At 44.4% G+C, this 144,179-nt stretch overlaps 1 protein-coding gene and 1 long non-coding RNA gene across 2 annotated transcripts; both read left to right on the top strand.

The window, feature by feature from the left end:
* The first annotated feature begins 6,306 nt into the window (after nt 1-6,306).
* On the top strand, nt 6,307-88,664 carry LOC141257966 (uncharacterized). Its single transcript, XR_012318147.1, has 3 exons — nt 6,307-6,377; nt 48,796-48,865; nt 88,561-88,664. It is a non-coding gene; the product is annotated as an uncharacterized lncRNA (long non-coding RNA).
* Nucleotides 88,665-89,396: 732 nt separating this feature from the next.
* Nucleotides 89,397-93,889, top strand: LOC141257967 (microtubule-associated serine/threonine-protein kinase 3-like). Its single transcript, XM_073672964.1, has 12 exons — nt 89,397-89,478; nt 89,807-90,015; nt 90,477-90,615; nt 90,725-90,857; nt 91,008-91,173; nt 91,322-91,420; nt 91,673-91,795; nt 91,945-92,054; nt 92,143-92,342; nt 92,689-92,777; nt 93,394-93,483; nt 93,708-93,889. Exons 2-12 carry the CDS (start codon nt 89,853-89,855, stop codon nt 93,845-93,847), a joined length of 1,452 nt encoding a protein of 483 aa, XP_073529065.1. The 5' UTR covers nt 89,397-89,478; nt 89,807-89,852; the 3' UTR covers nt 93,848-93,889.
* The last annotated feature ends 50,290 nt before the right edge of the window (nt 93,890-144,179 follow it).

Genomic DNA, 144,179 nt, shown 5'->3' on the forward strand with positions numbered 1-144,179 from the left:
GAGGGGAACCAGTCCCCGGACTGGCCGAGTACTTCACGTCTCAGCCAGAAAACCGGAGGCTTCTGCACTTCCAGGGTGCAGTCGCCGTACTCTCACACCTAAGTCACCGAAAAGGGCACCAAGTAGGTCCGGGAACTCCAAGTTGTCCAGAGGGATCACGGAGTACCCGTTCGAGACTTTACTGGAAGGAGCAGGGCAGGAGGGAGAAGACCCAGCGCGGGAAGTCGGTCTAGAGAGGAACACACAAAAGCGGGGTCCCGTCAAGCGCTCCTGATATACCTGAGGAAGTGCTGAACCCCTGTCTGGCATACGCAGTGTGACGCGAGAGGCTGACACCCGTACAGTGTACCTGAGGAACTTGAACAGAACTGTGAGTAAACTCGGATGACAGGACTCCACTGCCTCCGTCAGTTATTTCCTCTGCGCCATCTCTCCTGCACTACAAGCCCCATCATCACCACCTACCATTCTACACTGCCCTGGGGCCCGCTCCACCTGTGGGGAGCCACTCCAACCCAGCTGCCCTATCAAGCGCCCCAGAGGTCTGAAGCAGCGCTGGTACCTATTACCAGAATCCACAGGTGGCGTCACGAACTTTATAAAAACACTATAAATCCCCTATAAATAACCCCTTTTATTGACCGCCCTGGGTCACGGACCGGGTCATCGCCACTGTGACATCATCCCCCAGCATTTATTGTCCCGGCACCGGGTACCCCACGGCCCAGGGGGCGCGTCAATAGCACTGTTATATTATGCATTGAGAACTGTATAGTGATAATATGTGAACAATGTCCGTTACTATTTATTTGTGCCTTGTATTTTGATAATATGTGAGCACTGTATTGTAGTATTTATTTGAGCACTGTATGGTCATAACATGTGAGAACTGTAAAGTGGTGTTTATTTGGGCATTTCATAGTGATAATATGTGAGCACTGTATGACAGTATTTATTTGAGCAATCTATTGTGCTATCTTGAGAACACTATATAGCCGTATTTATTTTGGCTCTGAGTGGCACTGTTATTTTGTTGCTAAAGAATGGCACTCTTATGTGGGCACCATCCTTTATACCTTGTATAATGTAGCACTGTATAATATCTTATTTGTATATAAATTGTTGGCGGGGGAGCTAAGAGAATAAGCCTCACACGGTACCGTGCCTCCTTAGTCAGGTCGTGACCCAAGTGCAACCTTTTTCTCTGCACCCCATGTATTGCATGCCTGCTTATAGACCAACGTATTCTGCACCACGTATCACTCTCATCCTCCCTGCGGAGGTCACGCTAGAATCTCAGATAATTGCACAGTGTGTGCCCTTATGGGCAGGGGCGTACTGGCCCACCGTATGATCGGGAAAACCCCCGGTGGGCTCCGGGTTCCGATGGCCATGCCCCTAAGCCCCGCCCCCACACCCACTGGGCCCTGTACAGAGAACAGAGGACCCCCCGGTTCGCTAATCAGATAGGCAGCACTGCCGATATGATTAGTGATGGGCCCTCTGCAGCAGCACAGCAAGGAGACCGGTCTCCCTGCTCTGCCTGCTGCCGCAGTGCCCCTCTGCCGCCTCTGCCGGCGCGTGCGCAGGAGGTCAGTCTCAGGGCGATGACGTCATCGGGCGATCACGTCATCGCCCTGGGACTGCTTCCTGTGCGCGCTGTGGAGGACGGATCCGCCGTCGCCCTAGGCAGCGGCTGCAGGCCTGCAGCTCATCTCGACGCTTGAGTATGAAAAGCAGGGGCCGGGAGGGGAGGAAGGGATAGGGGGGAGGGGTGGCTGAGAGGACCCCTGGCCGAGGCTGGCAGTAAATGCTACTGGGCAATGGGCATGATTATCATCATGCCCATTGCCCAGCCTGTCCTGCTGCCAACCTCTCGTTACTGTTACTATGCCTAGCAGCATGTACTACCACCAGTGGTTGGCAGGACATGCTGGGTGGGCATGAAAGTACCAAGGAGGCTGGCAGGACATACTAAGCATGAATCGGGCTATGGGCGGAGGAGAGCGGTGCCAGCGCCCGCCCTTCTCCCCCGCTTGCTCAGGGCCCAGCAGCCGGATACTTACCTCTCCTCCTGCCTCCGCAGATCCGCTGTATTTCTGCTCTGCGCTCCCTGTGACATATCAGGTCAGAGGGTGCGGTGACGTCTTTCCACCGCGCCCTCCCCTGAGCCATCACAGGCAGCGCAGAGCGGGAAGACGCCGGCGACGCTGGAGTACGGACCTGAGCAGCGGCAGCAGGTAAGGAGGAGTGAGGTGAGTATTTGATTATTATTTTTTTTAATGTATGGAGGCATGGGGCATTATATGGGGGGGGGGGTGATATCCTGCATGGGGCATTATATGGGGGAGTGACATCCTGCATGGGGCATTATATGGGGGAGGGGTGACATCCAGCATGGGGCATTATATGGGGGGGGTGACATCCTGCATGTGGCATCATATGGGGGGTGACATCCTGCATGTGGCATTATATGGGGGGTGACATCCTGCATGGGGCATTTTAAAGAGGGGGGTGCCATCCTGCATTGGGCATTTTAAAGAGAGGGGGGTGATATCCTGCATGGGGCATTATAAAGAGGGGGGGTGACATCCTGCATGGGGCATTATATGGGGGTGACATCCTGCATGGGGCATTATATTGGGGAGGTGACATCCTGCATGGGGCATTATATGGAGGGGTTTGACATCCTGCGGCGCTGGAGTCCAGACCTGAGCAGCGGCAACAGGTGAGGAGGAGTGAGGTGAGTATTCGATTATTTATTTAATGTATGGAGGCATGGGGCATTATATGGGTGGGGTGGTGATATCCTGCATGGGGCATTATATGGGGGAGTGACATCCTGCATGGAGCATTATATGGGGGTGACATCCAGCATGGGGCATTATATGGGGGGGTGACATCCTGCATGGGGCATTATATGGGGGCGGTGACATCCTGCATGGGGCATTTTAAAGAGAAGGGTGACATCCTGCATTGGGCATTATAAAAGGGGGGTGTGACAAACTGCATGGGGCATTTTAAAGAGAGGGGGGGTGATATCCTGCATGGGGCATTATATGGGGGGTGACATCCTGCATGGGGCATTATATGGGGGGTGACATCCTGCATGGGGCGTTATATGGGGAGGTGACATCCTGCATGGGGCATTATATGGAGGGGGGTGACATCCTGCATGGGGCATTATATGGGGGAGGTGACATCCTGCATGGGGCATTATATGGGGGAGGTGACATCCTGCATGGGGCATTATATGGAGGGTGGTGACATCCTGCATGGGGCATTATAAGGGGGGGAACAGCCTGCATAGGGCATTGTGTGGGGGGAACAGCCTGCATGGAGCTTTATATGGGGCCAGTATCCTGTACAGAGCATTTTATGGGGGCCAGTATTCTGTATGGAGCGTTATATGGGGTCAGTATTCTGTAAGGAGCATTATATGGGTCCAGTATTCTGTATGGAGCATTTTTTGGGGGCCAGTATACTGTGTGGAGCGTTATATGGGGACCAGTATCCTGTATGGAGCGTTATATGGGGGCCAGTATTCTGTACAGAGCATTTTATGGGGGCCAGTATTCTGTATGGAGCATTATATGGGGACCAATATCCTGTATGGAGCGTTATATGGGGACCAGTATTCTGTATGGAGCGCTATATGGGGACCAGTATCCTGTATGGAGCACTTTTTGGAGGCCAGTATACTGTGTGGAGCGATTCGCCGGTTTCTGAGCTATTATATAATTTACAATAGATATCACTCATGTAATATAAGAAGTGAAATCTTTGCATTGTACTATACTTATATTTCTCTGCGGTATCTGTGCATCATGAATCGTGGTATGTGTTAAAGGGGCCCACTGAGACTCTTTCTCCCAGGGCCCAGAAAAACCTGGAGCCGGCCCTTTGTGGTACTATCATGCTAGTACTACTACCACCAGTGGCTGGCTGGCAGGACATGCCATGTGAGCTTGAATTATAGTACCACAGAGGCTGGCAGTACATACTGGGCAATGGGCATAATAATACCACAAAGGCTGGGAGGACATACTGGGCAATGGGCATGATAGTACCACCAGTAGACTGACTTGGCGGTCTCCAGGGCTCCGTCTCCCCTTCTCGCTGCTGTTAGGCTGGGTTAACATTGCGTTTATACTGTGCGTTACAACGGATCCGTTGTAAATCAGTGCAGACGCAGTGTACTGTAGACTTGCATTGCAAAAATAGGCATGTGTTTGCAAGTATGCATTATTTGCAACGCACAGGAAAACATGGTCGGCGGCTGGAGGCCAGCTGAGCACTTCTCTGACAACTGTGTTCTAGTGTCATTCTGTGCCTGCTCATCTCTGTCAGCAGGGGTATTTGTCTGATGGCAAAGATGTAGCAGAGCTGGAGACAGAAGATCCGTGGATTACGTCAGAGCGAGGATTTTGTTTTTTATTAAAGATGGAGTCCCTACATGTGTTTTTTTCTGTTTACTAGAAATTCATGGTGGCCATGTCTAGTTTGGCGTGACGCCATGAATTTCAGGCTTAGTGCCAGCTGATAATACAAAGCTGGTACTAACCCCATTATTACCCAGCGTGCCACCCCCACCAGGGCCGCTGGAAGAGCCGGATAAAGCGCATGGAAATGGTGCTATGATGAATGCGCCAATTCCAGGGGTGGCTGCGGGCTGCCGTCTTCAGCGTGGGGGGCCCAGAATGCTTGGGCCTTACCATGCTGAGAATCCCAGCCCCCAGCTGCCTGGTTTTTACCAGGCTGGCGATCAAAATATGGCGGGAACCCACGTATTTTTTTTTTAATTATTTTTTTAAATAATTTAAAAAAACATTGGGCTTTCCTGACTTTTGATCGCCAGGCAGCTGGAGGTGGCAGCCCGTAGCTGTCTGCTTTATCTGCGCTGAGAATCAAAAATTCTGCGGAGCGCTGTCATTTCTGTTTTATTATTTATTTATTTTCACACTTCTATATGTGTGACAGTCCCAACAGCTAATCACAGACGCTGACACTGAGAATGGGCGTCTGTGATTGGCTGCTTGAGTAACCTGAAAGCAGCCCATACATAGTACCATACTAGAATGTATGGGCTGATTGTAGATTACTCAAACAGCCAATCACAGACGCCCATCCTCTTTGACAGCATCTGTGATTGGCTGTTGGGTCTGTGACATATAGAAGTGTGAAAAGAAATCATTTTTAAAAACGGTGTAGCGCTCTGCAGAATTTTTGATTCTCACCGCAGATAAAGCGGACAGCTACGTACTGCCACCCCCAGCTGCCTGGCTTTACCTTGGCTGCCGATCAAAAGACAGAGAAGCCGAATATTTGTTTTAAACTTATTTAAAATATTTTTTTTTTAGAAAAAGGTGTGTGCTCCAGCCATATGTTGATCGCCAGCCAGATAAAACAAAGGAGCTGGGGGCTGGGATTCTCAGCATGGTAAGGCCCAAGTGTTCTTGGCCCCCCACACTGAAAATCGCAGCCCGCAGCCACCCCTGAAAATTTCCAGGCGCTTTACCTGGCTCTTCCAGCGGCCCTGGTGGTGAGTGGCACCCTGGGTAATAATAGTGTTAGTACCAGGCCAGCTTTGTATTATCAGCCGGTACTAAGCCCGAAATTCATGTTGTCACGCCAAATTAGACATGGCCACCATGAATTTCTAGTAAATAGAAAAAAAACACAAATTTTTTTTTTAATTAAAAATAAAACACAAAACCCATTTAGGCTCCGTTCATACGCGGCGCAAAAAATCTCTACTGCATGCCGACGTTGCGCTTTTCTCAGCGCGCTTTTCCCGAGGCATGTTAACATGTAGCCTATGGGGAAAGCGCGCTGAAAAAAACGCCAAGAATTGGCATGTCAATTCTTTTTGCGCGGCCGCTTTTGCAGTGAAAGCGCCCACGCAAAAATACGTGGCAAAACGCGGCATCTGAACGCTTTTCAGCAAAATCCATAGCTTTTGCTGGAAGGCGTTTCCAGCTTTCTTTGGCACTTCTTTTACGCGAGCGGTCTAAAGCGCCGCATAAAAGCAGGAATGTAGCCTAAGGGACTCTATCTTTAATAAAAAAAAATCCTCGCTCCGACGTAATCCATGGGTCTTCTGTCTTCAGCTCTGCTACATCTTTGCCATCAGAGAAATATGTCTGCTGACAGATGAGCAGGCACAGAATGACACTGGAGCACTGTTACTGTGTAGTGCGGCACTATGTTGCTTTTTTGTCATTTCATGCAGTGTAGAAATCTTGGGAAAAGTGTGGATTGTGCTCTGGAAGTGATCAGTTATAGCTAACTATGTTATTTTCTGCAGAGATAAGTCCTGCATAGAAGATGGGATATATCGGTCTGCAGATAAAGAACTTCACCTAGAGACATCACTGGTGAGTATGTGTATTACCTATGTTGAGTATATGTATTACCTATACACACACACTGACACTATATACAGAGCTCCTGTGTATAATATTAATGGTGATCATTGCATTACCTGTACACTGACACTATATACAGAGCTTCTGTGTATAATGTCACTGGTGATGACTGATAACCGGTACACTATATACAGAGCTCCTGTGTATAATATCACTGGTGATCACTGTATAACCTGTACACTGACCCAATATAAAGAGCTTTTTTACATTTTTATTATTTTAGCATTATTTGTCACTATGTTGTGGCATTATGTGCTTTGGTCATGACATGACGATATTTGTCCCTTGTATGTGGTATTATTCAGTCACTATGTGGTGGTAATATGTGGTCTCATGGTGTGTCAGTATTTATACCTTGTATCTGGTAGCATTTGATCGCTATGTGGTGGTATTATGTGCTTTGGTCATGGTGTGGCGGTATTTGTGCCTTGTATGTGGCATTATTTGGGTACTATGTGGTGGTAATATGTGATCTGGTCACGGTGTGGTGGTATTTATGCCTTCTATCTGGTAATATTGGTCTTGGTAGAGTGGATTGTGGTTGGTCATTTGTTTTATCTGATATCAATAAGGGGAAACCTCTTTATTTCCAATAGATATTAAATACTTGGATGTTTAACCCCTCCCTGCCCTGTGACTATTACACAGCAGCAGAGATGCAGTTGCAGAGGTTCACCAGAGAAAGCAAGTTGGCATTTGGTGAGATTTTCACCTCTGTATTTATAAGACAAAACCAGGAGTGGGTGAGAAATTCATAAAACATTACCTCGGATTGCTCCACTCCTGGTTTTGTCTTATAAATACAGAGGTAAAAATCTCACCAAATACTCAAAGTGCCACAATCTTCTGACAGTGCTGATTCCACCAATAAATAAGTGATCACCTTCCCAACCTGTGCATCGCTGATAACTTGTTTTCACCAATAAAAACCCTTTAATGCAAACTACAGTAATTGTACATCGCATTTCTGGTGAGCGCACAGTGATGGGCAGAAGCGGCCAATATAATGGGTATAACGGCTAACAGGTATTTGCAAATAGCTGAAGGGTGGGTGGGCCCCTGGAGTCAATGTCCCTGGTGGGCCCCAGACACCCCAGTCCGGCGCTGTTGACAACAGTGACCTGGGGGTCTGAAATGCTTCCTGGGGCGATCCCCATGCTGTCCCCATGTCATTTGAGCACTGTCACTATTGTTTTGGGCACTTTTTAGGCTTTCTACAGACTGTCGGGGGTGCCGCCGCAAAAATGCTCGGGTCTCCCATAGACTAACATTGGGCTCGTTGCTCGGGTCGAGCACCCGAGTATCACGGTGAGCTCGGCCCGAGCTTCGAGCACCCGAGCATTTTAGTGCTCACTCAACACTAATTGCCACTCTTCGTAATGTGCAAACAATGTCTTCTTCAGGTGGATTCCACCTGGATCCCTCATGAAAAGCACTAGATAAAAATGTAAATGATTGAACATATGCACTGCAATATAAAAACAACTTGCTGTGCATTGTGTATTTTTCAGTCTTTTTCAGCTTCTTTTCTCCGCTTCCAGCTTTGAAAATTATGAAGTGGTTAAAGAAAGTGATCGGTTCATTCTGCTGGTGGCTTCTGTTTGGAAGCCGCTCACTATTTTATATGTAGTTAACAAAAACACTGATGTTTTCCTTAAGTGTCTTCTTATAAAATAAAAAATCAGTGGGTATGCTGGCGTCTATAAGGTGCTGTGTGTACGTACCCTTAGGAATAACAGAATCTCTGGTCATCTCCTCCATTTTTGGCCAGAGTTCAGAGGATTAATGGGAGACATAGAACCGCTATTCTCCAGTTTGGGATCTAACCCTTCAGACATACTATATATGAGGTATAGTATTAATATACCATAAAAGTCAGTAATAATCAATTAAATGCGAAAAGACATTAAACAATTTTAATTTTTTATTTCTTTGAATTAAAATTGCATGGAAGGATGAAGACAAGTTCTTGGAGGAGCCTTCAACTTTTGCACGTGTCTCTTGCTGGTCAGGAGGCCACAGGTAGGTGGTACAACTCCTTCCATACAGGTACAGCATTAATGGTGGATGTGCTGTAGTTTCTTCAGAGCGCTAGATTTGGGGGGTTTCTGTCCTCGAGATGTCAATGGTGCGTTGGTGGCAGCAGCCAAAAATACAGCTTTCTCTGACAGCACGAGCAGCCCTGGATAATCCACGCCGGCAGGATGTTATCATCCGGCGGAAGAGAGAACCTAGGAGAAAAGATGTAAAACTGATGTAAGTAATGGGACTCCATATTAGAGGACACTACTGTGGTGTCACTGTGACATGACATTAGAGGAATCTCATACAGAGGAGCAGAATCATTGTCAGCCATCATACATGTGACAATCCCACCACTGACGGATAACATCTGCTCCACATGACTTCTTCTCACTGACGTCATACAACATGGAGATTATCGTCACACTTACCTCGCCTAGTTTCCCCCTCTTCAACTTTCTCTGTTTTTAGTTGTTTTCTCAGTGTTCGAAAATATTTTCTTCTCTTCTGAACTGGAGATTCTAATCAAAAAGCCAGAAAAAAATGTTGATTATAAACTCCTAAAAGATGAGCTTTGTATCTTTATAGAGTTATGCAACTGATTAATATGAACCTGTAGCTTTTCTGGGTTCCGGTGGTGTCTCTCCAAAGAACCATGTCCCCATATTAATGACATTACTTTCAGCAAGCCACGGTGTTATGTAATCAGTTGGATAAAACTTCATTGTAACTTTAAAGAAGACCCATCACCAGGTCAAAAGTGTCCAAGATTCGCTCTTATTTTATGTCGGCTTCTCCCCTGAGTATTCTGATATTTGTTTTCCTAAAATCCACAGTACGGTTGTAGAGATATGGGACTTTTTATTTAGTGTTAATTATTATGGTCTTTATCATGTGGGCGTGGTAACCTAAGGGCACGCCCCAGAGGATCCTGTGAGCACCGCCCCTTTGTAAAGAATAAAAATTACCACTAATAACAAAGGCCCATAACTCTGGAACCGTATGGGGGATTTTAACAAAACAAAAAATAGAATACTCAGGGGAGCAGAAAGAATAAAGGAAGTAATTTTAGAGCCTTAATATTTAAATTTTGGATCATAGACTATAATTGGATGGCCTATAAACCTGTACATACCTGACAATGAGGGCGAGGATGACTCACTGTTTTTAGCAGTAAAACACTGATTGTCTCCAACAGTTTTGGAATGGGAAGATTCTTTCTGCCTGTTGGTAGAAAAAAGACACGTAAATTACAAGGAAAAAACAATAGAATAACGGAAGAACACCTGTCTGTTAGGTCAATTAGGACAACATAGAGGAGATATCCTGCTCAAGACCACATTTTACCAGCAAGAATGGAGTCTAATTAGTAATATTGGCCTGTAGTGAGTTGGAAATGAATGGTTGGTCGCAACAATCAGCTGTTATAGAAGTTATCACAAGTAAGACCCACAGAGATTGTGTAGTCATGGGGTGGTGGATGCTAGATTTAGATTTGTGTTACTCGTATCTTGTATTTGGATCCGACATATATCAGGACTAAATCTCATAATAATAATAATCTACTCACATTTCTGAGCGTTTTTCATTTATCTCTGGGGAACACCCTGGAGGTGACATAGGCTCTTCAGTGCCTCCATCACTGTTCTCTTGGGAACACTGTGGAGGTGACATAGGCTCTATATTGGTCATCATCCCAGTATTGGTGATATATAGCTAAAACAGATAAAGAAATATAAAATAGATATATTTAATTTTTTTTTGTAATTATAGGTTTCATACATTTTATTAGCCACATACTTACTTTAGAAGACCTTTGATAAGTTGATGCAAAGTTTTTGATTTCTGGCCAGTCATTGTCCTCACTTGTGTCCCCCTCATCTGAATTCATATGTTTGAAGCTGCTACTTCGAGCTAAAAAATACAAGTGTTATTAGAGATTATTAGTATAATACCCAGACAGTCACCATGTTATCACTAATAATGATGGGAACTGATTTTGACATAAAATGAAAGACAAGACACACGTCAGTTTTCTGCAGATGACGTCTCATTTTACTTACTGATAAAGTAGCGGGTGTCCTCATCTGACTTTAGGTCAGGAACGAACAGGGGCTTCTGACTTAAAAGGTTGTCAAAGTCTAAGTCACGCATAAATGGATGAATTTTGATCTCATTTGCGCCTCCTGGAAAAGGAAGACAAGAAAGAAAGTGATACAGTCATTGTCAGAGAAACTGCTCCATATCTGTAGAATTTATGTTAATCTGAACTGAAGATGTAACAGAGCCGACATAAAGGAAATATATTGAACATTATAGCATGAAGAATGGGTAATAGACAAGTAGGTAGAGTACAGAACCTCAGTGCTGATCCTCATGGAACCCATCATTTGTCTGGTCACGCTGTAATAATTCATTGATAATACTATTAATATTACCTGTTCCAAGTCTCAGTGCTGGAATTTTTCTGAGCAGTTGAGTGATGATGCCTCGAGCATTAGTTGGAGGAAAGTAATTACATCTCCAAGGTATATCATCTGTTATATAAAAAGCAAATATTATAAGAAATAAAACCTCTTCATTTATTTTCATAAAAAAAAAATTCCTTAACAAAGCTAGAAAAAACTACAGAACTATTCAAGTCAAATAACAGTGACATCACAAGCATTCAGATTATTTTACTTACCCTGGATGATACTGTGTAAAATATTCCTTCTGCAAGCCCCTGTAAATGGTGGATATCCAAATAGAAATTTATATAGGATGATCTCTATTGACCACCAGTCAACAGGCCTTCCATAGCCTATCTTTAGGATAACTTCTGGGGCCATGTAAGTAGGGGTGCCAGCAGTCTGGAAACCAACAGAAAAAGGAGATGATGATCAATAAATATAATTGCGACACATAACATCAGTGGAAATGTTTTTCTAGAGAAATTATAAATCAGAGAAGGAGAAAGATGAGATCTGTAAAGTACAAGACCCTGTAAGTAAAGCCTACCTCTTTATCAAGGAACTCTTTGGTGATGTCCTTAGTTGGAGTCTTGTAGAAGTCTGAGTTTGGTCTCATGAGGCCGAGTTTTGAAACCCCAAAATCAGTGACCTTAATATGTCCTGTTGATGTTATCAGGAGGCTGTGAAAGAAAAGATGGTGTCAGCACCAAGTAATAACCCACAGACTGTATAAGAAACTCTAACTTTCTTCCCCTCTAATATGCTAGAGGGGTCACTTACTTCGCAGGCTTCAGATCTCTGTGCACCACACCATAGCTGTGCAGGTATTCCACAGCAAGGACCGTTTCCGCAATGTACATACGGGCCAAGAGGACTGGTAAAGGACCCCTGTGCTTTAGAAGGGTACCACAGTCACCTCCTACAGGAGAAAGCAAATATGAGAACTGAGGGTTTGTTACAATGTAAATTACACATGATGAGTGGGAATGTGAAAAAGGCGGAGACATTGGGACAGGATGGTCTATATATACTGTATAATGTAGTGCGTATACTGTATACTGCAGATAGACCCTATACATAGAGACAGAGCCTCATCTACGAGCCTCTAATTTTTTTCTCTGTGAATGTTCTTATCTATAAAAACTCTTCAAAAAGACAAATCTTCCTTTTACCCATAGTGGAAATTGCTGCCGTGCTCAGCGAGGACATACTGGGGGACTTTCATAGAGATCAATGGTTTTTCAGGCATCTTGGTAACAGATGACTTATAATAATTGCAAAGAGGACATGTAACCGTCCATGTGGGCACATTGTGGTCATATATAGGTGCTAGGATTAAGCAGACGTGGGCTGGATATAGATACAATGGATGTGTCCTACCTGGTACATACTCCATGACCATACATAGATGAAGTTTAGTAGGAAAGGAGCAGAACGTGGAGACCACAAAGGGACAATCTGCGAATGCTGAGATGTCCCTCTCCAGAAAGGCCCATTCAAGCCTCTTTGGCTTTTTCAGGTTCTCCTTGTCCATTTTCTTCATAGCGCAGACTTGGTTTGTGTCTTTATGGCGAACTAAGTGGACGGCCCTGGAGAGGAGAAAAAAACATGATTTACTATAAATTCTTATTAACAATCTATCTATAGATCTCATCAAATGATCTCCTGTATTAATGATTAATGTGGGGCCATCACTAGAAAACCATGTCTATAAATACATAAAATAACACTCCACAAATGATCACCAATGGGGGGTCCTCATCCACGTCACATCCTAACTGACCTGAATAGTGACAGATAGATGTGGACCGTGATGTGAACTCATAATTTGTCCATGGGAACATAACATGGGAAGGACGCAGAGACATCGTCATAAGGAGCCCTGGGAAATATATATAATACCAAAGTAAAGCTCACCCAAAGGCTCCACTGCTGATCAGTTTGATCGGTTTATAGTCGCTCTTACAAGGATTTCTCCCCAGGTTCAATGATCCGATCGTGGCCTAAAAAGGAATAAGAAATGACATTAAGACATAGAAACTGCAGGGGAATAAAAGCTGAAGATGCAGGAACGTCTCTCTTCTATATTATGTCCATGATGATTACACTGCAGCAGATGTAGGGGACTTGATACAAGCCGGACCCTGCACAGACACTATTATATTATAGGAGATATCCCCCTTATACAAAGACACAGGCGGAAATACAAACTCCGCACCACTGAGTACAGACTGTCCTCACAGATGATGAAGCCACAGGGACAGGTGGCCATAAAATACCCTGTGTCTGCCTGGAGTGGACATGGAGGCCTCCACCATCATAAATCCGACCTTCTGCTAAATGGCTGGTAATCTAGAGAAGATCAGACAACAAGGACATGAGATGTAGACCTGTGTCTGCCTGGAGAGGACAGGGAGGCCAACATCATGAAACTGACTTTCTGCTATATGATTGGTAATCTGGAGAAGATGAGACAAGGACATGAGATGTAGACCTGTGTCTGCCTGGAGCGGACATGGAGGCCTCCACCATCATAAATCTGAGCTTCTGCTATATGGCTGGTGATCTGGAGAAGATCAGAGAACAATGACATGAGATGGAAACCTGTGTCTGCCTGGAGAGGACAGGGAGGCCTCCACCATCATGAACCTGAGCTTCTGCTATATGGCTGGTGATCTGGAGAAGATCAGACAACAAGGACATGAGATGTAGAAGATGATAGATCCTTACCAGGCGCTCCACTGAGTAGGCCGGATACTCCAGTACAAGCAGGACATTTTGGGCCAGTTGTTTAATAAAGGCCAATTCTCCACTTTGGGATTTTTCTTCAGCCTATAGAGATGAAAACAAAGAAGAAAGGAAAATCATGAGAGGAAAAGCAAAACGGAGGAGGCCATTTATATCACCATGTTACTTATGCTATCTACACTACAAGTACTACATGACAACTGACGAGGGATCCGGTCGCTTGTAAACCTTTAAATCCCCACGTCCTCCCTCCATACCCAATGTATGTATACAAGACACATGGCTGCTTGTGACCTGTGTAAAATGGCCACAGCAGACTCCAACTCAAAACGCGGGGTGACTGCAACAATGATAGCCCCACAATTATATACAGTAGATATCTAATAGGCTTTAAACCAGAAGAAAAACAACACCTAATTAAGAGTTAGACCCTAGCCGCACCACACCGACACAAGGGTTAAGGCATTAATATCCCACATTAATACCACTATCCTCACAGGACCGAAGTCCACTAGTTATATTGAGATGTAACCAAAGTCACTATTCCCCCAACAGTAACCTCCGTCCAAAGGACATCACATTTATCAAGACTCTGACCCAAACCTATCCCCCACCGCTGTGACCGTCCCAAAACCTCTACTTATCAAGTGCCAGCCTTCAAACTTTCCTCCCATCTCTTTATAAGGGCTGGTTGGATGCTGGAACGTGAAACTCCTACCTTCTTCCTTTTATTGTCCCCCTGTAACCCAGCTCCTCAACTCCTTCCCGCAAATGTACGGGTTATTAACATCCTGGAAGGGTCCTCACATGTGGAGGGGGCTCAGGAGCTGAGCTCCCCAAACATGCGTATATGAAATAGCCAGCATCTGTCCCTAAAAACCGTGGACAACGCAGAATTCTTCTGTTAACCATTTAAATAAAGCTGTCAGTCTGTGACAGTATCATTTCAATTGTGCATGCACCGATGCCTGAGCACTCTTGCTTTCATCGGCCCTCCACAAGGCGATCACAGGGGTCTAATGCATTTCTAGGACAACCAGGGGTCTGCTGAAGACCTCCGTTGCTGAAACCACGGTCCTCCTTGTGAAGCTTAGCTATAGGCTGAGCTCCAGAGGAGATCAAGATTTTCACTATATAGCGCAATACTGTAGTATTGCAATATATAGTATGAGCGATTTGCAGGATTAAGTCCCCTAAGGGAACGAAAAAAAAAAATTAAAAATAAAGAAGAAAAGATTTAAAAAAATGTTAAAAATATAAAAGTTCAAATCACTCCTCTTTTCACCATTTAAAATAAAGAAAGGAAAAAATGAATGATCATATTTGATATTGATGCGGTTGTTAAAGTCTGATCTTTTAAGATAGGGAATTAATTAATACGATCAATAAACACCGAAAAGAGGAAAAAAAATTGGATTTGTGGGGTTTTTTTGTCTTCTCATTTCAGTTAAAAACATTAATAATAAACAATCAAAACACCCATAGAATCTATGATTCTATGACACTCTATGTACACAAAGTTCACTGCAAAACTCAAATCTTCACTCATCCCAATCGACAGAAAACTAAAATGTTATGGGTCCCTGAATATAGCGACACAAAGAACCATTGCATCTCACTTGGAATTTTTTTCCCTTGTTTCAGTACAATGTATGGTAAATAGAATGGAGCCACTGAAAGCTACAACTTGTCCTGCAAAAGAATCAAGCCCTCACATGTCTATGTCAATGGAAAAATAACAAATTTATGGCTCTTGAAAGAAAGTGAGGAAAAAATGAAGGCATAACAACTGAAAACTCTGTGGTCCATAATTGGTTAACCAATCCAATTCCCCCCTACCTCCACAACCCTCCCAATAACCCTGTAGATATCACCCTCTCCCTTGTCATGTAGCCTGTATGCCCTATTATTGCTCCCCGGCTATTCTTATCTGGGTATTTGGTACAGGTTAAACTTATATTCCATTATTATTTTCCATTATTACTATATGATTTGTGCAGATTGTCTGCTATTTACCTGTTGTACTAATGTCCATATGTTCTTCTGTAAATGCTCAAGATATTCTGAGCTTATATGACCTCGTTTGTATTTGGTCAGGCAATCTCTCACAAGCTCCATTACCAGCCGGTAAGTGAAGCTGAGGACGCCATCGGGTAGTGGTAGCACAAAGTCAGGGTCATAGGTGGCAAGAATCCCCTGGAGTAGTGCTAACACCTGAAGTCTGTCTGGAGGAATTCCAGACATTTCCAGTAAATCCAAGCGCAGTCTGTATATGACTAGCTATATGGCTTATCACACCGACAACAATGACACCGGAAAGTCAAAGTGACAACTAGAGTGTAATGACTTGTAGAAGTAGTGATGGTTAATTGTGATGTCATAATGGAATCTTGTGTTCTACTCTTAAAGGGGCAGCTTACCTTATAAGGAAGTTGCCTAGCATCCCTTAAGGAGGCAACAATATAGGCTGAGCATCGGTACCATATGCAGACATGGATGATAGAGTTATGGACGCTTTACTCTTCTGAGCAGTTAGAGTATTATTATGTTGTTACATAAATTATTTATATCTGTTCCACACAATAAAAATTAGTGTTTTGTATCAATAAGAAAGTCAGATTCCGGGGCTAAAAGACAATGTATATCTTTGTACCGTGTTAGGGGCTAAAAGAAGTATCTTTACTGAGGGAAAAGGGCCGGACTAGGGGCTGCTCCCAGCTCTGGCATAGGACGCACACAGGCCCATGTTACTCTCCCACACCCACTTTCAAAGATGAGGGTCTCTATTACAAATATGACCCTGCCTACCATTGGAGAAAATCTAAATTTACTACTCCCCGTGATACCAATTTATTAGGATGATCATTTAGGTCTCTTTATCACATTAATAGTTCCCCTTGGGCATCCTTATAATAATAAGAGTGCCCCTCTGGGTCTCCTTATAATAATATTAGTGCCCCTCTGGGTCTCCTTATAATAATATTAGTGCCCCTCTGGGTCTCCTTATAATAATAATAGTGCCCCTCTGGGTCTCCCTATAATAATAATAGTGCCCCTCTGGGTCTCCCTATAATAATAATAGTGCCCCTCTGGGTCTCCTTATAATAATAATAGTGCCCCTCTGGGTCTCCCTATAATAATAATAGTGCCCCTCTGGGTCTCCCTATAATAATAATAGTGCCCCTCTGGGTCTCCTTATTATAATAATAGTGCCCCTCTGGGTCTCCTTATAATAATAATAGTGCCCCTCTGGGTCTCCCTATAATAATAATAGTGCCCCTCTGGGTCTCCTTATAATAATAATAGTGCCCCTCTGGGTCTCCCTATAATAATAATAGTGCCCCTCTGGGACTCCTTATAATAATAATAGTACCCCTCTGGGTCTCCTTATAATAATAATAGTGCCCCTCTGGGTCTCCTTATAATAATAATAGTGCCCCTCTGCGTCTCCTTATAAGATTAAAGGGAATCTGTCAGAAGGATCAGCCCTCCCTCCCAAGCCGTCTATATGGGCATACGTTATACACGTGGTCCCTTTACCAGCGAGGTTGGTCGACTGGGATAAGAAAATCATTCAACGAGAGACTAGATGGATTTTATTATCTAATGGCCTATTGTTATAGTGTGATCACTATTCAGTATGGCCCTATTACATAGACTATCACCATACAGTTTGTAGGCCAATTGTGGCTGCGCTCTTCTATACGGCATAGTCGGCCATTTGGACGGACTTCTTTTCTTTATCTATACTTTTAATCTTGGCTGCACTGAATATTGATTCAGGGTTAAATGATTCTCCTTTGTGTGTGCATCGATTATATCTGGTACATTTACACTATATTAATACATCCTCTATATTTATAATATATCTATACACCTATATTCCCTGTTGTCTTGTTGCCTAGCCATTATGGGAACCAATCTGTATCTACAGTGCTGGCCAAAAGTATTGGCACCCCTGCAATTCTGTCAGATAATACTCAGTTTCTTCCTGAAAATGATTGCAATCACAAATTCTTTGGTATTATTCTCTTCATTTAATTTGCTTGCAAGGAAAAAACACAAAAGATAATGAAGCAAAAACCAAATCATTTATCATTTCACACAAAACTCCAAAAAAGGGCCGGACAAAAGTATTGGCACCCTCAGCCTAATACTTGGTTGAAGAACCTTTAGCCAAAATAACTACGAACAACCGCTTACGGTAACCATCAATGAGTTTCTTACAATGCTCTGCTGGAATTGTAGACCATTCTTCTTTGGCAAACTGCTCCAGGTCCCTGATATTTGAAGGGTGCCTTCTCCAAACTGCCATTTTGAGATCTCTCCACATGTGTTCTATGGGATTTAGGTCTGGACTCATTGCTGGCCACCTTAGAAGTCTCCAGTGCTTTCTCTCAAACCATGTTATATTGCTTTTGGAAGTGTGTTTTGGTCATTGTCCTGCTGGAAGACCCATGACCTCTGAGGGAGACCCAGCTCACACTGGGCCCTACATTATGCTGCAAAATTTGTTGGTAGTCTTCAGACTTCATAATGCCATGCACAAGGTCAAGCAGTCCAGTGCCAGAGGCAGCAAAGCAACCTCAAAACATCAGGGAACCTCCGCCATGTTTGACTGTAGGGACCGTGTTCTTTTCTTTGAATGCCTCTTTTATTTTCCTGTACACTCCATGTTGATACTTTTTCCCAAAAAGCTCTACTTTTGTCTCATCTGACCAGAGAACATTCTTCCAAAATGTTTTAGGCTTTCCCAGGTAAGTTTTGGCAAACTCCAGCCTGGTTTTTTCATGTCTCGGGGTAAGAAGTGGAGTCTTCCTGGGTATCCTACCATGCAGTCCCTTTTCATTCAGACGTCGACGGATAGTACGGGTTGACACTGTTGTACCCTTGGACTGCAGGGCAGCTTGAACTTGTTTGGATGTTAGTCGAGGTTCTTTATCCACCATCTGCACAATCTTGCATTGAAATCTCTCGTCAATTTTTCTTTTCCGTCCACATCTAGGGAGGTTAGCCACAGTGCCATGGGCTTTAAACTTCTTGATGACACTGCGCACGGAAGACACAGGAACATTCAGGTCTTTGGAGATGGACTTGTAGCCTTGAGATTGCTCATGCTTCCTCACAATTTGGTTTCTCAAGTCCTCAGACAGTTCTTTGGTCTTCTTTCTTTTCTCCATGCTCAATGTGGTACACACAAGGACACAGGACAGAGGTTGAGTCAACTTTAATCCATGTTAACTGGCTGCAAGTGTGATTTAGTTATTGCCAACACCTGTTAGGTGCCACAGGTAATTTACAGGTGCTGTTAATTACATGAATTAGAGAAGCATCACATGATTTTTCAAAGGGTGCCAATACTTTTGTCCACCCCCTTTTTTAGGTTTGGTGTGGAATTATATTCAATTTGGCTTTAGGACAATTCCTTTTGTGTTTTTTTCATTGAAGACAAATTAAATGAAGAGAATAATACCAAAGAATTTGTGATTGCAATCATTTTCTGGAAGAAACTGAGTATTATCTGAATTGCAGGGGTGCCAATACTTTTGGCCAGCACTGTATGATGTGATAAATACTTGATGAGATTCATAAAACAGCGCCCCCTATTGGAGCCCACTGTTCGTTTCAAGCATGGAACTTCTGGTATCTGTATGGGGAGGAAACCTCTCGCTGGAGCGCCGCGTGCCTCCCAGTGCGCACTGACGCCCCCTCCGGTCTCATCGCTGGAACACATTTTTATGTAAAGTGTCATTGAATGCAGCAGCCGGGTCTAAGCTCCTAATAAACACAACCCTCCGCCTGCCCCGCTGTGTTATTACAGGCTCTATTCCCCTTCAAGCCTAAGCGTCAGAATGCCTGCTCCTCCTCTTACCTCCCCCTTTCACCTGCTGTTATAGTACAGCCTGTCTGGGCTCTGTAGTAAAGCCTCTTATTAACCCTCTCTCCCTATGTATCTACTGGTAGACCCCATATTAATATAAGCCCCTTGCATACCATGAGCTGCAATATTATTATTGTAAGAAACCCCATGTGCACTATTATTATCAGGCATAGATGGGGGCATTATTATTCAGTATCGGCACACAGGGGGCATTATTACTATCTAAGGCAAGGGTGGGCAATTAATTTTCCAAAGAGATCACATGAGAGACCATGACTGTTGCGGAGAACGAACCAATAGACAGATATGAATTCTGCTCAATATTCATATCAACATATTAATTACATTTATTATAATATATTAATATTATCACTAGAGATGAGCGGTGTTCGACTCGAACTGTTCGCCAATCTCAAATTCGAGCTGTTTTGGGCAGTGTTCGAGCCGTTCGGCGAACACGAACAATTTGAAAAAAATCCGGCTGTTCGAGGTTATCTTCCATAACTGTTCGTGCACCAAAATCATAACTGGATTTTTTCTCAGTAATGCTGAAAATTAATGTTAATACGCAGTTTGAGTGTACAGCGGGGCGGGGGGAGGGGCAGGGGATGGATCTCTGCAGAAATAATGAAGATCTCCATTTTTTTTTCTCTTTCCCCCATTTACAGCGGGGAGATGCAATCTGTCAGCCTATCAGCAGCGCACACACGGAGCGAACTGCTTTTTTCACACAAGCAAAGGCATGTGTCATTGGCAGTGTATGTCACATGTCCTTGCCCTATAAGACCCAGCCATTTTCCACGTAGCCACCATTTTCTCACTGCTGCAGCTGCGTGTTAGACGGCACCGCTGTTGCTGTGTGCGCTATACTTTGAGTGTTCATTTCAAGCCAATTTTCGCACAAATCTACAGATAGCTTGGGAGTAGGGGATAGTTGTGATTGCAGTCCTTTTGAGGACTAGGTTACATCATTTCCTACGACTTTTATCAGGCAGGTCTGTGCTCTTAAATAGATAGGTTGGGAGTAGGGTCTACTTGTAATTGCAGTCCTTTTCTGGACTAGGTTACAGCATTTCCTAGGACTTTTTGCTAGGCAGGTCTGTGCCAGTGCTGTGCAAGTTTTTTTCACAGCATTTGGCTAAATCTAGCTAAGCAAATCCTTTTTGGCCTCTTGCAGTGTGTGTTAGTCAGTGGAGTAGCCTATCTGTGTTGCAAGCTATACCACCTGTGTATAGAATACAAATTTTTTTACTGCACCTAGCCAAGTAAAACCTTTTGGGCATAGCATCATTCTATTAGTCCATCTATACTAACCTCCACCAGGTTGCAAATTAAAAATAATTTTTATCTGCATCTAGCTCTGAAAAAAATGTGGTCTTGTAGCAGTGTGTGGGACTTGTTCTATTAGTCCATCTATACTAACCTCCACCAGGTTGCAAATTAAAAATAATTTTTAGCTGCATCTAGCTCTGAAAAAAAATTTGAGCTTGTAGCAGTGTGTGGGACTTGTTCTATTAGTCCATCTATACTAAGCTCCACCAGGTTGCAAATTAAAAATAATTTTTATCTGCATCTAGCTCTGAAAAAAAATTTGGGCTTGTAGCAGTGTGTGGGACTTGTTCTATTAGTCCATCTATACTAACCTCCACCAGGTTGCAAATTAAAAATAATTTTTAGCTGCATCTAGCTCTGAAAAAAAATTTGAGCTTGTAGCAGTGTGTGGGACTTGTTCTATTAGTCCATCTATACTAAGCTCCACCAGGTTGCAAATTAAAAATAATTTTTATTTGCATCTAGCTCTGAAAAAAAATTTGGGCTTGTAGCAGTGTGTGGGACTTGTTCTATTAGTCCATCTATACTAAGCTCCACCACCTATGTATGTAATAAAATTGTTTTACTGCATCTAACCCAGCCAATGCTTTTGGGCTAATACAACAGTTTGGCCACTCAGCTCTGCTCGGTTCCCATCCATTGTTTTTTGTGCAAACAACTCCAGAGTTGTCAATTAGTTAACCACCAAAATGAGTGGAAAAAGGCCTGCTGATGGTGGAAAGGGGAATAGGTGTGTTGGGAAGGGAAAAAAAGGTTGTGTCCGTGGGTTAGGTGTTAAAGCAACAGTAACATCTGCAGAAGAAAGACCATCTTCCAGCCAAACTAAGATGTCTACTTCTTTTAGTGGACAATGTGATAAGATCCCTTTCTTACGGCCACGCCAATCGCTACAAATTCCAGATGAGGCACAAAAACAGCAGGTGCTTCAACGGATATCAAGTGCTCCTTCAAGTGGGCTCTCCTCCACCTCAACCATAATGTAGACCCTCGTTCCCAAACTGTATCTCCTGTTGGTGGAGAGAATGAGGAAGGCGATGATGAGACTCAAATACCTGATTGGAACGACAACTTGAGATTTTTGTCAGGGCAGGAAGAGGTTGACTCTGAGGACGACTGGTGTGATAACACACAGGGTGATGATGACGAGGTTGGAGATCCCACTTACTGTCAACCCACAGTCAGCCAGTCGATGAGGTCAGCAGAGGAGGTGGAGGAGGATGCTAGTGACGACGAGGTCAGGTTGCGCCTTCCTGGACAGAGACGTAGTACTGGAAGCACGTCAACAACTGCATCCTCAAACACAACTCTGCCTCTGACCACAAGTCGTAGTGGCTCTTCAGGTCGCATGGGTGCTAAGCCTTGCATAGCTTGGGCATTTTTTCAGATCGATAAGAATGACCCAACTCGTGTTATCTGCAACATTTGTCAGAAAAAGCTAAGTAGAGGGCAAAAAATACATAGTTTGAGTACTTCATACATGAACCGGCACATGGATATGAAGCATAAGTTGCAGTGGGAAGCTCACTGTGCTACAATGCGGCCTAGCCGGCTGGGCCAACCACCATCAGCCACATCTTGTGCATCCGCAGCCTCTTCATCCTCTGTGACTGGGGGGATAGCAGTCACACCTGTTTTGGGACGCAGACCGGCCACCTCTTTACCCGCAACAGCCAGTGTGATTGTCAGGTCATCATTTTATTTGGAGGTGGAAACACCAGCTGGTGTTGAGCGCTCTCCGACATCGATAGCACCACCTTTGGATCAAGGCAACCTAACATGTCCGCCTGCATCTTCCTCACAGACCCGCAGTTTGCCGGGGACACCCTTCTCAACCCCGTCTAAGCACAACAGCCAGCCCTCGGTCCCTCAGATGTGGATGTGGCACCCAGGGGAATGGGGATAACTCGGTACCCGGGCCTTTGGCCTGGCCTTTAGGGATGTCGCGGTGGTCGGCTCCCGGGCCCGTACCCTGGGGTCTCTCCTAAAAAGGGGTTGATATTTGTAAAGTTTATAAAAGAAAGAGTTCGTGACGCCACCTGTGGTTTCTGGTGAGGATCACCAGCGCTGCGCAGTCTACTGAGGCTGATGATAAGGCAGCTTGATGGTATAGCTCTCCACAGTTAGAGCTGGGCCTCAGGGCAGTATAGGAACGGGGATGCAGGATATAGAGACTATTCTGGTCCAGAGCAAGAACAGGGACAGACACGATAGCCACTTCAGTACCTTTTACTGGTGGAATTTCAGGCACTCCCCGGAGCACTGTAGGATGAAGGGTGTATGTCCAGATCCTCCCCAATGAGCAGGTTTTGGGCCTCCTGGTTCTGGCTTCTGCATAATAAGTTTCTGACCTGCCTGGAGCTAGGCCTAACTTTGTCTCTGTCCTGCGCTGGCTGACCTTGTGGTAGGGCCTTCTCTTGGAGTGCACGCTCCCGACCTACGGGGCCTATGTGTCTCCTGGCTCTGGTACGTATCAGCACTTTAGCGATCCTGGGACCTGTAGTTCTCCAGGGATTCCGGTTTATCTTGCTGGGTCGTGGAGTTCCCGGCAAGCTTTGGACCCGGTGTCCGGTAAATTCTTCTTCTCGGGGTGAGCCAGCTAAGCTCCTCTGCTCCCCTATGAACTAACTCTCTACTCCTTTGCCTTCGGCCTACTCGAGCCCTCGATAGGCTACTCACACAAACGGCAGCGTGCCGCGGTTCACCGATCTTATGGCGCCGGCACATCTACAGCTCACCTCACTGAGCTACACCGAGTCTTGATCTGGATAAGCTCCACTGCAGGGTAGAATGCAGGAGCTGGAACAGGCTTTTGTCCTCTGAGGTAACACGTCTCAGCCTGCACTGGACTCACTGCTAAACCAGACTCTGACAGACTAACGGCTGCCTGGCCCCACCTTCCCTTATATATCTCCCTAAGGAGCCCCCTCTGGTGGTCTGAGGTGGAAGGTGCAGATGTGTGAATGGTTATGGGGGCCTCTTGTGGAGGAGTCCTTCAATACACCCTTCTGGGTCTGTGATGCCAAGCACAGCTGGGCTTCACATGGACAAGTAAAAGACCATTTCCTCCTAGCCATGAGAAAGCTAAGAGGTTGAATTTCACCATCTGCAAGCTCTTGGCTACGTAAATGCTGCCTTTCCGCCTGGTGGACACAGAGGATTTTCGAGACCTTATGTCCCGTCACAGTGCCCCAGTACCAGATGTCCAGTGGGCACTACTTCTCAAAGAAAGGTGTGCCTGCACTCCACCAGCATGTCGCACACAACATCACCGCTTCTTTGAGAAACTCTGTGTGTGACAGGGTGCATTTCACCACAGACACTTGGACGAGTAAGCATGGACAGGGGCGTTACATGTCGCTGACTGGGTACTGGGTAACTATGGTGACAGGACAAGGGGCTGCTGTCCAAGTCTTGCCGTCCCCACGAGTTGTGCGTCAATCCTCTTTATCTCGAAGTTCCTCCACTGCTTCTGCCTCCTCAACCTCCTCTCGGTCCTCCACCTGCACCCAAAGCCTGTCTGGTCATGCCACAAGCTTTCTAACTGCGCAGAAGGGATCCTGCACAGCTCCTTACTATGCTGGCAGCAGGGCTCAACGTCATCAGGCGGTTTTTACTTTGAAATGTCTGGGAAATGTGAGTCACACAGCTGAGGAGTTGTGGTCAGCTCTGGAGAACCAGTTTCATGAATGGTTGTCTCCACTGGACCTGAAACCAGGGAAGGCCGTGTGCGACAATGCTGCAAACCTCAGTGCGGCCCTTCGCCGGGGCAATGTCACACACGTGCCTTGTATGGCTCACGTGTTGAACCTGGTGTCCAGCAATTTTTAGGCCACTATCCTGGACTAGATAGCCTTCTGCAGAGGGCACGGTCGCTGTGTGCTCACTTCCGCCGTTCGCATCCCGCAGCTCAGCGACTTACATCTCTACAGAAGTCGTTGAGCCTGCCACTTCACAGGCTAAAACGCGATGTGCCTACCCGGTGGAATTCAACTCTGCACATGTTGCAGTGACTGTGGCAGCACCGACAAGCCCTGGTGCAATATGTTCTGACGTATAGCCTGGGCCAACGAGATCCAGAGGTGGGACAAATCACGCTGGAGGAGTGGTCTCAGATCAGGGACCTATGCATCCTTCTGCACAGTTTTGAAATGGCGACGAAGATGTTTAGTGCTGACGATGCCATTATCAGCATGACTATTCCGGTGATTTACATGCTGGAGCACATGTTAAACAGAATTCGGAGTCAGGTGGTGGCACAAGAGGAGGTGGAGGAAGTAGAGGAGGAGGAGTTGTATGCGGAAGGGCTAACATCTGCAAAGTCCAGACGGTCGGCAGCACCAAGGCGGCAGGCATGTGAGGGTGGGGGAGATGGTTTTAGCAGGGCGCATGGTAGCAGCCAAACTAGTGAGAAATGTGCAGGAGCCCAGGAAGAAGTGGAGGACGAACTGATGGAAGACTCATCAGATGAGGGAGACCTTGATCACATTTCTGTTGTGCGAGGTTGGGGAGAGAGGGCAGAGGAAGGAAGCATGATTGTTACCTCGCCACCAACACAACAGGGACTTGGTGCTCCTGGATGCGCAAGACACATGAGTGCCTTCTTGCTGCACTACCTGCAACATGACCCTCGAATTGTGAGAATTAGAAATAATCCTGACTACTGGGTTGCCACACTATTAGATCCCCGGTACAAAAGTAAATTTGCAGAAATTATTCCTGCCATAGAAAGGGATGCACGCATGCAGGAGTATCAGCAGAGACTGTTGCAGAATCTTACATGTGCTTTTCCACAAAACACCAGTGGTGCACGTAGTGAATCTCACAGTTCCAACTAGCCAACTGTGGGACCGTCGAGTGTTCAGCACTCAAAATGTAACAGAAACACAGTATCTGCTGGTAACATCAATTTTGCGGAATCATTTCACCACTTTTTTAGCCCATCCTTTGCATGGCCACAGGAGACAAGAAGTCTGACACATAGTCAACGCCTAGAGACGATGGTACAGGAGTATCTCCAAGTAAACATTAAGCCATGACTGTGTCACTGGACTCTTGCTCTTTTTGGGCTTCCAATCTGGTTAAATGGCCTGAGCTCGCCACTTATGCCTTGGAGATCTTGTCATGCCCCGCAGCCAGCGTTCTGTCTGAACGTGTGTTCAGCGCTGCTGGTGGTGTGCTGACAGATAAGCGCACGCGGCTCTCCACTGATAATGTAGACAGATTCACGTTCATAAAGATGTACAAATCATGGATCCGAAAGGACTTTTCTACCCCTGTGTCATCCTGGGGAGAGTAAAAGCTTGATGATTTGTTAATATCACCTCACCAACCGTTTTAAGCTTTCAAATTACTAATCATGTTTATCTGTATCTTGCCTGTATAATAATTTTGGCCTTGTAGCACTGTGCAGTACTGATTCTATTAGGCCATCTATACTAAGCTCCACCAGATTTCAAATTACTAATCATGTTTATCTGTATCTTGCCTGTATAATAATTTTGGCCTTGTAGCACTGTGCAGTACTGATTCTATTAGGCCATCTATACTAAGCTCCACCAGATTTAAAATTACACTGGTCAATGCAGTTTTTCTGTCAAAAGGTTTTAAAACATATTTTAAGTCAATTTTGGCTGCTGATTACTAATACGAACTCCGTTTTTGGCTATCACATCAGGATTTCGAGATATTTTTGATGGAAATTAATCCTATCGAATGTTTTTTGATAAAAACCTCATGATTTTCGTTACTACATTTTGTATATTTTTAATCAAGGAATAACAAATTACAAAGTTTGTGTACAGCAAATCAAATATACTTACAAAATTAAACTACAAAATATAAAAACACATATATATGGCACACAGATGAATGGCAAATGGCAGTTATTTGAACTTTCTTTTCTTGGCTGATCTGTGATGTACAGCTTCTGGGTTGTCTCTCATCAAGCTCCAGCAATAGTCAGCCATCATATGTGAGTCCCACCGGCCTTGATACCGTTCTTCCATTGTTTTAATGTCCTGATGAAAACGCTCCCCTTGTTCCTCGCTCACATCCCCAAGATTCTCTGGAAAAAAGTCCAAATGGCTGTTTAAATAGTGAATCTTGGTACTCATTCTACATCCAAGATTTTGCAGACTCATTAGTAGCTCTTCCACAATCTCTTCATAGTTGTCTGCTTTCTTATTCCCTAGAAAATTCTGCACCACATTACAAAATGCATTCCGAGCTCTTTCTTCTGTCTCATTCATTGATGTGATAAAGTTTGGGTCTCTCATAAGTGTTCTTATTTGAGGTACATCCAATATTCCAGCCTTTTTCTTCTCTTCACTAAGACGTGGAAAAGTTGAACATGTATAGTTAAAGCATTCTCCACTGTGATTGAGAGCTTTGACGAACTGCTTCATCAATCCAAGTTTTATGTGCAAGGAAGGAAAGACAATGTTCTTCCTATCCACTAGTGAATCATGGATGACATTCTTATCGGCAGGTGCCAAACTCTGTCGGTGAGGCCATTCAGTTTTCACCCAATGCTCTGCTGTAGCTCTACTGTCCCAGTAGCACAGAAAACAAGGGTGTTTGAAAACTGTTTTTTTACTTTATTATCATAACAAATGGGAATTATGCATGTTCAAAGAAAACAAAGATATTCTCACATTTTTTGGGAGACTAAATGAAAACTAAATTTACCTTAGTGAACCGTATAAAACGGCACTTTTCATACACTACTTATATTTTTCTTGGAATTATTGAAAATGGGCTATATACCTATAGCGCAAAAACGTGATGTGATAGAGAAATTATAAGATCAGATTTGAATTCAGCACCCTCAAATTAGTCTAAAACTGTTCTTAAAGTCCATGCCAGAATTTTTTTTTTTTTGTACACCAGTGTTATTAATAATCATGTTTATCTGCATCTTGCCTGTAAAATAATTTTGGCCTTGTAGCAGTTTGCAGTACTGATTCTATTAGGCCATCTATACTAAGCTCCACCAGATTTCAAATTATTACTAATCATGTTTATCTGTATCTTGCCTGTAAAATAATTTTGGCCTTGTAGCAGTTTGAAGTACTGATTCTATTAGGCCATCAATACTAAGCTCCACCAGATTTCAAATTAATAATAATTTTTGTTCTCTCTGAACGTGTGTTCAGCGCTGCTGGTGTTGTGCTGACAGATAAGCGCACGTGGCTGTCCGCTGACAATGTAGACAGACTCAGGTTCATAAAGATGAACACATCATGCATAAGCAAGGACTTTTCTAGCCCTGTGTCATCCTGGGGAGAGTAAAAGCTTGAGGATTTTGGTAAAATCACCTCACCAACCATTTTAAGCTTTCAAATTAATTATCATTTTTATCTGTATCTTGCCTGGAAAATAATTTTGGGCATAGTAGCAGTGTGGAGTACTGATTCTATTAGGCCATCTATACTAAGCTCCACCAGATTTCAAATTATTACTAATCATGTTTATCTCTATCTTCCCTGTAAAATAATTTTGGCCTTATAGCAGTTTGCAGTACTGATTCTATTAGGCCATCTATACTAAGCTCCACCAGCTTTCAAATTAATAATAATTTTTCGCTGCATCTATCCCGGAAAATAATTTTGGGGCTCCTAGATGCGCAAGACGCATGGGTGCCTTCTTGCTGCACTACCTGCAACATGACCCTCAGATTGTCAGAATTCGAAATAATCCTGACTACTGGGTTGCCACACTCTTAGATCCCCCACACTCTTCGATCAACCTTTTCATTTTAATAAAGAACAAAAAAATGGTCATTTTTGAAATTATAAGCATTAGCAGGTTATTAGAAACTTAAATCAAACAGTTTTCAACTCAAAGCTTTATTCTAGGTGATGTTACATTTGCACATAGGACCCCTTGTTCGAAAGGAGCTTCTGAACTCTCTCGTCCATTGAATTTGTCAGGTTTTGGATGGTTTCTGCTTCAATTGTTTTGCCTGAGAACAGAATACCCTCTCAGAGCTGTTGCTTAGATGTGAACTGCCTCCCGCCATCATAGACACTCCTTTTGATGATGCTCCAGAGGTTCTCAATGGGTTTGAGGTCAGGGGAGCATGGAGGTCACACCATAAGTTTGTCCCCTTTTATGCCCATATCAGCCAGAGATGCAGATGTGTTATGTGCATCATGAGACGGTGCATTATCATGCATGAAAATGATCTTGCTGTGGAATACATGGTTCTTCTTCTTGAACCATGGCAGGAAGTGCTGTTTGAGAAACTCCACATACATCATGGAGTTCATCTTTACCCCTTCAGGGATCCTAAAGGGGCCGACAATCTCTCTCCTCATGATTCCAGCCCAAAACATTACTCCACCTCCTCCTTGTTGGCGCCGTAGCCATGTTTGCATGGGGTGTCCATCAACCAGCCATCCTCCACTCCATCCATCTGGACTATCGAGCGTTGCACAGCACTCATCGGTGAATAAAACAGTTTTGAAGTCAGTCTTCATGTATTGTTTGGCCCACTGGAGCTGTTTCTGCTTGTGTACAGTGGATAGAGGAGGTCAACAGGATGGCTTATGCACAGCTGCAAACCTCTGAAGGGCCCTGCATCTTGTTGTTCGGGGGACGTTGGAGGCACCAGCAGCTTCAAAAACTTGTCTGCTGCTATGACAAGGCTTTTTTGCCGCTGCTCTTTTAACCTGACGTAATTGCCTGTAGGAAAGAGTCCTCAATTTTCCCTTATCAGCACGCACACGTGTGTACTGTGAATCAGCTACATACTTCTTGATTGTGCAATGATCACGATGAAGTGTCTTGGCAATGTTGAATGTAGTCATGCCTTGACCTAAACACTCCACAATTTGTTGCTTCTCAGCAGCCGACACATCCTTTTTCTTTCCCATTTTGGCAGAAAATGTAGGCTGCTTAATAATGTGGGACAGCCTTCTTAAGTAGTCTTGCCTTTCATTGGACACACCTGCCAAACTAGTTAGCACAGGTGTCTGCAATTGCATACAGTGATATAAAGAGCCCTGACACACATCACCATCAATGAGTTTAACTGACAAACAAAAAAATTCTTACCTTATCACTCCTAAACACTTTTTGCATAATAATTTGGAACACAGTGTACATGTGCTTTTCCACAAAGCTCCAGTGGTTCACGTAGTGAATCTTACAGTTCTAACTTGCCAACCGTGGTCTGTATGGAGTTGTTCAATAAAGCGCCCAAAATTAAGATAACATAGACGGGAGAGGTCTCTATGAATAGGAATTCCTAAGTATTTGATACCCTGTGAGGGCCAGGCATGCCAGGAGACTCTATGGAATGCTTTCTCAGCATCTAACGAGAGTATCTAATTACAAAATTTTAACTGCATCTAGCCCAGGAAATACTTTGTGCCTAGTAGCAGTGTCTGCTAGTCAGCGGATTATCCCGGCTGTTAAGCAAGCTACACCACCTGTAGTTTGGACACTTTAATTTTTTCAAAGGAAATGCTTCGGGCCCCCGGGACACTCAGTGAAGAGCATCGGGAGGCACCCCAAGCCACAGGGGCTGGGACTGGCGGTAGGACGCCTTGAAGTGGACCGCCAAGCTCGATCCTTATAAAAGCTTTTTAACTGCAGCAGCTTTAGTGGACGCTACTGGAGCTGTAATTCCCGCGGCTGCTGGCATCAGACTTGCCTTCCAATAGATCCTTGTAAAAGGATTTAAAGTGTACTCATTCAAATTAGAGAGACAATTTAAATTAAAAAGCTTAGACCTGCCTCCACCGCAGGGGGGCTCGCTCGACCCACCAGCGGACAGGCACCAGTATTGGGAGAAGGGGGCTGGCCATCAGGGTCCACCGCAGCTCTGGCACAAACCCGGCGACACGGAGGTCGCATGGGCAAGAACGGACTGGCCGTGTCAGCTTCGCACTTTTTTGGTTTTAGAAGGGCATTACATGCCTATATCTGTGTCTCCCCCTCCTTTTACTCCTCAACCTCTTTTCTTTTTGCATGACTATATGTACTTGTCACTTTTCCATGTGTTAGTTGTGTCTTCTGAGCAGTTTGTCAGCTTTTGGACACCTTTGAAGTGTTTTCTATGTGTTTTCTATGTGTTTTCTATGTGTTTCTATGTGTTTTTGTTTGCCTGCCATTGGTTTTAACGGTGTTCGACGGTGTTCCATGAACAGTTCGACGAACAGTTCGGCGAACATACGGGCGTTCGACGAACCGAACTCGAACCTTACGGGGGTGGCTCAACTCTAATTTTCACTTAATATTTAAGTTTGCTGACATTCCCCTATTTACCGTATAAGCCTGAAAACTGCCCCTATATACAGTATGAGCCCACACACAGCCCCCTACATATAATATAAGACCAACATAGCCCCTCTATATACAGTGTGAGTCCCCATATAGTCCCCTATATACAGTATGAGCCTCCACATAGACTTTCTACATACAATATGAGCCCTCATATAGCCTCCTATTTACATGATGAGCCCCCACATAGCCCCCTATAAACAGTATGAGCCCCCATATAGCCTCTCTATATAGAGTGTGAGCTCTCACATATCCTCCTATAAACAGTATGAGCCTGAACAATTCCTCCTATAAACAGTATGAGCCCCCACATGGACCCTATAAACAGTATGACCCTCACATAGCTTCCTATATCCAGTATGAGCCCCCATATGGCCCCCTATAAACAGTGTGAGCCCCCACATAGCCTCTCTATATAGAGGTTGAGCCTCACATATCCTCCTATAACAGTATGAGCCCTCACTTAGCCACTCTATATACAGTATGAACCCCACATAACCCCATATACTGTATACAGTATGTGCCCACACATAGCCTCCCTATATACAGTATGAGCCCTAGGTAACCTCCTATATACAGTATGAACCCCCACGCAGCCCTACATAAACAGTATGAGCCCCACATAGTCCCTTTATACAGTATGAGCCCCCACATAGCCTCCTAAATACAGTATAAGCCCCCATATAGCCTCCTATATGCAGTATAAGCCCCCACATATTTTCCCATATACAGCATAAGCCCCCCACATAGTCTCCTATATGCATTGTGAGCCCCATCATAGCCTCCTACATATACTGTGAGCACCCTCATAGCCTCCTATATACAGTATGAGGCCGCACATAGCCTCCTGTATACAGTGTGAGCTCCACATAGCCTCCTAAATACAGTTTGAGCCACCACGTAGCCTTTGTATATACAGTGCGAGCCCCCACATAGACTCATATATACATGCAGAAAAAACATACTCATCTCGCTCCTGTTCCCCGGGTGTGCTGCTCCGGTCTCCAACACCCTGACTCTACATACAGCAGACGCGATGAGGTGACGTGAATTACAAGTCATGGATGGAAGAAGTGGTTATGGTGGTGTGGGCTGAATGAAAAAGAAAAGGGAAAGTGAACAATTATGATCAGAGAGATGGTAGATGACTTAATATACATATATTTGTACAATTACCAGCACACTATGCACATACAGTACAGACCAAAAGTTTGGACACACCTTCTCATTTAAAGATTTTTCTGTACTGTATATAGTATGCAGAGCACTGGAATTGATATATGCAATTATACCACTACATGGTTGCTGCACAGTGATAATATCAGTGTTTATACTGTTAATAATCAGTATGGTATATTATCACTACAGTACATGTTGGTGATATGTTGTTATGATCTGGCTGTATTTATTGATTATTGTCTCATATTGTGGTATTGATTGTAATATTGGTCTTAGTACAGTCATGATGGTAATGATCAGTATGGTAGCATTATTTTAGCATTATGTGGTGGCATTATGTGGTCATAACTTGGTAGGATTATTTACTAGTGATGGGCGGACCCGTGGATATCCGAATATCTATTAAAAGTTTGGTTCGGTTTCCAGAACAGTACTTGACCCGGAACAAGGACCCCATTCATATGAATGGGGCCCCCGAACATCCATGGTTTCCCACGCAGATGACAGCGTGGGAAAAAGGGGCTCTGATCGGTTAGAACTACGGGCTCACTCTGTCAGATGACAGTGTGAGCCCGCAGCTGTGACTGTGACCAGTCGTAAAAAGCTTACCACAGGTCACAGGCATCAGCTGATGAGAGTACTACTCCCATCAGCCTATGCCTGCTGTTACAGAGCAGACGCCGCTGTGTAATCACTCCTGCAGTGTATAGCGCTGAGCTGCCGTGAAAGAGTTCACAGGAGTTCATCAGCTGATGAGCTCCAGTGATCTCACTTACGGCACCGCTACGGCGTGAGACAGTTCTCACGCAGCGGCGGTGCCGTAAGTGAGGTTACCGGGTTTCATCAGCTGATGAACTCCTGTGAACTCTCTCACGGCAGCTGATTGCTACACATTACTTGTGTCAGTGTGAGCCTGTTGTCATGTACAATATATTGTATGTCTATATACTGTTGACACATATATATACTGTTGTTATACACATGTAAATATATATATGGTGGCTCATTATACCCGTAATATTATTTTGAGGAATGTATTAACATTGTCTGTTTCTCTGACCTAACAAACTTTGACTATATGAGCCTTTTTACTAATCGGGTCACATTGGCCTGTGTATAAATACTATGCTACTTGGATGATCACTTAATATCTACTAGGCTGTACAATTTGGGTCCTGCGTGTCCCATATAGCGGCAGAATTTTTTTACACACTGTATGTTGTTTTGCACCATTTTTTGCACCAATTATCTGCATGTGATAATTTTTAACAAAATTGAATATTTAATAAAACAATTTTTTATGATGTAGATCGGCCTTTGATCGTGGTTGCTTCGGTTGTTTATGTTTATCTTGCGATTTTGCCATTATACGGTCAATAGTTGCCACTCTTCACATTGTAGTATGTGTACATTATGGAGTGGCACCGTTTGAAAATTATACTAGTATAAGTCATCTAGATCATCGTAGGACACTACGGATTATTTCATCACTTTGGATAGGTGAGGGATATGGTTGTTTTTTATTTTTGCTGTTTTACAGTTGACAGCGGCTTCTGGGATTAGGTGTTAGGTGAGTATAAATTAGCTTATTTATTTTCTGTTTTTTACAGGGAACAATGGTGTGAAGATATTCAAGGTAAACCCCTGTCGATCACTGTGCACTGGCAGGCGGGTTTTACGAAGCTCCACATATGAAAATTTGACACTGCAGCTTGCAAAGGAAGGAGCTGAAGAAGCGAAGAGTGAGAATTCTCACAGCAGCTGCAAGCTACACAGGATGTCCCTTCCCCTGACGCCATGTGCCTATTCAAGAAACATAATTCAACAGCGAGTTATGGGGAAAAGATTAATCTCAGTGATACACAAAATAGACCTGAGGGGATGCGGATTGTAACCCTAGTTTTAAACATAGTCCAGCGTAAGGAAAGGAGATACCCAGCACAGCCTTGCAGGGGCCCCTAGGACTCTGATGTTTAGCATCCATGCGTAGCAGGGGCCCGGCTGGGTCCAATGACACCAGAACGGGCTCCCTAGGACTGTCCAGTAAGAACATATGGCCCATTTTAGTTTTGGGAGCTCTTAGCTGGGAAATAACAGGGATGGAGACTTGGGCTCCACCAGGGGTGCAGTAGGGGGAGTGACACAGAGAGTTTGAAGGTCTCTGTAGCTAGAGCCTATTGTCTTTTTCCTGGGGAGGTCGTGATATCAAGTCATCCACCTGATTGTCACAGCTGACACCCGGTGCTATGTGCAAGGAACGGTCCCGCACCGCTCCCTGCACATTAACCCCAGAAATGCTGTGATTGAAATCGATCGCAGCATTCTGGTGGCAAGAGGAGGTTAGCGCGATACTTACCTTCTCTGCCGGCATCCCGCAGCGTCTGAGTCCGGTCCCAGATGTTGTCATGGTGACCCGATGTCATCATGACAACATCCGGGTCATCAGAAGGCAGGAAGTTGCTTTGGTCATGCGCCACGTGTGACCAAAGTAACTTTTCCCTGTGCAGCGCTGACAGGCTGCATAGCACAGGGATGGTGATGAAGTTAACCCCTTTAGTGAACAGGGTAAAAAAATAAAATAAAAAACAAAACATAAAACGATGCTTTATCATCATACCACCAAACAAAAAATGGAATAAAACGAGATCAAAAAGACAAATGTAAATAAAAATGGTACCGCTGAAAACGTCATCTTATCCCGCAAAAAACAAGCCACCATACAGCTCCAACGGCAGAAAAATAAAACATTTATAGCTCTCTAGCGATGCATAAACAATTCTTTTTTCTATAAAATAGTTTTCATTGAGTAAAAGTGCCATAACGTGAAAAAAAATATAACTGTGGTACCGCTGTAAACGTACTGACCCGAAGAATAAAGCTTCCTTATCAATTTGACGACACATAGAACGGCATAAAAAAACACCAAAAAACAATTCGTGAATTGTTGGTTTTTGTTTATTCTGCCTTCCAAAAATCGAAATAGAAAGCAATCAAAAAATGTAATGTGCCCAAAAATGGTACCAATAAAAACATCAACTTGTCCCACAAAAAAAAAAAAAAAATCACATGACTCTGTCGGCCGAAATATGGAAAAATTATAGCTCTCAAAAAATTGCGATGCAAAAACTAGTCTTTGCAAAAAAAAAGGGTTTTTTAGTGTGTGACAGCTCTCAATCATAAAAACCTGATATTAATCTAGTATCCCTGTAATTGCACCGACCCGAAAAATAAAGTTGTCTAATCACTTATACCGCACGAGGAATGGCGTAAAAAATAAACTTTAGGGTTAGGGATAGGGTTGTGCTAGGGTTAGGGTTAGTGTTGTGCTAGGGTTAGGGTTGGGCTAGGGTTAGGGTTGTGCTAGGGTTTGGGTTGGGCTAGGGTTAGGGTTGGGCTAGGGTGAGGGTTGAGCTAGGGTGGGGCTAGGGGTAGTGTTGGGGTAGGGTGGAGCTACGGTTAGGGTTGGGCTAGGGGTAACAATGAGCTATGGGTAGGGTTGTGCTAGGGTTAGGGTTGTACTAGGGCTAGGGTTAGGGTTGTGCTATGGTTAGGCTAGGATTGGGTTAGGGTTGGGCAAGGGTTAGGGTTGCGTTAGGGTTGAGCTAGGGTTAGGGTTGAGCTAGGGTTAGGGTTGGGCTAGGGTTAGGGTTGAGCTAAGGTTGAGTTTGGGCTAGGGTTGTGGTTGTATTAGGGTTGGGGTTGGGATTTTTTCAGAAGTAAAGAAAAAAATACTGTCTATATGGCGACTAATGTTGCGCACAAGAGCTCGCTACTTGAGTTTGCATCGGGTGCTCGGGTATGCACCGAGTATAGCGGGTGCTCGAGTGACATGCTCAAGTCTCCGCCTCAAATGTTTTGCAGCTGTTATATAGCCAAAAAAACCTTGCTGGGACTGCCTGTCATGCACAAGCGATCCCCACATGTTTTTATTTGGGTGACTAACAACCATGAAACATGCGGGCGGGGACTCGAGCATGTCACTTGAGCACCCGCCATACATGGTCCATACCTGAGTACCCGATGCAAACTCAAGTAGCGAGCACTTGCACTCAAGACTAATGACAACTTATTCAATATGATGACCTAATGTTTTCAAATTCTGTGTCGTACCTCTGGGTTCAAAATGTTCACTATACCCCTTGATAAAATCCTTCAGGGGTGTAGTTTCCTAAATGGAGTCACTTGGGGGGGGGGGGTTCCACTATTTAGGCACATCAGGGGCTCCCCAAACGAAACATGGCGTCCACTAATTCAAGCAAATTTTACATTCAAAAAGTCAAATGGCGTTCCTTCTCTTCCGAACTCTGCCGTGTGCCCAAACAGTGTTTTTTCCCCACATATGGGGTATCGGCTTACTCAGGAAAAATTGCACAACAAATCGCGTGGTGCAATTTCTCCTGTTACCCTTATGAAAATGCAAAATTGGGGTCTGCAAAACATTTTTGTTGGAAAAATGTGAAAATGTTATTTTTACAGCTCCATGATATAAACTTCTGTGAAGCACCTGGGGGTTCAAGGTGCTCACCACACACCTAGATAAGTTCCCTGAGGGGTCTAGTTTCCAAAATGGTGTCACTTGTGGGGGGTTTCCACTGTTTAGGCACATCGGGGGCTCCCCAAACGCAACATGGTGTCCGCTAATTTTTCAAGCAAATTTTACATTCAAAAAGTCGAAAATAAAAAAAATTGCGGTCTAAAGTAACATTTTTGTGAAAAAAGTTAAATGTTCATTTTTTTCTTCCACATTCCAAAAATTACTGTGAAGCACCTGAAGGGTTAATAAACTTCTTGAATGTGGTTTTGAGCACCTTGGGGGGTGCAGTTTTTACAATGGTGTCACTTTTGGGTATTTTCTATCATAAAGGCCCCTCAAAGTCACGCCAGATGTGATGGGGTCTTTAAAAAAGTGTTTTTGTAAATTTAATTGTAAAAATGAGAAATCGCTGGTCAACTTTTAACCCTTATAGCTCCCTAAAAAAAAAAAATGTGGTTCCAAAATTGTGCTGATGTAAAGTAGACATGTGGGAAATGTTATTTATTAACTATTTAGTGTAACATATCTCTATTTAAGGGCATAAAATTTAAAATTTTGAAAATTGCAGAACTTTCTACATTTTTACGAAATTTCTTATTTTTTCACAAATAAACGCAAGTGATGTCAAAGAAATTTTACCACAATCATGAAGTACAATATGTCACGAAAAAACAGTCTCAGAATCAGCGGGATCCATTTGAAGCGTTCCAGAGTAATTACCTCATAAAGTGACAGTGGTCAGAATTGTAAAAATTGGCCTGGTCATTATCGTGCAAACCACCCTGGGGGTAAAGGGGTTAATACTAGACCTCTGAGCATAAGACGGAAAAGTCGTGGAACTATGGAAATCACAGGTCGGAGAGACGTGTTAGTGATCTGCAAATGATAAAATAATGGATACAACATTTTCAAAACATCTCAATTTATCCAGTATCGAGTATGATCCCCAAGCACAGAAATCCCCGCACTTACAGCCTCGGCTCCTGTTTTTACTTTATTGTATGGTTCGTTTATCCGCATTATCCACATTGTGGTTTTTACAGGTTTTATCTATATATTTTGTCTATGCACATTTTAACCTGAGTGTTACGAATCTGCGAACTCAGATATCCTGTGTTAAGTATTGTGGAATTTTTCAGGCTCAAACTAAGAAACGTAGAGCTCAGAAACGCGTTGCCGTCTGGTTGAAGTACGTTTTGCTGATGGCATTTGTACATTTTTCATGTGCTATTTTTGTACGAAGCCACTTAAATTTGGTTGTGTTTATATGGATTAAATAAAGTGCTGACTTTTATGGAAAAAGGGAGTGTTGGCCTGAATTTCACATTGCTATATCACTTTTCATACTTTTGCATAGACCTGGTCAGAGAGTCTGGACATGTACAGTAACTCTGCTCTACAGACTCCGGCCACAAGGTAAGTTTAGTCTTACAGAGCCGCTATCTATCACCATGCACACTCAGCTTTTATCAGCTCAAATGTCTCCCGTACCCCTAGACTGTACCTGTTATATTTCGCCATCAACTACATGATGACAATTAGCAGCCATAAACTTAATGCATTGTAGGGGTTTTCCAGGTTTACTATATTGACCTCTTCACCGGTGGGGTTCAACATCAACTGACATCCAACAATCGGAATTATTATAAAGACATTTGTAACTGTGGACCATAGCACAGTATTGGAACTCAGTGGTTGCAAAACCACAGATTGATATGGGGGATGGGGGAGGCATTTACAAAACCTAGGTGCCATAGACATTGACTGAAAATAAGTCCCCTTAAGAAATGGAAGTCTGCACATGTGTAGGAGAACAGTGGTAGGCAGGACAAAGATACCAGTCTCCTCCTGGAGGGCAATTTTACAGACTGTGTAAACTAATGGGACGTAGATTGAGAACTGGATCACTAATGATCGACTATTATTGTGATTGTGACAGGTAATCAAATTTTTCACTAGTGGCTACTAGAGGTGAAATGTAGTATTGCATCCCAACCAGTTAAAGGATTAGGAACTAGGGATGTCACGGGTGTGTCAGGCTTGACATACAGTCATTCTGGATCCGGCTGTAGAAGGTCGCTGCACTTGGCCTTGCAGACACCTTCTTGATCCTTTCATCATCCCTCCCACTCTAGCACCCAGCGGTGATCTCCACGATCGCCTGCTAATTAACACACCCTTTCTGGATCTTTAAATATACTCAGTTTCTCAAGAGAGTTGCTGGTGATAGAGTAAATTCCTCTGTTCAGGTCTGGAGTTCTAGCAGTCAGCGATATTCTTCTTGGAGTTCCTTTATGGATTGTAGTTGTGTTCTCTCTGGTGTCTCCTCAAAGCTAAGTGTATCTCCTTGTCTGTTTCCCTTGTTTGTCTTTAGTTGCAGTGGGGCCGACTAGTGCTAACTCCTCCCCCTCCCTACCTAGGGCCTAGCTCTAGGGTCAGCCAGGGCTAAGGTATCCTGCTTGGCGATAGGTGTGGAACCTATTTAAGAACGATAAGGGAGTCATGGTGTTGTTAGATCTGCTTAGGGGTCTCCACTCCCCCTTTCCCTAGTTTCTGGGCTTTCCCCCTTTTCCCGTTGTCGTACGCTGTTTTCTTCCCATACCTAGCATGACAAGGGATGAGCAGACCCGTGGAAGTTCAGGTTTTGGTACCCAACTGAACTTTAGTCCAAAGTTTGGTTCGGGTACCAAAACTGTACCCGAACTTGATCCAGTACATGGACCCCATTGAAATCATTGTGAAATCCAACTTTTGAGAATGAAAAATCTCACTCTCCCTCCGCCCTCCTTCTCTTTTCTCTATCTCTCTCCTCCCGCCTCTCTCCTCCCTCTCTCTCTTTCCTCCCTCTCTCTCTCCTCCCTCTCTCTCTCTCCTTCATCTCTCTCTCCTCCATCTCTCTCTCCTTCATCTCTCCTCTATCTCTCTCTCTCCTCCATCTCTCTCCCTCGCACTCTTCTCCATTTCTGTCACTCTCTCCTCTCTCTTCTCAATCTCTCTCTCCCTTGCTCTTTGTCCTCCATCTCTTTCTCTCTCCTCCCTCTATCTCTCTCCTCCCTCTCTCTCTCTCCTCCCTCTCTCTCTCTCCTCCTTTGCTCTGTCTCCTCCATCTGTCTCTCCTCCATATCTCTGTCTCATCCATCTCTCTCCCTTACCCTTTCCTCCATCTCTCTCACTCTCTCCTCTCTCTCACTTGCTCTTTCTCCTCCATCTCTTCCTCTCCCCCCCATATAATGCCCCATGCAGGATTTAACGTCTCACCCCCATATAATGCCCCATACAAGATGTCACCTCTCCCCCCATATAATGCCACATGTAGGATGTCACCTCTCCCCCCATATAATGCCCCATGCAGGATGTCACCTCTCCCCCCATATAATGTCCTATGCAGGAGGTCACCTCCCCCCCATATAATGCCCCATGCAGGATGTCACCTGTCCCCCCATATAATGTCCTATGCAGGAGGTCACCTATCCCCCCCCATATAATGCCCCATGCGGGATGTCACTTGTTCCCCCCATATAATGCCCCATGCAGAATGTCACTTGTCCCCCCCCCATATAATTCCCCATGACTCCATACATATAAAAAAAATAATCAAGTACTCACCTCTCCTCACTTGCTGCCGTTGCTCCAGACTCTTCAGCATCGCCGGCGTCTTCCCGCTCTGCGCTGTCATGGATCTGGAGCGAGCATGGTGTAAAGACATCACCGCATCCTCTGGCCTGAGACGTCACAGTGCAGCAGCCGCGGAAGAGACCAGAGATGGTGCGGAGGCACGGGGAGAGGGGCCCTGAACAAGCGGGGGTGGGTGGCGGGCGCTGGCACCGGCACCGCACCGCTCACGGGTCCCATAGCGCGCAGGGGTGCCCGACGGTAAGTGGGCCCATCCATCTCCTTAGGGCCCCAGCACTTGCCCGGGTGCGCTGGGTTCTGACGCCAGGCCTGCATATAGGTACTTTACTCAAGCTCTACACAAGTGCACCGTCACTTTTATTATCCCCGCCTTCTTTGGCTTCTCTTATTTTACTCTAGTATTTATTTTGATTTATTTTATTCACTTATATAGCACCATTAATTCCGCAGCGCTTTACAGACATTATCGACACTTTCCCCATCGGGGCTCACAATCTAAATTCCCTATCAGTATGTCTTTGGAGTGTAGGAAGAAACCGGAGAACCCAGCGGAAACCCACAAGAATACGGGGAAAACATACAAACTCAGTATCACATACAGTATATGGATATATAAAATAGGACTCTGAGAAATGTATCTCATTGTTTTGCAATTTTTCCTTAACGGGGATCTCTGGGAATAGAAAAAAATAAATAACTAAATGGAATCTTAATGAATACATTTATAAATACCTTTAATTAGCAATTTTAGATTTTTTGTTTAGGGAGGTAAACACTACACAATTAATATGGTCAGTGTCTTGTTACACAGAAACCTGTCCTAGAATATTAGCACAGAAACTTGTGAGCATGTGCCATAGGAATATTCCTGATATGACTTAGAGATAACCTATAACAGTGTGAGCAGACTTTTCGTACCTTAATAGCCCTGGTATCTCCAGTATTAGATCATATAGACAGGGTAGACATCAGTGTGAGCCGCCTCTTCTTATTTAAGCACTGCTTGTATCTCCAGCATAATATCAGATAGACATGGTGGACAGCAGTGTGAAGAGCCTCTTCTTACTTCAGCACTCCTGGTATCTCCAGTATTAGATCAGATAGATAGAGTAGACAGCACTGTGAGCAGTCTCTTCTTACCTCAGCATTCCTAGTATCTCCAGTATTAGATCAGATACACATGGTGGACAGCAGTGTGAGCAGCCTCTTCTTACCTCTGCACCCCTGGTATCTCTAGTATAAGCTCAGAAAGACATGGTGGACAGCAGTGTGAGCAGCCTCTTCTTACCTCTGCACCCCTGGTATCTCTAGTATTAGATCAGTTAGACAGGTGTACAGCAGTGTGAGCAACCTCTTCTTACCTCTGCACCCCTGGTATCTCTAGTATTAGATCAGATACACATAGTGGACTGCAGTGTGAGCAGCCTCTTCTTACCTCAACACCCCTAGTAACTCTAGTATTAGATCAAATACACATGGTGGACAGCAGTGTGAGCAGCCTCTTCTTACCTCAGGATCTCTGGTATCTCCAGTATTAGATCAATTAGACAGGTGGACAGCAGTGTGAGCAGCCTCTTCTTACCGCTGCACCCCTGGTATCTTCATTATTAGATCAGATAGGGTGGACAGCAGTGTGAGCAGCCTCTTCTTACCGCTGCACCCCTGGTATCTTCATTATTAGATCAGACAGGGTGGACAGCAGTGTGAGCAGCCTCTCCTTCCCCTAGAACCCCTGGCATCGCCAATATTAGATCATGGGATCAAACGGATACCTATTATATATGTGCTCACTCATCACCTTTTTCTGATGTGGTTGAAACCTAGCCCACGTTAGTCAATGAAAAAACTGGGTAGGTGGGATTTCAAGTACATGAGTGAGTTTTGGTTGCATCCGCTGCCTAAAACGGTCAGTTTACCGCCAGTGAGAGCTATATAGTGACTATGTGGCTGTCACTGGGGTGTCTTTGGTTCGGGTTGGTTGGGTGGCTGCGTCCTTATATAGCAACGTGCACTCACAAGCAGAAGATGAGTTTGCTATAAGAAATCCCAATATAAAATACCGCTTTTATATTTTACTGACTCTAAAACTTTATTTATTTTCAGCCTTAGCTAATAACTGGAACTTTTTTTATATAAAATAAGTATATAACACCGGAGCTGGAGAAAGGACTGCATAGAGGAATAATAAGTAATGGACCATTAATGATTAATGACATCAAATCTATAAATACACAAGTTTATAAAATTATAAAAAGAAGTCTACATGCCGCCCAGAGGATCGGGGAGCATCGTGCTTATTTATTTATTTTTTTTCAATAATTTATTTTCCGCTGTTACACTTGGCAATCAATAATTTCAGTAATAGCTGGTATGGGTCTACTGAATTGTGGTGAGGGGTGACGGAGAGCCGCTCCGAAGAAGGTGGCCAGCAAGTAACTGGGCCCAATCTAAACCCTGAAACAAGGCCTCCCAAAATAATAGTGCTGATGCCCTCATATGAAGCACAGACATTTCCCAGGGCATTTACACATGGGTCCCATCAGCCTCCCGCTTCTATATTGGTGCCAGGAATGATTGACAAGGTTATGACCATGACTCAGTCTAAATATTGTATTTTTAGTTAGCCATTGTATAGCACTGTTAGATTATGTATTGGGAACTGTATAGTGATAATATGTGAACAATGTCCGGTACTATTTATTTGTGCCTTGTATTTTGATAATATGTGAGCACTGTATTGTAGTATTTATTTGGGCACTGTATGGTCATAACATGTGAGAACTGTAAAGTGGTATTTATTTGGGCATTTCATAGTGTTAATATGTGAGCACTGTATGACAGTATTTATTTGAGCACTGTATGGTCATAACATGTGAGAACTGTAAAGTGGTGTTTATTTGGGCATTTCATAGTGTTAATATGTGAGCACTGTATGACAGTATTTATTTGGGCACTGTATGGTCATAACATGTGAGAACTGTAAAGTGGTATTTATTTGGGCATTTCATAGTGTTAATATGTGAGCACTGTATGACAGTATTTATTTGAGCACTGTATGGTCATAACATGTGAGAACTGTAAAGTGGTGTTTATTTGGGCATTTCATAGTGTTAATATGTGAGCACTGTAATGTAGTATTTATTTGGGCACTGTATGGTCATAACATGTGAGAACTGTAAAGTGGTGTTTATTTGGGCATTTCATAGTGTTAATATGTGAGCACTGTATGACAGTATTTATTTGAGCAATCTATTGTGCTATCTTGAGAACACTATATAGCCGTATTTATTTTGGCTCTGAGTGGCACTGTTATTTTGTTGCTAAAGAATGGCACTCTTATGTGGGCACCATCCTTTATACCTTGTATAATGTAGCACTGTATAATATCTTATTTGTATATAAATTGTTGGCGGGGGAGCTAAGAGAATAAGCCTCACACGGTACCGTGCCTCCTTAGTCAGGTCGTGACCCAAGTGCAACCTTTTTCTCTGCACCCCATGTATTGCATGCCTGCTTATAGACCAACGTATTCTGCACCACGTATCACTCTCATCCTCCCTGCGGAGGTCACGCTAGAATCTCAGATAATTGCACAGTGTGTGCCCTTATGAGCAGGGGCGTACTGGCCCACCGTATGATCAGGAAAACCCCCGGTGCGCTCCGGGTTCCGATGGCCATGCCCCTAAGCCCCGCCCTCACACCCACTGGGCCCTGTACAGAGAACAGAGGACCCCCCGGTTCGCTAATCAGATAGGCAGCACTGCCAATATGATTAGTGATGGGCCCTCTGCAGCAGCACAGCAAGGAGACCGGTCTCCCTGCTCTGCCTGCTGCCGCAGTGCCCCTCTGCCGCCTCTGCAGGCGCGTGCCCAGGAGGTCAGTCTCAGGGCGATGACATCATCGCCCTGGGACTGCTTCCTGTGCGCGCTGTGGAGGACGGAATCGCCGTCGCCCTAGGCAGCGGCTGCAGGCCTGCAGCTCATCTCGACGCATGAGTATGAAAAGCAGGGGCCGGGAGGGGAGGAAGGGATAGGGGGGAGGGGTGACTGAGAGGACCCCTGGCCGAGGCTGTCAGTAAATGCTACTGGGCAATGGGCATGATTATCATCATGCCCATTGCCCAGCCTGTCCTGCTGCCAACCTCTCGTTACTGTTACTATGCCTAGCAGCATGTACTACCACCAGTGGCTGGCAGGACATGCTGGGTGGGCATGAAAGTACCAAGGAGGCTGGCAGGACATACTAAGCATGAATCGGGCTATGGGTGGAGGAGAGCGGTGCCAGCGCCCGCCCTTCTCCCCCGCTTGCTCAGGGCCCAGCAGCCGGATACTTACCTCTCCTCCTGCCTCCGCAGATCCGCTGTATTTCTGCTCTGCGCTCCCTGTGACATATCAGGTCAGAGGGTGCGGTGACGTCTTTCCACCGCGCCCTCCCCTGAGCCATCACAGGCAGCGCAGAACGGGAAGACGCCGGCGACGCTGGAGTACGGACCTGAGCAGCGGCAGCAGGTAAGGAGGAGTGAGGTGAGTATTTGATTATTATTTTTTTTAATGTATGGAGGCATGGGGCATTATATGGGGGGGTGATATCCTGCATGGGGCATTATATGGGGGAGTGACATCCTGCATGGGGCATTATATGGGGGGGTGACATCCAGCATGGGGCATTATATGGGGGGGTGACATCCTGCATGGGGCATTTTAAAGAGAAGGGTGACATCCTGCATTGGGCATTATAAAAGGGGGGTGTGACATCCTGCATGGGGCATTTTAAAGAGAGGGGGGGTGATATCCTGCATGGGGCATTATATGGTGGGTGACATCCTGCATGGGGCATTATATGGGGGGGTGACATCCTGCATGGGGCGTTATATGGGGGAGGTGACATCCTGCATGGGGCATTATATGGAGGGAGGTGACATCCTGCATGGGGCATTATATGGGGTGGGTGACATCCTGCATGGGGCATTATATGGGGGAGGTGACATCCTGCATGGGGCATTATATGGGGGAGGTGACATCCTGCATGGGGCATTATATGGAGGGGGGTGACATCCTGCATGGGGCATTATAAGGGGGGGAACAGCCTGCATAGGGCATTATGTGGGGGGAACAGCCTGCATGGAGCTTTATATGGGGCCAGTATCCTGTACAGAGCATTTTATGGGGGCCAGTATTCTGTATGGAGCGTTATATGGGGTCAGTATTCTGTATGGAGCATTATATGGGGGCCAGTATTCTGTATGGAGCATTTTTTGGGGGCCAGTATACTGTGTGGAGCGTTATATGGGGACCAGTATCCTGTATGGAGCGTTATATGGGGGCCAGTATTCTGTACGGAGCATTTTATGGGGGCCAGTATTCTGTATGGAGCATTATATGGGGACCAATATCCTTTATGGAGCGTTATATGGGGACCAGTATTCTGTATGGAGCGTTATATGGGGACCAGTATTCTGTATGGAGCACTTTTTGGAGGCCAGTATACTGTGTGGAGCTTTATATGGGGACCAGTATCCTGTATGGAGCGTTATATGGGGGCCAGTATTCTGTACGGAGCATTTTATGGGGGCCAGTATTCTGTATGGAGCATTATATGGGGACCAATATCCTTTATGGAGCGTTATATGGGGACCAGTATTCTGTATGGAGCGTTATATGGGGACCAGTATTCTGTATGGAGCGTTATATGGGGACCAGTATTCTGTATGGAGCACTTTTTGGAGGCCAGTATAATAGATATCACTCATGTAATATAAGAAGTGAAATCTTTGCATTGTACTATACTTATATTTCTCTGCGGTATCTGTGCATCATGAATCGTGGTATGTGTTAAAGGGGCCCACTGAGACTCTTTCTCCCAGGGCCCAGAAAAACCTGGAGCCGGCCCTTTGTGGTACTATCATGCTAGTACTACTACCACCAGTGGCTGGCTGGCAGGACATGCCATGTGAGCTTGAATGATAGTACCACAGAGGCTGGCAGTACATACTGGGCAATGGGCATAATAATACCACAAAGGCTGGGAGGACATACTGGGCAATGGGCATGATAGTACCACCAGTAGACTGACTTGGCGGTCTCCAGGGCTCCGTCTCCCCTTCTCGCTGCTGTTAGGCTGGGTTAACATTGCGTTTATACTGTGCGTTACAACGGATCCGTTGTAAATCAGCGCAGACGCAATGTACTGTAGACTTGCATTGCAAAAATAGGCATGTGTTTGAAAGTATGCATTATTTGCAACGCACAGGAAAACATGGTCGGCGGCTGGAGGCCAGCTGAGCACTTCTCTGACAACTGTGTTCTAGTGTCATTCTGTGCCTGCTCATCTCTGTCAGCAGGGGTATTTGTCTGATGGCAAAGATGTAGCAGAGCTGGAGACAGAAGATCCGTGGATTACGTCAGAGCGAGGATTTTGTTTTTTTATTAAAGATGGAGTCCCTACATGTGTTTTTTTCTGTTTACTAGAAATTCATGGTGGCCATGTCTAGTTTGGCGTGACGCCATGAATTTCAGGCTTACTGCCAGCTGATAATACAAAGCTGGTACTAACCCCATTATTACCCAGCGTGCCACCCCCACCAGGGCCGCTGGAAGAGCCGGATAAAGCGCCTGGAAATGGTGCTATGATGAATGCGCCAATTCCAGGGGTGGCTGCGGGCTGCCGTCTTCAGCGTGGGGGGCCCAGAATGCTTGGGCCTTACCATGCTGAGAATCCCAGCCCCCAGCTGCCTGGTTTTTACCAGGCTGGCGATCAAAATATGGCGGGAACCCACGTATTTTTTTTTTAATTATTTTTTTAAATAATTTAAAAAAACATTGGGCTTTCCTGACTTTTGATCGCCAGGCAGCTGGAGGTGGCAGCCCGTAGCTGTCTGCTTTATCTGCGCTGAGAATCAAAAATTCTGCGGAGCGCTGTATTTTTGTTTTATTATTTATTTATTTTCACACTTCTATATGAGTGACAGTCCCAACAGCCAATCACAGACGCTGACACAGAGAACGGGCGTCTGTGATTGGCTGCTTGAGTAACCTGAAAGCAGCCCATACATAGTACCATACTAGAATGTATGGGCTGATTGTAGATTACTCAAACAGCCAATCACAGACGCCCATCCTCTTTGACAGCATCTGTGATTGGCTGTTGGGTCTGTGACATATAGAAGTGTGAAAAGAAATCATTTTTAAAAACGGTGTAGCGCTCTGCAGAATTTTTGATTCTCACCGCAGATAAAGCGGACAGCTACGTACTGCCACCCCCAGCTGCCTGGCTTTACCTTGGCTGCCGATCAAAAGACAGAGAAGCCGAATATTTGTTTTAAACTTATTTAAAATATTTTTTTTTTTAGGAAAAGGTGTGTGCTCCTGCCATATGTTGATTGCCAGCCAGATAAAACAAATGAGCTGGGGGCTGGGATTCTCAGCATGGTAAGGCCCAAGTGTTCTTGGCCCCCCACACTGAAAATCGCAGCCCGCAGCCACCCCTGAAAATTTCCAGGCGCTTTACCTGGCTCTTCCAGCGGCCCTGGTGGTGAGTGGCACCCTGGGTAATAATAGTGTTAGTACCAGGCCAGCTTTGTATTATCAGCCGGTACTAAGCCCGAAATTCATGTTGTCACGCCAAATTAGACATGGCCACCATGAATTTCTAGTAAATAGAAAAAAAACACAGAAATTTTTTTTTTAATTAAAAATAAAACACAAAACCCATTTAGGCTCCGTTCATACGCGGCGCAAAAAATCTCTACTGCATGCCGACGTTGCGCTTTTCTCAGCGCGCTTTTCCCGAGGCATGTTAACATGTAGCCTATGGGGAAAGCGCGCCGAAAAAAACGCCAAGAATTGGCATGTCAATTCTTTTTGCGCGGCCGCTTTTGCAGTAAAAGCGCCCGTGCAAAAATACGTGGCAAAACGCGGCATCTGAACGCTTTTCAGCAAAATCCATAGCTTTTGCTGGAAGGCGTTTCCAGCTTTCTTTGGCATTTCTTTTACGCGAGCGGTCTAAAGCGCCGCATAAAAGCAGGAACGTAGCCTAAGGGACTCTATCTTTAATAAAAAAAAATCCTCGCTCCGACGTAATCCATGGGTCTTCTGTCTTCAGCTCTGCTACATCTTTGCCATCAGAGAAATATGTCTGCTGACAGATGAGCAGGCACAGAATGACACTGGAGCACTGTTACTGTGTAGTGCGGCGCTATGTTTCTTTTTTTGTCATTTCATGCAGTGTAGAAATCTTGGGAAAAGTGTGGATTGTGCTCTGGAAGTGATCAGTTATAGCTAACTATGTTATTTTCTGCAGAGATAAGTCCTGCATAGAAGATGGGATATATCGGTCTGCAGATGAAGAACTTCACCTAGAGACATCACTGGTGAGTATGTGTATTACCTATGTTGAGTATATGTATTACCTATACACACACACTGACACTATATACAGAGCTCCTGTGTATAATATTAATGGTGATCATTGCATTACCTGTACACTGACACTATATACAGAGCTTCTGTGTATAATGTCACTGGTGATGACTGATAACCTGTACACTATATACAGAGCTCCTGTGTATAATATCACTGGTGATCACTGTATAACCTGTACACTGACCCAATATACAGAGCTTTTTTACATTTTTATTATTTTAGCATTATTTGTCACTATGTTGTGGCATTATGTGCTTTGGTCATGACATGACGATATTTGTCCCTTGTATGTGGTATTATTCAGTCACTATGTGGTGGTAATATGTGGTCTCATGGTGTGTCAGTATTTATACCTTGTATCTGGTAGCATTTGATCACTATGTGGTGGTATTATGTGCTTTGGTCATGGTGTGGCGGTATTTGTGCCTTGTATGTGGCATTATTTGGGCACTATGTGGTGGTAATATGTGATCTGGTCACGGTGTGGTGGTATTTCTGCCTTCTATCTGGTAATATTGGTCTTGGTAGAGTGGATTGTGGTTGGTCATTTGTTTTATCTGATATCAATAAGGGGAAACCTCTTTATTTCCAATAGATATTAAATACTTGGATGTTTAACCCCTCCCTGCCCTGTGACTATTACACAGCAGCAGAGATGCAGTTGCAAAGGTTCACCAGAGAAAGCAAGTTGGCATTTGGTGAGATTTTCACCTCTGTATTTATAAGACAAAACCAGGAGTGGGTGAGAAATTCATAAAACATTACCTCGGATTGCTCCACTCCTGGTTTTGTCTTATAAATACAGAGGTAAAAATCTCACCAAATACTCAAAGTGCCACAATCTTCTGACAGTGCTGATTCCACCAATAAATAAGTAATCACCTTCCCAACCTGTGCATCGCTGATAACTTGTTTTCACCAATAAAAACCCTTTAATGCAAACTACAGTAATTGTACATCGCATTTCTGGTGAGCGCACAGTGATGGGCAGAAGCGGCCAATATAATGGGTATAACGGCTAACAGGTATTTGCAAATAGCTGAAGGGTGGGTGGGCCCCTGGAGTCAATGTCCCTGGTGGACCCCAGACACCCCAGTCCGGCGCTGTTGACAGCAGTGACCTGGGGGTCTGAAATGCTTCCTGGGGCGATCCCCATGCTGTCCCCATGTCATTTGAGCACTGTCACTATCGTTTTGGGCACTTTTTAGACTTTCTACAGACTGTCGGGGGTGCCGCCGCAAAAATGCTCGGGTCTCCCATAGACTAACATTGAGCTCGTTGCTCGGTTCGAGCACCCGAGTATCACGGTGAGCTCGGCCCGAGCTTCGAGCACCCGAGCATTTTAGTGCTCACTCAACACTAATTGCCACTCTTCGTAATGTGCAAACAATGTCTTCTTCAGGTGGATTCCACCTGGATCCCTCATGAAAAGCACTAGATAAAAATGTAAATGATTGAACATATGCACTGCAATATAAAAACAACTTGCTGTGCATTGTGTATTTTTCAGTCTTTTTCAGCTTCTTTTATCCGCTTCCAGCTTTGAAAATTACGAAGTGGTTAAAGAAAGTGATCGGTTCATTCTGCTGGTGGCTTCTGTTTGGAAGCCGCTCACTATTTTATATGTAGTTAACAAAAACACTGATGTTTTCCTTAAGTGTCTTCTTATAAAATAAAAAATCAGTGGGTATGCTGGTGTCTATAAGGTGCTGTGTGTACGTACCCTTAGGAATAACAGAATCTCTGGTCATCTCCTCCATTTTTGGCCAGAGTTTAGAGGATTAATGGGAGACATAGAACCGCTATTCTCCAGTTTGGGATCTAACCCTTCAGACATACTATATATGAGGTATAGTATTAATATACCATAAAAGTCAGTAATAATCAATTAAATGCGAAAAGACATTAAACAATTTTAATTTTTTATTTCTTTGAATTAAAATTGCATGGAAGGATGAAGACAAGTTCTTGGAGGAGCCTTCAACTTTTGCACGTGTCTCTTGCTGGTCAGGAGGCCACAGGTAGGTGGTACAACTCCTTCCATACAGGTACAGCATTAATGGTGGATGTGCTGTAGTTTCTTCAGAGCGCTAGATTTGGGGGTTTTCTGTCCTCGAGATGTCAATGGTGCGTTGGTGGCAGCAGCCAAAAATGCAGCTTTCTCTGACAGCACGAGCAGCCCTGGATAATCCACGCCGGCAGGATGTTATCATCCGGCGGAAGAGAGAACCTAGGAGAAAAGATGTAAAACTGATGTAAGTAATGGGACTCCATATTAGAGGACACTACTGTGGTGTCACTGTAACATGACGTTAGAGGAATCTCATCATACAGAGGAGCAGAATCATTGTCAGCCATCATACATGTGACAATCCCACCACTGACGGATAACATCTGCTCCACATGACTTCTTCTCACTGACGTTATACAACATGGAGATTATCGTCACACTTACCTCTCCTAGTTTCCCCCTCTTCAACTTTCTCTGTTTTTAGTTGTTTTCTCAGTGTTCGAAAATATTTTCTTCTCTTCTGAACTGGAGATTCTAATCAAAAAGCCAGAAAAAAATGTTGATTATAAACTCCTAAAAGATGAGCTTTGTATCTTTATAGAGTTATGCAACTGATTAATATGAACCTGTAGCTTTTCTGGGTTCCGGTGGTGTCTCCCCAAAGAACCATGTCCCCATATTAATATGACATTACTTTCAGCAAGCCACAGTGTTATATAATCAGTTAGATAAAACTTCATTGTAACTTTAAAGAAGACCCATCACCAGGTCAAAAGTGTCCAAGATTCGCTCTTATTTTATGTCGGCTTCTCCCCTGAGTATTCTGATATTTGTTTTCCTAAAATCCACAGTACGGTTGTAGAGATATGGGACTTTTTATTTAGTGTTAATTATTATGGTCTTTATCATGTGGGCGTGGTAACCTAAGGGCACGCCCCAGAGGATCCTGTGAACACCGCCCCTTTGTAAAGAATAAAAATTACCACTAATTACAAAGGCCCATAACTCTGGAACCGTATGGGGGATTTTAACAAAACAAAAATAGAATACTCAGGGGAGCAGAAAGAATAAAGGAAGTAATTTTAGAGCCTTAATATTTAAATTTTGGATCATAGGCTATAATTGGATGGCCTATAAACCTGTACATACCTGACAATGAGGGCGAGGATGACTCACTGTTTTTAGCAGTAAAACACTGATTGTCTCCAACAGTTTTGGAAGGGGAAGATTCTTTCTGCCTGTTGGTAGAAAAAAGACACGTAAATTACAAGGAAAAAACAATAGAATAACGGAAGAACACCTGTCTGTAAGGTCAATTAGGACAACATAGAGGAGATATCCTGTTCAAGACCACATTTTACCAGCAAGAATGGAGTCTAATTAGTAATATTGGCCTGTAGTGAGTTGGAAATGAATGGTTGGTCGCAACAATCAGCTGTTATTGAAGTTATCACAAGTAAGACCCACAGAGATTGTGTAGTCATGGGGTGGTGGATGCTAGATTTAGATTTGTGTTACTCGTATCTTGTATTTGGATCCGACATATATCAGGACTAAATCTCATAATAATAATAATCTACTCACATTTCTGAGCGTTTTTCATTGATCTCTGGGGAACACCCTGGAGGTGACATAGGCACTTCATTGCCTTCATCACTGTTCTCTTGGGAACACTGTGGAGGTGACATAGGCTCTTCATTGCCTCCATCACTGTTCTCTTGGGAACACTGTGGAGGTGACATAGGCTCTATATTGGTCATCATCCCAGTATTGGTGATATATAGCTAAAACAGATAAAGAAATATAAAATAGATATATTTAATTTTTTTTGTAATTATAGGTTTCATACATTTTATTAGCCACATACTTACTTTAGAAGACCTTTGATAAGTTGATGCAAAGTTTTTGATTTCTGGCCAGTCATTGTCCTCACTTGTGTCCCCCTCATCTGAATTCATATGTTTGAAGCTGCTACTTCGAGCTAAAAAATACAAGTGTTATTAGAGATTATTAGTATAATACCCAGACAGTCACCATGTTATCACTAATAATGATGGGAACTGATTTTGACATAAAATGAAAGACAAGACACACGTCAGTTTTCTGCAGATGACGTCTCATTTTACTTACTGATAAAGTAGCGGGTGTCCTCATCTGACTTTAGGTCAGGAACGAACAGGGGCTTCTGACTTAAAAGGTTGTCAAAGTCTAAGTCACGCATAAATGGATGAATTTTGATCTCATTTGCGCCTCCTGGAAAAGGAAGACAAGAAAGAAAGTGATACAGTCATTGTCAGAGAAACTGCTCCATATCTGTAGAATTTATGTTAATCTGAACTGAAGATGTAACAGAGCCGACATAAAGGAAATATATTGAACATTATAGCATGAAGAATGGGTAATAGAAAAGTAGGTAGAGTACAGAACCTCAGTGCTGATCCTCATGGAACCCATCATTTGTCTGGTCACGCTGTAATAATTCATTGATAATACTATTAATATTACCTGTTCCAAGTCTCAGTGCTGGAATTTTTCTGAGCAGTTGAGTGATGATGCCTCGAGCATTAGTTGGAGGAAAGTAATTACATCTCCAAGGTATATCATCTGTTATATAAAAAGCAAATATTATAAGAAATAAAACCTCTTCATTTATTTTCATAAAAAAAAAATTCCTTAACAAAGCTAGAAAAAACTACAGAACTATTCAAGTCAAATAACAGTGACATCACAAGCATTCAGATTATTTTACTTACCCTGGATGATACTGTGTAAAATATTCCTTCTGCAAGCCCCTGTAAATGGTGGATATCCAAATAGAAATTTATATAGGATGATCCCTATTGACCACCAGTCAACAGGCCTTCCATAGCCTATCTTTAGGATAACTTCTGGGGCCATGTAAGTAGGGGTGCCAGCAGTCTGGAAACCAACAGAAAAAGGAGATGATGATCAATAAATATAATTGCGACACATAACATCAGTGGAAATGTTTTTCTAGAGAAATTATAAATCAGAGAAGGAGAAAGATGAGATCTGTAAAGTACAAGACCCTGTAAGTAAAGCCTACCTCTTTATCAAGGAACTCTTTGGTGATGTCCTTAGTTGGAGTCTTGTAGAAGTCTGAGTTTGGTCTCATGAGGCCGAGTTTTGAAACCCCAAAATCAGTGACCTTAATATGTCCTGTTGATGTTATCAGGAGGCTGTGAAAGAAAAGATGGTGTCAGCACCAAGTAATAACCCACAGACTGTATAAGAAACTCTAACTTTCTTCCCCTCTAATATGCTAGAGGGGTCACTTACTTCTCAGGCTTCAGATCTCTGTGCACCACACCATAGCTGTGCAGGTATTCCACAGCAAGGACCGTTTCCGCAGTGTACATACGGGCCAAGAGGACTGGTAAAGGACCCCTGTGCTTTAGAAGGGTACCACAGTCACCTCCTACAGGAGAAAGCAAATATGAGAACTGAGGGTTTGTTACAATGTAAATTACACATGATGAGTGGGAATGTGAAGAAGGCGGAGACATTGGGACAGGATGGTCTATATATACTGTATAATGTAGTGCGTATACTGTATACTGCAGATAGACCCTATACATAGAGACAGAGCCTCATCTACGAGCCTCTAATTTTTTTCTCTGTGAACGTTCTTATCTATAAAAACTCTTCAAAAAGACAAATCTTCCTTTTACCCATAGTGGAAATTGCTGCCGTGCTCAGCGAGGACATACTGGGGGACTTTCATAGAGATCAATGGTTTTTCAGGCATCTTGGTAACAGATGACTTATAATAATTGCAAAGAGGACATGTAACCGTCCATGTGGGCACATTGTGGTCATATATAGATGCTAGGATTAAGCAGACGTGGGCTGGATATAGATACAATGGATGTGTCCTACCTGGTACATACTCCATGACCATACATAGATGAAGTTTAGTAGGAAAGGAGCAGAACGTGGAGACCACAAAGGGACAATCTGCGAATGCTGAGATGTCCCTCTCCAGAAAGGCCCATTCAAGCCTCTTTGGCTTTTTCAGGTTCTCCTTGTCCATTTTCTTCATAGCGCAGACTTGGTTTGTATCTTTATGGCGAACTAAGTGGACGGCCCTGGAGAGGAGAAAAAAACATGATTTACTATAAATTCTTATTAACAATCTATCTATAGATCTCATCAAATGATCTCCTGTATTAATGATTAATGTGGGGCCATCACTAGAAAACCATGTCTATAAATACATAAAATAACACTCCACAAATGATCACCAATGGGGGGTCCTCATCCACGTCACATCCTAACTGACCTGAATAGTGACAGATAGATGTGGACCGTGATGTGAACTCATAATTTGTCCATGGGAACATAACATGAGAAGGACGCAGAGACATCGTCATAAGGAGCCCTGGGAAATATATATAATACCAAAGTAAAGCTCACCCAAAGGCTCCACTGCTGATCAGTTTGATCGGTTTATAGTCGCTCTTACAAGGATTTCTCCCCAGGTTCAATGATCCGATCGCGGCCTAAAAAGGAATAAGAAATGACATTAAGACATAGAAACTGCAGGGGAATAAAAGCTGAAGATGCAGGAACGTCTCTCTTCTATATTATGTCCATGATGATTACACTGCAGCAGATGTAGGGGACGTGATACAAGCCGGACCCTGCACAGACACTATTATATTATAGGAGATATCCCCCTTATACAAAGACACAGGCGGAAATACAAACTCCGCACCACTGAGTACAGACTGTCCTCACAGATGATGAAGCCACAGGGACAGGTGGCCATAAAATACCCTGTGTCTGCCTGGAGTGGACATGGAGGCCTCCACCATCATAAATCTGACCTTCTGCTAAATGGCTGGTAATCTGGAGAAGATCAGACAACAAGGACATGAGATGTAGACCTGTGTCTGCCTGGAGAGGACAGGGAGGCCTCCACCATCATGAAACTGACCTTCTGCTATATGATTGGTAATCTGGAGAAGATGAGACAAGGACATGAGATGTAGACCTGTGTCTGCCTGGAGCGGACATGGAGGCCTCCACCATCATAAATCTGAGCTTCTGCTATATGGCTGGTGATCTGGAGAAGATCAGAGAACAATGACATGAGATGGAAACCTGTGTCTGCCTGGAGAGGACAGGGAGGCCTCCACCATCATGAACCTGAGCTTCTGCTATATGGCTGGTGATCTGGAGAAGATCAGACAACAAGGACATGAGATGTAGAAGATGATAGATCCTTACCAGGCGCTCCACTGAGTAGGACGGATACTCCAGTACAAGCAGGACATTTTGGGCCAGTTGTTTAATAAAGGCCAATTCTCCACTTTGGGATTTTTCTTCAGCCTATAGAGATGAAAACAAAGAAGAAAGGAAAATCATGAGAGAAAAAGCAAAACGGAGGAGGCCATTTATATCACCATGTTACTTATGCTATCTACACTACAAGTACTACATGACAACTGACGAGGGATCCGGTCGCTTGTAAACCTTTAAATCCCCACGTCCTCCCTCCATACCCAATGTATGTATATAAGACACATGGCTGCTTGTGACCTGTGTAAAATGGCCACAGCAGACTCCAACTCAAAACGCGGGGTGACTGCAACAATGATAGCCCCACAATTATATACAGTAGATATCTAATAGGCTTTAAACCAGAAGAAAAACAACACCTAATTAAGAGTTAGACCCTAGCCGCACCACACCGACACCACACCGACACAAGGGTTAAGGCATTAATATCCCACATTAATACCACTATCCTCACAGGACCGAAGTCCACTAGTTATATTGAGATGTAACCAAAGTCACTATTCCCCCAACAGTAACCTCCGTCCAAAGGACATCACATTTATCAAGACTCTGACCCAAACCTATCCCCCACCGCTGTGACCGTCCCAAAACCTCTACTTATCAAGTGCCAGCCTTCAAACTTTCCTCCCATCTCTTTATAAGGGCTGGTTGGATGCTGGAACGTGAAACTCCTACCTTCTTCCTTTTATTGTCCCCCTGTAACCCAGCTCCTCAACTCCTTCCCGCAAATGTACGGGTTATTAACATCCTGGAAGGATCCTCACATGTGGAGGGGGCTCAGGAGCTGAGCTCCCCAAACATGCGTATATGAAATAGCCAGCATCTGTCCCTAAAAACCGTGGACAACGCAGAATTCTTCTGTTAACCATTTAAATAAAGCTGTCAGTCTGTGACAGTATCATTTCAATTGTGCATGCACCAATGCCTGAGCACTCTTGCTTTCATCGGCCCTCCACAAGGCGATCACAAGGGTCTAATGCATTTCTAGGACAACCAGGGGTCTGCTGAAGACCTCCGTTGCTGAAACCATGGTCCTCCTTGTGAAGCTTAGCTATAGGCTGAGCTCCAGAGGAGATCAAGATTTTCACTATATAGCGCAATACTGTAGTATTGCAATATATAGTATGAGCGATTTGCAGGATTAAGTCCCCTAAGGGAACGAAAAAAAAAATGTAAAAATAAAGAAGAAAATATTTAAAAAAATGTTAAAAATTTAAAAGTTAAAATCACTCCTCTTTTCACCATTTAAAATAAAGAAAGGAAAAAATTAATGATCATATTTGATATTGATGCGGTTGTTAAAGTCTGATCTTTTAAGATAGGGAATTAATTAATACGATCAATAAACACCGAAAAGAGGAAAAAAAATTGGATTTGTGGGTTTTTTTGTCTTCTCATTTCACTTAAAAACATTAATAATAAACAATCAAAACACCCATAGAATCTATGATTCTATGACACTCTATGTACACAAAGTTCACTGCAAAACTCATATCGTCACTCATCCCAATCGACAGAAAACTAAAATGTTATGGGTCCCTGAATATAGCGACACAAAGAACCATTGCATCTCACTTGGAATTTTTTTCCCTTGTTTCAGTACAATGTATGGTAAATAGAATGGAGCCACGGAAAGCTACAACTTGTCCTGCAAAAGAATCAAGCCCTCACATGTCTATGGCAATGGAAAAATAACAAATTTATGGCTCTTGAAAGAAAGTGAGGAAAAAATGAAGGCATAACAACTGAAAACTCTGTGGTCCATAATTGGTTAACCAATCCAATTCCCCCCTACCTCCACAACCCTCCCAATAACCCTGTAGATATCACCCTCTCCCTTGTCATGTAGCCTGTATGCCCTATTACTGCTCCCCGGCTATTCTTATCTGGGTATTTGGTACAGGTTAAACTTATATTCCATTATTATTTTCCATTATTACTATATGATTTGTGCAGATTGTCTGCTATTTACCTGTTGTACTAATGTCCATATGTTCTTCTGTAAATGCTCAAGATATTCTGAGCTTATATGACCTCGTTTGTATTTGGTCAGGCAATCTCTCACAAGCTCCATTACCAGCCGGTAAGTGAAGCTGAGGACGCCATCGGGTAGTGGTAGCACAAAGTCAGGGTCATAGGTGGCAAGAATCCCCTGGAGTAGTGCTAACACCTGAAGTCTGTCTGGAGGAATTCCAGACATTTCCAGTAAATCCAAGCGCAGTCTGTATATGACTAGCTATATGGCTTATCACACCGACAACAATGACACCGGAAAGTCAAAGTGACAACTAGAGTGTAATCACTTGTAGAAGTAGTGATGGTTAATTGTGATGTCATAATGGAATCTTGTGTTCTACTCTTAAAGGGGCAGCTTACCTTATAAGGAAGTTGCCTAGCATCCCTTAAGGAGGCAACAATATAGGCTGAGCATCGGTACCATATGCAGACATGGATGATAGAGCTATGGACACTTTACTCTTCTGAGCAGTTAGAGTATTATTATGTTGTTACATAAATTATTTATATCTGTTCCACACAATAAAAATTAGTGTTTTGTATCAATAAGAAAGTCAGATTCCGGGGCTAAAAGACAATGTATATCTTTGTACCGTGTTAGGGGCTAAAAGAAGTATCTTTACTGAGGGAACAGGGCCGGACTAGGGGCTGCGCCCAGCTCTGGCATAGGACGCACACAGGCCCATGTTACTCTCCCACACCCACTTTCAAAGATGAGGTTCTCTATTACAAATATGACCCTGCCTACCATTGGAGAAAATCTAAATTTACTACTCCCCGTGATACCAATTTATTAGGATGATCATTTAGGTCTCTTTATCACATTAATAGTTCCCCTTGGGCATCCTTATAATAATAATAGTGCCCATCTGGGTCTCCCTATAATAATAATAGTGCCCCTCTGGGTCTCCCTATAATAATAATAGTGCCCCTCTGGGTCTCCTTATAATAATAATAGTGCCCCTCTGGGTCTCCTTATAATAATAATAGTGCCCCTCTGGGTCTCCTTATAATAATAATAGTGCCCCTCTGGGTCTCCTTATAATAATAATAGTGCCCCTCTGGGTCTCCTTATAATAATAATAGTGCCCCTCTGGGTCTCCTTATAATAATAATAGTGCCCCTCTGGGTCTCCCTATAATAATAATAGTGCCCCTCTGGGTCTCCCTATAATAATAATAGTGCCCCTCTGGGTCTCCTTATAATAATAATAGTGCCCCTCTGGGTCTCCTTATAATAATAATAGTGCCCCTCTGGGTCTCCTTATAATAATAATAGTGCCCCTCTGGGTCTCCTTATAATAATAATAGTGCCCCTCTGGGTCTCCTTATAATAATAATAGTGCCCCTCTGGGTCTCCTTATAAGATTAAAGGGAATCTGTCAGGAGGATCAGCTCTCCCTCCCAAGCCGTCTATATGGGCATACGTTATACACGTGGTCCCTTTACCAGCGAGGTTGGTCGACTGGGATAAGAAAATCATTCAACGAGAGACTAGATGGATTTTATTAACGAATGGCCTATTGTTATAGTGTGATCACTATTCAGTATGGCCCTATTACATAGACTATCACCATACAGTGTGTAGGCCAATTGTGGCTGCGCTCTTCTATACGGCATAGTCGGCCATTTGGACGGACTTCTTTTCTTTATCTATACTTTTAATCTTGGCTGCACTGAATATTGATTCAGGGTTAAATGATTCTCCTTTGTGTGTGCATCGATTATATCTGGTACATTTACACTATATTAATACATCCTCTATATTTATAATATATCTATACACCTATATTCCCTGTTGTCTTGTTGCCTAGCCATTATGGGAACCAATCTGGACCTATGATGTGATAAATACTTGATGAGATCCATAAAACAGCGCCCCCTATTGGAGCCCACTGTTCGTTTCAAGCATGGACCTTCTGGTATCTGTATGGGGAGGAAACCTCTCGCTGGAGCGCAGCGTGCCTCCCAAAGCGCACTGACGCCCCCTCCGGTCTCATCGCTGGAACACATTTTTATGTAAAGTGTCATTGAATGCAGCAGCCGGGTCTAAGCTCCTAATAAACACAACCCTCCGCCTGCCCCGCTGTGTTATTACAGGCTCTATTCCCCTTCAAGCCTAAGCGTCAGAATGCCTGCTCCTCCTCTTACCTCCCCCTTTCACCTGCTGTTATAGTACAGCCTGTCTGGGCTCTGTATTAAAGCCTCTTATTAACCCTCTCCCCCTATGTATCTACTGGTAGACCCCATATTAATATAAGCCCCTTGCATACCATGAGCTGCAATATTATTATTGTAAGAAACCCCATGTGCACTATTATTATCAGGCATAGATGGTGGCATTATTATTCAGTATCGGCACACAGGGGGCATTATTACTATCTAAGGCAAGGGTGGGCAATTAATTTTCCAAAGAGATCACATGAGAGACCATGACTGTTGCGGAGAACGAACCAATAGACAGATATGAATTCTGCTCAATATTCATATCAACATATTAATTACATTTATTATAATATATTAATATTATCACTAGAGATGAGCGGTGTTCGACTCGAACTGTTCGCCAATCTCAAATTCGAGCTGTTTTGGGCAGTGTTCGAGCCGTTCGGCGAACACGAACAATTTGAAAAAATTCCGGCTGTTCGAGGTTATGTTCCATAAATGTTCGTGCACCAAAATCATAACTGGATTTTTTCTCAGTAATGCTGAAAATTAATGTTAATACGCAGTTTGAGTGTACAGTGGGGCGGGGGGAGGGGCAGGGGATGGATCTCTGCAGAAATAATGAAGATCTCCATTTTTTTTTCTCTTTCCCCCATTTACAGTGGGGAGATGCAATCTGTCAGCCTATCAGCAGCGCACACACGGAGCGAACTGCTTTTTTCACACAAGCAAAGGCATGTGTCATTGGCAGTGTATGTCACATGTCCTTGCCCTATAAGACCCAGCCATTTCCACATAGCCACCATTTTCTCACTGCTGCAGCTGCGTGTTAGACGGCACCGCTGTTGCTGTGTGCGCTATACTTTGAGTGTTCATTTCAAGCCAATTTTCGTACAAATCTACAGATAGCTTGGGAGTAGGGGATAGTTGTGATTGCAGTCCTTTTGAGGACTAGATTACATCATTTCCTACGACTTTTATCAGGCAGGTCTGTGCTCTTAAATAGATAGGTTGGGAGTAGGGTCTACTTGTAATTGCAGTCCTTTTCTGGACTAGGTTACAGCATTTCCTAGGACTTTTTGCTAGGCAGGTCTGTGCCAGTGCTGTGCAAGTTTTTTTCACAGCATTTGGCTAAATCTAGCTAAGCAAATCCTTTTTAGCCTCTTGCAGTGTGTTAGTCAGTGGAGTAGCCTATCTGTGTTGCAAGCTATGCCACCTGTGTATAGAATACAAATTTTTTTACTGCACCTAGCCAAGTAAAACCTTTTGGGCATAGCATCATTCTATTAGTCCATCTATACTAAACTCCACCAGGTTGCAAATTAAAAATAATTTTTATCTGCATCTAGCTCTGAAAAAAAATGTGGTCTTGTAGCAGTGTGTGGGACTTGTTCTATTAGTCCATCTATACTAACCTCCACCAGGTTGCAAATTAAAAATAATTTTTATCTGCATCTAGCTCTGAAAAAAAAAATTGGGCTTGTAGCAGTGTGTGGGACTTGTTCTATTAGTCCATGTATACTAACCACCACCAGGTTGCAAATTAAAAATAATTTTTATCTGCATCTAGCTCTGAAAAAAAATTTGGGCTTGTAGCAGTGTGTGGGACTTGTTCTATTAGTCCATCTATACTAAGCTCCACCAGGTTGCAAATTAAAAATAATTTTTATCTGCATCTAGCTCTGAAAAAAAATTTGGGCTTGTAGCAGTGTGTGGGACTTGTTCTATTAGTCCATCTATACTAACCTCCACCAGGTTGCAAATTAAAAATAATTTGTAGCTGCATCTAGCTCTGAAAAAAAATTTGGGCTTGTAACAGTGTGTGGGACTTGTTCTATTAGTCCATCTATACTAACCTCCACCAGGTTGCAAATTAAAAATAATTTTTATCTGCATCTAGCTCTGAAAAAAAATTTGGGCTTGTAGCAGTGTGTGGGACTTGTTCTATTAGTCCATCTATACTAAGCTCCACCAGGTTGCAAATTAAAAATAATTTTTATTTGCATCTAGCTCTGAAAAAAAATGTGGGCTTGTATCAGTGTGTGGGACTTGTTCTATTAGTCCATCTATACTAAGCTCCACCACCTGTGTATGTAATAAAATTGTTTTACTGCATCTGACCCAGCCAATACTTTTGGGCTAATACAACAGTTTGGCCACTCAGCTCTGCTCGGTTCCCATCCATTGTTTTTTGTGCAAACAACTCCAGAGTTGTCAATTAGTTAACCACCAAAATGAGTGGAAAAAGGCCTGCTGATGGTGGAAAGGGGAATAGGTGTGTTGGGAAGGGAAAAAAAGGTTGTGTCCGTGGGGTAGGTGTTAAAGCAACAGTAACATCTGCAGAAGAAAGACCATCTTCCAGCCAAACTAAGATGTCTACTTCTTTTAGTGGACAATGTGATAAGATCCCTTTCTTACGGCCACGCCAATCGCTATAAATTCCAGATGAGGCACAAAAACAGCAGGTGCTTCAACGAATATCAAGGGCTCCTTCAAGTGGGCTCTCCTCCACCTCAACCATAATGTAGACCCTCGTTCCCAAACTGTATCTCCTGTTGGTGGAGAGAATGAGGAAGGCGATGATGAGACTCAAATACCTGATTGGAACGACAACTTGAGATTTTTGTCAGGGCAGGAAGAGGTTAACTCTGAGGACGACTGGTGTGATAACACACAGGGTGATGATGACGAGGTTGGAGATCCCACTTACTGTCAACCCACAGTCAGCCAGTCGATGAGGTCAGCAGAGGAGGTTGAGGAGGATGCTAGTGACGACGAGGTCAGGTTGCGCCTTCCTGGACAGAGACGTAGTACTGGAAGCACGTCAACAACTGCATCCTCAAACACAACTCTGCCTCTGACCACAAGTCGTAGTGGCTCTTCAGGTCGCATGGGTGCTAAGCCTTGCATAGCTTGGGCATTTTTTCAGATCGATAAGAATGACCCGACTCGTGTTATCTGTAACATTTGTCAGAAAAAGCTAAGTAGAGGCCAAAAAATACATAGTTTGAGTTCTTCATACATGAACCGGCACATGGATATGAAGCATAAGTTGCAGTGGGAAGCTCACTGTGCTACAATGCGGCCTAGCCGGCTGGGCCAACCACCATCAGCCACATCTCTTCATCCTCTGTGACTGGGTGGACAGCAGTCACACCTGTTTTGGGACGCAGACCGGCCACCTCTTTACCCGCAACAGCCAGTGTGATTGTCAGGTCATCATTTTATTTGGAGGTGGAAACACCAGCTGGTGTTGAGCGCTCTCCGACATCGATAGCACCACCTTTGGATCAAGGCAACCTAACATGTCCGCCTGCATCTTCCTCACAGACCGGCAGTTTGCCGGGGACACCCTTCTCAACCCCGTCTAAGCACAACAGCCAGCCCTCGGTCCCTCAGATGTGGATGTGGCACCCAGGGGAATGGGGATAACTCGGTACCCGGGCCTTTGGCCTGGCCTTTAGGGATGTCGCGGTGGTCGGCTCCCGGGCCCGTACCCTGGGGTCTCTCCTAAAAAGGGGTTGATATTTGTAAAGTTTATAAAAGAAAGAGTTCGTGACGCCACCTGTGGTTTCTGGTGAGGATCACCAGCGCTGCGCAGTCTACTGAGGCTGATAAGGCAGCTTGATGGTATAGCTCTCCACAGTTAGAGCTGGGCCTCAGGGCAGTATAGGAACGGGGATGCAGGATATAGAGACTACTCTGGGCCAGAGCAAGAACAGGGATGGACACGATAGTCACTTCAGTACCTTTTACTGGTGGAATTTCAGGCACTCCCCGGAGCACTGTAGGGTGAAGGGTGTATGTCCAGATCCTCCCCAATGAGGAGGTTTTGGGCCTCCTGGTTCTGGCTTCTGCATAATTAGTTTCTGACCTGCCTGGAGCTAGGCCTAACTTTGTCTCTGTCCTGCGCTGGCTGACCTTGTGGTAGGGCCTTCTCTTGGAGCGCACGCTCCCGACCTACGGGGCCTATGTGTCTCCTGGCTCTGGTACGTATCAGCACTTTAGCGATCCTGGGACCTGTAGTTCTCCAGGGATTCCGGTTTATCTTGCTGGGTCATGGAGTTCCCGGCAAGCTTCGGACCCGGTGTCCGGTAAATTCTTCTTCTCGGGGTGAGCCAGCTAAGCTCCTCTGCTCCCCTATGAACTAACTCTCTACTCCTTTGCCTTCGGCCTACTCGAGCCCTCGATAGGCTACTCACACAAACGGCAGCGTGCCGCGGTTCACCGATCTTATGGCGCCGGCACACCTACAGCTCACCTCACTGAGCTACACCGAGTCTTGATCTGGATAAGCTCCACAGCAGGGTAGAATGCAGGAGCTGGAACAGGCTTTTGTCCTCTGAGGTAACACGTCTCAGACTGCACTGTACTCACTGCTAAACCAGACTCTGACAGACTAACTGCTGCCTGGCCCCACCTTCCCTTATATATCTCCCTAAGGAGCTCCCTCTGGTGGTCTGAGGTGGAAGGTGCAAATCTGTGAATGGTTATGGGGGCCTCTTGTGGAGGAGTCCTTCAATACACCCTTCTGGGTCTGTGATGCCAAGCACAGCTGGGCTTCACATGGACAAGTAAAAGACCATTTCCTCCTAGCCATGAGAAAGCTAAGAGGTTGAATTTCACCATCTGCAAGCTCTTGGCTACATAAATGCTGCCTTTCCGCCTGGTGGACACAGAGGATTTTCGAGACCTTATGTCCCGTCACAGTGCCCCAGTACCAGATGCCCAGTCGGCACTACTTCTCAAAGAAAGGTGTGCCTGCACTCCACCAGCATGTCGCACACTACATCACCGCTTCTTTGAGAAACTCTGTGTGTGACAGGGTGCATTTCACCACAGACACTTGGACGAGTAGGCATGGACAGGGGCGTTACATGTCGCTGACTGGGTACTGGGTAACTATGGTGACAGCAGGACAAGGGGCTGCTGTCCAAGTCTTGCCGTCCCCACGAGTTGTGTGTCAATCCTCTTTATCTCGAAGTTCCTCCACTGCTTCTGCCTCCTCAACCTCCTCTCGGTCCTCCACCTGCACCCAAAGCCTGTCTGGTCATGCCACAAGCTTTCTAACTGCGCAGAAGGGATCCTGCACAGCTCCTTACTATGCTGGCAGCAGGGCTCAACGTCATCAGGCGGTTTTTACTTTGAAATGTCTGGGAAATGTGAGTCACACAGCTGAGGAGTTGTGGTAAGCTCTGGAGAACCAGTTTCATGAATGGTTGTCTCCACTGGACCTGAAACCAGGGAAGGCCGTGTGCGACAATGCTGCAAACCTCAGTGCGGCCCTTCGCCGGGGCAATGTCACACACGTGCCTTGTATGGCTCACGTGTTGAACCTGGTGTCCAGCAATTTTTAGGCCACTATCCTGGACTAGATAGCCTTCTGCAGAGGGCACGGTCGCTGTGTGCTCACTTCCGCCGTTCGCATCCCGCAGCTCAGCGACTTACATCTCTACAGAAGTCGTTGAGCCTGCCACTTCACAGGCTAAAACGCGATGTGCCTACCTGGTGGAATTCAACTCTGCACATGTTGCAGCGACTGTGGTAGCACCGACAAGCCCTGGTGCAATATGTTCTGACGTATAGCCTGGGCCAACGAGATCCAGAGGTGGGGCAAATCACGCTGGAGAAGTGGTCTCAGATCAGGGACCTATGCATCCTTCTGCACAGTTTTGAAATGGCGACGAAGATGTTTAGTGCTGACGATGCCATTATCAGCATGACTATTCCGGTGATTTACATGCTGGAGCACATGTTAAACAGAATTCGGAGTCAGGTGGTGGCACAAGAGGAGGTGGAGAAAGTAGAGGAGGAGGAGTTGTATGCGGAAGGGCTAACATCTGCAAAGTCCAGACGGTCGGCAGCACCAAGGCGGCAGGCATGTGAGGGTGGGGGAGATGGTTTTAGCAGGGTGCATGGTAGCAGCCAAACTAGTGAGAAATGTGCAGGAGCCCAGGAAGAAGTGGAGGACGAACTGATGGAAGACTCATCAGATGAGGGAGACCTTGATCACATTTCTGTTGTGCGAGGTTGGGGAGAGAGGGCAGAGGAAGCAAGCATGATTGTTACCTCGCCACCAACACAACAGGGACTTGGTGCTCCTGGATGCGCAAGACACATGAGTGCCTTCTTGCTGCACTACCTGCAACATGACCCTCGAATTGTGAGAATTAGAAATAATCCTGACTACTGGGTTGCCACACTGTTAGATCCCCGGTACAAAAGTAAATTTGCAGAAATTATTCCTGCCATAGAAAGGGATGCACGCATGCAGGAGTATCAGCAGAGACTGTTGCAGAATCTTACATGTGCTTTTCCACAAAACACCAGTGGTGCACGTAGTGAATCTCACAGTTCCAACTTGCCAACTGTGGGACCGTCGAGTGTTCAGCACTCAAAATGTAACAGAAACACAGTGTCTGCTGGTAACATCAATTTTGCGGAATCACTTCACCACTTTTTTAGCCCATCCTTTGCAAGGCCACAGGAGACAAGAAGTCTGACACATAGTCAACTCCTAGAGACGATGGTACAGGAGTATCTCCAAGTAAACATTGAAGCCATGACTGTGTCACTGGACCCTTGCTCTTTTTGGGCTTCCAATCTGGATAAATGGCCTGAGCTCGCCACTTATGCCTTGGAGATCTTGTCATGCCCCACAGCCAGCGTTCTGTCTGAACGTGTGTTCAGCGCTGCTGGTGGTGTGCTGACAGATAAGCGCACGCGGCTCTCCACTGATAATGTAGACAGATTCACGTTCATAAAGATGTACAAATCATGGATCCGAAAGGACTTTTCTACCCCTGTGTCATCCTGGGGAGAGTAAAAGCTTGATGATTTGTTAATATCACCTCACCAACCGTTTTAAGCTTCCAAATTACTAATCATGTTTATCTGTATCTTGCCTGTATAATAATTTTGGCCTTGTAGCACTGTGCAGTACTGATTCTATTAGGCCATCTATACTAAACTCCACCAGATTTCAAATTACTAATCATGTTTATCTGTATCTTGCCTGTATAATAATTTTGGCCTTGTAGCACTGTGCAGTACTGATTCTATTAGGCCATCTATACTAAGCTCCACCAGATTTAAAATTACACTGGTCAATGCAGTTTTTCTGTCAAAAGGTTTTAAAACATATTTTAAGTCAATTTTGGCTGCTGATTACTAATACGAACTCCGTTTTTGGCTATCACATCAGGATTTCGAGATATTTTTGATGGAAAGTAATCCTATCGAATGTTTTTTGATAACCTCATGATTTTCGTTACTACATTTTGTATATTTTTAATCAAGGAATAACAAATTACAAAGTCTGTGTACAGCAAATCAAATATACTTACAAAATTAAACTACAAAATATAAAAACACATATATATGGCACACAGATGAATGGCAAATGGCAGTTATTTGAACTTTCTTTTCTTGGCTGATCTGTGATGTACAGCTTCTGGGTTGTCTCTCATCAAGCTCCAGCAATAGTCAGCCATCATATGTGAGTCCCACCGGCCTTGATACCGTTCTTCCATTGTTTTAATGTCCTGATGAAAACGCTCCCCTTGTTCCTCGCTCACATCCCAAAGGTTCTCTGGAAAAAAGTCCAAATGGCTGTTTAAATAGTGAATCTTGGTACTCATTCTACATCCAAGATTTTGCAGACTCATTAGTAGCTCTTCCACAATCTCTTCATAGTTGTCTGCTTTCTTATTCCCTAGAAAATTCTGCACCACATTACAAAATGCATTCCAAGCTCTTTCTTCTGTCTCATTCATTGATGTGATAAAGTTTGGGTCTCTCATAAGTGTTCTTATTTGAGGTACATCCAATATTCCAGCCTTTTTCTTCTCTTCACTAAGACCTGGAAAAGTTGAACATATATAGTTAAAGCATTCTCCACTGTGATTGAGAGCTTTGACGAACTGCTTCATCAATCCAAGTTTTATGTGCAAGGGAGGAAAGACAATGTTCTTTCTATCCAATAGTGAATCATGGATGACATTCTTATCGGCAGGTGCCAAACTCTGTCGCTGAGGCCATTCAGTTTTCACCCAATGCTCTGCTGTAGCTCTACTGTCCCAGTAGCACAGAAAACAAGGGTGTTTGAAAACTGTTTTTTTACTTTATTATCATAACAAATGGGAATTATGCATGTTCAAAGAAAACAAAGATATTCTCACATTTATTGGGAGACTAAATGAAAACTAAATTTACCTTAGTGAACCGTATAAAACGGCACTTTTCATACACTACTTATATTTTTCTTGGAATTATTGAAAATGGGCTATATACCTATAGCGTAAAAACGTGATGTGATAGAGAAATTATAAGATCAGATTTGAATTCAGCACCCACAAATTAGTCTAAAACTGTTCTTAAAGTCCATGCCAGAATTTTTTTTTTTTTTGTACACCAGTGTTATTAATAATCATGTTTATCTGCATCTTGCCTGTAAAATAATTTTGGCCTTGTAGCAGTTTGCAGTACTGATTCTATTAGGCCATCTATACTAAGCTCCGCCAGATTTCAAATTATTACTAATCATGTTTATCTGTATCTTGCCTGTAAAATAATTTTGGCCTTGTAGCAGTTTGCAGTACTGATTCTATTAGGCCATCTATACTAAGCTCCACCAGATTTCAAATTAATAATAATTTTTGTTCTCTCTGAACGTGTGTTCAGCGCTGCTGGTGTTGTGCTGACAGATAAGCGCACGCGGCTGTCCGCTGACAATGTAGACAGACTCAGGTTCATAAAGATGAACACATCATGCATCAGCAAGGACTTTTCTAGCCCTGTGTCATCCTGGGGAGAGTAAAAGCTTGAGGATTTGGTAAAATCACCTCACCAACCGTTTTAAGCTTTCAAATTAATTATCATTTTTATCTGTATCTTGCCTGGAAAATAATTTTGGGCATAGTAGCAGTGTGGAGTACTGATTCTATTAGGCCATCTATACTAAGCTCCACTAGATTTCAAATTATTACTAATCATGTTTATCTCTATCTTCCCTGTAAAATAATTTTGGCCTTATAGCAGTTTGCAGTACTGATTCTATTAGGCCATCTATACTAAGCACCACCAGCTTTCAAATTAATAATAATTTTTAGCTGCATGTAGCCCGGAAAATAATTTTGGGGCTCCTAGATGCGCAAGACACATGGGTGCCTTCTTGCAGCACTACCTGCAACATGACCCTCAGATTGTCAGAATTCGAAATATTCCTGACTACTGGGTTGCCACACTCTTAGATCCCCCACACTCTTCGATCAACCTTTTCATTTTAATAAAGAACAAAAAAATGGTCATTTTTGAAATTATAAGCATTAGCAGGTTATTAGAAACTTAAATCAAACAGTTTTCAACTCAAAGCTTTATTCTAGGTGATGTTACATTTGCACATAGGACCCCTTGTTCGAAAGGAGCTTCTGAACTCTCTCGTCCATTGAATTTGTCAGGTTTTGGATGGTTTCTGCTTCAATTGTTTTTCATGAGAACAGAATACCCTCCCAGAGCTGTTGCTTAGATGTGAACTGCCTCCCGCCATCATAGACACTCCTTTTGATGATGCTCCAGAGGTTCTCAATGGGTTTGAGGTCAGGGGAGCATGGAGGTCACACCATAAGTTTGTCCCCTTTTATGCCCATATCAGCCAGAGATGCAGATGTGTTATGTGCATCATGAGATGGTGCATTATCATGCATGAAAATGATCTTGCTGTGGAATACATGGTTCTTCTTCTTGAACCATGGCATGAAGTGCTGTTTGAGAAACTCCACATACATCATGGAGTTCATCTTTACCCCTTCAGGGATCCTAAAGGGGCCGACAATCTCTCTCCTCATGATTCCAGCCCAAAACATTACTCCACCTCCTCCTTGTTGGCGCCGTAGCCATGTTTGCATGGGGTGTCCATCAACCAGCCATCCTCCACTCCATCCATCTGGACTATCGAGCGTTGCACAGCACTCATCGGTGAATAAAACAGTTTTGAAGTCAGTCTTCATGTATTGTTTGGCCCACTGGAGCTGTTTCTGCTTGTGTACAGTGGATAGAGGAGGTCAACAGGATGGCTTATGCACAGCTGCAAACCTCTGAAGGGCCCTGCATCTTGTTGTTCGGGGGACGTTGGAGCAGCTTCAAAAACTTGTCTGCTGCTATGACAAGGCTTTTTTGCCGCTGCTCTTTTAACCTGACGTAATTGCCTGTAGGAAAGAGTCCTCAATTTTCCCTTATCAGCACGCACACGTGTGTACTGTGAATCAGCTACATACTTCTTGATTGTGCAATGATCACGATGAAGTGTCTTGGCAATGTTGAATGTAGTCATGCCTTGACCTAAACACTCCACAATTTGTTGCTTCTCAGCAGCCGACACATCCTTTTTCTTTCCCATTTTGGCAGAAAATGTAGGCTGCTTAATAATGTGGGACAGCCTTCTTAAGTAGTCTTGCCTTTCATTGGACACACCTGCCAAACTAATTAGCACAGGTGTCTGCAATTGCTTAGAGTGATATAAAGAGCCCTGACACACATCACCATCAATGAGTTTAACTGACAAACAAAAAAATTCTTACCTTATCACTCCTAAACACTTTTTGCATAATAATTTGGAACACAGTGTACATGTGCTTTTCCACAAAGCTCCAGTGGTTCACGTAGTGAATCTTACAGTTCTAACTTGCCAACCGTGGTCTGTATGGAGTTGTTCAATAAAGGGCCCAAAATTAAGATAACATAGACGGGAGAGGTCTCTATGAATAGGAATTCCTAAGTATTTGATACCCTGTGAGGGCCAGGCATGCCAGGAGACTCTATGGAATGCTTTCTCAACATCTAACGAGAGTATCTAATTACAAAATTTTAACTGCATCTAGCCCAGGAAATACTTTGTTCCTAGTAGCAGTGTCTGCTAGTCAGCGGATTATCCCGGCTGTTAAGCAAGCTACACCACCTGTAGTTTGGACACTTAATTTTTTCTAAGGAAATGCTTTGGGCCCACGGGACACTCAGTGAAGAGCATCGGGAGGCACCCCAAGCCACAGGGGCTGGGACTGGCGGTAGGACGCCTTGAAGTGGACCGCCAAGCTCGATCCTTATAAAAGCTTTTTAACTGCAGCAGCTTTAGTGGACGCTACTGGAGCTGTAATTCCCGCGGCTGCTGGCATCAGACTTGCCCTCCAATAGATCCTTGTAAAAGGATTTAAAGTGTACTCATTCAAATTAGAGAGACAATTTAAATTAAAAAGCTTAGACCTGCCTCCACCGCAGGGGGGCTCGCTCGACCCACCAGCGGACAGGCCCCAGTATTGGGAGAAGGGGGCTGGGCATCAGGGTCCACCGCAGCTCTGGCCCAAACCCGGCGACACGGAGGTCGCATGGGCAAGAACGGACTGGCCGTGTCAGCTTCGCACTTTTTTGGTTTTAGAAGGGCATTACATGCCTATATCTGTGTCTCCCCCTCATTTTACTCCTCAACCTCTTTTCTTTTTGCATGACTATATGTACTTGTCACTTTTCCATGTGTTAGTTGTGTCTTCTGAGCAGTTTGTCAGCTTTTGGACACCTTTGAAGTGTTTTCTATGTGTTTTCTATGTGTTTCTATGTGTTTTTGTTTGCCTGCCATTGGTTTTAACGGTGTTCGACGGTGTTCCATGAACAGTTCGACGAACAGTTCGGCGAACATACGGGCGTTCGACGAACCGAACTCGAACCTTACGGGGGTGGCTCAACTCTAATTATCACTTAATATTTAAGTATGCTGACATTCCCCTATTTACCGTATAAGCCTGAAAACTGCCCCTATATACAGTATGAGCCCCCACACAGCCCCCTACATATAATATAAGACCAACATAGCCCCTCTATATACAGTGTGAGTCCCCATATAGTCCCCTATATACAGTATGAGCCTCCACATAGACTTTCTACATACAATATGAGCCCTCATATAGCCTCCTATTTACATGATGAGCCCCCACATAGCCCCCTATAAACAGTATGAGCCCCCATATAGCCTCTCTATATAGAGTGTGAGCTCTCACATATCCTCCTATAAACAGTATGAGCCTGAACAATTCCTCCTATAAACAGTATGAGCCCCCACATGGACCCTATAAACAGTATGACCCTCACATAGCTTCCTATATCCAGTATGAGCCCCCATATGGCCCCCTATAAACAGTGTGAGCCCCTACATAGCCTCTCTATATAGAGGTTGAGCCTCACATATCCTCCTATAACAGTATGAGCCCTCACTTAGCCACTCTATATACAGTATGAACCCCACATAACCCCATATACTGTATACAGTATGTGCCCACACATAGCCTCCCTATATACAGTATGAGCCCTAGGTAACCTCCTATATACAGTATGAACCCCCACGCAGCCCTATATAAACAGTATGAGCCCCACATAGTCCCTTTATACAGTATGAGCCCCCACATAGCCTCCTAAATACAGTATAAGCCCCCATATAGCCTCCTATATGCAGTATAAGCCCCCACATATTTTCCCATATACAGCATAAGCCCCCCACATAGTCTCCTATATACATTGTGAGCCCCATCATAGCCTCCTACATATACTGTGAGCACCCTCATAGCCTCCTATATACAGTATGAGGCCGCACATAGCCTCCTGTATACAGTGTGAGCTCCACATAGCCTCCTAAATACAGTTTGAGCCACCACGTAGCCTTTGTATATACAGTGTGAGCCCCCACATAGACTCATATATACATGCAGAAAAAACATACTCATCTCGCTCCTGTTCCCCGGGTGTGCTGCTCCGGTCTCCAACACCCTGACTCTCCATACAGAAGACGCGATGAGGTGACGTGAATTACATTTTGCAGAGACTAGTGTTGAGCCACCCCCGTAGTGTTCGGGTTCGGTTCGTCGAACACCGGGATGTTCGAGGAACTGTTCGTCGAACTGTTCGTCGAACACCTTAGAACACTGTCGAACACCGTTAAAACCAATGGCAGGCAAACAAAAACACATAGAAACACATAGAAAACACCTTCAAAGGTGTCCAAAAGCTGACAAACTGCTCAGAAGACGCTCTCTTTAAAAAAGCCGGCCGGCAATTCAGCAGCGGCATACACCGGTACCCGACAATTTAGACAAGAAGGAATAGAGCCTCACACATAGATTAGATAGATAGAAACATGTCAGTCACACATATATGAAGTACAGTGACAGTGTTGCTTACTGTACTTGTCATTTAGTGTAAAGGATTTATTTAAAAAAATAATAGTGTTTTCATGCACCGTCTCTTTAAAAAAGCCGGCCGGCAATTCAGCAGCTGTACCCGACAATTTATAACAGAAAGAATAGAGCATCACACATAGATAGATATAAACATGCCAATCAAATATATAATAAGTACAGTGATAGTGTTGGTTACTGTACTTGTCATTTAGTGTAAAGGATTTATTTAAAAAAATAATAGTGTTTTCGTGCACCGTCTCTTTAAAAAAGCCGGCCGGCAATTCAACAGCGGTACCCGACAATTTAGAACAGAAAGAATAGAGCATCACACATAGATTAGATAGATAGAAACATGTCAGTCATATATATATGAAGTACAGTGACAGTGTTGATTACTGTACTTGTCATTTAGTGTTAAAATAAAGGATTTATTAAAAAAAAAATTGGCGTGGGGTTCCCCGTAATTTTAGGCTCTAGCGGAGGTTAAGCAGACGGCTGGGGCAGATGTTTGAAGCCTGGGAAGGGGGTAATACCCACGGAGCTTCCCTGGCTACTAATATCAGCCCCCAGCTGAATACCTAGCCTTTACTAGCTATTAAAATGGGGGACCCCCCCAAAAAAATGACGTGGGGTCCCCCCTATTTTAATAGCTAGCAAAGGCTAGGCAGACAGCTGGGGGCTGATATTAATAGCCCAGAAAGGGTACCATGAATATTGGCCCCCTCCCAGGCTAGAAACACCAGCCGTCAGCCGCCCCAGAAATGGCGCATCCATAAGATGCGCCAACTCTGGCACTTAGCCTCGCTCTTCCACGCTGCCCTGGTGCGGTGGCAGGGGGTAATAGGGCTGGGGTTCATGTCAGCTTATAATGCCAGCTGACATCAAGCCCAGGTTAGTAATGGAGAGGCGTCTATAAGACACCCCCATTACTAACCCCATAGTCAAAGTTAAAAAAAAAAAACACAAACACCCAGAATAAAGTCCTTTAATTGAAATAAACACACAATTCTTTATTGTTCTAAATTAAACCATACTTACCACCACGCCCATTCCAGCTGAAGCCAACGATCTCCTGCAATAAAAGAAAAATAATAAAGCAACCTCATCCTTACCTTTCCATGGTTCCCATGACAGCTTCAGCTCTGCTACATCGAGATGACAGGCTGGACCGCAGCAGAACGCTGCCATCCAGCCTGTCATCCCGCGGACACTGAGAAGAGCAGGCATGCTTCCGCTCCTCAGTGTCTCTCTGTGACGGCATCCAGATGAGCCGAGGTCATGTCCAATGAACTCAGCTCACCTCATGTACGTCACTGACAGCGTGGGAGAATTCTCACGCTGAAGCGCTGAGTGCAGGAGAATTTTCCCAGGCTGTCAGTGACGTGCATGAGGCTGATATTTAAATTTGGCGCACAAATCGGTGATTGGTCGTGGGCAGCGTCCGCGACCAATCAGCACGGTAGTGTTTAACTTTGGCGGCAAGATCAGTGATTGGTCGCGCGCCAAGACCGCGACCAATCACCGATTTGGGCGCCACATTTAAATATCGGCTGCGACCAATCAGCACAGCGTTGTTTAAATGTGGATCCAAGATCGGTGATTGGTCGCGGCCGATATTTAAATTTGACGCACAAATCTGTGATTGGTCGCGGGCAGCGTCCGCGACCAATCAGCACAGTAGTGTTTAACTTTGGCGGCAAGATCAGTGATTGGTCGCGGTCAAGACGGCCGCGACCAATTGGATGTCAGCGCCGCTCCCCGGTCCTCCCTTCACGCCCTAGCCGCATGGATGTCAGCGGCGCTGCCTGTGCGGATACTTCCGCTGCGAGAACCCGGGATATGAGCGGGCGCTCGCAGCAGAAGTATCCCGACCCGCAGCGCCGCTCCCCGGTCCTCCCTTCACACCCTAGCCGCTGATGTCCCCACAGTATCCGCATGGTGTTACAAAGGTCCGGACATTTGTGTTAAAAATCGCTGATTGGTCGCTGGTGCTGCCCGCGACCAATCACCGATTTGGGCGCCAAATTTAAATATCAGCCGCGACCAATCACCGATTTGGGCGCCAAATTTAAATATCCTCCGCGACCAATCACCCATCTTGGCTCCACATTTAAACACCGCTGTACTGATTGGTCGCGGACGCTATTTAAATGTGGCGCCAAAATCGGTGATTGGTCGCGCCCAGCGTCGGCGACCAATCAGCACAGCGGTGTTTAAATGTGGAGCCAAGATTGGTGATTGCTTGCGGCCGATATTTAAATTTGGCGCCCAAATCGGTGATTGGTCGCGGGCAGCGCTCGCGACCAATCAGCGATTTTTAACACAAATGTCCGGATCTTTGTAACACCATGCGGATACTGTGGGGACATCAGCAGCTAGGGTGTCAAGGGAGGACCGGGGAGCGGCGCTGCGGGTCGGGATACTTCTGCTGCGAGCAGTCGCTCATCTCCCGGCTTCTCGCAACGGAAGTATCCGACCAGGCAGCGGCGCTCCCCGGTCCTCACCAATACGATTAGCTGATTGGTCGCGCTCTCCGCACCCGACCAATCAGTGATCTTGGCGCCACATTTAAATAGCGGCCGCGACCAATCAGCGAGCTTGGCGCCAAATTTAAACAACGCTCTGCTGATTGGTCGCGGACGCCAGACGCGTCCAATCAGTGAGATTGGCGCCAAATTTAAACAACGCTCTACTGATTGGTCGCGGACTCCAGCCGCGACCAATCAGCGAGATTGGCGCCAAATTTAAACCCCGCTCTGCTAATTGGTCGCGGATGCCGGCCGCGACTAATCAGTATTCTTGGCGCCAAATTTAAACACCGCTCTGCTGATTGATCGCGGTCGCCGTCCGCGACCAATCAGTAGTATTGGCGCCAAATTTAAACCCTGCTCGGCTGATTGGTCACTGTTGCCGGCCGCGACCAATCAGCAGTATCGGCGCCAAATTTAAACACCGCTCTGCTGATTGGTCACAGTTGCCTTCCGCGACCAATCAGCGATTTTGACGCCAAATTTAAACACCGCTCTGCTGATTGGTCGCGGCCGGCGGTTGCGACCAATCAGCATTATTGGCGCCAAATTTAAACCCCGCTCTGCTGATTGGTCGTGACCGCCGGCCGCGACTAATCAACATTGTTGCCGCCAAATTTAAACACCGCTCTGCTGAATTGTCGAGGTCGTGACCAATCACCATTATTGGCGCCAAATTTAAACACCGCTTTGCTGATTGGTCGCGACCACAACCTATCAGCATTATTGGCGCAAAATTTAAACCCCGCTCTGCTGATTAGTCGCGACCGCCGGCCGTGACCAATCAGTGATATAGTCGCCAAATTTCAACACCACTTTGCTGATTGGTCGCGGTTGCTGGCCGCAACCAGTCAGCGATTTTGGCGCCAAATTTAAACACCGCTCTGCTGATTGCGCCGGGTCTGCCGCATACATATTCTAGAATACACGATGCGTTAGAATCGGGCCACCATCTAGTTTCATGAAATAATTTAAAAAAAAATTGACGTAGGGCTTCGCACTATATTTGTGTCCAGCCAGGTACAGCAGGCAGGAACGGGCTGCCCCCAACCACCAGCTGCCTATTTGTACCTGGCCGGACACAACAATATAGGGAAGCCCTTTTTTTCTTAATTATTTCATGAATTTCATGAAATAATTAAAAAAAAAAAATACGTGGGGCTTCGCCCTATTTTTGTGTCCAGCCAGGTACAACTAGGCAGCTGGGGGCTGGAATCCGCAGCGCAGGGAGGCCCAAGCTTTCTGGGTCCCCCCAGCTGCAAATTGCAGTCCGCAGCCACCCCGGAAAATGGCGCGTTCATAGAAGCGCCATCTTCTGGCGCTGTACCCAACTCATCCAGGGCCCTGGTGCGGTGGCTCACTGGGTAATAAAGGGGTTAGGGCCAGCTTGGCATTATCAGCAGGCCCTAAGCCCGAAATTCATGGGGTCACGCCAATATTAGACATGACCACCATGAATTTCTAGTAAAGTATTTAAAAAAAACACAACACCCAGAAAAAAGTCCTTTAATTGAAATAAACACACAATTCTTTATTGTTCTAAATTAAACCATACTTACCACCACGCCCATTCCAGCTGAAGCCAATGATCTCCTGCAATTAAAGTAAAATAATAAAGCAACCTCATCCTTACCTTTCCATGGTTCCCAGACAGCTTCAGCTCTGCTACATCGAGATGACAGGCTGGACCGCAGCAGAACGCTGCCATCCAGCCTGTCATCCCGCAGACACTGAGAAGCGCAGGCATGCTTGCGCTCCTCAGTGTCTCGCTGTGACGGCATCCAGATGAGCCGAGGTCATGTCCAATGAACTCAGCTCACCTCATGTACGTCACTGACAGCGTGGAAGAATTCTCCTGCACTCAGCGCTTCAGCGTGAGAATTCTCCCACGCTGTCAGTGACGTACATGAGGTCAGCTGAGTTCAATGGACATGAATGAGCTCACCTCATGCACGTCACTGACAGCGTGGGAAAATTCTCCTGCACTCAGCGCTTCAGCGTGAGAATTTTCCCAGCGCCCGCGACCAATCAGCGATTTTTAACACAAGTGTCCGGACCTTTGTAACACCATGCGGATACTGTGGGGACATCAGCGGCTAGGGTGTGAAGGGAGGACCGGGGAGCGGCGCTGCGGGTCGGGATACTTCTGCTGCGAGCGGCCGCTCATGTCCCGGGTTCTCGCAGCGGAAGTAGCCGCACAGGCAGCGCCGCTGAAATCCATGCGGCTAGGGTGTAAAGGGAGGACCGGGGAGCGGCGCTGACATCCAATTGGTCGCGGCCGCTATTTAAATGTGCCGCACAAATCGGTGATTGGTCGCCGTCTTGACCGCGACCAATCACTGATCTTGCCGCCAAAGTTAAACACTACTGTGCTGATTGGTCGCGGACGCTGCCCGCGACCAATCACCGATTTGTGCGCCAAATTTAAATATCAGCCTCATGCACGTCACTGACAGCGTGGGAAAATTCTCCTGCACTCAGCGCTTCAGCGTGAGAATTCTCCCACGCTGTCAGTGACGTACATGAGGTGAGATGAGTTCATTGGACATGAGCTCACCTCATGCACGTCACTGACAGCGTGGGAAAATTCTCCTGCACTCAGCGCTTCAGCGTGAGAATTTTCCCACGCTGTCAGTGACGTGCATGAGGTGAGCTCATTCATGTCCAATGAACTCGGCTCACCTCATGCACGTCACTGACAGCGTGGGAAAATTCTCACGCTGAAGCGCTGAGTGCAGGAGAATTCTCCCACGCTGTCAGTGACGTGCATGAGGTGAGCCGAGTTCATTGTCGGCTCATCTTTATGCCATCACAGCGAGACACTGAGGAGCGCAAGCATGCCTGCGCTTCTCAGTGTCTGCGGGATGACAGGCTGGATGGCAGCGTTCTGCTGCGGTCCAGCCTGTCATCTCGATGTAGCAGAGCTGAAGCTGTCTGGGAACCATGGAAAGGTAAGGATGAGGTTGCTTTATTATTTTACTTTTATTGCAGGAGATCGTTGGCTTCAGCTGGAATGGGCGTGGTGGTAAGTATGGTTTAATTTAGAACAATAAAGGATTGTGTCTTTATTTCAATTAAAGGACTTTATTCTGGGTGTTTGTGTTTTCTTTTAACTTTGACTATGGGGTTAGTAATGGGGGTGTCTTATAGACGCCTCTCCATTACTAACCTGGGCTTGATGTCAGCTGGCATTATAAGCTGACATCAACCCCAGCCCTATTACCCCACTGCCACCGCTACAGGGCAGTGGGAAGAGCGAGGCTAAGTGCCAGAATTGGCGCATCCTATGGATGCGCCATTTCTGGGGCGGCTGACGGCTGGTGTTTCTAGCCTGGGAGGGGGCCAATATTCATGGCACCCTTCCTGGGCTATTAATATCAGCCCCCAGCTGTCTGCCTAGCCTTTGCTAGCTATTAAAATAGGGGGGACCCCACGTCATTTTTTTGTGGGGTCCCCCATTTTAATAGCTAGTAAAGGCTAGGTATTCCGCTGGGGGCTGATATTAGTAGCCTGGGAAGCTCCGTGGGTATTACCCCCTTCCCAGGCTTCAAACATCTGCCCCAGCCGTCTGCTTAACCTCCGCTAGAGCCTAAAATTAGGGGGAACCCCACGCCAATTTTTTTTTAAATAAATCCTTTATTTTAACACTAAATGACAAGTACAGTAATCAACACTATCACTGTACTTCTTATATATGTGACTGACATGTTTCTATCTATCTAATCTATGTGTGATTCTCTATTCCTTCTGTTATAAATTGTCGGGTACAGATGCTGAATTGCCAGTCGGCTTTTTTAAAGAGACAGTGCATGAAAACACTATTATTTTTTTTAATAAATCCTTTACACTAAATGACAAGTACAGTAAGCAACACTGTCACTGTACTTCATATATATGTGACTGACATGTTTCTATCTATCTAATCTATGTGTGATTCTCTATTCTTTCTATTCCAAATTGTCGGGTACCGCTGCTGAATTGCCGGCCGGCTTTTTTAAAGAGACGGTGCATGAAAACACTATTATTTTTTTTGATAAATCCTTTACACTAAATGACAAGTACAATAAGCAACACTGTCACTGTACTTCATATATATGTGGCTGACATGTTTCTATCTATCTAATCTATGTGTGAAGCTCTATTCTTTCGATTCTAAATTGTCGGGTACCGGTATATGCCGCTGCTGAATTGCCGGCTTTTCATGTTTCACTGTTGGCACTGTTCCCATCGATTTGGGCAATCAGTGTAATGCCACAACCACCATGGCTGTGGCATTACAGTGAGTGGCAGACAATCCCTGCATGATTGGTGCTCTAAATAGCGCCAGACGTGCAGGACACGCTTTTGGTGCACGAACAGTTATCGAACATAACCTCGAACAGCCGAATTTTTTGCAAATCGTTCGGGTTCGTCGAACAACTCGAACACCGCCCAAAACAGCTCGAATTTGAGATTGGCGAACAGTTCTAGTTGAACACCGCTCATCTCTAGCAGATACAAGTCATGGATGGAAGAAGTGGTTATGGTGGTGTGGGCTGAATGAAAAAGAAAAGGGAAAGTGAACAACTATGATCAGAGAGATGGTAGATGACTTAATATACATATATTTGTACAATTACCAGCACACTATGCACATACAGTACAGACCAAAAGTTTGGACACACCTTCTCATTTAAAGATTTTTCGGTGTTTTCATGACTTTGAAAATTGTGCATTCACACTGAAGACATCAAAGCTATGAATTAACACAGTTGTTGTAGAGATGTGTTTGCTTCTAGAACTCTGTGTGGCATTGACCTGGTCTCTAATCTGAGCTGCTGTTAACCTGCGATTTCTGAGGCTGGTGACTCGGATAAACTTATCCTCAGAAGCAAAGGTGACTCTTGGTCTTCCTTTCCTGGGGTGGTACTTTTGGTGAGCCAGTTACTTTGTAGCGCTTGATGGTTTTTACAACTGTACTTGGGGACACTTTCAAAGTTTGCCCAATTTTTCGGACTGACAGACCTTCCTTTCTTAAAGTAATGATGGCCACTCGTTTTTCTTTACTTAGCTACTTTTTTCTTGCCATAATACAAATTCTAACAGTCTATTCAGTAAGACTATCATCTGTGTATCCAGCAGACTTCTGCACAACACAACTGATAGTCCCAACCCCATTTATAAGGCAAGAAATCCCACTTATTAAACCTGACAGGGCACACCTGTGAAGTGAAAACCATTTCCGGTGACTACCTCTTGAAGCTCATCAAGAGAATGACAAGTGTGCAAAGCAGTCATCAAAGCAAAAGGTGGCTACTTTGAAGAAAGTAAAATATAAGACATATTTTCAGTTGTTTCACACCTTTTTGTTAAGTATATAATTTCACATGTGTTAATTCATAGTTTTGATGCCTTCAGTGTGAATGTACAATTTTCATAGTCATGAAAATACAGAAAAATCTTTTAATGAGAAGGTGTGTCCAAACTTTTGGTCTGTACTGTATATAGTATGCAGAGCACTGGAATTGATATATACAATTATACCACTACATGGTTGCTGCGCAGTGATAATATCAGTGTTTATACTGTTAGTAATCAGTATGGTGGTCATAACTTGAAGCCCACTTGAAGGAGCACTTGATATCCGTTGAAGCACCTGCTGTTTTTGTGCCTTATCTGGAATTTGTAGCGATTGGCGTGGCCGTAAGAAAGGGATCTTATCACATTGTCCACTAAAAGAAGTAGACATCTTAGTTTGGCTGGAAGATGGTCTTTCTTCTGCAGATGTTACTGTTGCTTTAACACCTACCCCACGGACACAACCTTTTTTTCCCTTCCCAACACACCTATTCCCCTTTCCACCATCAGCAGGCCTTTTTCCACTCATTTTGGTGGTTAACTAATTGACAACTCTGGAGTTGTTTGCACAAAAAAACAATGGATGGGAACCGAGCAGAGCTGAGTGGCCAAACTGTTGTATTAGCCCAAAAGTATTGGCTGGGTTAGATGCAGTAAAACAATTTTATTACATACACAGGTGGTGGAGCTTAGTATAGATGGACTAATAGAACAAGTCCCACACACTGCTATAAGCCCAAATTTTTTTTCAGAGCTAGATGCAAATAAAAATTATTTTTAATTTGCAACCTGGTGGAACTTAGTATAGATGGACTAATAGAACAAGTCCCACACACTGCTACAAGCCGAAATTTTTTTTCAGAGCTAGATGCAGATAAAAATTATTTTTAATTTGCAACCTGGTGGAGGTTAGTATAGATGGACTAATAGAACAAGTCCCACACACTGCTACAAGCCCAAATTTTTTTTCAGAGCTAGATGCAGCTAAAAATTATTTTTAATTTGCAACCTGGTGGAGGTTAGTATAGATGGACTAATAGAACAAGTCCCACACACTGCTACAAGCCCAAATTTTTTTTCAGAGCTAGATGCAGATAAAAATTATTTTTAATTTGCAACCTGGTGGAGCTTAGTATAGATGGACTAATAGAACAAGTCCCACACACTGCTACAAGCCCAATTTTTTTTTCAGAGCTAGATGCAGATAAAAATTATTTTTAATTTGCAACCTGGTGGAGGTTAGTATAGATGGACTAATAGAACAAGTCCCACACACTGCTACAAGACCACATTTTTTTTCAGAGCTAGATGCAGATAAAAATTATTTTTAATTTGCAACCTGGTGGAGGTTAGTATAGATGGACTAATAGAATGATGCTATACCCAAAAGGTTTTACTTGGCTAGGTGCAGTAAAAAAATTTGTATTCTATACACAGGTGGTATAGCTTGCAACACAGATAGGCTACTCCACTGACTAACACACACTGCAAGAGGCCAAAAAGGATTTGCTTAGCTAGATTTAGCCAAATGCTGTGAAAAAAACTTGCACAGCACTGGCACAGACCTGCCTAGCAAAAAGTCCTAGGAAATGCTGTAACCTAGTCCAGAAAAGGACTGCAATTACAAGTAGACCCTACTCCCAACCTATCTATTTAAGAGCACAGACCTGCCTGATAAAAGTCGTAGGAAATGATGTAACCTAGTCCTCAAAAGGACTGCAATCACAACTATCCCCTACTCCCAAGCTATCTGTAGATTTGTGCGAAAATTGGCTTGAAATGAACACTCAAAGTATAGCGCACACAGCAACAGCGGTGCCGTCTAACACGCAGCTGCAGCAGTGAGAAAATGGTGGCTACGTGGAAAATGGCTGGGTCTTATAGGGCAAGGACATGTGACATACACTGCCAATGACACATGCCTTTGCTTGTGTGAAAAAAGCAGTTCGCTCCGTGTGTGCGCTGCTGATAGGCTGACAGATTGCACCTCCCCACTGTAAATGGGGGAAAGAGAAAAAAAAATGGAGATCTTCATTATTTCTGCAGAGATCCATCCCCTGCCCCTCCCCCCGCCCCGCTGTACACTCAAACTGCGTATTAACATTAATTTTCAGCATTACTGAGAAAAAATCCAGTTATGATTTTGGTGCACGAACAGTTATGGAAGATAACCTCGAACAGCCGGATTTTTTTCAAATTGTTCGTGTTCGCCGAACGGCTCGAACACTGCCCAAAACAGCTCGAATTTGAGATTGGCGAACAGTTCGAGTCGAACACCGCTCATCTCTAGTGATAATATTAATATATTATAATAAATGTAATTAATATGTTGATATGAATATTGAGCAGAATTCATATCTGTCTATTGGTTCGTTCTCCGCAACAGTCATGGTCTCTCATGTGATCTCTTTGGAAAATTAATTGCCCACCCTTGCCTTAGATAGTAATAATGCCCCCTGTGTGCCGATACTGAATAATAATGCCCCCATCTATGCCTGATAATAATAGTGCACATGGGGTTTCTTACAATAATAATATTGCAGCTCATGGTATGCAAGGGGCTTATATTAATAAGGGGTCTACCAGTAGATACATAGGGGGAGAGGGTTAATAAGAGGCTTTAATACAGAGCCCAGACAGGCTGTACTATAACAGCAGGTGAAAGGGGGAGGTAAGAGGAGGAGCAGGCATTCTGACGCTTAGGCTTGAAGGGGAATAGAGCCTGTAATAACACAGCGGGGCAGGCGGAGGGTTGTGTTTATTAGGAGCTTAGACCCGGCTGCTGCATTCAATGACACTTTACATAAAAATGTGTTCCAGCGATGAGACCGGAGGGGGCGTCAGTGCGCATTGGGAGGCACGCGGCGCTCCAGCGAGAGGTTTCCTCCCCATACAGATACCAGAAGGTCCATGCTTGAAACGAACAGTGGGCTCCAATAGGGGGCGCTGTTTTATGGATCTCATCAAGTATTTATCACATCATAGGTCCAGATTGGTTCCCATAATGGCTAGGCAACAAGACAACAGGGAATATAGGTGTATAGATATATTATAAATATAGAGGATGTATTAATATAGTGTAAATGTACCAGATATAATCGATGCACACACAAAGGAGAATCATTTAACCCTGAATCAATATTCAGTGCAGCCAAGATTAAAAGTATAGATAAAGAAAAGAAGTCCGTCCAAATGGCCGACTATGCCGTATAGAAGAGCGCAGCCACAATTGGCCTACACACTGTATGGTGATAGTCTATGTAATAGGGCCATACTGAATAGTGAACACACTATAACAATAGGCCATTCGTTAATAAAATCCATCTAGTCTCTCGTTGAATGATTTTCTTATCCCAGTCGACCAACCTCGCTGGTAAAGGGACCACGTGTATAACGTATGCCCATAAAGACGGCTTGGGAGGGAGAGCTGATCCTTCTGACAGATTCCCTTTAATCTTATAAGGAGACGCAGAGGGGCACTATTATTATTATTATAAGGAGACCCAGAGGGGCACTATTATTATTATAAGGAGACCCAGAGGGGCACTATTATTATTATAAGGAGACCCAGAGGGGCACTATTATTATTATAAGGAGACCCAGAGGGGCACTATTATTATTATAGGGAGACCCAGAGGGGCACTATTATTATTATAGGGAGACCCAGAGGGGCACTATTATTATTATAGGGAGACCCAGAGGGGCACTATTATTATTATAAGGAGACCCAGAGGGGCACTATTATTATTATAGGGAGACCCAGAGGGGCACTATTATTATTATAGGGAGACCCAGAGGGGCACTATTATTATTATAAGGAGACCCAGAGGGGCACTATTATTATTATAGGGAGACCCAGAGGGGCACTATTATTATTATAAGGAGACCCAGAGGGGCACTATTATTATTATAGGGAGACCCAGAGGGGCACTATTATTATTATAGGGAGACCCAGAGGGGCACTATTATTATTATAAGGAGACCCAGAGAGGCACTATTATTATTATAAGGAGACCCAGAGGGGCACTATTATTATTATAGGGAGACCCAGAGGGGCACTATTATTATTATTATTATAAGGAGACCCAGAGGGGCACTATTATTATTATAGGGAGACCCAGAGGGGCACTATTATTATTATAAGGAGACCCAGAGGGGCACTAATATTATTATAAGGAAACCCAGAGGGGCACTCTTATTATTATAAGGATGCCCAAGGGGAACTATTAATGTGATAAAGAGACCTAAATGATCATCCTAATAAATTGGTATCACGGGGAGTAGTAAATTTAGATTTTCTCCAATGGTAGGCAGGGTCATATTTGTAATAGAGACCCTCATCTTTGAAAGTGGGTGTGGGAGAGTAACATGGGCCTGTGTGCGTCCTATGCCAGAGCTGGGCGCAGCCCCTAGTCCGGCCCTGTTCCCTCAGTAAAGATACTTCTTTTAGCCCCTAACACGGTACAAAGATATACATTGTCTTTTAGCCTCGGAATATGACTTTCTTATTGATACAAAACACTGTAATTTTTATTGTGTGGAACAGATATAAATAATTTATGTAACAACATAATAATACTCTAACTGCTCAGAAGAGTAAAGCGTCCATAGTTCTATCATCCATGTCTGCATATGGTACCGATGCTCAGCCTATATTGTTGCCTCCTTAAGGGATGCTAGGCAACTTCCTTATAAGGTAAGCTGCCCCTTTAAGAGTAGAACACAAGATTCCATTATGACATCACAATTAACCATCACTATTTCTACAAGTGATTACACTCTAGTTGTCACTTTGACTTTCCGGTGTCATTGTTGTCGGTGTGATAAGCCATATAGCTAGTCATATACAGACTGCGCTTGGATTTACTGGAAATGTCTGGAATTCCTCCAGACAGACTTCAGGTGTTAGCACTACTCCAGGGGATTCTTACCACCTATGACCCTGACTTTGTGCTACCACTACCCGATGGCGTCCTCAGCTTCACTTACCGGCTGGTAATGGAGCTTGTGAGAGATTGCCTGACCAAATACAAACGAGGTCATATAAGCTCAGAATATCTTGAGCATTTACAGAAGAACATATGGACATTAGTACAACAGGTAAATAGCAGACAATCTGCACAAATCATATAGTAATAATGGAAAATAATAATGGAATATAAGTTTAACCTGTACCAAATACCCAGATAAGAATAGCCGGGGAGCAGTAATAGGGCATACAGGCTACATGACAAGGGAGAGGGTGATATCTACAGGGTTATTGGGAGGGTTGTGGAGGTAGGGGGGAATTGGATTGGTTAACCAATTATGGACCACAGAGTTTTCAGTTGTTATGCCTTCATTTTTTCCTCACTTTCTTTCAAGAGCCATAAATTTGTTATTTTTCCATTGCCATAGACATGTGAGGGCTTGATTCTTTTGCAGGACAAGTTGTAGCTTTCAGTGGCTCCATTCTATTTACCATACATTGTACTGAAACAAGGGAAAAAAACTCCAAGTGAGATGCAATGGTTCTTTGTGTCGCTATATTCAGGGACCCATAACATTTTAGTTTTCTGTCGATTGGGATGAGTGAAGATTTGAGTTTTGCAGTGAACTTTGTGTACATAGAGTGTCATAGAATCATAGATTCTATGGGTGTTTTGATTGTTTATTATTAATGTTTTTAAGTGAAATGAGAAGACAAAAAAAACCCACAAATCCAATTTTTTTTCCTCTTTTCGGTGTTTATTGATCGTATTAATTAATTCCCTATCTTAAAAGATCAGACTTTAACAACCGCATCAATATCAAATATGATCATTCATTTTTTCCTTTCTTTATTTTAAATGGTGAAAAGAGGAGTGATTTGAACTTTTATATTTTTAACATTTTTTTTAAATCTTTTCTTCTTTATTTTTAATTTTTTTTTTTCGTTCCCTTAGGGGACTTAATCCTGCAAATCGCTCATACTATATATTGCAATACTACAGTATTGCGCTATATAGTGAAAATCTGGATCTCCTCTGGAGCTCAGCCTATAGCTAAGCTTCACAAGGAGGACCGTGGTTTCAGCAACGGAGGTCTTCAGCAGACCCCTGGTTGTCCTAGAAATGCATTAGACCCCTGTGATCGCCTTGTAGAGGGCCGATGAAAGCAAGAGTGCTCAGGCATCGGTGCATGCACAATTGAAATGATACTGTCACAGACTGACAGCTTTATTTAAATGGTTAACAGAAGAATTCTGCGTTGTCCACGGTTTTTAGGGACAGATGCTGGCTATTTCATATACGCATGTTTGGGGAGCTCAGCTCCTGAGCCCCCTCCACATGTGAGGACCCTTCCAGGATGTTAATAACCCGTACATTTGCGGGAAGGAGTTGAGGAGCTGGGTTACAGGGGGACAATAAAAGGAAGAAGGTAGGAGTTTCACGTTCAAGCATCCAACCAGCCCTTATAAAGAGATGGGAGGAAAGTTTGAAGGCTGGCACTTGATAAGTAGAGGTTTTGGGACGGTCACAGCGGTGGGGGATAGGTTTGGGTCAGAGTCTTGATAAATGTGATGTCCTTTGGACGGAGGTTACTGTTGGGGGAATAGTGACTTTGGTTACATCTCAATATAACTAGTGGACTTCGGTCCTGTGAGGATAGTGGTATTAATGTGGGATATTAATGCCTTAACCCTTGTGTCGGTGTGGTGTCGGTGTGGTGCGGCTAGGGTCTAACTCTTAATTAGGTGTTGTTTTTCTTCTGGTTTAAAGCCTATTAGATATCTACTGTATATAATTGTGGGGCTATCATTGTTGCAGTCACCCCGCGTTTTGAGTTGGAGTCTGCTGTGGCCATTTTACACAGGTCACAAGCAGCCATGTGTCTTATATACATACATTGGGTATGGAGGTAGGACGTGGGGATTTAAAGGTTTACAAGCGACCGGATCCCTCGTCAGTTGTCATGTAGTACTTGTAGTGTAGATAGCATAAGTAACATGGTGATATAAATGGCCTCCTCCGTTTTGCTTTTTCTCTCATGATTTTCCTTTCTTCTTTGTTTTCATCTCTATAGGCTGAAGAAAAATCCCAAAGTGGAGAATTGGCCTTTATTAAACAACTGGCCCAAAATGTCCTGCTTGTACTGGAGTATCCGGCCTACTCAGTGGAGCGCCTGGTAAGGATCTATCATCTTCTACATCTCATGTCCTTGTTGTCTGATCTTCTCCAGATCACCAGCCATATAGCAGAAGCTCAGGTTCATGATGGTGGAGGCCTCCCTGTCCTCTCCAGGCAGACACAGGTTTCCATCTCATGTCATTGTTCTCTGATCTTCTCCAGATCACCAGCCATATAGCAGAAGCTCAGATTTATGATGGTGGAGGCCTCCATGTCCGCTCCAGGCAGACACAGGTCTACATCTCATGTCCTTGTCTCATCTTCTCCAGATTACCAATCATATAGCAGAAGGTCAGTTTCATGATGGTGGAGGCCTCCCTGTCCTCTCCAGGCAGACACAGGTCTACATCTCATGTCCTTGTTGTCTGATCTTCTCCAGATTACCAGCCATTTAGCAGAAGGTCAGATTTATGATGGTGGAGGCCTCCATGTCCACTCCAGGCAGACACAGGGTATTTTATGGCCACCTGTCCCTGTGGCTTCATCATCTGTGAGGACAGTCTGTACTCAGTGGTGCGGAGTTTGTATTTGCGCCTGTGTCTTTGTATAAGGGGGATATCTCCTATAATATAATAGTGTCTGTGCAGGGTCCGGCTTGTATCACGTCCCCTACATCTGCTGCAGTGTAATCATCATGGACATAATATAGAAGAGAGACGTTCCTGCATCTTCAGCTTTTATTCCCCTGCAGTTTCTATGTCTTAATGTCATTTCTTATTCCTTTTTAGGCCGCGATCGGATCATTGAACCTGGGGAGAAATCCTTGTAAGAGCGACTATAAACCGATCAAACTGATCAGCAGTGGAGCCTTTGGGTGAGCTTTACTTTGGTATTATATATATTTCCCAGGGCTCCTTATGACGATGTCTCTGCGTCCTTCCCATGTTATGTTCCCATGGACAAATTATGAGTTCACATCACGGTCCACATCTATCTGTCACTATTCAGGTCAGTTAGGATGTGACGTGGATGAGGACCCCCCATTGGTGATCATTTGTGGAGTGTTATTTTATGTATTTATAGACATGGTTTTCTAGTGATGGCCCCACATTAATCATTAATACAGGAGATCATTTGATGAGATCTATAGATAGATTGTTATTAAGAATTTATAGTAAATCATGTTTTTTTCTCCTCTCCAGGGCCGTCCACTTAGTTCGCCATAAAGATACAAACCAAGTCTGCGCTATGAAGAAAATGGACAAGGAGAACCTGAAAAAGCCAAAGAGGCTTGAATGGGCCTTTCTGGAGAGGGACATCTCAGCATTCGCAGATTGTCCCTTTGTGGTCTCCACGTTCTGCTCCTTTCCTACTAAACTTCATCTATGTATGGTCATGGAGTATGTACCAGGTAGGACACATCCATTGTATCTATATCCAGCCCACGTCTGCTTAATCCTAGCACCTATATATGACCACAATGTGCCCACATGGACGGTTACATGTCCTCTTTGCAATTATTATAAGTCATCTGTTACCAAGATGCCTGAAAAACCATTGATCTCTATGAAAGTCCCCCAGTATGTCCTCGCTGAGCACGGCAGCAATTTCCACTATGGGTAAAAGGAAGATTTGTCTTTTTGAAGAGTTTTTATAGATAAGAACGTTCACAGAGAAAAAAATTAGAGGCTCGTAGATGAGGCTCTGTCTCTATGTATAGGGTCTATCTGCAGTATACAGTATACGCACTACATTATACAGTATATATAGACCATCCTGTCCCAATGTCTCCGCCTTCTTCACATTCCCACTCATCATGTGTAATTTACATTGTAACAAACCCTCAGTTCTCATATTTGCTTTCTCCTGTAGGAGGTGACTGTGGTACCCTTCTAAAGCACAGGGGTCCTTTACCGGTCCTCTTGGCCCGTATGTACATTGCGGAAACGGTCCTTGCTGTGGAATACCTGCACAGCTATGGTGTGGTGCACAGAGATCTGAAGCCTGAGAAGTAAGTGACCCCTCTAGCATATTAGAGGGGAAGAAAGTTAGAGTTTCTTATACAGTCTGTGGGTTATTACTTGGTGCTGATGGTGCTGACACCATCTTTTCTTTCACAGCCTCCTGATAACATCAACAGGACATATTAAGGTCACTGATTTTGGGGTTTCAAAACTCGGCCTCATGAGACCAAACTCAGACTTCTACAAGACTCCAACTAAGGACATCACCAAAGAGTTCCTTGATAAAGAGGTAGGCTTTACTTACAGGGTCTTGTACTTTACAGATCTCATCTCTTTCTCCTTCTCTGATTTATAATTTCTCTAGAAAAACATTTCCACTGATGTTATGTGTCGCAATTATATTTATTGATCATCATCTCCTTTTTCTGTTGGTTTCCAGACTGCTGGCACCCCTACTTACATGGCCCCAGAAGTTATCCTAAAGATAGGTTATGGAAGGCCTGTTGACTGGTGGTCAATAGGGATCATCCTATATAAATTTCTATTTGGATATCCACCATTTACAGGGGCTTGCAGAAGGAATATTTTACACAGTATCATCCAGGGTAAGTAAAATAATCTGAATGCTTGTGATGTCACTGTTATTTGACTTGAATAGTTCTGTAGTTTTTTCTAGCTTTGTTAAGGAATTTTTTTTTCTGAAAATAAATGAAGAGGTTTTATTTCTTATAATATTTGCTTTTTATATAACAGATGATATACCTTGGAGATGTAATTACTTTCCTCCAACTAATGCTCGAGGCATCATCACTCAACTGCTCAGAAAAATTCCAGCACTGAGACTTGGAACAGGTAATATTAATAGTATTATCAATGAATTATTACAGCATGACCAGACAAATGATGGGTTCCATGAGGATCAGCACTGAGGTTCTGTACTCTACCTACTTGTCTATTACCCATTCTTCATGCTATAATGTTCAATATATTTCCTTTATGTCGGCTCTGTTACATCTTCAGTTCAGATTAACATAAATTCTACAGATATGGAGCAGTTTCTCTGACAATGACTGTATCACTTTCTTTCTTGTCTTCCTTTTCCAGGAGGCGCAAATGAGATCAAAATTCATCCATTTATGCGTGACTTAGACTTTGACAACCTTTTAAGTCAGAAGCCCCTGTTCGTTCCTGACCTAAAGTCAGATGAGGACACCCGCTACTTTATCAGTAAGTAAAATGAGACGTCATCTGCAGAAAACTGACGTGTGTCTTGTCTTTCATTTTATGTCAAAATCAGTTCTCATCATTATTAGTGATAACATGGTGACTGTCTGGGTATTATACTAATAATCTCTAATAACACTTGTATTTTTTAGCTCGAAGTAGCAGCTTCAAACATATGAATTCAGATGAGGGGGACACAAGTGAGGACAATGACTGGCCAGAAATCAAAAACTTTGCATCAACTTATCAAAGGTCTTCTAAAGTAAGTATGTGGCTAATAAAATGTATGAAACCTATAATTACAAAAAAAAATTAAATATATCTATTTTATATTTCTTTATCTGTTTTAGCTATATATCACCAATACTGGGATGATGACCAATATAGAGCCTATGTCACCTCCACAGTGTTCCCAAGAGAACAGTGATGGAGGCAATGAAGAGCCTATGTCACCTCCACAGTGTTCCCAAGAGAACAGTGATGAAGGCAATGAAGTGCCTATGTCACCTCCAGGGTGTTCCCCAGAGATCAATGAAAAAGGCTCAGAAATGTGAGTAGATTATTATTATTATGAGATTTAGTCCTGATATATGTCGGATCCAAATACAAGATATGAGTAACACAAATCTAAATCTAGCATCCACCACCCCATGACTACACAATCTCTGTGGGTCTTACTTGTGATAACTTCAATAACAGCTGATTGTTGCGACCAACCATTCATTTCCAACTCACTACAGGCCAATATTACTAATTAGACTCCATTCTTTCTGGTAAAATGTGGTCTTGAGCAGGCTATCTCCTCTATGTTGTCCTAATTGACCTTACAGACAGGTGTTCTTCCGTTATTCTATTGTTTATTCCTTGTAATTTACGTGTCTTTTTTCTACCAACAGGCAGAAAGAATCTTCCCCTTCCAAAACTGTTGGAGACAATCAGTGTTTTACTGCTAAAAACAGTGAGTCATCCTCGCCCTCATTGTCAGGTATGTACAGGTTTATAGGCCATCCAATTATAGCCTATGATCCAAAATTTAAATATTAAGGCTCTAAAATTACTTCCTTTATTCTTTCTGCTCCCCTGAGTATTCTATTTTTTGTTTTGTTAAAATCCCCCATAAGGTTCCAGAGTTATGGGCCTTTGTAATTAGTGGTAATTTTTATTCTTTACAAAGGGGCGGTGCTCACAGGATCCTCTGGGGCGTGCCCTTAGGTTACCACGCCCACATGATAAAGACCATAATAATTAACACTAAATAAAAAGTCCCATATCTCTACAACCGTACTGTGGATTTTAGGAAAACAAATATCAGAATACTCAGGGGAGAAGCCGACATAAAATAAGAGCGAATCTTGGACACTTTTGACCTGGTGATGGGTCTTCTTTAAAGTTACAATGAAGTTTTATCTAACTGATTATATAACACTGTGGCTTGCTGAAAGTAATGTCATATTAATATGGGGACATGGTTCTTTGGGGAGACACCACCGGAACCCAGAAAAGCTACAGGTTCATATTAATCAGGTGCATAACTCTATAAAGATACAAAGCTCATCTTTTAGGAGTTTATAATCAACATTTTTTTCTGGCTTTTTGATTAGAATCTCCAGTTCAGAAGAGAAGAAAATATTTTCGAACACTGAGAAAACAACTAAAAACAGAGAAAGTTGAAGAGGGGGAAACTAGGCGAGGTAAGTGTGACGATAATCTCCATGTTGTATGACGTCAGTGAGAAGAAGTCATGTGGAGCAGATGTTATCCGTCAGTGGTGGGATTGTCACATGTATGATGGCTGACAATGATTCTGCTCCTCTGTATGGATGATTCCTCTAACGTCATGCTACAGTGACACCACAGTAGTGTCCTCTAATATGGAGTCCCATTACTTACATCAGTTTTACATCTTTTCTCCTAGGTTCTCTCTTCCGCCGGATGATAACATCCTGCCGGCGTGGATTATCCAGGGCTGCTCGTGCTGTCAGAGAAAGCTGCATTTTTGGCTGCTGCCACCAACGCACCATTGACATCTCGAGGACAGAAAACCCCCAAATCTAGCGCTCTGAAGAAACTACAGCACATCCACCATTAATGCTGTACCTGTATGGAAGGAGTTGTACCACCTACCTGTGGCCTCCTGACCAGCAAGAGACACGTGCAAAAGTTGAAGGCTCCTCCAAGAACTTGTCTTCATCCTTCCATGCAATTTTAATTCAAAGAAATAAAAAATTAAAATTGTTTAATGTCTTTTCGCATTTAATTGATTATTACTGACTTTTATGGTATATTAATACTATACCTCATATATAGTATGTCTGAAGGGATAGATCCCAAACTGGAGAATAGCGGTTCTATGTCTCCCATTAATCCTCTAAACTCTGGCCAAAAATGGAGGAGATGACCAGAGATTCTGTTATTCCTAAGGGTACGTACACACAGCACCTTATAGACGCCAGCATACCCACTGATTTTTTATTTTATAAGAAGACACTTAAGGAAAACATCAGTGTTTTTGTTAACTACATATAAAATAGTGAGCGGCTTCCAAACAGAAGCCACCAGCAGAATGAACCGATCACTTTCTTTAACCACTTCATAATTTTCAAAGCTGGAAGCGGAGAAAAGAAGCTGAAAAAGACTGAAAAATACACAATGCACAGCAAGTTGTTTTTATATTGCAGTGCATATGTTCAATCATTTACATTTTTATCTAGTGCTTTTCATGAGGGATCCAGGTGGAATCCACCTGAAGAAGACATTGTTTGCACATTACGAAGAGTGGCAATTAGTGTTGAGTGAGCACTAAAATGCTCCGGTGCTCGAAGCTCGGGCCGAGCTCACCGTGATACTCGGGTGCTCGACCCGAGCAACGAGCCCAATGTTAGTCTATGGGAGACCCGAGCATTTTTGCGGCGGCACCCCCGACAGTCTGTAGAAAGCCTAAAAAGTGCCCAAAACGATAGTGACAGTGCTCAAATGACATGGGGACAGCATGGGGATCGCCCCAGGAAGCATTTCAGACCCCCAGGTCACTGCTGTCAACAGCGCCGGACTGGGGTGTCTGGGGCCCACCAGGGACATTGACTCCAGGGGCCCACCCACCCTTCAGCTATTTGCAAATACCTGTTAGCCGTTATACCCATTATATTGGCCGCTTCTGCCCATCACTGTGCGCTCACCAGAAATGCGATGTACAATTACTGTAGTTTGCATTAAAGGGTTTTTATTGGTGAAAACAAGTCATCAGCGATGCACAGGTTGGGAAGGTGATCACTTATTTATTGGTGGAATCAGCACTGTCAGAAGATTGTGGCACTTTGAGTATTTGGTGAGATTTTTACCTCTGTATTTATAAGACAAAACCAGGAGTGGAGCAATCCGAGGTAATGTTTTATGAATTTCTCACCCACTCCTGGTTTTGTCTTATAAATACAGAGGTGAAAATCTCACCAAATGCCAACTTGCTTTCTCTGGTGAACCTTTGCAACTGCATCTCTGCTGCTGTGTAATAGTCACAGGGCAGGGAGGGGTTAAACATCCAAGTATTTAATATATATTGGAAATAAAGAGGTTTCCCCTTATTGATATCAGATAAAACAAATGACCAACCACAATCCACTCTACCAAGACCAATATTACCAGATAGAAGGCAGAAATACCACCACACCGTGACCAGATCACATATTACCACCACATAGTGCCCAAATAATGCCACATACAAGGCACAAATACCGCCACACCATGACCAAAGCACATAATACCACCACATAGTGATCAAATGCTACCAGATACAAGGTATAAATACTGACACACCATGAGACCACATATTACCACCACATAGTGACTGAATAATACCACATACAAGGGACAAATATCGTCATCTCATGACCAAAGCACATAATGCCACAACATAGTGACAAATAATGCTAAAATAATAAAAATGTAAAAAAGCTTTGTATATTGGGTCAGTGTACAGGTTATACAGTGATCACCAGTGATATTATACACAGGAGCTCTGTATATAGTGTACAGGTTATCAGTCATCACCAGTGACATTATACACAGAAGCTCTGTATATAGTGTCAGTGTACAGGTAATGCAATGATCACCATTAATATTATACACAGGAGCTCTGTATATAGTGTCAGTGTGTGTGTATAGGTAATACATATACTCAACATAGGTAATACACATACTCACCAGTGATGTCTCTAGGTGAAGTTCTTTATCTGCAGACCGATATATCCCATCTTCTATGCAGGACTTATCTCTGCAGAAAATAACATAGTTAGCTATAACTGATCACTTCCAGAGCACAATCCACACTTTTCCCAAGATTTCTACACAGCATGAAATGACAAAAAAGCAACATAGTGCCGCACTACACAGTAACAGTGCTCCAGTGTCATTCTGTGCCTGCTCATCTGTCAGCAGACATATTTCTCTGATGGCAAATATGTAGCAGAGCTGAAGACAGAAGACCCATGGATTACGTCGGAACGAGGATTTTTTTTTTTTATTAAAGATGGAGTCCCTACATGTGTTTTTTTCTGTTTACTAGAAATTCATGGTGGCCATGTCTAGTTTGGGCCTTACCATGCTTCGAATCCCAGCCCCCAGCTGGGATTATGGGCAGGGGCGTACTGGCCCACCGTATGATCGGGAAAACCCCCGGTGGGCTCCGGGTTCCGATGGCCATGCCCCTAAGCCCCGCCCTCACACCCACTGGGCCCTGTACAGAGAACAGAGGACCCCCCGGTTCGCTAATCAGATAGGCAGCACTGGGGAGCCCCTGATGTGCCTAAATAGTGGAAACCCCCACCCCCAAGTGACGCCATTTTGGAAACTACACCCCTGAAGGATTTTATCAAGGGGTATAGTGAACATTTTGAACCCAGAGGTACGACACAGAATTTGATAACATTAGGTCATCATATTGAATTAGTTGTCATTAGTCTTGAGTGCAAGTGCTCGCTACTTGAGTTTGCATCGGGTACTCAGGTATGGACCATGTATGGCGGGTGCTCAAGTGACATGCTCGAGTCCCCGCCCGCATGTTTCATGGTTGTTAGTCACCCAAATAAAAACATGTGGGGATCGCTTGTGCATGACAAGAAGTCCCAGCAAGGTTTTTTTGGCTGTATAACAGCTGCAAAACATTTGAGGCGGAGACTTGAGCATGTCACTCGAGCACCCGCTATACTCGGTGCATACCTGAGCACCCGATGCAAACTCAAGTAGCGAGCTCTTGTGCTCAACATTAGTTGCCATATAGACGGTATTTTTTTCTTTACTTCTGAAAAAATCCAAACCCCAACCCTAATACAACCACAACCCTAGCCCAAACGCAACCTTAGCTCAACCCTAACCCTAGCCCAACCCTAACCCTAGCTCAACCCTAACGCAACCCTAACCCTTGCCCAACCCTAACCCAATCCTAGCCTAACCATAGCACAACCCTAACCCTAGCCCTAGTACAACCCTAACCCTAGCACAACCCTACCCATAGCTCAATGCTACCCCTAGCCCAACCCTAACCCTAGCTCCACCCTACCCCAACCCTACCCCTAGCCCCACCCTAGCTCAACCCTCACCCTAGCCCAACCCTAACCCTAGCCCAACCCAAACCCTAGCACAACCCTAACCCTAGCCCAACCCTAACCCTAGCAAAACACTAACCCTAACCCTAGCACAACCCTATTCCTAACGCTAAAGTTTATTTTTTACGCCATTCCTCGTGCGGTATAAGTGATTAGACAACTTTATTTTTCGGGTCGGTGCAATTACAGGGATACTAGATTCATATCAGGTTTTTATGATTGAGAGCTGTCACACACTAAAAAACCCTTTTTATTGCAAAGACTAGTTTATGGATCGCAATTTTTTGAGAGCTATAATTTTTCCATATTTCGGCCGACAGAGTCATGTGATTTTTTTTTTTTTTTGTGGGACAAGTTGATGTTTTTATTGGTACCATTTTTGGGCACATTACATTTTTTGATTGCTTTCTATTCCGATTTTTGGAAGGCAGAATAAACAAAAAACAACAATTCACGAATTGTTTTTTGGTGGTTTTTTTATGCCGTTCTATGTGTCGTCAAATTGATAAGGAAGCTTTATTCTGCGGGTCAGTACGTTTACAGCGGTACCACAGTTATATTTTTTTTCACGTTATGGCACTTTTACTCAATGAAAACTATTTTATAGAAAAAAGAATTGTTTATGCATCGCTAGAGAGCTATAAATGTTTTATTTTTCTGCCGTTGGAGCTGTATGGTGGCTTGTTTTTTGCGGGATAGATGACGTTTTCAGCGGTACCATTTTTATTTACATTTGTCTTTTTGATCTCGTTTTATTCCATTTTTTGTTTGGTGGTATGATGATAAAGCATCGTTTTATGTTTTGTTTTTTATTTTATTTTTTTACCCTGTTCACTAAAGGGGTTAACTTCATCACCATCCCTGTGCTATGCAGCCTGTCAGCGCTGCACAGGGAAAAGTTACTTTGGTCACGCGTGGCGCATGACCAAAGCAACTTCCTGCCTTCTGATGACCCGGATGTTGTCATGATGACATCGGGTCACCATGACAACATCTGGGACCGGACTCAGACGCTGCGGGATGCCGGCAGAGAAGGTAAGTATCGCGCTAACCTCCTCTTGCCACCAGAATGCTGCGATCGATTTCAATCACAGCATTTCGGGGGTTAATGTGCAGGGAGCGGTGCGGGACCGTTCCTTGCACATAGCACCGGGTGTCAGCTGTGACAATCAGGTGGATGACTTGATATCACGACCTCCCCAGGAAAAAGACAATAGGCTCTAGCTACAGAGACCTTCAAACTCTCTGTGTCACTCCCCCTACTGCACCCCTGGTGGAGCCCAAGTCTCCATCCCTGTTATTTCCCAGCTAAGAGCTCCCAAAACTAAAATGGGCCATATGTTCTTACTGGACAGTCCTAGGGAGCCCGTTCTGGTGTCATTGGACCCAGCCGGGCCCCTGCTACGCATGGATGCTAAACATCAGAGTCCTAGGGGCCCCTGCAAGGCTGTGCTGGGTATCTCCTTTCCTTACGCTGGACTATGTTTAAAACTAGGGTTACAATCCGCATCCCCTCAGGTCTATTTTGTGTATCACTGAGATGAATCTTTTCCCCATAACTCGCTGTTGAATTATGTTTCTTGAATAGGCACATGGCGTCAGGGGAAGGGACATCCTGTGTAGCTTGCAGCTGCTGTGAGAATTCTCACTCTTCGCTTCTTCAGCTCCTTCCTTTGCAAGCTGCAGTGTCAAATTTTCATATGTAGAGCTTCGTAAAACCCGCCTGCCAGTGCACAGTGATCGACAGGGGATTACCTTGAATATCTTCACACCATTGTTCCCTGTAAAAAACAGAAAATAAATAAGCTAATTTATACTCACCTAACACCTAATCCCAGAAGCCACTGTCAACTGTAAAACAGCAAAAATAAAAAACAACCATATCCCTCACCTATCCAAAGTGATGAAATAATCCATAGTGTCCTACGATGATCTAGATGACTTATACTAGTATAATTTTCAAACGGTGCCACTCCATAATCTACACATACTACAATGTGAAGAGTGGCAACTATTGACCGTATAATGGCAAAATCGCAAGATAAACATAAACAACTGAAGCAACATAGTTACATAGTTACATAGTTTATAAGGCCGAAAAAAGACAAGCGTCCATCCAGTTCAGCCTATTTCTTGTGCACTGCAGCTATTCCGCAGCGCTGATCCAGGGGAAGGCAACAAAAAACCATGAGGTATAGGCCAATTTACATCATTGAGGAAAAATTCACTTCCCGACACCAATCTGGCAGTAAGATTAAATCCCTGGATTAATTAACTAAGCATAAGATGTAATTTTATTGTTCTCAAGAAAGGCGTCCAGGCCTCTCTTGAACTCATTAAGTGAGTTGGACATCACCACTTCCTCTCCCAGAGAGTTCCAGAGTCTCACGGCTCTGACCGTAAAGAATCCCCTTCTATGCTGGTGCAGGAACCTCCTTTCCTCCAGACGCATAGTGTGCCCCCTCGTCTTTGTCACCATCCTTGGTATAAACAGGTCATGGGAGAGATCTCTGTACTGCCCCCTGATGTATTTATACATGTTTATGAGGTCTCCCCTAAGCCTTCTCTTTTCCAATGTAAATAGGCCTAATTTTGACAACCTCTCTGGGTATTCTAGTCCCTCCATTCCCTTTATTACCTTAGTCGCCCTCCTTTGTACCCTCTCTAGCTCCAATATGTCTTTCCTGAGCACCGGAGCCCAGAACTGTGCACAATATTCTAAGTGCGGCCTTACCAGCGCTTTATACAGAGGAAGAACAATCTTCTCATCATATGCCCCTATTCCTCTTCTGATGCATGCCATGACTCTATTTGCCTTCGCAGCTGCTGCCTGACACTGGGCACTCCAATTTAATTTGCTATTAACCAAGACGCCCAGGTCCTTCTCCATGTCAGATTTCCCCAACGGTTTCCCATTTAATATGTATGGGTGACTGCTGTTTTTCTTTCCCATGTGCATGACCTTACATTTATCGGCATTGAACCCCATTTGCCATTTTTTGGCCCAACTCCCCAATTTATCTAAATCCTCCTGTAGCTGTGCCCTGTCCTCATCTGTATTAACTACTTTACAAAGTTTAGTATCATCTGCAAATATTGCTATTTTACTATGCAACCCTTCCACTAGATCATTAATAAATATATTAAATAATATAGGGCCCAAGACAGACCCTTGAGGCACCCCGCTAGTAACCCTGACACACCCTGAGCTTACTCCATTGATAACCACCCTCTGCTTTCTATCACTCAGCCAGCTATTTACCCACTTGCACACATTATCCCCCAGACCAAGCATTCTCATTTTATATACCAACCTTTTGTGTGGCACGGTATCAAACGCTTTGGAGAAGTCAAGGTATACAACATCCACTGACTCTCCCCGGTCCAGCTGTGAGCTCACCTCCTCGTAGAAGGCGATCAGGTTTGTTTGGCAGGAGCGATCCCTCATGAATCCATGTTGATATGGAGTTAGACAGTTATTATCATTAAGATATTCTACAATAGCATCTCTAAGAAATCCTTCAAACAATTTACCCACAACAGACGTTAAGCTGACTGACGTTTATGATGACGATCAAAGGCCGATCTACATCATAAAAAATTGTTTTATTAAATATTCAATTTTGTTAAAAATTATCACATGCAGATAATTGGTGCAAAAAATGGTGCAAAACAACATACAGTGTGTAAAAAAATTCTACCGCTATATGGGACAATCAGGACCCAAATTGTACAGCCTAGTAGATATTAAGTGATCATCCAAGTAGCATAGCATTTATACACAGGCCAATGTGACCCGATTAGTAAAAAGGCTCATATAGTCAAAGGTTGTTAGGTCAGAGAAACAGACAATGTTAATACATTCCTCAAAATAATATTACGGGTATAATGAGCCACCATATATATATTTACATGTGTATAACAACAGTATATATATGTGTCAACAGTATATAGACATACAATATATTGTACATGACAACAGGCTCACACTGACACAAGTAATGTGTAGCGATCAGCTGCCGTGAGAGAGTTCACAGGAGTTCATCAGCTGATGAAACCCGGTAACCTCACTTACGGCACCGCCGCTGCGTGAGAACTGTCTCACGCCGTAGCGGTGCCGTAAGTGAGATCACTGGAGCTCATCAGCTGATGAACTCCTGTGAACTCTTTCACGGCAGCTCAGCGCTATACACTGCAGGAGTGATTACACAGCGGCGTCTGCTCTGTAACAGCAGGCATAGGCTGATGGGAGTAGTACTCTCATCAGCTGATGCCTGTGACCTGTGGTAAGCTTTTTACGACTGGTCACAGTCACAGCTGCGGGCTCACACTGTCATCTGACAGAGTGAGCCCGTAGTTCTAACCGATCAGAGCCCCTTTTTCCCACGCTGTCATCTGCGTGGGAAATCATGGATGGTCGGGGGCCCCATTCATATGAATGGGGTCCGTGTTCCGGGTCAGGTACTGTTCTGGTAACCGAACCAAACTTTTAATAGATATTCGGATATCCACGGGTCCGCCCATCACTAGTAAATAATCCTACCAAGTTATGACCACATAATGCCACCACATAATGCTAAAATAATGCCACCATACTGATCATTACCATCATGACTGTACTAAGACCAATATTACAATCAATACCACAATATGAGACAATAATCAATAAATACAGCCAGATCATAACAACATATCACCAACATGTACTGTAGTGATAATATACCATACTGATTATTAACAGTATAAACACTGATATTATCACTGTGCAGCAACCATGTAGTGGTATAATTGTATATATCAATTCCAGTGCTCTGCATACTATATACAGTACAGACCAAAAGTTTGGACACACCTTCTCATTTAAAGATTTTTCTGTATTTTCATGACTATGAAAATTGTACATTCACACTGAAGGCATCAAAACTATGAATTAACACATGTGAAATTATATACTTAACAAAAAGGTGTGAAACAACTGAAAATATGTCTTATATTTTACGTTCTTCAAAGTAGCCACCTTTTGCTTTGATGACTGCTTTGCACACTTGTCATTCTCTTGATGAGCTTCAAGAGGTAGTCACCGGAAATGGTTTTCACTTCACAGGTGTGCCCTGTCAGGTTTAATAAGTGGGATTTCTTGCCTTATAAATGGGGTTGGGACTATCAGTTGTGTTGTGCAGAAGTCTGCTGGATACACAGATGATAGTCTTACTGAATAGACTGTTAGAATTTGTATTATGGCAAGAAAAAAGTAGCTAAGTAAAGAAAAACGAGTGGCCATCATTACTTTAAGAAATGAAGGTCTGTCAGTCCGAAAAATTGGGCAAACTTTGAAAGTGTCCCCAAGTACAGTTGTAAAAACCATCAAGCGCTACAAAGTAACTGGCTCACCAAAAGTACCACCCCAGGAAAGGAAGACCAAGAGTCACCTCTGCTTCTGAGGATAAGTTTATCTGAGTCACCAGCCTCAGAAATCGCAGGTTAACAGCAGCTCAGATTAGAGACCAGGTCAATGCCACACAGAGTTCTAGAAGCAAACACATCTCTACAACAACTGTGTTAATTCATAGCTTTGATGTCTTCAGTGTGAATGCACAATTTTCAAAGTCATGAAAATACCGAAAAATCTTTAAATGAGAAGGTGTGTCCAAACTTTTGGTCTGTACTGTATGTGCATAGTGTGCTGGTAATTGTACAAATATATGTATATTAAGTCATCTACCATCTCTCTGATCATAGTTGTTCACTTTCCCTTTTCTTTTTCATTCAGCCCACACCACCATAACCACTTCTTCCATCCATGACTTGTCTCTGCAAAATGTAATTCACGTCACTTCATCGCATCTGCTGCATGGAGAGTCAGGGTGTTGGAGACCGGAGCAGCACACCTGGGGAACAGGAGCGAGATGAGTATGTTTTTTCTGCATGTATATATGAGTCTATGTGGGGGCTCACACTGTATATACAAAGGCTACGTGGTGGCTCAAACTGTATTTAGGAGGCTATGTGGAGCTCACACTGTATACAGGAGGCTATGTGCGGCCTCATACTGTATATAGGAGGCTATGAGGGTGCTCACAGTATATATAGGAGGCTATGATGGGGCTCACAATGTATATAGGAGACTATGTGGGGGGCTTATGCTGTATATGGGAAAATATGTGGGGGCTTATACTGCATATAGGAGGCTATATGGGGGCTTATACTGTATTTAGGAGGCTATGTGGGGGCTCATACTGTATAAAGGGACTATGTGGGGCTCATACTTTTTATATAGGGCTGCGTGGGGGTTCATACTGTATATAGGAGGTTACCTAGGGCTCATACTGTATATAGGGAGGCTATGTGTGGGCACATACTGTATACAGTATATGGGGTTATGTGGGGTTCATACTGTATATAGAGTGGCTAAGTGAGGGCTCATACTGTTATAGGAGGATATGTGAGGCTCAACCTCTATATAGAGAGGCTATGTGGGGGCTCACACTGTTTATAGGGGGCCATATGGGGGCTCATACTGGATATAGGAAGCTATGTGAGGGTCATACTGTTTATATGGTCCATGTGGGGGCTCATACTGTTTATAGGAGGAATTGTTCAGGCTCATACTGTTTATAGGAGGATATGTGAGAGCTCACACTTTATATAGAGAGGCTATATGGGGGCTCATACTGTTTATAGGGGGCTATGTGGGGGCTCATCATGTAAATAGGAGGCTATATGAGGGCTCATATTGTAGCATCGGCGTCTCTGCCCCATTCTAGGCAGAGACGCCGTCCCTCTCACCTCCCCGCTCCTGGCGCGGCGTCCTCCAGCGCTTCTCTCCCCGCTGCTTCCGGCACGCGCTCCTTCCCCGGCAATGTGCTTAGGGTGCGCGCGCGCGCGCTCCCCCTCTCTTAAAGGGACCGCGCGCGCCGTCCTAAGGAGTCCCCGGCCAATTGCCGGAGGACCTCCCTTATAAAAGGCACCTCCTCCAAAATGGAGGTGCCCGAGCAATGTTGTAGCACTGTTCACTACTCTGCTTCAGCCCTCAGGTCCCGTTGCCAGATACCTGCCAGATTCCTGCCAGTCTGCTGTCTAATTCCTGCCTGATATCCTGCTACCTGCCTGCTAGCCTGAGGTCCGACGGTCTGCCTTCCAACTCCTGTCAGTCTGTCTAAGGACCAGCTTGCCCGCTCACCTGGGAGCGCACATCTTCGACCTGCCTGCTTGCCTGAGGTCCGACGGTCTGCCTTCCAACTCCTGTCAGTCTGTCTAAGGAGCAGCTTGTCCGCTCACCTGGGAGTTCTCATCTGCTGCCTGTCTGCTAGCCTACCAGGAGGCTCTGTCGTCACGTGCTGTAACCACCCGCCTGTCCAGAGACTCCTGCCCGCTCACCTGGGAGCGCTCATCTGCTACCTGTCTGTTGGTCTTCCTGGAGGCTCCGCCGTCACATGCTGTGACCACCCGTTTATCCAGAGACTCTCGCCTGCTCACCTGGGAGCTCACGTCTATCATCTGCCGCCACAGGTCGTACCAATCCTTTACCCAGAGACTGCCCCGGTCACTTGCCGTGACCTCCTGCCCGTTCATCCAGAGACTGCCCCGGTCACTTGCCGTGACCTCCTGCCCGTTCATCCAGAGACTGCCCCGGTCACTTGCTGTGACTGCCTGCCCGTCTACCCTGGTCGCCACCCGCTCCCTTACAAGGACCGCCACCTTCTATAGTAGCTCAGAGGTTCCGCCTCCCAGACCCTTTACACATATTGTATGTAGAAAGTCTATGTGGAGGCTCATACTGTATATAGGGGACTATATGGGGACTCACACTGTATATAGAGGGGCTATGTTGGTCTTATATTATATGTAGGGGGCTGTGTGGGGCTCATACTGTATATAGGTGCAGTTTTCAGGCTTATACAGTAAATAGGGGAATGTCAGCATACTTAAATATTAAGTGATAATTAGAGTTGAGCCACCCCCGTAAGGTTCGAGTTCGGTTCGTCGAACGCCCGTATGTTCGCCGAACTGTTCGTCGAACTGTTCATGGAACACCGTCGAACACCGTTAAAACCAATGGCAGGCAAACAAAAACACATAGAAACACATAGAAAACACTTCAAAGGTGTCCAAAAGCTGACAAACTGCTCAGAAGACACAACTAACACATGGAAAAGTGACAAGTACATATAGTCATGCAAAAAGAAAAGAGGTTGAGGAGTAAAAGGAGGGGGAGACACAGATATAGGCATGTAATGCCCTTCTAAAACCAAAAAAGTGCGAAGCTGACACGGCCAGTCCGTTCTTGCCCATGCGACCTCCGTGTCGCCGGGTTTGTGCCAGAGCTGCGGTGGACCCTGATGGCCAGCCCCCTTCTCCCAATACTGGTGCCTGTCCGCTGGTGGGTCGAGCGAGCCCCCCTGCGGTGGAGGCAGGTCTAAGCTTTTTAATTTATATTGTCTCTCTAATTTGAATGAGTACACTTTAAATCCTTTTACAAGGATCTATTGGAGGGCAAGTCTGATGCCAGCAGCCGCGGGAATTACAGCTCCAGTAGCGTCCACTAAAGCTGCTGCAGTTAAAAAGCTTTTATAAGGATCGAGCTTGGCGGTCCACTTCAAGGCGTCCTATCGCCAGTCCCAGCCCCTGTGGCTTGGGGTGCCTCCCGATGCTCTTCACTGAGTGTCCCGGGGGCCCGAAGCATTTCCTTTGAAAAAATTAAGTGTCCAAACTACAGGTGGTGTAGCTTGCTTAACAGCTGGGATAATCCGCTGACTAGCAGACACTGCTACTAGGCACAAAGTATTTCCTGGGCTAGATGCAGTTAAAATTTTGTAATTAGATACTCTCGTTAGATGCTGAGAAAGCATTCCATAGAGTCTCCTGGCATGCCTGGCCCTCACAGGGTATCAAATACTTAGGAATTCCTATTCATAGAGACCTCTCCCATCTATGTTATCTTAATTTTGGGCCCTTTATTGAACAACTCCATACAGACCACGGTTGGCAAGTTAAAACTGTAAGATTCACTACGTGAACCACTGGAGCTTTGTGGAAAAGCACATGTACACTGTGTTCCAAATTATTATGCAAAAAGTGTTTAGGAGTGATAAGGTAAGAATTTTTTTGTTTGTCAGTTAAACTCATTGATGGTGATGTGTGTCAGGACTCTTTATATCACTGTAAGCAATTGCAGACACCTGTGCTAATTAGTTTGGCAGGTGTGTCCAATGAAAGGCAAGACTACTTAAGAAGGCTGTCCCACATTATTAAGCAGCCTACATTTTCTGCCAAAATGGGAAAGAAAAAGGATGTGTCGGCTGCTGAGAAGCAACAAATTGTGGAGTGTTTAGGTCAAGGCATGACTACATTCAACATTGCCAAGACACTTCATCGTGATCATTGCACAATCAAGAAGTATGTAGCTGATTCACAGTACACACGTGTGCGTGCTAAGGGAAAATTGAGGACTCTTTCCTACAGGCAATTACGTCAGGTTAAAAGAGCAGCGGCAAAAAAGCCTTGTCATAGCAGCAGACAAGTTTTTGAAGCTGCTGGTGCCTCCAACGTCCCCCGAACAACAAGATGCAGGGCCCTTCAGAGGTTTGCAGCTGTGCATAAGCCATCCTGTTGACCTCCTCTATCCACTGTACACAAGCAGAAACAGCTCCAGTGGGCCAAACAATACATGAAGACTGACTTCAAAACTGTTTTATTCACCGATGAGTGCTGTGCAATGCTCGATAGTCCAGATGGATGGAGTGGAGGATGGCTGGTTGATGGACACCCCATGCAAACATGGCTACGGCGCCAACAAGGAGGAGGTGGAGTAATGTTTTGGGCTGGAATCATGGGGAGAGAGATTGTCGGCCCCTTTAGGATCCCTGAAGGGGTAAAGATGAACTCCATGATGTATGTGGAGTTTCTCAAATAGCACTTCCTGCCATGGTTCAAGAAGAAAAACCATGTATTCCACAGCAAGATCATTTTCATGCATGATAATGCACCGTCTCATGATGCACATAACACATCTGCATCTCTGGCTGATATGGGCATAAAAGGGGACAAACTTATGGTGTGACCTCCATGCTCCCCTGACCTCAAACCCATTGAGAACCTCTGGAGCATCATCAAAAGGAGTGTCTATGATGGCGGGAGGCAGTTCACATCTAAGCAACAGCTCTGGGAGGGTATTCTGTTCTCATGCAAAACAATTGAAGCAGAAACCATCCAAAACCTGACAAATTCAATGGACGAGAGAGTTCAGAAGCTCCTTTCGAACAAGGGGTCCTATGTGCAAATGTAACATCACCTAGAATAAAGCTTTGAGTTGAAAACTGTTTGATTTAAGTTTCTAATAACCTGCTAATGCTTATAATTTCAAAAATGACCATTTTTTTGTTCTTTATTAAAATGAAAAGGTTGATCGAAGAGTGTGGGGGATCTAAGAGTGTGGCAACCCAGTAGTCAGGATTATTTCGAATTCTGACAATCTGAGGGTCATGTTGCAGGTAGTGCAGCAAGAAGGCACCCATGTGTCTTGCGCATCTAGGAGCCCCAAAATTATTTTCCGGGCTAGATGCAGCTAAAAATTATTATTAATTTGAAAGCTGGTGGAGCTTAGTATAGATGGCCTAATAGAATCAGTACTGCAAACTGCTATAAGGCCAAAATTATTTTACAGGGAAGATAGAGATAAACATGATTAGTAATAATTTGAAATCTGGTGGAGCTTAGTATAGATGGCCTAATAGAATCAGTACTCCACACTGCTACTATGCCCAAAATTATTTTCCAGGCAAGATACAGATAAAAATGATAATTAATTTGAAAGCTTAAAACGGTTGGTGAGGTGATTTTACCAAATCCTCAAGCTTTTACTCTCCCCAGGATGACACAGGGCTAGAAAAGTCCTTGCTGATGCATGATGTGTTCATCTTTATGAACCTGAGTCTGTCTACATTGTCAGCGGACAGCCGTGTGCGCTTATCTGTCAGCACAACACCAGCAGCGCTGAACACATGTTCAGAGAGAACAAAAATTATTATTTATTTGAAATCTGGTGGAGCTTAGTATAGATGGCCTAATAGAATCAGTACTGCAAACTGCTACAAGGCCAAAATTATTTTACAGGCAAGATGCAGATAAACATGATTATTAATAACACTGGTGTACAAAAAAAAAAAAATTCTGGCATGGACTTTAAGAACAGTTTTAGACTAATTTGAGGGTGCTGAATTCAAATCTGATCTTATAATTTCTCTATCACATCACGTTTTTGCGCTATAGGTATATAGCCCATTTTCAATAATTCCAAGAAAAATATAAGTAGTGTATGAAAAGTGCCGTTTTATACGGTTCACTAAGGTAAATTTAGTTTTCATTTAGTCTCCCAATAAATGTGAGAATATCTTTGTTTTCTTTGAACATGCATAATTCCCATTTGTTATGATAATAAAGTAAAAAAAACAGTTTTCAAACACCCTTGTTTTCTGTGCTACTGGGACAGTAGAGCTACAGCAGAGCATTGGGTGAAAACTGAATGGCCTCAGCGACAGAGTTTGGCACCTGGCGATAAGAATGTCATCCATGATTCACTAGTGGATAGGAAGAACATTGTCTTTCCTCCCTTGCACATAAAACTTGGATTGATGAAGCAGTTCGTCAAAGCTCTCAATCACAGTGGAGAATGCTTTAACTATATATGTTCAACTTTTCCAGGTCTTAGTGAAGAGAAGAAAAAGGCTGGAATATTGTATAATAAGAACACTTATGAGAGACCCAAACTTTATCACATCAATGAATGAGACAGAAGAAAGAGCTTGGAATGCATTTTGTAATGTGGTGCAGAATTTTCTAGGGAATAAGAAAGCAGACAACTATGAAGAGATTGTGGAAGAGCTACTAATGAGTCTGCAAAATCTTGGATGTAGAATGAGTACCAAGATTCACTATTTAAACAGCCATTTGGACTTTTTTCCAGAGAACCTTGGGGATGTGAGCGAGGAACAAGGGGAGCGTTTTCATCAGGACATTAAAACAATGGAAGAACGGTATCAAGGCCGGTGGGACTCACATATGATGGCTGACTATTGCTGGAGCTTGATGAGAGACAACCCAGAAGCTGTACATCACAGATCAGCCAAGAAAAGAAAGTTCAAATAACTGCCATTTGCCATTCATCTGTGTGCCATATATATGTGTTTTTATATTTTGTAATTTAATTTTGTAAGTATATTTGATTTGCTGTACACAGACTTTGTAATTTGTTATTCCTTGATTAAAAATATACAAAATGTAGTAACGAAAATCATGAGGTTTTTATCAAGAAACATTCGATAGGATTAATTTCCATCAAAAATATCTCGAAATCCTGATGTGATAGCCAAAAACGGAGTTCGTATTAGTAATCAGCAGCCAAAATTGACTTAAAATATGTTTTAAAACCTTTTGACAGAAAAACTGCATTGACCAGTGTAATTTTAAATCTGGTGGAGCTTAGTATAGATGGCCTAATAGAATCAGTACTGCACAGTGCTACAAGGCCAAAATTATTATACAGGCAAGATACAGATAAACATGATTAGTAATTTGAAATCTGGTGGAGTTTAGTATAGATGGCCTAATAGAATCAGTACTGCACAGTGCTACAAGGCCAAAATTATTATACAGGCAAGATACAGATAAACATGATTAGTAATTTGAAATCTTAAAACGGTTGGTGAGGTGATATTAACAAATCATCAAGCTTTTACTCTCCCCAGGATGACACAGGGGTAGAAAAGTCCTTTCGGATCCATGATTTGTACATCTTTATGAACGTGAATCTGTCTACATTATCAGTGGAGAGCCGCGTGCGCTTATCTGTCAGCACACCACCAGCAGCGCTGAACACACGTTCAGACAGAACGCTGGCTGCGGGGCATGACAAGATCTCCAAGGCATAAGTGGCGAGCTCCGGCCATTTATCCAGATTGGAAGCCCAAAAAGAGCAAGGGTCCAGTGACACAGTCATGGCATCAATGTTTACTTGGAGATACTCCTGTACCATCGTCTCTAGGAGTTGACTATGTGTCAGACTTCTTGTCTCCTGTGGCCTTGCAAAGGATGGGCTAAAAAAGTGGTGAAATGATTCCGCAAAATTGATGTTACCAGCAGATACTGTGTTTCTGTTACATTTTGAGTGCTGAACACTCGACGGTCCCACAGTTGGCAAGTTGGAACTGTGAGATTCACTACGTGCACCACTGGTGTTTTGTGGAAAAGCACATGTAAGATTCTGCAACAGTCTCTGCTGATACTCCTGCATGCGTGCATCCCTTTCTATGGCAGGAATAATTTCTGCAAATTTACTTTTGTACCGGGGATCTAATAGTGTGGCAACCCAGTAGTCAGGATTATTTCTAATTCTCACAATTCGAGGGTCATGTTGCAGGTAGTGCAGCAAGAAGGCACTCATGTGTCTTGCGCATCCAGGAGCACCAAGTCCCTGTTGTGTTGGTGGCGAGGTAACAATCATGCTTCCTTCCTCTGCCCTCTCTCCCCAACCTCGCACAACAGAAATGTGATCAAGGTCTCCCTCATCTGATGAGTCTTCCATCAGTTCGTCCTCCACTTCTTCCTGGGCTCCTGCACATTTCTCACTAGTTTGGCTGCTACCATGCGCCCTGCTAAAACCATCTCCCCCACCCTCACATGCCTGCCGCCTTGGTGCTGCCGACCGTCTGGACTTTGCAGATGTTAGCACTTCCGCATACAACTCCTCCTCCTCTACTTCCTCCACCTCCTCTTGAGCCACCACCTGACTCCGAATTCTGTTTAACATGTGCTCTAGCATGTAAATCACCGGAATAGTCATGCTGATAATGGCATCGTCAGCACTAAACATCTTCGTCGCCATTGCAAAACTGTGCAGAAGGATGCATAGGTCCCTGATCTGAGACCACTCCTCCAGCGTGATTTGCCCCACCTCTGGATCTCGTTGGCCCAGGCTATACGTCAGAACATATTGCACCAGGGCATGTCGGTGCTGCCACAGTCGCTGCAACATGTGCAGAGTTGAATTCCACCGGGTAGGCACATCGCATTTTAGCCTGTGAAGTGGCAGGCTCAACGACTTCTCAACCATTCACACATCTGCACCTTCCACCTCAGACCATTTATCACATCATAGGTCCAGATTGGTTCCCATAATGGCTAGGCAACAAGACAACAGGGAATATAGGTGTATAGATATATTATAAATATAGAGGATGTATTCGCACAAATCTACAGATAGCTTGGGAGTAGGGGATAGTTGTGATTTCAGTCCTTTTGAGGACTAGGTTACATCATTTCCTACGACTTTTATCAGGCAGGTCTGTGCTCTTAAATAGATAGGTTGGGAGTAGGGTCTACTTGTAATTGCAGTCCTTTTCTGGACTAGGTTACAGCATTTCCTAGGACTTTCTGCTAGGCAGGTCTGTGCCAGTGCTGTGCAAGTTTTTTTCACAGCATTTGGCTAAATCTAGCTAAGCAAATCCTTTTTGGCCTCTTGCAGTGTGTGTTAGTCAGTGGAGTAGCCTATCTGTGTTGCAAGCTATACCACCTGTGTATAGAATACAAATTTTTTTACTGCACCTAGCCAAGTAAAACCTTTTGGGCATAGCATCATTCTATTAGTCCATCTATACTAACCTCCACCAGGTTGCAAATTAAAAATAATTTTTATCTGCATCTAGCTCTGAAAAAAAATGTGGTCTTGTAGCAGTGTGTGGGACTTGTTCTATTAGTCCATCTATTCTAACCTCCACCAGGTTGCAAATTAAAAATAATTTTTATCTGCATCTAGCTCTGAAAAAAAATTTGGGCTTGTAGCAGTGTATGGGACTTGTTCTATTAGTCCATCTATACTAAGCTCCACCAGGTTGCAAATTAAAAATAATTTTTATTTGCATCTAGCTCTGAAAAAAAATTTGGGCTTGTAGCAGTGTGTGGGACTTGTTCTATTAGTCCATCTATACTAAGCTCCACCACCTGTGTATGTAATAAAATTGTTTTACTGCATCTAACCCAGCCAATACTTTTGGGCTAATACAACAGTTTGGCCACTCAGCTCTGCTCGGTTCCCATACATTGTTTTTTGTGCAAACAACTCCAGAGTTGTCAATTAGTTAACCACCAAAATGAGTGGAAAAAGGCCTGCTGATGGTGGAAAGGGGAATAGGTGTGTTGGGAAGGGAAAAAAAGGTTGTGTCCGTGGGGTAGGTGTTAAAGCAACAGTAACATCTGCAGAAGAAAGACCATCTTCCAGCCAAACTAAGATGTCTACTTCTTTTAGTGGACAATGTGATAAGATCCCTTTCTTACGGCCACGCCAATCGCTACAAATTCCAGATGAGGCACAAAAACAGCAGGTGCTTCAACAGATATCAAGTGCTCCTTCAAGTGGGCTCTCCTCCACCTCAACCATAATGTAGACCCTCGTTCCCAAACTGTATCTCCTGTTGGTGGAGAGAATGAGGAAGGCGATGATGAGACTCAAATACCTGATTGGAACGACAACTTGAGATTTTTGTCAGGGCAGGAAGAGGTTGACTCTGAGGACGACTGGTGTGATAACACACAGGGTGATGATGACGAGGTTGGAGATCCCACTTACTGTCAACCCACAGTCAGCCAGTCGATGAGGTCAGCAGAGGAGGTGGAGGAGGATGCTAGTGACGACGAGGTCAGGTTGCGCCTTCCTGGACAGAGACGTAGTACTGGAAGCACGTCAACAACTGCATCCTCAAACACAACTCTGCCTCTGACCACAAGTCGTAGTGGCTCTTCAGGTCGCATGGGTGCTAAGCCTTGCATAGCTTGGGCATTTTTTCAGATCGATAAGAATGACCCAACTCGTGTTATCTGTAACATTTGTCAGAAAAAGCTCAGTAGAGGCCAAAAAATACATAGTTTGAGTACTTCATACATGAACCGGCACATAGATATGAAGCATAAGTTGCAGTGGGAAGCTCACTGTGCTACAATGCGGCCTAGCCGGCTGGGCCAACCACCATCAGCCACATCTTGTGCATCCGCAGCCTCTTCATCCTCTGTGACTGGGGGGACAGCAGTCACACCTGTTTTGGGACGCAGACCGGCCACCTCTTTACCCGCAACAGCCAGTGTGATTGTCAGGTCATCATTTTATTTGGAGGTGGAAACACCAGCTGGTGTTGAGCGCTCTCCGACATCGATAGCACCACCTTTGGATCAAGGCAACCTAACATGTCCGCCTGCATCTTCCTCACAGACCGGCAGTTTGCCGGGGACACCCTTCTCAACCCCGTCTAAGCACAACAGCCAGCCCTCGGTCCCTCAGATGTGGATGTGGCACCCAGGGGAATGGGGATAACTCGGTACCCGGGCCTTTGGCCTGGCCTTTAGGGATGTCGCGGTGGTCGGCTCCCGGGCCCGTACCCTGGGGTCTCTCCTAAAAAGGGGTTGATATTTGTAAAGTTTATAAAAGAAAGAGTTCGTGACGCCACCTGTGGTTTCTGGTGAGGATCACCAGCGCTGCGCAGTCTACTGAGGCTGATGATAAGGCAGCTTGATGGTATAGCTCTCCACAGTTAGAGCTGGGCCTCAGGGCAGTATAGGAACGGGGATGCAGGATATAGAGACTACTCTGGGCCAGAGCAAGAACAGGGACGGACACGATAGTCACTTCAGTACCTTTTACTGGTGGAATTTCAGGCACTCCCCGGAGCACTGTAGGGTGATGGGTGTATGTCCAGATCCTCCCCAATGAGCAGGTTTTGGGCCTCCTGGTTCTGGCTTCTGCATAATAAGTTTCTGACCTGCCTGGAGCTAGGCCTAACTTTGTCTCTGTCCTGCGCTGGCTGACCTTGTGGTAGGGCCTTCTCTTGGAGTGCACGCTCCCGACCTACGGGGCCTATGTGTCTCCTGGCTCTGGTACGTATCAGCACTTTAGCGATCCTGGGACCTGTAGTTCTCCAGGGATTCCGGTTTATCTTGCTGGGTCGTGGAGTTCCCGGCAAGCTTCGGACCCGGTGTCCGGTAAATTCTTCTTCTCGGGGTGAGCCAGCTAAGCTCCTCTGCTCCCCTATGAACTAACTCTCTACTCCTTTGCCTTCGGCCTACTCGAGCCCTCGATAGGCTACTCACACAAACGGCAGCGTGCCGCGGTTCACCGATCTTATGGCGCCGGCACACCTACAGCTCACCTCACTGAGCTACACCGAGTCTTGATCTGGATAAGCTCCACTGCAGGGTAGAATGGAGGAGCTGGAACAGGCTTTTGTCCTCTGAGGTAACACGTCTCAGACTGCACTGGACTCACTGCTAAACCAGACTCTGACAGACTAACGGCTGCCTGGCCCCACCTTCCCTTATATATCTCCCTAAGGAGCTCCCTCTGGTGGTCTGAGGTGGAAGGTGCAGATGTGTGAATGGTTATGGGGGCCTCTTGTGGAGGAGTCCTTCAATACACCCTTCTGGGTCTGTGATGCCAAGCACAGCTGTGCTTCACATGGACAAGTAAAAGACCATTTCCTCCTAGCCATGAGAAAGCTAAGAGGTTGAATTTCACCATCTGCAAGCTCTTGGCTACATAAATGCTGCCTTTCCACCTGGTGGACACAGAGGATTTTCGAGACCTTATGTCCCGTCACAGTGCCACAGTACCAGATGCCCAGTCGGCACTACTTCTCAAAGAAAGGTGTGCCTGCACTCCACCAGCATGTCGCACACAACATCACCGCTTCTTTGAGAAACTCTGTGTGTGACAGGGTGCATTTCACCACAGACACTTGGACGAGTAGGCATGGACAGGGGCGTTACATGTCGCTGACTGGGTACTGGGTAACTATGGTGACAGCAGGACAAGGGGCTGCTGTCCAAGTCTTGCCGTCCCCACGAGTTGTGCGTCAATCCTCTTTATCTCGAAGTTCCTCCACTGCTTCTGCCTCCTCAACCTCCTCTCGGTCCTCCACCTGCACCCAAAGCCTGTCTGGTCATGCCACAAGCTTTCTAACTGCGCAGAAGGGATCCTGCACAGCTCCTTACTATGCTGGCAGCAGGGCTCAACGTCATCAGGCGGTTTTTACTTTGAAATGTCTGGGAAATGTGAGTCACACAGCTGAGGAGTTGTGGTCAGCTCTGGAGAACCAGTTTCATGAATGGTTGTCTCCACTGGACCTGAAACCAGGGAAGGCCGTGTGCGACAATGCTGCAAACCTCAGTGCGGCCCTTCGCCGGGGCAATGTCACACACGTGCCTTGTATGGCTCACGTGTTGAACCTGGTGTCCAGCAATTTTTAGGCCACTATCCTGGACTAGATAGCCTTCTGCAGAGGGCACGGTCGCTGTGTGCTCACTTCCGCCGTTCGCATCCCGCAGCTCAGCGACTTACATCTCTACAGAAGTCGTTGAGCCTGCCACTTCACAGGCTAAAACGCGATGTGCCTACCCGGTGGAATTCAACTCTGCACATGTTGCAGCGACTGTGGTAGCACCGACAAGCCCTGGTGCAATATGTTCTGACGTATAGCCTGGGCCAACGAGATCCAGAGGTGGGGCAAATCACGCTGGAGAAGTGGTCTCAGATCAGGGACCTATGCATCCTTCTGCACAATTTTGAAATGGCGACGAAGATGTTTAGTGCTGACGATGCCATTATCAGCATGACTATTCCGGTGATTTACATGCTGGAGCACATGTTAAACAGAATTCGGAGTCAGGTGGTGGCACAAGAGGAGGTGGAGAAAGTAGAGGAGGAGGAGTTGTATGCGGAAGGGCTAACATCTGCAAAGTCCAGACGGTCGGCAGCACCAAGGCGGCAGGCATGTGAGGGTGGGGGAGATGGTTTTAGCAGGGTGCATGGTAGCAGCCAAACTAGTGAGAAATGTGCAGGAGCCCAGGAAGAAGTGGAGGACGAACTGATGGAAGACTCATCAGATGAGGGAGACCTTGATCACATTTCTGTTGTGCGAGGTTGGGGAGAGAGGGCAGAGGAAGGAAGCATGATTGTTACCTCGCCACCAACACAACAGGGACTTGGTGCTCCTGGATGCGCAAGACACATGAGTGCCTTCTTGCTGCACTACCTGCAACATGACCCTCGAATTGTGAGAATTAGAAATAATCCTGACTACTGGGTTGCCACACTGTTAGATCCCCGGTACAAAAGTAAATTTGCAGAAATTATTCCTGCCATAGAAAGGGATGCACGCATGCAGGAGTATCAGCAGAGACTGTTGCAGAATCTTACATGTGCTTTTCCACAAAACACCAGTGGTGCACGTAGTGAATCTCACAGTTCCAACTTGCCAACTGTGGGACCGTCGAGTGTTCAGCACTCAAAATGTAACAGAAACACAGTATCTGCTGGTAACATCAATTTTGCGGAATCATTTCACCACTTTTTTAGCCCATCCTTTGCAAGGCCACAGGAGACAAGAAGTCTGACACATAGTCAACTCCTAGAGACGATGGTACAGGAGTATCTCCAAGTAAACATTGAAGCCATGACTGTGTCACTGGACCCTTGCTCTTTTTGGGCTTCCAATCTGGATAAATGGCCTGAGCTCGCCACTTATGCCTTGGAGATCTTGTCATGCCCCGCAGCCAGCGTTCTGTCTGAACGTGTGTTCAGCGCTGCTGGTGGTGTGCTGACAGATAAGCGCACGCGGCTCTCCACTGATAATGTAGACAGATTCACGTTCATAAAGATGTACAAATCATGGATCCGAAAGGACTTTTCTACCCCTGTGTCATCCTGGGGAGAGTAAAAGCTTGATGATTTGTTAATATCACCTCACCAACCGTTTTAAGCTTCCAAATTACTAATCATGTTTATCTGTATCTTGCCTGTATAATAATTTTGGCCTTGTAGCACTGTGCAGTACTGATTCTATTAGGCCATCTATACTAAACTCCACCAGATTTCAAATTACTAATCATGTTTATCTGTATCTTGCCTGTATAATAATTTTGGCCTTGTAGCACTGTGCAGTACTGATTCTATTAGGCCATCTATACTAAGCTCCACCAGATTTAAAATTACACTGGTCAATGCAGTTTTTCTGTCAAAAGGTTTTAAAACATATTTTAAGTCAATTTTGGCTGCTGATTACTAATACGAACTCCATTTTTGGCTATCACATCAGGATTTCGAGATATTTTTGATGGAAAGTAATCCTATCGAATGTTTTTTGATAAAAACCTCATGATTTTCGTTACTACATTTTGTATATTTTTAATCAAGGAATAACAAATTACAAAGTCTGTGTACAGCAAATCAAATATACTTACAAAATTAAACTACAAAATATAAAAACACATATATATGGCACACAGATGAATGGCAAATGGCAGTTATTTGAACTTTCTTTTCTTGGCTGATCTGTGATGTACAGCTTCTGGGTTGTCTCTCATCAAGCTCCAGCAATAGTTAGCCATCATATGTGAGTCCCACCGGCCTTGATACCGTTCTTCCATTGTTTTAATGTCCTGATGAAAACGCTCCCCTTGTTCCTCGCTCACATCCCCAAGGTTCTCTGGAAAAAAGTCCAAATGGCTGTTTAAATAGTGAATCTTGGTACTCATTCTACATCCAAGATTTTGCAGACTCATTAGTAGCTCTTCCACAATCTCTTCATAGTTGTCTGCTTTCTTATTCCCTAGAAAATTCTGCACCACATTACAAAATGCATTCCGAGCTCTTTCTTCTGTCTCATTCATTGATGTGATAAAGTTTGCGTCTCTCATAAGTGTTCTTATTTGAGGTACATCCAATATTCCAGCCTTTTTCTTCTCTTCACTAAGACCTGGAAAAGTTGAACATATATAGTTAAAGCATTCTCCACTGTGATTGAGAGCTTTGACGAACTGCTTCATCAATCCAAGTTTTATGTGCAAGGGAGGAAAGACAATGTTCTTCCTATCCACTAGTGAATCATGGATGACATTCTTATCGCCAGGTGCCAAACTCTGTCGCTGAGGCCATTCAGTTTTCACCCAATGCTCTGCTGTAGCTCTACTGTCCCAGTAGCACAGAAAACAAGGGTGTTTGAAAACTGTTTTTTTACTTTATTATCATAACAAATGGGAATTATGCATGTTCAAAGAAAACAAAGATATTCTCACATTTATTGGGAGACTAAATGAAAACTAAATTTACCTTAGTGAACCGTATAAAACGGCACTTTTCATACACTACTTATATTTTTCTTGGAATTATTGAAAATGGGCTATATACCTATAGCGCAAAAACGTGATGTGATAGAGAAATTATAAGATCAGATTTGAATTCAGCACCCACAAATTAGTCTAAAACTGTTCTTAAAGTCCATGCCAGAATTTTTTTTTTTTTTGTACACCAGTGTTATTAATAATCATGTTTATCTGCATCTTGCCTGTAAAATAATTTTGGCCTTGTAGCAGTTTGCAGTACTGATTCTATTAGGCCATCTATACTAAGCTCCGCCAGATTTCAAATTATTACTAATCATGTTTATCTGTATCTTGCCTGTAAAATAATTTTGGCCTTGTAGCAGTTTGCAGTACTGATTCTATTAGGCCATCTATACTAAGCTCCACCAGATTTCAAATTAATAATAATTTTTGTTCTCTCTGAACGTGTGTTCAGCGCTGCTGGTGTTGTGCTGACAGATAAGCGCACGCGGCTGTCCGCTGACAATGTAGACAGACTCAGGTTCATAAAGATGAACACATCATGCATCAGCAAGGACTTTTCTAGCCCTGTGTCATCCTGGGGAGAGTAAAAGCTTGAGGATTTGGTAAAATCACCTCACCAACCGTTTTAAGCTTTCAAATTAATTATCATTTTTATCTGTATCTTGCCTGGAAAATAATTTTGGGCATAGTAGCAGTGTGGAGTACTGATTCTATTAGGCCATCTATACTAAGCTCCACCAGATTTCAAATTATTACTAATCATGTTTATCTCTATCTTCCCTGTAAAATAATTTTGGCCTTATAGCAGTTTGCAGTACTGATTCTATTAGGCCATCTATACTAAGCTCCACCAGCTTTCAAATTAATAATAATTTTTAGCTGCATGTAGCCCGGAAAATAATTTTGGGGCTCCTAGATGCGCAAGACACATGGGTGCCTTCTTGCTGCACTACCTGCAACATGACCCTCAGATTGTCAGAATTCGAAATATTCCTGACTACTGGGTTGCCACACTCTTAGATCCCCCACACTCTTCGATCAACCTTTTCATTTTAATAAAGAACAAAAAAATGGTCATTTTTGAAATTATAAGCATTAGCAGGTTATTAGAAACTTAAATCAAACAGTTTTCAACTCAAAGCTTTATTCTAGGTGATGTTACATTTGCACATAGGACCCCTTGTTCGAAAGGAGCTTCTGAACTCTCTCGTCCATTGAATTTGTCAGGTTTTGGATGGTTTCTGCTTCAATTGTTTTGCATGAGAACAGAATACCCTCCCAGAGCTGTTGCTTAGATGTGAACTGCCTCCCGCCATCATAGACACTCCTTTTGATGATGCTCCAGAGGTTCTCAATGGGTTTGAGGTCAGGGGAGCATGGAGGTCACACCATAAGTTTGTCCCCTTTTATGCCCATATCAGCCAGAGATGCAGATGTGTTATGTGCATCATGAGACGGTGCATTATCATGCATGAAAATGATCTTGCTGTGGAATACATGGTTCTTCTTCTTGAACCATGGCAGGAAGTGCTGTTTGAGAAACTCCACATACATCATGGAGTTCATCTTTACCCCTTCAGGGATCCTAAAGGGGCCGACAATCTCTCTCCTCATGATTCCAGCCCAAAACATTACTCCACCTCCTCCTTGTTGGCGCCGTAGCCATGTTTGCATGGGGTGTCCATCAACCAGCCATCCTCCACTCCATCCATCTGGACTATCGAGCGTTGCACAGCACTCATCGGTGAATAAAACAGTTTTGAAGTCAGTCTTCATGTATTGTTTGGCCCACTGGAGCTGTTTCTGCTTGTGTACAGTGGATAGAGGAGGTCAACAGGATGGCTTATGCACAGCTGCAAACCTCTGAAGGGCCCTGCATCTTGTTGTTCGGGGGACGTTGGAGCAGCTTCAAAAACTTGTCTGCTGCTATGACAAGGCTTTTTTGCCGCTGCTCTTTTAACCTGACGTAATTGCCTGTAGGAAAGAGTCCTCAATTTTCCCTTATCTGCACGCACACGTGTGTACTGTGAATCAGCTACATACTTCTTGATTGTGCAATGATCACGATGAAGTGTCTTGGCAATGTTGAATGTAGTCATGCCTTGACCTAAACACTCCACAATTTGTTGCTTCTCAGCAGCCGACACATCCTTTTTCTTTCCCATTTTGGCAGAAAATGTAGGCTGCTTAATAATGTGGGACAGCCTTCTTAAGTAGTCTTGCCTTTCATTGGACACACCTGCCAAACTAATTAGCACAGGTGTCTGCAATTGCTTAGAGTGATATAAAGAGCCCTGACACACATCACCATCAATGAGTTTAACTGACAAACAAAAAAATTCTTACCTTATCACTCCTAAACACTTTTTGCATAATAATTTGGAACACAGTGTACATGTGCTTTTCCACAAAGCTCCAGTGGTTCACGTAGTGAATCTTACAGTTCTAACTTGCCAACCGTGGTCTGTATGGAGTTGTTCAATAAAGGGCCCAAAATTAAGATAACATAGACGGGAGAGGTCTCTATGAATAGGAATTCCTAAGTATTTGATACCCTTTGAGGGCCAGGCATGCCAGGAGACTCTATGGAATGCTTTCTCAACATCTAACGAGAGTATCTAATTACAAAATTTTAACTGCATCTAGCCCAGGAAATACTTTGTTCCTAGTAGCAGTGTCTGCTAGTCAGCGGATTATCCCGGCTGTTAAGCAAGCTACACCACCTGTAGTTTGGACACTTAATTTTTTCTAAGGAAATGCTTCGGGCCCCCGGGACACTCAGTGAAGAGCATCGGGAGGCACCCCAAGCCACAGGGGCTGGGACTGGCGGTAGGACGCCTTGAAGTGGACCGCCAAGCTCGATCCTTATAAAAGCTTTTTAACTGCAGCAGCTTTAGTGGACGCTACTGGAGCTGTAATTCCCGCGGCTGCTGGCATCAGACTTGCCCTCCAATAGATCCTTGTAAAAGGATTTAAAGTGTACTCATTCAAATTAGAGAGACAATTTAAATTAAAAAGCTTAGACCTGCCTCCACCGCAGGGGGGCTCGCTCGACCCACCAGCGGACAGGCCCCAGTATTGGGAGAAGGGGGCTGGCCATCAGGGTCCACCGCAGCTCTGGCCCAAACCCGGCGACACGGAGGTCGCATGGGCAAGAACGGACTGGCCGTGTCAGCTTCGCACTTTTTGGTTTTAGAAGGGCATTACATGCCTATATCTGTGTCTCCCCCTCATTTTACTCCTCAACCTCTTTTCTTTTTGCATGACTATATGTACTTGTCACTTTTCCATGTGTTAGTTGTGTCTTCTGAGCAGTTTGTCAGCTTTTGGACACCTTTGAAGTGTTTTCTATGTGTTTTCTATGTGTTTCTATGTGTTTTTGTTTGCCTGCCATTGGTTTTAACGGTGTTCGACGGTGTTCCATGAACAGTTCAGCGAACATACGGGCGTTCGACGAACCGAACTCGAACCTTACGGGGGTGGCTCAACTCTAATTATCACTTAATATTTAAGTATGCTGACATTCCCCTATTTACCGTATAAGCCTGAAAACTGCCCCTATATACAGTATGAGCCCCCACACAGCCCCCTACATATAATATAAGACCAACATAGCCCCTCTATATACAGTGTGAGTCCCCATATAGTCCCCTATATACAGTATGAGCCTCCACATAGACTTTCTACATACAATATGAGCCCTCATATAGCCTCCTATTTACATGATGAGCCCCCACATAGCCCCCTATAAACAGTATGAGCCCCCATATAGCCTCTCTATATAGAGTGTGAGCTCTCACATATCCTCCTATAAACAGTATGAGCCTGAACAATTCCTCCTATAAACAGTATGAGCCCCCACATGGACCCTATAAACAGTATGACCCTCACATAGCTTCCTATATCCAGTATGAGCCCCCATATGGCCCCCTATAAACAGTGTGAGCCCCCACATAGCCTCTCTATATAGAGGTTGAGCCTCACATATCCTCCTATAACAGTATGAGCCCTCACTTAGCCACTCTATATACAGTATGAACCCCACATAACCCCATATACTGTATACAGTATGTGCCCACACATAGCCTCCCTATATACAGTATGAGCCCTAGGTAACCTCCTATATACAGTATGAACCCCCACGCAGCCCTATATAAACAGTATGAGCCCCACATAGTCCCTTTATACAGTATGAGCCCCCACATAGCCTCCTAAATAAAGTATAAGCCCCCATATAGCCTCCTATATGCAGTATAAGCCCCCACATATTTTCCCATATACAGCATAAGCCCCCCACATAGTCTCCTATATACATTGTGAGCCCCATCATAGCCTCCTACATATACTGTGAGCACCCTCATAGCCTCCTATATACAGTATGAGGCCGCACATAGCCTCCTGTATACAGTGTGAGCTCCACATAGCCTCCTAAATACAGTTTGAGCCACCACGTAGCCTTTGTATATACAGTGTGAGCCCCCACATAGACTCATATATACATGCAGAAAAAACATACTCATCTCGCTCCTGTTCCCCGGGTGTGCTGCTCCGGTCTCCAACACCCTGACTCTCCATACAGCAGACGCGATGAGGTGACGTGAATTACATTTTGCAGAGACTAGTGTTGAGCCACCCCCGTAGTGTTCGGGTTCGGTTCGTCGAACACCGGGATGTTCGAGGAACTGTTCGTCGAACTGTTCGTCGAACACCTTAGAACACTGTCGAACACCGTTAAAACCAATGGCAGGCAAACAAAAACACATAGAAACACATAGAAAACACCTTCAAAGGTGTCCAAAAGCTGACAAACTGCTCAGAAGACGCTCTCTTTAAAAAAGCCGGCCGGCAATTCAGCAGCGGCATACACCGGTACCCGACAATTTAGACAAGAAGGAATAGAGCCTCACACATAGATTAGATAGATAGAAACATGTCAGTCACACATATATGAAGTACAGTGACAGTGTTGCTTACTGTACTTGTCATTTAGTGTAAAGGATTTATTTAAAAAAATAATAGTGTTTTCATGCACCGTCTCTTTAAAAAAGCCGGCCGGCAATTCAGCAGCTGTACCCGACAATTTATAACAGAAAGAATAGAGCATCACACATAGATAGATATAAACATGCCAATCACATATATAATAAGTACAGTGATAGTGTTGGTTACTGTACTTGTCATTTAGTGTAAAGGATTTATTTAAAAAAATAATAGTGTTTTCGTGCACCGTCTCTTTAAAAAAGCCGGCCGGCAATTCAACAGCGGTACCCGACAATTTAGAACAGAAAGAATAGAGCATCACACATAGATTAGATAGATAGAAACATGTCAGTCATATATATATGAAGTACAGTGACAGTGTTGATTACTGTACTTGTCATTTAGTGTTAAAATAAAGGATTTATTAAAAAAAAAATTGGCGTGGGGTTCCCCGTAATTTTAGGCTCTAGCGGAGGTTAAGCAGACGGCTGGGGCAGATGTTTGAAGCCTGGGAAGGGGGTAATACCCACGGAGCTTCCCTGGCTACTAATATCAGCCCCCAGCTGAATACCTAGCCTTTACTAGCTATTAAAATGGGGGACCCCCCAAAAAAAATGACGTGGGGTCCCCCCTATTTTAATAGCTAGCAAAGGCTAGGCAGACAGCTGGGGGCTGATATTAATAGCCCAGGAAGGGTACCATGAATATTGGCCCCCTCCCAGGCTAGAAACACCAGCCGTCAGCCGCCCCAGAAATGGCGCATCCATAGGATGCGCCAACTCTGGCACTTAGCCTCGCTCTTCCACGCTGCCCTGGTGCGGTGGCAGGGGGTAATAGGGCTGGGGTTCATGTCAGCTTATAATGCCAGCTGACATCAAGCCCAGGTTAGTAATGGAGAGGCGTCTATAAGACACCCCCATTACTAACCCCATAGTCAAAGTTAAAAAAAAAAAACACAAACACCCAGAATAAAGTCCTTTAATTGAAATAAACACACAATTCTTTATTGTTCTAAATTAAACCATACTTACCACCACGCCCATTCCAGCTGAAGCCAACGATCTCCTGCAACAAAAGAAAAATAATAAAGCAACCTCATCCTTACCTTTCCATGGTTCCCATGACAGCTTCAGCTCTGCTACATCGAGATGACAGGCTGGACCGCAGCAGAACGCTGCCATCCAGCCTGTCATCCCGCGGACACTGAGAAGAGCAGGCATGCTTCCGCTCCTCAGTGTCTCTCTGTGACGGCATCCAGATGAGCCGAGGTCATGTCCAATGAACTCAGCTCACCTCATGTACGTCACTGACAGCGTGGGAGAATTCTCACGCTGAAGCGCTGAGTGCAGGAGAATTTTCCCAGGCTGTCAGTGACGTGCATGAGGCTGATATTTAAATTTGGCGCACAAATCGGTGATTGGTCGTGGGCAGCGTCCGCGACCAATCAGCACGGTAGTGTTTAACTTTGGCGGCAAGATCAGTGATTGGTCGCGCGCCAAGACCGCGACCAATCACCGATTTGGGCGCCACATTTAAATATCGGCTGCGACCAATCAGCACAGCGTTGTTTAAATGTGGATCCAAGATCGGTGATTGGTCGCGGCCGATATTTAAATTTGACGCACAAATCTGTGATTGGTCGCGGGCAGCGTCCGCGACCAATCAGCACAGTAGTGTTTAACTTTGGCGGCAAGATCAGTGATTGGTCGCGGTCAAGACGGCCGCGACCAATTGGATGTCAGCGCCGCTCCCCGGTCCTCCCTTCACGCCCTAGCCGCATGGATGTCAGCGGCGCTGCCTGTGCGGATACTTCCACTGCGAGAACCCGGGACATGAGCGGGCGCTCGCAGCAGAAGTATCCCGACCCGCAGCGCCGCTCCCCGGTCCTCCCTTCACACCCTAGCCGCTGATGTCCCCACAGTATCCGCATGGTGTTACAAAGGTCCGGACATTTGTGATAAAAATCGCTGATTGGTCGCTGGCGCTGCCCGCGACCAATCACCGATTTGGGCGCCAAATTTAAATATCAGCCGCGACCAATCACCGATTTGGGCGCCAAATTTAAATATCCTCCGCGACCAATCACCCATCTTGGCTCCACATTTAAACACCGCTGTACTGATTGGTCGCGGACGCTATTTAAATGTGGCGCCAAAATCGGTGATTGGTCGCGCCCAGCGTCGGCGACCAATCAGCACAGCGGTGTTTAAATGTGGAGCCAAGATTGGTGATTGCTTGCGGCCGATATTTAAATTTGGCGCCCAAATCGGTGATTGGTCGCGGGCAGCGCCCGCGACCAATCAGCGATTTTTAACACAAATGTCCGGATCTTTGTAACACCATGCGGATACTGTGGGGACATCAGCGGCTAGGGTGTCAAGGGAGGACCGGGGAGCGGCGCTGCGGGTCGGGATACTTCTGCTGCGAGCAGTCGCTCATCTCCCGGCTTCTCGCAACGGAAGTATCCGACCAGGCAGCGGCGCTCCCCGGTCCTCACCAATACGATTAGCTGATTGGTCGCGCTCTCCGCACCCGACCAATCAGTGATCTTGGCGCCACATTTAAATAGCGGCCGCGACCAATCAGCGAGCTTGGCGCCAAATTTAAACAACGCTCTGCTGATTGGTCGCGGACGCCAGACGCGTCCAATCAGTGAGATTGGCGCCAAATTTAAACAACACTCTGCTGATTGGTCGCGGACTCCAGCCGCGACCAATCAGCGAGATTGGCGCCAAATTTAAACCCCGCTCTGCTAATTGGTCGCGGATGCCGGCCGCGACTAATCAGTATTCTTGGCGCCAAATTTAAACACCGCTCTGCCGATTGATCGCGGTCGCCGTCCGCGACCAATCAGTAGTATTGGCGCCAAATTTAAACCCTGCTCGGCTGATTGGTCACTGTTGCCGGCCGCGACCAATCAGCAGTATCGGCGCCAAATTTAAACACCGCTCTGCTGATTGGTCACAGTTGCCTTCCGCGACCAATCAGCGATTTTGACGCCAAATTTAAACACCGCTCTGCTGATTGGTCGCGGCCGGCGGTTGCGACCAATCAGCATTATTGGCGCCAAATTTAAACCCCGCTCTGCTGATTGGTCGTGACCGCCGGCCGCGACTAATCAACATTGTTGCCGCCAAATTTAAACACCGCTCTGCTGAATTGTCGAGGTCGTGACCAATCACCATTATTGGCGCCAAATTTAAACACCGCTTTGCTGATTGGTCGCGACCACAACCTATCAGCATTATTGGCGCAAAATTTAAACCCCGCTCTGCTGATTAGTCGCGACCGCCGGCCGTGACCAATCAGTGATATAGTCGCCAAATTTCAACACCGCTTTGCTGATTGGTCGCGGTTGCTGTCCGCAACCAGTCAGCGATTTTGGCGCCAAATTTAAACACCGCTCTGCTGATTGCGCCGGGTCTGCCGCATACATATTCTAGAATACACGATGCGTTAGAATCGGGCCACCATCTAGTTTCATGAAATAATTTAAAAAAAAATTGACGTAGGGCTTCGCACTATATTTGTGTCCAGCCAGGTACAGCAGGCAGGAACGGGCTGCCCCCAACCACCAGCTGCCTATTTGTACCTGGCCGGACACAACAATATAGGGAAGCCCTTTTTTTCTTAATTATTTCATGAATTTCATGAAATAATTAAAAAAAAAAAATACGTGGGGCTTCGCCCTATTTTTGTGTCCAGCCAGGTACAACTAGGCAGCTGGGGGCTGGAATCCGCAGCGCAGGGAGGCCCAAGCTTTCTGGGTCCCCCCAGCTGCAAATTGCAGTCCGCAGCCACCCCGGAAAATGGCGCGTTCATAGAAGCGCCATCTTCTGGCGCTGTACCCAACTCATCCAGGGCCCTGGTGCGGTGGCTCACTGGGTAATAAAGGGGTTAGGGCCAGCTTGGCATTATCAGCAGGCCCTAAGCCCGAAATTCATGGGGTCACGCCAATATTAGACATGACCACCATGAATTTCTAGTAAAGTATTTAAAAAAAACACAACACCCAGAAAAAAGTCCTTTAATTGAAATAAACACACAATTCTTTATTGTTCTAAATTAAACCATACTTACCACCACGCCCATTCCAGCTGAAGCCAATGATCTCCTGCAATTAAAGTAAAATAATAAAGCAACCTCATCCTTACCTTTCCATGGTTCCCAGACAGCTTCAGCTCTGCTACATCGAGATGACAGGCTGGACCGCAGCAGAACGCTGCCATCCAGCCTGTCATCCCGCAGACACTGAGAAGCGCAGGCATGCTTGCGCTCCTCAGTGTCTCGCTGTGACGGCATCCAGATGAGCCGAGGTCATGTCCAATGAACTCAGCTCACCTCATGTACGTCACTGACAGCGTGGAAGAATTCTCCTGCACTCAGCGCTTCAGCGTGAGAATTCTCCCACGCTGTCAGTGACGTACATGAGGTCAGCTGAGTTCAATGGACATGAATGAGCTCACCTCATGCACGTCACTGACAGCGTGGGAAAATTCTCCTGCACTCAGCGCTTCAGCGTGAGAATTTTCCCAGCGCCCGCGACCAATCAGCGATTTTTAATACAAATGTCCGGACCTTTGTAACACCATGCGGATACTGTGGGGACATCAGCGGCTAGGGTGTGAAGGGAGGACCGGGGAGCGGCGCTGCGGGTCGGGATACTTCTGCTGCGAGCGGCCGCTCATGTCCCGGGTTCTCGCAGCGGAAGTAGCCGCACAGGCAGCGCCGCTGAAATCCATGCGGCTAGGGTGTAAAGGGAGGACCGGGGAGCGGCGCTGACATCCAATTGGTCGCGGCCGCTATTTAAATGTGCCGCACAAATCGGTGATTGGTCGCCGTCTTGACCGCGACCAATCACTGATCTTGCCGCCAAAGTTAAACACTACTGTGCTGATTGGTCGCGGACGCTGCCCGCGACCAATCACCGATTTGTGCGCCAAATTTAAATATCAGCCTCATGCACGTCACTGACAGCGTGGGAAAATTCTCCTGCACTCAGCGCTTCAGCGTGAGAATTCTCCCACGCTGTCAGTGACGTACATGAGGTGAGATGAGTTCATTGGACATGAGCTCACCTCATGCACGTCACTGACAGCGTGGGAAAATTCTCCTGCACTCAGCGCTTCAGCGTGAGAATTTTCCCACGCTGTCAGTGACGTGCATGAGGTGAGCTCATTCATGTCCAATGAACTCGGCTCACCTCATGCACGTCACTGACAGCGTGGGAAAATTCTCACGCTGAAGCGCTGAGTGCAGGAGAATTCTCCCACGCTGTCAGTGACGTGCATGAGGTGAGCCGAGTTCATTGTCGGCTCATCTTTATGCCATCACAGCGAGACACTGAGGAGCGCAAGCATGCCTGCGCTTCTCAGTGTCTGCGGGATGACAGGCTGGATGGCAGCGTTCTGCTGCGGTCCAGCCTGTCATCTCAATGTAGCAGAGCTGAAGCTGTCTGGGAACCATGGAAAGGTAAGGATGAGGTTGCTTTATTATTTTACTTTTATTGCAGGAGATCGTTGGCTTCAGCTGGAATGGGCGTGGTGGTAAGTATGGTTTAATTTAGAACAATAAAGGATTGTGTCTTTATTTCAATTAAAGGACTTTATTCTGGGTGTTTGTGTTTTCTTTTAACTTTGACTATGGGGTTAGTAATGGGGGTGTCTTATAGACGCCTCTCCATTACTAACCTGGGCTTGATGACAGCTGGCATTATAAGCTGACATCAACCCCAGCCCTATTACCCCACTGCCACCGCTACAGGGCAGTGGGAAGAGCGAGGCTAAGTGCCAGAATTGGCGCATCCTATGGATGCGCCATTTCTGGGGCGGCTGACGGCTGGTGTTTCTAGCCTGGGAGGGGGCCAATATTCATGGCACCCTTCCTGGGCTATTAATATCAGCCCCCAGCTGTCTGCCTAGCCTTTGCTAGCTATTAAAATAGGGGGGACCCCACGTCATTTTTTTGTGGGGTCCCCCATTTTAATAGCTAGTAAAGGCTAGGTATTCCGCTGGGGGCTGATATTAGTAGCCTGGGAAGCTCCGTGGGTATTACCCCCTTCCCAGGCTTCAAACATCTGCCCCAGCCGTCTGCTTAACCTCCGCTAGAGCCTAAAATTAGGGGGAACCCCACGCCAATTTTTTTTTAAATAAATCCTTTATTTTAACACTAAATGACAAGTACAGTAATCAACACTATCACTGTACTTCTTATATATGTGACTGACATGTTTCTATCTATCTAATCTATGTGTGATTCTCTATTCCTTCTGTTATAAATTGTCGGGTACAGATGCTGAATTGCCAGTCGGCTTTTTTAAAGAGACAGTGCATGAAAACACTATTATTTTTTTTAATAAATCCTTTACACTAAATGACAAGTACAGTAAGCAACACTGTCACTGTACTTCATATATATGTGACTGACATGTTTCTATCTATCTAATCTATGTGTGATTCTCTATTCTTTCTATTCCAAATTGTCGGGTACCGCTGCTGAATTGCCGGCCGGCTTTTTTAAAGAGACGGTGCACGAAAACACTATTATTTTTTTTGATAAATCCTTTACACTAAATGACAAGTACAATAAGCAACACTGTCACTGTACTTCATATATATGTGGCTGACATGTTTCTATCTATCTAATCTATGTGTGAAGCTCTATTCTTTCGATTCTAAATTGTCGGGAACCGGTATATGCCGCTGCTGAATTGCCGGCTTTTCATGTTTCACTGTTGGCACTGTTCCCATCGATTTGGGCAATCACTGTAATGCCACAACCACCATGGCTGTGGCATTACAGTGAGTGACAGACAATCCCTGCATGATTGGTGCTCTAAATAGCGCCAGACATGCAGGACACGCTTTTGGTGCACGAACAGTTATCGAACATAACCTCGAACAGCCGAATTTTTTGCAAATCATTCGGGTTCGTCGAACAACTCGAACACCGCCCAAAACAGCTCGAATTTGAGATTGGCGAACAGTTCTAGTCGAACACCGCTCATCTCTAGCAGATACAAGTCATGGATGGAAGAAGTGGTTATGGTGGTGTGGGCTGAATGAAAAAGAAAAGGGAAAGTGAACAACTATGATCAGAGAGATGGTAGATGACTTAATATACATATATTTGTACAATTACCAGCACACTATGCACATACAGTACAGACCAAAAGTTTGGACACACCTTCTCATTTAAAGATTTTTCGGTGTTTTCATGACTTTGAAAATTGTGCATTCACACTGAAGACATCAAAGCTATGAATTAACACAGTTGTTGTAGAGATGTGTTTGCTTCTAGAACTCTGTGTGGCATTGACCTGGTCTCTAATCTGAGCTGCTGTTAACCTGCGATTTCTGAGGCTGGTGACTCGGATAAACTTATCCTCAGAAGCAGAGGTGACTCTTGGTCTTCCTTTCCTGGGGTGGTACTTTTGGTGAGCCAGTTACTTTGTAGCGCTTGATGGTTTTTACAACTGTACTTGGGGACACTTTCAAAGTTTGCCCAATTTTTCGGACTGACAGACCTTCTTTTCTTAAAGTAATGATGGCCACTCGTTTTTCTTTACTTAGCTACTTTTTTCTTGCCATAATACAAATTCTAACAGTCTATTCAGTAAGACTATCATCTGTGTATCCAGCAGACTTCTGCACAACACAACTGATAGTCCCAACCCCATTTATAAGGCAAGAAATCCCACTTATTAAACCTGACAGGGCACACCTGTGAAGTGAAAACCATTTCCGGTGACTACCTCTTGAAGCTCATCAAGAGAATGACAAGTGTGCAAAGCAGTCATCAAAGCAAAAGGTGGCTACTTTGAAGAAAGTAAAATATAAGACATATTTTCAGTTGTTTCACACCTTTTTGTTAAGTATATAATTTCACATGTGTTAATTCATAGTTTTGATGCCTTCAGTGTGAATGTACAATTTTCATAGTCATGAAAATACAGAAAAATCTTTTAATGAGAAGGTGTGTCCAAACTTTTGGTCTGTACTGTATATAGTATGCAGAGCACTGGAATTGATATATACAATTATACCACTACATGGTTGCTGCACAGTGATAATATCAGTGTTTATACTGTTAATAATCAGTATGGTATATTATCACTACAGTACATGTTGGTGATATGTTGTTATGATCTGGCTGTATTTATTGATTATTGTCTCATATTGTGGTATTGATTGTAATATTGGTCTTAGTACAGTCATGATGGTAATGATCAGTATGGTGGCATTATTTTAGCATTATGTGGTGGCATTATGTGGTCATAACTTGGTAGGATTATTTACTAGTGATGGGCGGACCCGTGGATATCCGAATATCTATTAAAAGTTTGGTTCGGTTACCAGAACAGTACCTGACCCGGAACACGGACCCCATTCATATGAATGGGGCCCCCGAACATCCATGGTTTCCCACGCAGATGACAGCGTGGGAAAAAGGGGCTCTGATCGGTTAGAACTACGGGCTCACTCTGTCAGATGACAGTGTGAGCCCGCAGCTGTGACTGTGACCAGTCGTAAAAAGCTTACCACACGTCACAGGCATCAGCTGATGAGAGTACTACTCCCATCAGCCTATGCCTGCTGTTACAGAGCAGACGCCGCTGTGTAATCACTCCTGCAGTGTATAGCGCTGAGCTGCCGTGAAAGAGTTCACAGGAGTTCATCAGCTGATGAGCTCCAGTGATCTCACTTACGGCACCGCTACGGCGTGAGACAGTTCTCACGCAGCGGCGGTGCCGTAAGTGAGGTTACCGGGTTTCATCAGCTGATGAACTCCTGTGAACTCTCTCACGGCAGCTGATCGCTACACATTACTTGTGTCAGTGTGAGCCTGTTGTCATGTACAATATATTGTATGTCTATATACTGTTGACACATATATATACTGTTGTTATACACATGTAAATATATATATGGTGGCTCATTATACCCGTAATATTATTTTGAGGAATGTATTAACATTGTCTGTTTCTCTGACCTAACAACCTTTGACTATATGAGCCTTTTTACTAATAGGGTCACATTGGCCTGTGTATAAATACTATGCTACTTGGATGATCACTTAATATCTACTAGGCTGTACAATTTGGGTCCTGCGTGTCCCATATAGCGGTAGAATTTTTTTACACACTGTATGTTGTTTTGCAACATTTTTTGCACCAATTATCTGCATGTGATAATTTTTAACAAAATTGAATATTTAATAAAAAAATTTTTATGATGTAGATTGGCCTTTGATCGTGGTTGCTTCGGTTGTTTATGTTTATCTTGCGATTTTGCCATTATACGGTCAATAGTTGCCACTCTTCACATTGTAGTATGTGTACATTATGGAGTGGCACCGTTTGAAAATTATACTAGTATAAGTCATCTAGATCATCGTAGGACACTATGGATTATTTCATCACTTTGGATAGGTGAGGGATATGGTTGTTTTTTATTTTTGCTGTTTTACAGTTGACAGCGGCTTCTGGGATTAGGTGTTAGGTGAGTATAAATTAGCTTATTTATTTTCTGTTTTTTACAGGGAACAATGGTGTGAAGATATTCAAGGTAATCCCCTGTCGATCACTGTGCACTGGCAGGCGGGTTTTACGAAGCTCTACATATGAAAATTTGACACTGCAGCTTGCAAAGGAAGGAGCTGAAGAAGCGAAGAGTGAGAATTCTCACAGCAGCTGCAAGCTACACAGGATGTCCCTTCCCCTGACGCCATGTGCCTATTCAAGAAACATAATTCAACAGCGAGTTATGGGGAAAAGATTCATCTCAGTGATACACAAAATAGACCTGAGGGGATGCGGATTGTAACCCTAGTTTTAAACATAGTCCAGCGTAAGGAAAGGAGATACCCAGCACAGCCTTGCAGGGGCCCCTAGGACTCTGATGTTTAGCATCCATGCGTAGCAGGGGCCCGGCTGGGTCCAATGACACCAGAACGGGCTCCCTAGGACTGTCCAGTAAGAACATATGGCCCATTTTAGTTTTGGGAGCTCTTAGCTGGGAAATAACAGGGATGGAGACTTGGGCTCCACCAGGGGTGCAGTAGGGGGAGTGACACAGAGAGTTTGAAGGTCTCTGTAGCTAGAGCCTATTGTCTTTTTCCTGGGGAGGTCGTGATATCAAGTCATCCACCTGATTGTCACAGCTGACACCCGGTGCTATGTGCAAGGAACGGTCCCGCACCGCTCCCTGCACATTAACCCCCGAAATGCTGTGATTGAAATCGATCGCAGCATTCTGGTGGCAAGAGGAGGTTAGCGCGATACTTACCTTCTCTGCCGGCATCCCGCAGCGTCTGAGTCCGGTCCCAGATGTTGTCATGGTGACCCGATGTCATCATGACAACATCCGGGTCATCAGAAGGCAGGAAGTTGCTTTGGTCATGCGCCACGCGTGACCAAAGTAACTTTTCCCTGTGCAGCGCTGACAGGCTGCATAGCACAGGGATGGTGATGAAGTTAACCCCTTTAGTGAACAGGGTAAAAAAATAAAATAAAAAACAAAACATAAAACGATGCTTTATCATCATACCACCAAACAAAAAATGGAATAAAACGAGATCAAAAAGACAAATGTAAATAAAAATGGTACCGCTGAAAACGTCATCTTATCCCGCAAAAAAACAAGCCACCATACAGCTCCAACGGCAGAAAAATAAAACATTTATAGCTCTCTAGCGATGCATAAACATTTCTTTTTTCTATAAAATAGTTTTCATTGAGTAAAAGTGCCATAACGTGAAAAAAAATATAACTGTGGTGCCGCTGTAAACGTACTGAACCGAAGAATAAAGCTTCCTTATCAATTTGACGACACATAGAACGGCATAAAAAAAACACCAAAAAACAATTCGTGAATTGTTGGTTTTTGTTTATTCTGCCTTCCAAAAATCGGAATAGAAAGCAATCAAAAAATGTAATGTGCCCAAAAATGGTACCAATAAAAACATCAACTTGTCCCACAAAAAAAAAAAAAATCACAGGACTCTGTCGGCCGAAATATGGAAAAATTATAGCTCTCAAAAAATTGCGATGCAAAAACTAGTCTTTGCAATAAAAAGGCTTTTTTAGTGTGTGACAGCTCTCAATCATAAAAACCTGATATGAATCTAGTATCCCTGTAATTGCACCGACCCGAAAAATAAAGTTGTCTAATCACTTATACCGCACGAGGAATGGCGTAAAAAATAAAACTTTAGGGTTAGGGATAGGGTTGTGCTAGGGTTAGGGTTAGTGTTGTGCTAGGGTTAGGGTTGGGCTAGGGTTAGGGTTGTGCTAGGGTTTGGGTTGGGCTAGGGTGAGGGTTGAGCTAGGGTGGGGCTAGGGGTAGGTTTGGGGTAGGGTGGAGCTAGGGTTAGGGTTGGGCTAGGGGTAGCATTGAGCTATGGGTAGGGTTGTGCTAGGGTTAGGGTTGTACTAGGGTTAGGGTTGTGCTATGGTTAGGCTAGGATTGGGTTAGGGTTGGGCAAGGGTTAGGGTTGCGTTAGGGCTGAGCTAGGGTTAGGGTTGGGCTAGGGTTAGGGTTGAGCTAAGGTTGCGTTTGGGCTAGGGTTGTGGTTGTATTAGGGTTGGGGTTGGGATTTTTTCAGAAGTAAAGAAAAAAATACCGTCTATATGGCAACTAATGTTGAGCACAAGAGCTCGCTACTTGAGTTTGCATCGGGTGCTCGGGTATGCACCGAGTATAGCGGGTGCTCGAGTGACATGCTCAAGTCTCCGCCTCAAATGTTTTAAGCTGTTATATAGCCAAAAAAACCTTGCTGGGACTGCCTGTCATGCACAAGCGATCCCCACATGTTTTTATTTGGGTGACTAACAACCATGAAACATGCGGGCGGGGACTCGAGCATGTCACTTGAGCACCCGCCATACATGGTCCATACCTGAGTACCCGATGCAAACTCAAGTAGCGAGCACTTGCACTCAAGACTAATGACAACTTATTCAATATGATGACTTAATGTTATCAAATTCTGTGTCGTACCTCTGGGTTCAAAATGTTCACTATACCCCTTGATAAAATCCTTCAGGGGTGTAGTTTCCAAAATGGAGTCACTTGGGGGGGGGGGGTTTCCACTATTTAGGCACATCAGGGGCTCCCCAAACGCAACATGGCGTCCACTAATTCAAGCAAATTTTACATTCAAAAAGTCAAATGGCGTTCCTTCTCTTCCGAACCTTGCCGTGTGCCCAAACAGTGTTTTTTCCCCACATATGGGGTATCGGCTTACTCAGGAAAAATTGCACAACAAATCGCGTGGTGCAATTTCTCCTGTTACCCTTATGAAAATGCAAAATTGGGGTCTGCAAAACATTTTTGTTGGAAAAATGTGAAAATGTTATTTTTACAGCTCCATGATATAAACTTCTGTGAAGCACCTGGGGGTTCAAGGTGCCCACCACACACCTAGATAAGTTCCCTGAGGGGTCTAGTTTCCAAAATGGTGTCACTTGTGGGGGGTTTCCACTGTTTAGGCACATCGGGGGCTCCCCAAACGCAACATGGTGTCCGCTAATTTTTCAAGCAAATTTTACATTCAAAAAGTCGAAAATGAAAAAAAATTGCGGTCTAAAGTAACATTTTTGTGAAAAAAGTTAAATGTTCATTGTTTTCTTCCACATTCCAAAAATTACTGTGAAGCACCTGAAGGGTTAATAAACTTGTTGAATGTGGTTTTGAGCACCTTGGGGGGTGCAGTTTTTACAATGGTGTCACTTTTGGGTATTTTCTATCATAAAGGCCCCTCAAAGTCACGCCAGATGTGATGGGGTCTCTAAAAAAGTGTTTTTGTAAATTTTGTTGTAAAAATGAGAAATCGCTGGTCAACTTTTAACCCTTATAGCTCCCTAAAAAAAAAAAATGTGGTTCCAAAATTGTGCTGATGTAAAGTAGACATGTGAGAAATGTTATTTATTAACTATTTAGTGTAACATATCTCTATTTAAGGGCATAAAATTTAAAATTTTGAAAATTGCAAAACTTTCTACATTTTTACCAAATTTCTGATTTTTTCACAAATAAACGCAAGTGATGTCAAAGAAATTTTACCACAATCATGAAGTACAATATGTCACGAAAAAACAGTCTCAGAATCAGCGGGATCCATTTGAAGCGTTCCAGAGTAATTACCTCATAAAGTGACAGTGGTCAGAATTGTAAAAATTGGCCTGGTCATTAACGTGCAAACCACCCTGGGGGTAAAGGGGTTAATACTAGACCTCTGAGCATAAGACGGAAAAGTCGTGGAACTATGGAAATCACAGGTCGGAGAGACGTGTTGGTGATCTGCAAATGATAAAATAATGGATACAACATTTTCAAAACATCTCAATTTATCCAGTATCGAGTATGATCCCCAAGCACAGAAATCCCCGCACTTACAGCCTCGGCTCCTGTTTTTACTTTATTGTATGGTTCGTTTATCCGCATTATCCACATTGTGGTTTTTACAGGTTTTATCTATATATTTTGTCTATGCACATTTTAACCTGAGTGTTACGAATCTGCGAACTCAGATATCCTGTGTTAAGTATTGTGGAATTTTTCAGGCTCAAACTAAGAAACGTAGAGCTCAGAAACGCGTTGCCGTCTGGTTGAAGTACGTTTTGCTGATGGCATTTGTACATTTTTCATGTGCTATTTTTCTACGAAGCCACTTAAATTTGGTTGTGTTTATATGGATTAAATAAAGTGCTGACTTTTATGGAAAAAGGGAGTGTTGGCCTGAATTTCACATTGCTATATCACTTTTCATACTTTTGCATAGACCTGGTCAGAGAGTCTGGACATGTACAGTAACTCTGCTCTACAGACTCCGGCCACAAGGTAAGTTTAGTCTTACAGAGCCGCTATCTATCACCATGCACACTCAGCTTTTATCAGCTCAAATGTCTCCCGTACCCCTAGACTGTTATATTTCCCCATCAACTACATGATGACAATTAGCAGCCATAAACTTAATGCATTGTAGGGGTTTTCCAGGTTTACTATATTGACCTCTTCACCGGTGGGGTTCAACATCAACTGACATCCAACAATCGGAATTATTATAAAGACATTTGTAACTGTGGACCATAGCACAGTATTGGAACTCAGTGGTTGCAAAACCACAGATTGATATGGGGGGTGGGGGAGGCATTTACAAAACCTAGGTGCCATAGACATTGACTGAAAATAAGTCCCCTTAAGAAATGGAAGTCTGCACATGTGTAGGAGAACAGTGGTAGGCAGGACAAAGATACCAGTCTCCTCCTGGAGGGCAATTTTACAGACTGTGTAAACCAATGGGATGTAGATTGAGAACTGGATCACTAATGATCGACTATTATTGTGATTGTGACAGGTAATCAAATTTTTCACTAGTGGCTACTAGAGGTGAAATGTAGTATTGCATCCCAACCAGTTAAAGGATTAGGAACTAGGGATGTCACGGGTGTGTCAGGCTTGACATACAGTCATTCTGAATCCGGCTGTAGAAGGTCGCTGCGCTTGGCCTTGCAGACACCTTCTTGATCCTTTCATCATCCCTCCCACTCTAGCACCCAGCGGTGATCTCCACGATCGCCTGCTAATTAACACACCCTTTCTGGATCTTTAAATATACTCAGTTTCTCAAGAGAGTTGCTGGTGATAGAGTAAATTCCTCTGTTCAGGTCTGGAGTTCTAGCAGTCAGCGATATTCTTCTTGGAGTTCCTTTATGGATTGTAGTTGTGTTCTCTCTGGTGTCTCCTCAAAGCTAAGTGTATCTCCTTGTCTGTTTCCCTTGTTTGTCTTTAGTTGCAGTGGGGCCGACTAGTGCTAACTCCTCCCCCTCCCTACCTAGGGCCTAGCTCTAGGGTCAGCCAGGGCTAAGGTATCCTGCTTGGTGATAGGTGTGGAACCTATTTAGGAATGATAAGGGAGTCATGGTGTTGTTAGATCTGCTTAGGGGTCTCCACTCCCCCTTTCCCTAGTTTCTGGGCTTTCCCCCTTTTCCCGTTGTCGTACGCTGGGTTCTTCCCATACCTAGCATGACAAGGGATGAGCAGACCCGTGGAAGTTCAGGTTTTGGTACCCAACTGAACTTTAGTCCAAAGTTTGGTTCGGGTACCAAAACTGTACCCGAACTTGATCCAGTACATGGACCCCATTGAAATCATTGTGAACTCCAACTTTTGAGATGGAAAAATCTCATTCTCCCTCCTCCCTCCTTCTCTTTTCTCTATCTCTCTCCTCCCGCTTCTCTCCTCCCTCTCTCTCTTTCCTCCCTCTCTCTCTCCTCCCTCTCTCTCTCTCCTTCATCTCTCTCTCCTCCATCTCTCTCTCCTTCATCTCTCTCTCCTCCATCTCTCTCTCCTCTATCTCTCTCTCTCCTCCATCTCTCTCCCTCGCACTCTCTCCATTTCTGTCACTCTCTCCTCTCTCTTCTCAATCTCTCTCTCCCTTGCTATTTGTCCTCCATCTCTTTCTCTCTCCTCCCTCTCTCTCTCTCCTCCCTCTCTCTCTCTCCTCCTTTGCTCTGTCTCCTCCATCTGTCTCTCCTCCATATCTCTCTCTCTCATCCATCTCTCTCCCTTACCCTTTCCTCCATCTCTCTCACTCTCTCCTGTCTCTCACTTGCTCTTTCTCCTCCATCTCTTCCCCCCCCCCCATATAATGCCCCATGCAGGATTTAACGTCTCACCCCCATATAATGCCCCATACAAGATGTCACCTCTCCCCCCATATAATGCCACATGTAGGATGTCACCTCTCCCCCCATATAATGCCCCATGCAGGATGTCACCTCTCCCCCCCATATAATGTCCTATGCAGGAGGTCACCTCCCCCCCATATAGTGCCCCATGCAGGATGTCACCTGTCCCCCCATATAATGTCCTATGCAGGAGGTCACCTATCCCCCCCCCATATAATGCCCCATGCAGGATGTCACTTGTTCCCCCCATATAATGCCCCATGCAGAATGTCACTTGTCTCCCCCCCCCCATATAATTCCCCATGACTCCATACATATAAAAAAAATAATCAAGTACTCACCTCTCCTCACTTGCTGCCGTTTCTCCAGACTCTTCAGCGTCGCCGGTGTCTTCCCGCTCTGCGCTGTGATGGATCTGGAGCGAGCATGGTGTAAAGACATCACCACATCCTCTGGCCTGAGACGTCACAGTGCAGCAGCCACGGAAGAGACCAGAGATGGTGCGGAGGCACGGGGAGAGGGGCCCTGAACAAGTGGGGGTGGTTGGCGGGCGCTGGCACCGGCACCGCACCGCTCACGGGTCCCATAGCGCGCAGGGGTGCCCGACGGTAAGTGCGCACATCCATATCCTTAGGGCCCCAGCACTTGCCCGGGTGCGCTGGGTTCTGACGCCAGGCCTGCATATAGGTACTTTACTCAAGCTCTACACAAGTGCACCGTCACTTTTATTATCCCCGCCTTCTTTGGCTTCTCTTATTTTACTCTAGTATTTATTTTGATTTATTTTATTCACTTATATAGCACCATTAATTTCGCAGAGCTTTACAGACATTATCGACACTTTCTCCATCGGGGCTCACAATCTAAATTCCCTATCAGTATGTCTTTGGAGTGTAGGAAGAAACCGGAGAACCCAGCGGAAACCCACAAGAATACGGGGAAAACATACAAACTCAGTATCACATACAGTATATGGATATATAAAATAGGACTCTGAGAAATGTATCTCATTGTTTTGCAATTTTTCCTTAACGGGGCTCTCTGGGAATAGAAAAAAATAAATAACTAAAGGGAATCTTAATAAATACATTTATAAATACCTTTAATTAGCAATTTTAGCTTTTTTGTTTAGGGAGGTAAACACTACACAATTAATATGGTCAGTGTCTTGTTACACAGAAAGAAACCTGTCCTAGAATATTAGCACAGAAACTTGTGAGCATGTGCCATAGGAATATTCCTGATATGACTTAGAGATAACCTATAACAGTGTGAGCAGACTTTTCGTACCTTAATAGCCCTGGTATCTCCAGTATTAGATCATATAGACAGGGTAGACATCAGTGTGAGCCGCCTCTTCTTATTTAAGCACTGCTTGTATCTCCAGCATAATATCAGATAGACATGGTGGACAGCAGTGTGAAGAGCCTCTTCTTACTTCAGCACTCCTGGTATCTCCAGTATTAGAGTAGACAGCACTGTGAGCAGTCTCTTCTTACCTCAGCATTCCTAGTATCTCCAGTATTAGCTCAGAAAGACATGGTGGACAGCAGTGTGAGCAGCCTCTTCTTACTTCAGCACTCCTGGCATCTCCAGTATTAGATCAGATAGATAGAGTAGACAGCACTGTGAGCAGTCTCTTCTTACCTCAGCATTCCTAGTATCTCCAGTATTAGATCAGATACACATGGTGGACAGCAGTGTGAGCAGCCTCTTCTTACCTGTGCACCCCTGGTATCTCTAGTATAAGCTCAGAAAGACATGGTGGACAGCAGTGTGAGCAGCCTCTTCTTACCTCTGCACCCCTGGTATTTCTAGTATTAGATCAGTTAGACAGGTGTACAGCAGTGTGAGCAACCTCTTCATACCTCAGCAACCATGGTATCACCAGTATTAGCTCAGAAACACATGGCGGACAGCAGTGTGAGCAGCCTCTTCTTACCTCAGCACCCCTAGTATCTCTAGTATTAGATCAAATACACATGGTGGACAGCAGTGTGAGCAGCCTCTTCTTACCTCAGGATCTCTGGTATCTCCAGTATTAGATCAATTAGACAGGTGGACAGCAGTGTGAGCAGCCTCTTCTTACCGCTGCACCCCTGGTATCTTCATTATTAGATCAGATAGACAGGGTGGACAGCAGTGTGAGCAGCCTCTCCTTCCCCTAGAACCCCTGGCATCGGCAATATTAGATCATGGGATCAAACGGATACCTATTATATATGTGCTCACTCATCACCTTTTTCTGATGTGGTTGAAACCTAGCCCACGTTAGTCAATGAAAAAACTGGGTAGGTGGGATTTCAAGTACATGAGTGAGTTTTGGTTGCATCCGCTGCCTAAAACGGTCAGTTTACCGCCAGTGAGAGCTATATAGTGACTATGTGGCTGTCACTGGGGTGTCTTTGGTTCGGGTTGGTTGGGTGGCTGCGTCCTTATATAGCAACGTGCACTCACAAGCAGAAGATGAGTTTGCTATAAGAAATCCCAATATAAAATACCGCTTTTATATTTTACTGACTCTAAAACTTTATTTATTTTCAGCCTTAGCTAATAACTGGAACTTTTTTTATATAAAATAAGTATATAACACCGGAGCTGGAGAAAGGACTACATAGAGGAATAATAAGTAATGGACCATTAATGATTAATGACATCAAATCTATAAATACACAAGTTTATAAAATTATAGAAAGAAGTCTACATGCCGCCCAGAGGATCGGGGAGCATCGTGCTTATTTATTTATTTTTTTTCAATAATTTATTTTCCGCTGTTACACTTGGCAATCAATAATTTCAGTAATAGCTGGTATGGGTCTACTGAATTGTGGTGAGGGGTGATGGAGAGCCGTTCCGAAGAATGTGGCCAGCAAGTAACTGGGCCCAATCTAAACCCTGAAACAAGGCCTCCCAAAATAATAGTGCTGATGCCCTCATATGAAGCACAGACATTTCCCAGGGCATTTACACATGGGTCCCATCAGCCTCCCGCTTCTATATTGGTGCCACGAATGATTGACAAGGTTATGACCATGACTCAGTCTAAATATTGTATTTTTAGTTAGCCATTGTATAGCACTGTTAGATTATGTATTGGGAACTGTATAGTGATAATATGTGAACAATGTCCGGTACTATTTATTTGTGCCTTGTATTTTGATAATATGTGAGCACTGTATTGTAGTATTTATTTGGGCACTGTATGGTCATAACATGTGAGAACTGTAAAGTGGTATTTATTTGGGCATTTCATAGTGTTAATATGTGAGCACTGTATGACAGTATTTATTTGAGCACTGTATGGTCATAACATGTGAGAACTGTAAAGTGGTGTTTATTTGGGCATTTCATAGTGTTTATATGTGAGCACTGTATTGTAGTATTTATTTGAGCACTGTATGGTCATAACATGTGAGAACTGTAAAGTGGTGTTTATTTGGGCATTTCATAGTGTTAATATGTGAGCACTGTATGACAGTATTTATTTGAGCAATCTATTGTGCTATCTTGAGAACACTATATAGCCGTATTTATTTTGGCTCTGAGTGGCAGTGTTATTTTGTTGCTAAAGAATGGCACTCTTATGTGGGCACCATCCTTTATACCTTGTATAATGTAGCACTGTATAATATCTTATTTGTATATAAATTGTTGGCGGGGGAGCTAAGAGAATAAGCCTCACACGGTACCGTGCCTCATTAGTCAGGTCGTGACCCAAGTGCAACCTTTTTCTCTGCACCCCATGTATTGCATGCCTGCTTTTAGACCAACGTATTCTGCACCACGTATCACTCTCATCCTCCCTGCGGAGGTCACGCTAGAATCTCAGATAATTGCACAGTGTGTGCCCTTATGGGCAGGGGCGTACTCGCCCACCGTATGATCGGGAAAACCCCCGGTGAGCTCCGGGTTCCGATGGCCATGCCCCTAAGCCCCGCCCTCACACCCACTGGGCCCTGTACAGAGAACAGAGGACCCCCCGGTTCGCTAATCAGATAGGCAGCACTGCCGATATGATTAGTGATGGGCTCTCTGCAGCAGCACAGCAAGGAGACCGGTCTCCCTGCTCTGCCTGCTGCCGCAGTGCCCCTCTGCCGCCTCTGCCGGCGCGTGCGCAGGAGGTGAGTCTCAGAGCGATGACATCATCGCCCTGGGACTGCTTCCTGTGCGCGCTGTGGAGGACGGATCCGCCGTCGCCCTAGGCAGCGGCTGCAGGCCTGCAGCTCATCTCAACGCTTGAGTATGAAAAGCAGGGGCCGGGAGGGGAGGAAGGGATAGGGGGGAGGGGTGGCTGAGAGGACCCCTGGCCGAGGCTGTCAGTAAATGCTACTGGGCAATGGGCATGATTATCATCATGCCCATTGCCCAGCCTGTCCTGCTGCCAACCTCTCGTTACTGTTACTATGCCTAGCAGCATGTGCTACCACCAGTGGCTGGCAGGACATGCTGGGTGGGCATGAAAGTACCAAGGAGGCTGGCAGGACATACTAAGCATGAATCGGGCTATGGGCGGAGGAGAGCGGTGCCAGCGCCCGCCCTTCTCCCCCGCTTGTTCAGGGCCCAGCAGCCGGATACTTACCTCTCCTCCTGCCTCCGCAGATCCGCTGTATTTTTGCTCTGCGCTCCCTGTGACATATCAGGTCAGAGGGTGCGGTGACGTCTTTCCACCGCACCCTCCCCTGAGCCATCACAGGCAGCGCAGAGCGGGAAGACGCCGGCGACGCTGGAGTACGGACCTGAGCAGCGGCAGCAGGTAAGGAGGAGTGAGGTGAGTATTTGATTATTATTTTTTTTAATGTATGGAGGCATGGGGCATTATATGGGGGGGTGATATCCTGCATGGGGCATTATATGGGGGGGTGACATCCAGCATGGGGCATTATATGGGGGGGGTGACATCCTGCATGGGGCATTATATGGGGGGTGACATCCTGCATGGGGCATTTTAAAGAGGGGG

The sequence above is a fragment of the Phyllobates terribilis genome, unplaced genomic scaffold (assembly GCF_046119375.1).
Source record: "Phyllobates terribilis strain yellow unplaced genomic scaffold, ASM4611937v1 Scaffold_3__8_contigs__length_932513732, whole genome shotgun sequence".
NCBI classification, from domain to species: domain Eukaryota; kingdom Metazoa; phylum Chordata; class Amphibia; order Anura; family Dendrobatidae; genus Phyllobates; species Phyllobates terribilis.

What these genes read in the sequence shown, in the direction of transcription:
- LOC141257967 (XM_073672964.1), top strand. Translation starts at nt 89,853, where the DNA reads ATGAAGAAAATGGACAAGGAGAACCTGAAAAAGCCAAAGAGGCTTGAA. An exon ending in AAGAGTTCCTTGATAAAGAG is followed by an intron (nt 90,858 to 91,007) that starts GTAGGCTTTACT and finishes GTTGGTTTCCAG; the next exon opens with ACTGCTGGCACCCCTACTTA. An exon ending in CTTATCAAAGGTCTTCTAAA is followed by an intron (nt 92,055 to 92,142) that starts GTAAGTATGTGG and finishes TATCTGTTTTAG; the next exon opens with CTATATATCACCAATACTGG.